Genomic DNA, 144,179 nt, shown 5'->3' with positions numbered 1-144,179 from the left:
GATCATCCATGACCCAAGTAGGCTGGAGTGCTACAAGGGTACAAGTACAACCGATTGGAGAAGAATATCGGATAGCGAGCATTTCCCATGCGGAGCACTCGAATGGATCTTGTTTCATCCAGAAGTCGAATCTAAATTTTTACATCAGATTGCCATAGGGAAACATCTCAGAAGTCACAAATGCCAGCTAAATTTCACATACCTAGGATTCCACCGTCTTAATGAGAAATGCAGCCTCTAATGCTGATTCCTTGGACTGCAAATAACGGTTTTCCTCTACTATATCTGTGGTCAAATTCAGCAATATTGGCCGTTTTGGGTCATAAATTGAAAGATCACGAACTCGTGCCACCCATTTTGCTGCTTCCCACACCCCAAATCTGAGTCACGAAAAGCAAAAAATCAAAAACAAAGGTCCATCCGTAAAGTATGACCTGTTAATCTAATTTTCGCCGAATCTCGTAAAGACAACAAATGTACAGATAACAATCTTTGAAAGGCAGCTTTGAATACACTTGGATGGCGGACATCATAACAGACGGGAGGAGAGGGAAATGTGATTTTCACTTAATCCACACATATTCAGCCTCTACTCTTTCTTTAACGACTGCCAAAAATGTCTTAATATTTCTTTATGGTGCATGTATTTGTTAGCATGTCAAGAGGCTTAAGAGTATACATTCTATGAAATAAAAGGCTTATAGAGGGAATCTAATCTCAGGAAATGCCTAAATTCAGTCTCAAGATATTGTTTTTCGAATAATCTAAAACTTAAAATGGCAAAACATCAAAACTTACCGTGTAGTGAAAGATGAGGATACTAATACAGCTGGATAAAGAACATCCTTTTGAACGTTGTCATATGGAGAATACCCTTGAATTGCGAGAAAATCATTGATGTCTCCAGGGTAGCCAAACTCTTCATAATCATCTGCTACAAGTGGTAAGATGGGATGCAAAAGAGTGTTGGTTGCATCTAAAAAAGGAACCTGCAGCAAAAACCATACAGAAGAAGGAGATCTGAGTAAACACATTCAAACAGAGCCTGAGAAATGAAATCTCAAAAGCAGGCACGAGGTCTGGGAAACCTTTAAGACTGCAGCACGAAATAAGTCTGGAGAACGATTAATAGCTGCAGCAACCAAAAGCCCTCCAGCACTATATCCCCAAGCGGCCAATTTGTTTTCATTTACAATATCTTTTTCTATGATGAACTTGGCACAGGAGATATAGTCATTGATTGAATTATTTTTCTTTGTTCGTCTCCCATCATGATGCCATTTCTTGCCATAACCACCACCACCCCTGAATCAGGACACCCAAAAATATTGTAGATAAGAGATCAAACTTTAGAAAGTTACAAATTTATTTGGAAAGTGTGTTGCAACTTAGAAACAAATAAGAAATTATATACATAAATACAACAAAGAAAAAATATCCATAGGAATGTGCATCGAGTACATGGACACCAAATACTGTGAAGCCTACCTAACATCTGCATAAGCTATGACCCAACCACGGTCCAGAAGGCTTTTAAATTCACTGCGCCACCGTTTGTCGAGTAGCTCACCATAAGCTCCATGCCCATGCAATATTCCAGGTTTTTCATCTTTTTGCTTATTGTCACGTGCAAAAACAACAGTCAATGGAATGAGAACCCCATCAAATGAAGGTACGGCATATTGTTCACAGGCATAAAACTCAGACAGATCATTCCATAAGTGGTCATCTTCCAAATCGGCATTCACAGGATTGGAATATTTTGCATCTGAGGATTCAAAGCTTACGCTTGAAGAATTTGTACCATATAATATGCGTGTTCTGTCATGAAGCATATTTTGCTGTTGAATGATGTTCCACTTACAGGTTGCTAGGTCATAATCAACCACAGCATCAGGCATCTGCAATAAAGTTATGGTGAACTTACTGGGATTTGATGATGGGATATTTCGTCACATTGAGACTGAATAGAAAATTAACTGTCAAAGACCAAATGTTTGAAAGGAAGCATCATATACACATGTCTATGCATATACATACGTAACAATTAACACATTACAGATTGTTATAAAGCAAGAACCACTTAAAAAGGAGGAAAGTAGTCAGGCAGAGGAAGCTTGGAAAACCCAAAAAAGTATGTCAGGAATGGGCAAAACTCATAATTTAGTATTTTTTGGAGATGTGTTAAAAAAAAAAGTATTTTTTGGAGACTCAACTAATATGGAGCTAATGATAAAGAAAATTGCCTCTATATCTAAATGTTCACCAAAGTTCTATTTTGAAATTCATCTTGCAACATCATTCTTGAGCTAAAATCAAACAAATACTCAAAACCAAATTTATCTTAAAACATTCTTTCATTTTCATATTCTCAAGAGAAAAAGAAGCAGCAACCATTCACATACCACAGGAGATGATATTATAAAGCGCATGACTGATGAGAAAAAGTCATAATTTGGCCCAGGTGAAATTTGGCAAACATGTTTTGGAAGAGACAAGTACTGCAGGTCAAGCTTCCTCAATTTAACTGCCCCCTGTCAGAAGAATGAGGTGGACTTAGCAATATTTCAATTAGATGATAAATCACAATTACATCATGAACTTGGCTGTAAGAGCATATTATAGCAAATTCTCTTCGATTACCTTCTCGAAAGGCAATGGCAGTCCAACTGAACAAAGTTGAAAATTTCGATTTTCCCTCACAATTAGCGCTAAGTATTTATCACTAAAATCAACATCTTCAATAACTAAATCTGGGTCATCAACAATTACCTCCTGCAGTTTATGAGGCGTAATATAACATGTAAGGTCAAGTTGACTGTCCTAGGCAAGTGAACCAAAAAAACACGAAAACAAGTAATTGTAATATCAACATATCTCTCACTTTCTCAAGTAAATGCCTGCTTTGCATTCATGCAAAAGAGTAATAATAAAACTAAAACAAGACAACTGTAGAAAAATGTAATATTCCAAACTACCTCCCATTTTCTTGGATTTGAATGAGTGTCCTCTGGACTACACAGAAGATAATGATGATCAACCGATTGTCCACCTTTGGGAGCATCTGTAAATAAATAAAGATAACCTCGGTGATGTTCAATTACGCAGTGAGCTATAGCATCACACTCCCAAACAAGTTTCAAGCCAGACAATGGATCAGCTGCATTAATTAGAAAGACCTAAAAAATGGTTAAAATTATTGTACAATATATGAAGGATCTTAACTTGACGGAATTTGCACAATATACATCTTTTACCTTTGATGATGTGGGTGATAGTGTATTCACTGTCAAAAATTTGAAGTCTTTTGTGTGCCTTAAACTAATGTAAACATTTTCATCTGATTCTTCCAACAGCAAAACATCTTCATCAGTTGAGCCAATAAGACTGAAATAGATCCTGCAAAACATGTGGTAGGATGAGATAAAGAAAAATTACCTGGATTCAAAAGCTAATAATCATTAACAACAACAACTAAGGGAAACTTGGAGTAAAATGAAATGGAATGGAGTAATATTAAATTCCACTGTTTGAATTATTCAAAATAGAATGAAATATAATGAAGCTTTATGGAATGCATTCCATTTGAATCCATGACATTCAATACACCACTTTATTCCCCTTTCAATTATGAAGTATTGGACGGAACGAGTCTTTTTACCATTTCATCGTAAAAATCTCTAAACAACAGAATACTCTAATTCCTTCCACTCACCGGTATGGCCTCATTTTCTCATCTGTTACAACATAAAGCAATGCCTGGCCATCTTTAGCCCATGCTAAATTTGAAACTCGATTTGCCTGAGGCTTACTGCACAAGGAACCCGAATTCAAATTTCTCACAGATAACTTGAAGTAGCCATTGTCTTTATCATACATAGTATATGCGAGAAACTGATGATTTGGCGAAATCTCAGAAAGTTCCTCATACGAATAACCTACAAAATGTTCAGATAAAACAACTTTCAGTATTCCCCTAACAACTCCATCTAATCAAGTAAAAATTGCATTCTATAAATGCAGTACCTCCAAATCTCTCTGCCTCTTGATTATAATCAACCAGCTTTTGCTCGATTGTCTTCCCTGTTCTAAAATCAAATCCCGCAGGAGGATACTTATGCGATATGAAATCATCATTCAAGCTAGCTAATCTTCTGCAAAGCACAGGATAAGGTTTTCCTTCTTCAACACGGCGATAATACAACCTAAACAAACATAAAAACCACAATCACAAAATGAACAAAATCCTAACAAGTTCTACAAAACACAACGGCCATATTGGATAACAGTAATTTTATTGAAAATCAAGGTTAATCACGTTAAAATTCAGTAGATGGTCAATAAGTTGTGACACCAAATATGACCCTATTTGGATAAACAACTTATTTTGCAGCTTACACAAAAAGCACTTATGAATAAAGTATTTTCTATAACACAAGATAAAATAAAGTCAAACTATTTTGTACAATCTATAAGCTATTTTCATAAGCTATCTGGGAGAGCTTATAAAAATAAGCTGAAAACAGCTTATGAACAAGTCACCTACGAAGCACCATCACAAACACAAACATCGAACACCTCACATACAAGTCTACACCAGTAGTAATTTGAGAAGATGACATTATCGAATGTAATCAGAAGTGTGGCATGTCACAAACTATTCTGATAAGTTCATATTACTGCATTATCCACTTAAAAAGTTATCAAACTTTGTTATCAATATACAAATAACAATTCTAAATAAGAAGAAGAAGAAGAAGAACAAACCAAGGTCCCCAACGAAGAGGAAAAGTAGAAAGTTCATTCGGTATTCTCGAGGCCATTTCAAAATGAAGCTTATTAACAATGCGTTCTGAATCAGACATTACAGCTTCAGTGTACTTCTCTTCTTGCTCCATGTAAACGTCCATGTGCCGCATCGCTACTTTGTCGTTGAGGCTTGACATCCAGCTGTAAGGATCCTCCCATGTTACTCCATGGAAGGAGAAATTTTGAGGCTTCTTTGGTGCTTTTGGAGGGGTTGGCGTTGGTGACGGTGGTGGCTTCTTCGCCGCCTTGTAGTGGCGGAGGAGATGGTGGTTGTTGCGGCGGGTGACGGCGGGGAAACGGAATACAAGGTGCATCACTGTGTGGTGGTTGTTGGGATTTAGTGGGTGTGTTTAGAGAAGGGTTTTAGATTTAAGGGAAATACATCATTTTTAAATAAATTCAACCAAATAAGCATCCAACTTAATCAAATTCATTAAATAACCAATATAACTAAAAAAAAAAAAAAAAAAAATATCGTAACATGTGCATGTGTATCTAAGACAAAGAGAATCCCCATGTTAGCTAAAACGGAATGGTTCGTTGCACTCGTCACTTTTGAATTAGGGATGACTGAGATTATTGTCTACCCCATATTAGACTCGTGACCTTCAGTTAGGCAACATGAATTTTAAGGTGGTTCCAAGCTAAAATTTATTTTAATGTAAAACTACAATCTAGAATAATTTGTGATTCTTGAATTGATTTTTAAACTCAAATTTATTGTTTTTTATTTTGCTATTGACATAGTGGTAAACACATATTCAAATAAACGCACACATGAGGAGGATGAGTGTGGTGACCTGAGTTCGAACTCCAAATTCCGTATAAAATATATTTAGATAAAACCACTAGATTGTAACAACTGAGATGACTCAAATATATTGTTCAATTCACTCTACATGGATGTGAGCAAACGTAATTTTAGCAATAACCAATTTATTCAAATCAAATTCTTCATTGTGATTGTGAAATCAAACACACACTTAAGGATTATTTACTATATTTGTATGTGAATCCTTAAATTATGTGTTCATGAATCATGATGACTTTGTGCTTATGAATTGTTTGCTTGTGAATTGTGTTAACATGCATTGCACTATATGTGTATTATAAACTGTGTTGAGTCCATGTAAAGGTCTAGTTACTAAGTCCTTAATTCTCCATTGACAGGAGACTTTAACAAGCATTGGCTTGAGTCCAACGAGGGGAGAAAGTCAATGTTAGGATCTTTGATCTCGACTGTCCATTGAAGAGTAATGTGAGTTGTGAATTATTACTAGACTCATTTCAATGTGAATGTGCCTCTAACTAACATTGTGTCTTTTTGCGTGTATGTCTTAATATATGATAACCTGTACTGACTTGATAGCATGCTTTTTATGTCTTACACCTCAATTCTTGTTACATGCTTAAATGTCTATATGCTTTCATACGTTAAAATGTTCCTAAATGTTTTTCACATGCTTTCTACTTGTCTCGTATTCTAATTATTCAAGTGTCAACATGAATCAATATGTTCCTAACATTCCATCTTAGGAGTAGATGAAACACGTCATTATGCACCAACATGCCTTTAACGATCTCATTTCATAAACCTCTCACATCATCTTCATGCAAGATAACACAAGTATATAAAATATGTCAATTCATCAATTCAGTTCAATACATCTTAATATAACAAGATAGAATTGACGGTTTTAAGACTACAACAACATAAGCACAACTAGGAGTTTAAATTAAGGGTGGCCAAAATTAAAAATATCATAGAACGAGTGAGTAATCCCTATCCCCCCATCACTCATAATAGTATAGTAGAAAAAAAAAAAAAAAAAAAAAAAGTGACAAATAAAATTGCCTAAAGGTTGAAGAATAGTACTACGTACAACGAAAAACTACAAAAGATATGCACATGGAGAAACAGGAGTGCTGACCTTCCCAATTAAACAGTTTTTCTCTCCATGCATGTGCTTTTAATTGAACATTTTTTAAAATTAATAGATAGTAATAGTTGTAAATCTATGTTACGAAGAACATTCCAAAAGCCAAAGAATAAGAAGCTAGCGTTGCTACTTGAACTTGGGTCCATTGATAGTGTTCTGAGTTTGTTGGATAGAATGAGGCTATACAAATACTAAATGAAATTCAGAATGTGAAGGTGGACTATGACCATCACATTGGGCGACCCCCTCTCAGTATATATTACAGTCTAGAGATTAAATATAACAAAGTTTTTTTTTTTTTTTTTAAAAGAAATAGAACATAGTTGTTATTAAGTCATCTAAGAAAAATCGACAATTAGTTAAGGGAAAAAATAATCATTGAAATAAACTTAAATCCCATATGAAAAAGATATAATTCTTGATAAGAGTTTATAAAGAGTGACATCCTCACTTTATAAACCGGTTTTATAAGGATAGGTGAGACTGGTATTAAAATCTAATATGGTATCAGAACTCATCGATTATATTATCTCACCAAGCTATAATACGACACTCTTTACCTAACAAACAAGAAATCTAATATATTGGAGATATAAAAGTTTGTTATGAGTTTTATAAAAAAAATTAATATGGAATTAGCAAACTTGATTTATTTTATCTTTTTCTGATTCTTGATGATGATTGAAATTTTAATCAAGAATCTAATTCAATCCCCAACAAAAGAAAATCACACACTTTTATGAGGCAACAATTTATCAGTTGGCAATGCAAGGTACAAGTGGAGGTTTCAGAGATTGTCACAAACCAAGGAATTTTCATCCAAGAAGTCTTGCAACATGCAAAGGCTTTAGACTTAATGGTTTCTCATAGTTTGATCATTAGGTTTGAGTTTAAAAAATATAATTTTCAGTTGAATTGGATTTTCGGTTGGTGCAAGTTAAAAAAAAAAAAAAAAAAGAAGAAGAAGAAGGGGGTTGGTGAATGGTAATGAACAGATGACAACAATGTCTTCTTCTGTGGATATGTTGTAAATGGCATTTGTGAGGAATATGTGTATAACGTTCTACATTTTATCTATTGTTTGTAGTTCACTTTTTTTTTGTTAAGTTGTTCGGTAACTAGAATTATATTGTCTTAAAGTGAATCAATAACTTATCCGTTGTATATAAAATATAATGTCCATATAAACCGACTTAAATTCACGGGATAATTTGTGGTTCATTTTTATTCAAGAGTTTATTTATTTAAGTTCTTGTTGTACTCTTCGGTTCACATGACCTATCCTAACACCAAATATTGGTGATTTTCCGGGAACACAAGATGCCGACATTATGAAGTTTGCAAATTTTATATAAAAACCGATCAGTTGTTTTCACACAAACAAAAATACAAGGTAGATTGAAGATTACGGTAGTTGATTATTGTTGATCTGTTTGAATGTACTTGTTCCTCTATTTAAAAGCCATTTTCAAAATTGGTGTATCATTTTGGATTGGTTGAAACATAACAATAATTAAATGTAGAAGTAACTTTCAAACTGTCTTGATCAAAGATTCGTTTTTTAATTTTCTAATCTTTTAGCTTTAGGGCTGCGGGGTATATATTCTTTCTAATATAGTAATATATCTTACAATAGCTTAGATTGAAGTATTTGATTGAATTTGAAACTTAAAGCAATACCTTTGGCTTGGAGCCAAAAACAAAAGCAAAATCCACGAGAAAATGGGCTTTTTCATTTGCCAAAAAAATTAATTAAAATTTTATAAAATAGTCATGAAACAAATGATATATATCAAATAATCAATTGCCTAAAAAACAACCTTCACAAAAAGACTAGAAGTAAGATTAATTAGTTCCAATTCCAATACAGTGCTAGCAGGTTGTGTGACTATGTTTTATAATCTGATTGCATTTTCGATTTCAAAGACATTGGGGGTTTGGTAACTTTGTAGTAGCATTGCTCACATTTTTAAATACATTTTTAACATATTTTCTTCTATTAATAAAAAATTCAAATAAATTACATTAAATTTTATTATGAGATTAATTTTTATACACTAACAATTGTTATGTAAAACTTTTAATGCATACATGCAATTAAATAACATCATAGTGTGACATTCTTAGATTAGTTTTAATACTATCTTCACAAAAATCTAAATGATATGTAAGTAAGGCCTAATTCAATAATGGACTTGTTCCTTCAACAAATCTAATGTTAGAAGCCTCATATAGAATGCTTTGTTGAGCAAATCTTACTAAGAGTGTTATGATTTGGTCGAGAATAAAACTCTTGCAATCAGGATTTGAACTCTGACCACGAAATCCAGTCTAATAATGTTGTCGGTTGAGTTAGGATATCTATGTAGTAGGCGGTTAGTTAGCTAGTAGAGGTTAGTCACATAGTAGAGGGCTAGTCAAGTCACATTGGGTTAAGCCCTACTACCTAGTAGGGGGTTAGTCAGCTGGTAGGGGTTATTGGTAGCCTAAATATCTTCTTCTGGTTTAAACCTAAAGTTTTACGATTATTTATGCTTTTTTTAGATGGTACTTTTAATTTTAACCTAAATACCTTCTTCTGATTTAAACCTAAAAAGTCTGCATGATATGATTTAATTAGATACATGTTTCATATGAGTCATAATACTAACCGGTGTTCCAAAACACTGTTTAAGGAAACTAAAAATATAGTAAATTTTAAGTTGAAAAAAATCACTTTTAAACTTTTGAAGAGTTGACTAAGCAAATGGATAATGTTATTTGGTGATAGATAGATACAAAAAACATGTAGTGGGTTCTACCACTAAATGTATCCCACTACTATTAATAATTTTTTTTTTGTGTTTTTATCTCTCCAAATGAAAGAAATGGAGAGGATCTTGACTCATCCAAAGCAACCTTACATTTTCATATTGGAGTCAAGATCATCTTCATTTACTAGTCTCTCAATTTCTTCAATTTGAAGAGATAAAGATACAAAAAAGTTTGAAAATAATTAGCCATAGTGAAACTTATTTAATGGTAGAACCATATATCTATCTCTCAACAAATGACATTGACCATTTATTTTTAGTAAATAGGACTAATACCTCAAATTCATCCTTGAATTTTAAAAAACGGTCAATTTCGTCCCTGAATTTTGCGAAATATTAAATTAGTCCCTGAATTTTACAAACGTCCATCAAATCTGTCCCTCCGTCCAAAAGGTCCGTTAATAGTGATGATGTGGCTTCTTGCATGCTTTGTTGTCATGCACACGCGTCAGCAAGTCAACCACGTGTACAAGGACTAAATTGATGGAAATTGTCAAAATTCGATATTTAACATTTCAGTCTCTTTTTTCCTGTGTTTCCAATTATACCCCTCTATTGTTGTCCTGGATCGATTTGAGACTTACTGTCATAATTTGAGGACTAATTTGATGGATTTTGTTATAATTTAAGGGCTCATATGATTGATTTTATTTGCATAGAATGAGTACAAGGAGATATGGCATGAGAGGACCAATGATTTCAAATGACATGCATAAACAAACACCACTGAGGGGTCCTGCTCCACTAGATCCAACTGCTCTTGGAGTTATTAGAATTCCAAATCCAAATTACGGATCATCCGCTTCTACTCAACCCCAATACATGGAGTTTATCCCAACTCCAGGATTTCCAAAGCATTGATGCATGTTTAAAATATGTTTTTGGACTAATTTAATTAATGCTTTTTGGACTTGTTTAGTTTACGCTTTTTTGGATATGTAATCACTTAAGAACATCAAATGATTTGATGACTTGATGGCTATGTAATGTTATTTTTTTGGCTATGTAATGACTTATGAACATCAAATATATGACTTATGATGATATGAAAATGTCTGTCTTTTTATAATCAAAGTGTCTATCTTTTACTTTTTACTTTGTTCAGCAAATGTATGCACCAAGGAACACAGTGATATCTGTTGTGAAAATTCAAGGACCTATTTGATGGTATTTAAACTAATTTGAGGATCGATATGATGGATATGTATATAATTCAATGACCAATTTGATTGAAATATTTTGACAGAAAGGTTTGGTTCATTCATTGACAACCTCTTTTCATTACAACATTACATAGACTTGGCACAATACAATATCATTTTAAACAACTCAATCAAACAAAATACTTCTATCAATATCTTAATCAACCTAAGCTCACTTCCTACACAATCAACTTTATCCATCAACCTTGTCCTCCAAAATACACCTAGAGCTTGAAGATGAATACTGGTTGTTGTAGTTGTTTTTGCCCATTCGCGCACCACCCATCAATTCTGAACACCGAATCTACAAGGCAGACCACTTGATTTATGAATTTCGAATTTAATCAAAAAAATTAGGGTTCTAAGTTTTTTGAATTGGGGAAGAAATTTGACATCAATTCATGGAAGAAATTTTGGGGATTTTGAACTCTATGTAAGGAATTATAACATTATGGTTCCAAATTTATATATTTGGGGAAGAAATAGCCCTTAATGAGGAAGAGGAGAAATAACCGTTACTCACAAAGAAGGGAAAGAGCCGTTGCCAATTTTATGAAAATCCATCAATTTGGTCCTTGAAAATTTTGTGTAAATCAATCAGTTTGGTCCCTGCTTGCTTGACATCTGACGTGGTAAGCTTTGTCAGAGGTTAACGTTACACGTCACCTCCGTTAACAGACCAACTTAACGGAGTGACTGATTTGATTGACATTTTATAAATTCAGGGACTAATTTGATATTTCGTAAAATTCAGGGACGAAATTGACCGATTTTTCAAAATTCAAGGACGAATTTGAGGTATTAGTATAGTAAATAGAAGATTTTAACTCTTTTGCATTGGGGTGTTTGGACTTTGTGGTTTGCCAAGTTGTGCACCAATATAATCAGCTTTTTACAAGCCAGCTTATTATTTGACTTTAACTGATGACCTCATCTTCTGGGTCCCACCACAAACTTGGACAAAGAAACACAAATTCTTAAAAAATGTTACCAAAATCAGAAAATTGATTTTAATAACACCAACAAATTTGGTTTTTGTGAGAGTCAATGTCTCTGTCCCTTCTCCCTAGTTGCTGTTAATCTGAAGGTTCGTTTTTCCAAAAATGAGAGATTTTGGTTGAACAAAGAGAGAGAGAGTGTTGAATTGAAATTGAAATTTGTCTCCTTTTTCTTTTCTCTGCTTTTCTTTTATTTCTTCTTTTTCCTTTGGATTTTAAATTTGTAAGAAAGAAGAAATTCGTACACTGAAGATATCATTCATACCGGTGTGTCTTTCTTGTGGGGCTCGTTGCTTTTATTAGAGGGAGAGAGAGAGAGAGAGAGAGAGAGAGAGAGAGTGAAGAGGGTCTTTCTTCTTCTTCTTTGATGTTTTTTTTTTGGAGTTGTATTTGACCACTGATTTTGTGGTTTAAGGTTTCTGTTACCGTTGTTTGATTCATCTGCTCCATACCCATTTTTTAAAATTCAATCTTTTCTTGTTTTTGGTTGAGTTTCATGAACCTGTGAGCTGTTTTGCAAATTTTGGGATCTGGGTTCTCTAGGGTTTGAAGAGTTTGACTTTCTCTCTCCTTGAAATTAGAAGTTGAAAAAACCTATTCTGGGTGCTAGAGAAAACAAAACAAATTTAACCTTTTTGTTTGTCTTTGTTGGTTTTTGACATGGAAAAATGGTGTTGAGGTGAGTCACTTGTTTTTTATCTTGTTTTTTGTTGTCTTAAGATTCTAGATTCGTTATATTCTAGTAGCTTTCATTTGCTTTTGGGTGAACCTTAATGTTTGGTTCTTATTTGTTGCAGATTGATGGGGTAAACTATTTTGTTTGTGTGTTGTTTGTAGTGATACAATAAGGCTCAGATTGATTTGTGTGAGTATAAGAGGAAGCTATAATGCATCTCTCACTATGGAAGCCTATTTCTCACTGTGCTTCTCTGTTCTTGGACAAGAAGGGTAGGAGGAAAGGTGAATCGACGGCTGACCTCAAAAGAAACCCATCAATGCTCCGGAAGCTGCAAGAGAACAAGCTGAGGGAAGCTCTTGAAGAAGCTTCAGAAGACGGAGTACTCTCTAAATCGCAAGATATGGAACCTGACAATGTTGGGAACCAAGATGCCAGCATTGGGAGATCCAGATCGCTGGCCAGGCTGAATGCGCAGCGTGAGTTTCTTCGCGCCACTTCCCTTGCAGCTGAACGGACGTTTGAGTCCGAGGAAGACCTCCTCAGCCTCGAAGAAGCATTTTCCATGTTCCTCACTATGTATCCCAAGTATCTGTCCTCGGAGAAAGTTGATCAGTTGAGGTCTGATGAATATTCTCATTTGCCACCCAAGGTATGCCTTGATTATTGTGGATTCGGTCTCTTCTCTTTTATTCAGACCCTTCACTATTGGGAGTCTTGTACATTTAGCTTGTCTGAGATAACTGCAAATTTGAGTAACCATGCACTTTATGGTGGTGCTGAAAAAGGAACTGTTGAACATGATATAAAGGCCAAAATTATGGACTATCTAAATATTCCTGAGAATGAATATGGCCTTGTTTTTACCGTTAGCAGAGGGTCGGCTTTTAAATTGCTGGCTGAATCATATCCCTTCCAAACGAACAAAAAACTGTTGACCATGTTCGACCATGACAGCCAGTCTGTTAATTGGATGGCTCAGTGTGCTAGGAATAAAGGTGCCAAAGTGCACAGTGCATGGTTTAAATGGCCAACTCTCAAACTTTGCTCGACTGATTTGAGAAAACAAATTTCAAATAAGAAGAAGAGGAAGAAGGATTCAGCTACTGGTCTTTTTGTGTTCCCTGTTCAGTCTAGAGTAACTGGGGCTAAGTATTCGTACCAGTGGATGGCGTTGGCACAGCAGAACAACTGGCATGTCTTGCTTGATGCTGGGTCATTGGGCCCCAAGGACATGGATTCACTTGGCTTGTCCCTTTTCAGGCCAGATTTCATAATTACATCGTTTTACAGGGTATTTGGGTATGATCCCACAGGCTTTGGATGTCTACTTATCAAGAAATCGGTGATGGCAAGCCTTCAAAATCAGTCTGGGAGTACCGGGTCAGGAATGGTGAAGATTACCCCCGAGTTTCCAGTGTATTTGAGTGACTCTGTGGATGGTTTGGACAGACTGGCTGGTACTGAAGATGATGAATTCGATGGGGTTGGTGATAAGACTTTTGAACCTCGCCACCAGGGATCACAGTTGCCTGCCTTCTCGGGTGCATACACGTCTGCACAAGTCAGAGATGTATTTGATACTGAAATGGACCATGACAGCTCTGAAAGAGATGGAACTAGCACTATATTTGAAGAAACTGGAAGTATATCTGTTGGAGAAGTGATAAAGAGCCCTGTCTTCAGCGAAGACGAGTCATCTGACAACTCATTTTGGATAGATCTGGGTCAGAGTCCAATGGGGTCAGACTATGCAGGTCAATCAAATAAACAAAAGATAGCTTCTCCCCTGCCATCATTCTGGTTCAATGGGAGGAAGAACCAGAAGCAACAGTCTCCAAAACCTTCTTCCAAAATGTATGGCAGTCCTATGTATGATGACAGAGAGGTTAACATAGGTTCTCATGATGATCACCGTGTTCTATCATTTGATGCTGCTGTCCTAATGTCACAAGAACTAGATCGTGTCAAAGAGGTCCCTGAAGAAGAGTCTGTTGAAGATGTTCATCATTATTCGTCTAATGGAAATGGGTCTGATCGTCCGCATGTCAGTGAGATAATGGAAGAACCTGGAACCAGTAAAGCAGGTCAAAATGGATCTGTTGCTCCGAGAGGGTCTTGGCTCAATAATTCAGCTTCTCTTGCTCGACATCAAAGCTTAGAAAATGGCTCTACCTCTGGAATATGTTCTGATATAAAAGAGAGTGCTATAAGAAGGGAAACTGAAGGCGAGTTTAGGCTGTTGGGTCGGAGAGAAGGAAATCGCTTTGGTGGTAGTAGATTAATTGGTTTGGAAGATGATGAGCACAATGGCAGAGGAAGAAGAGTGTCGTTTAGCATGGAAGACAATCATAAAGAGCACCTAAGAGAGACCTTGGAGACAGGGGACATATCTGCAACTAGCTTAGATGATGAAGAGGTCAGTAGCGACGAAGAATATGGTGATGCACAGGAGTGGGGCAGGAGGGAACCGGAGATAGTATGTCGAAATATTGATCATGTTGATATGCTTGGTCTCAATAAAACTACACTTAGACTTCGGTTTTTGATAAACTGGCTTGTTACTTCACTGCTGCAACTGAAATTACTTGTTTCTGACCGGGATGAAAAAGTAAACCTTGTTCACATCTATGGGCCAAAAATAAAATACGAAAGAGGTGCAGCTGTGGCTTTCAACCTCAGGGACAGAAATAGGGGCCTAATCAATCCTGAGATTGTTCAAAAGCTTGCTGAAAAAGAAGGAATCTCTCTCGGCATTGGTATTCTGAGTCATATAAAGATTCTTGATAGCTCAAGACAGCGGCGTGTATCTCTGAATCTTGAAGATACGACGCTTTGCAGGCCCATGGAGGGCGGTCGGCGTGACGGAAAAGGCAGCTATGTAAGGCTTGAAGTTGTCACAGCTTCATTGGGATTTCTGACTAATTTTGAGGATGTATATAAACTGTGGGCTTTTGTGGCAAAGTTTCTTAACCCAACATTTATCATAGAAGGTGGCCTTCCTACTGTTCAAGAAGGCTCTGAGACATGAGATGGCAAAGTGGCTTTCAATTTTATTCAATTTTGGAAACTGATCATGAAAGATTATTTGTGTTATGTTTCTAAATGACACAGCAGCAAAAAGCTACAGGAAGATTGGATTGGTGATAATTTTGTATTCTGATGGGATATACAAATTCATATATCTGCATGAAGGCCAGGGGTTGATTTGTTAGTTTTTGTTTCTTGTTGCTTACATTTTTTCATTTTCCTCTTTTTATTTTTGAGCTGCTTGTAGAGTTGGTATTAGAGATTTGTTACAATATTGGGAAGTCATAGTGTACTTTGAAGCAAAACTGTATGGGTAGAAGTTCTACTTATGAATAGAACAGGATTTCCAACTTTTGTAAAAAGGTAGTATTATTCATTTTCATGCTATAGTTTATAGTTTATGATACATTCAATGGTGGATGCTGCTTTCTTTGTTGACTTCAATTTTGTTCCTAAATAAATCATTGGTAACTAAAATATGAGAAATTTGACTGAATTGAGACCAGAATCTGATTAAGAGTCTTTAATGTTTCCTTGTTCCTGCTAGTTAAACTTGTACGGTATAATTGTGAAACCATTACTAATAATACAGTAATATATAAGTAAATGATTAATTCAGTTTAATAATTGATTAATCAATAATATATGCTACCCTACAACAGTACTGTCTGGTTTGAAGGACAGTGTAGGCTAGTGCCTAGTGCTATCCCCACGTTAAGCATTTTACTTTAAACGAATTGTACTATTGTTTATAAAGGGTTAGCAATCATTGTTGGACCACCCCCACTACGTTTTGCTTCACAAAGGAACTATTATTGTAGAGGATTTTATTATGTTTTGTCCATCCAGCTGTTGACTAATGACTTGAGCTATATGCTTTGCCAATGTAAAGAAACAATGTGTCAGCTTTTGCATGAATTGGGCGTGCACTGAGATATGCCAATTAGGAGATAATTATGTATATGAGATTGCAATTTGGGATGTAAGATTTTGTGAAATCTGTTGAAGACTTACTTTGGCCACATGTCCACATCCATGATTTGGAGATCATGAATGTAGCCCCACATTTTAGGAACCATTGTGCATTTAAGAAAAAAATTACCAACCCAAACAATATATATAGACATAAAAAAACACAAATTTTGTGATGTTTGAAAGTATATTTCTAAACAATTTATCCCATCTAGAAGTACACTTTTGAAAACATGTGATGTTTTAAGAAAAAATGGATAAAAAACAGTGTCATGCATTTATTAGAAAGATAATTTCGGTGATATTTAACTAACTATGCCTAAACAAGTTTCAAACAGACAATGAATTAGCTGCATTTATTAGAAAGACCTAAAAAATGGTTACACTTATTATGAAGTATGAAGGATCATGAGTTTTTTTTTTTTTTAGATGATTAAGGATCATAAGATGATTGGTGTTTTTACGGTATAAATGTTTTACCTTTGATGATTTGGTGAAAAAATGTTTCAAGTGTTCAAAGTTTGAAATTTAAACTCGATCTGCCTGAGGCTTACTGCACAAGGAACTCAAATTCAAGATTATCACATTTTAAATGGATTATAGTTACTTCATAAAATTAATTTCTACAATCGCGCACAGAAATAGTGTGATTTAAAGAAAATTCTATTTGCAACATAATGCAGATTGCAGGCTGAAGGCCTGGCTCACAGCAAAATATAAGCATAGATATATTACATTACGGTGTGATAAAAATGAATTTGAACCCTACACTTTGATCTCTGTGGCACAAGGTGTGCCACTAAACCGTGTCAAGGGCATATTACAATTCGATAGCCGGTGGAAAGAATGTGCTTCCATGTCACTACTCCTAGTTGACATATATCTATATGAACAGAATCCAAGTCGCACACGACTTAGATGTTTATAACACTAGCAGACTAGCTTGAACTAGCAATCAATAGAGAAAGAACTCTCTTCAATGCTATGCATCGAGTCATCACTTAGGCTAAAGTTTGGTTTCTCCTCGTTCCACTTCAAAATCTCCTTTCCATATTTAAGCGATGCATCAACACTATCAGGTTCCAGCCCCTTCACCAAGGACACATACAAGTTTTGCCCTGTAAGAGATGAATAAAGCCTCTTAAACTTAACGGCTATGTAATGGGAAGCAAGCTGACTTATGGAGGGGTTATTGTTAATGCTGTTATTGTTGCTTCCGGGGCGATTATGGCTAATTACTGGATGAAAATCAGAGAACCAGTCACACTGAGTCAGTGGAACTTGCTCTATTTTCTGCTCAAACTCGTCTAATTTGTTCAAAATCAACAGGAAGTCCATTTTCTCAAAAGTTGGATGAGTAACAATGGTTTCAAAAAGTTTCCTGCTCAATATCATCTTGTTTGTGACACAACCATTTCCGTCGGTAGAAAACTGATTATAGTCACTCAAGGAAACACAGAAGATGACCAATCCAACATCCTCAAACATTTCTAGCCACTTGCAATTATCACCTAGCCCTCTTGCATGTATTGTTATTAGCTCATACCTGTGAACCAAGAAAAGAGATCAAAGCTACAGATCAGAAACAGTTTAAAGCAGCTCTTCTAAGGCCCCCCCCTCCCAAAAAATATGTATTTACACAGCCATAGGTTTGTTTCTTGGCACAGAATTTTCTCATTTGACTGAAATTCATGAAAATCAGCAACATTGCCATATTTTTATGACATAATTGTGATACACATTTGGAAATAATTACTCTCCAATCATTTTGAAAATAAATGACTTTGATTGTTTCTACCTACATGAAATAGGACAAAGACTAAATAGGACCCGAGTTCCATCTCTAGTACTCACTCTGCTGTGCCTAATATTAGGTAAAACAAATTATCGGTATAGATCACATAAAGCTATGTATTATGTGTGCATGTGATTCAATGGAATGAACCTCCCTCCATTATGTCTGCTGAACACAAGAACAGAGAAAACCTGAGCTACAAAATACTCCCTCCGTTTCAAAATACATGTCGCAAAATTTACAATGCGCACTATTCACATAGCTTACTTTGACCATATTTTTTAACTAATATATAAATACAAATGTTAGTAAGTAAGATGTTGTTTGATTTGTCTCAGTGAACATTTTCAAAATATCAAATTTTTATAATTTTTTATTATATATAATTAAAGATATTAATGGTCAAAGTTGTGTATTGGCATGTGTGCAGTGGTTGACTGCGACATGTATTTTGGAACGGAGGGAGTAATGTTTTATGAGAATTGAGAATTGGATCATCTCTAAGCAATTCAAACGATTTCTCTGTGTTAAATTTATAAGTTTGGGCTTTCATATAAAAAGCTTAAAACTCTGTTGCAGTACTATCTTTGATGTTTTCGGATGGCTTTGGTTTGAAAAGAATGCTAGATTTTTCAAGGGCGTGTGATTTGAAGACACAATTTGGGATAGGGTCACTTTCTTGGCTTGTCTGTGGAGTTCTTTTCATGAACTGTTTAGAGGAGTTTACTTGTTAGACACGCAAAGACATTGGAATGCTATGCTACTTGATTCCATGTCTTAGTTTCTAAACTTTTCATCATCTTCTGATGGTATTTAGTTCGTACCATTCTTGCCTTAAACTTGCCTTACAAGTTACAACTTTGGCATTTTCCGAAGTGTTGCTGTTTCTCAAGAGCAAAAATAATTATACAGCAAATGAGTCAATCAGGGGCAGATCTATGCAGAATATTTCCAACATACAACAAGGGCCAAATATTTTTTCTTACCTAGCTAAAGAATCATGTAGATAATCAGTGTCGCCGGTTTCCTCAGGAGTTGATTGAGGAAATGAAAACTCTACACTAGCGAGTCCATTGGATGAAGTAACTCCCTCAGCATAAAGGATATCTAAATCTGAGGGTTCATAGTCAGTCGTCAGTATCTGAACAGCCTGAACAAATAATTATCATGTTAGATTCTCAAAGCCAATGACCTGGTATTCTTTTTCAAAAAGGAAACATGTAAGAAAATAAGGGCACACCCCTCTCCTGACATTTCTGTCGATATGCAAAGGAATGTCAAATAAATACGTCAGTCCTCAGTTCAAAGGCCATATTCAATTCAGTAAACAAGAGTAAATATACAAATTAAACTATTGACAAAAAATAACTTCAAGATAAAAGAATAATCCTATACCCGCTCTAAGAAATAACTGGCAACACTAGGTAGCATTTCAATTTCGTTTCTTCTTTCATAGGTGGCCTTAATGGCTGAATCATTCCATAACTCCTCGACCAATGGTGTATATTCACGAGTAGCCGCTGGAAAGATAGCATCAAGCTTGCCGGAAACCATTGTTTTCAGCAGCCAGTCAGAAAATGCTTTTAGTCTTGTGCCAATGGAATAAATTGTCTTGTCGCCAAGTTTTGGACTGGTTCCTGTACCAAAATGCCACTAACCAATCAATAATTTTTTTCTTATGGTAGAATGCATATCAAGATATTTAAAGTCTGCCGAAAAATAAACCTTTCTGCTATGTGGACAAAATTGACAAGTATATTCTAATCAGCCAAAACTCAATAAAAAATCAGCGCTTTTTAGTGGGAGTGGAAAGGAGGGAAAACATTAAATATAAACCTGTTGTATGAAGTAAAGATTGACTTTTCTTTAAATTCCGGAGACTTTCTTCTTCAAAGCGCTCACGGCCCTCAAGGAGTATGCCAAGATATGCATAGACATTGGTCTGAATGGTCAACTTTATATTTCCACGTTCATCTTCTGAGAAAGGGATGCTTTTGTAAAGAATCTTGGCCTGACAAAAGCATTTACAATTCAGTTAATAGGTTAACAATGCTTTTGTTGATTTCTTTATCTTTTAGTAAACGACATGTTGACATAGAAGAGCACAGCATAGTTAGTTATTGACTGCAATACTCGATTTTTTCCAGGGGAGAGGTATGAAGTTTAAAAGTTTCAGATTTCAGAAGCCAGTTCATGCATCATATGTAGCAGCACATTGATATGTCTTAAATATCTTAAAAACACGTAGTACTTTGAAATAAACAATGCTTCTCTAAGTGCCCACGTGTAATATGTCCATCTATGATGTTAGTTAAACAAGCATAACATGACTGTGCATCCAATCCAAGATTGACATTACACATGATTGTGTATCCACAAAATATTATGACCGACTACTCCCAGAAGCTTTTCCCATGTCAGCTTGTTTAAGTGACTTAAGAATGAAAATTTTGATGAACACAAGCTTTTGAACATATATTCTCCAATGCAATTTTTGCTGACTAAAAGAAAGTTCTAAGCATAAAACAATAAGCAGACAGAAATAGCAAACCCAAATAAAAAATCACCTGCTTAAAAATAGTGCTTGTCCCTGAACCACTATAACCAACTAAGAGGAGTTTGTGAACTATTCCATGCTCGACATAATCAGGAACTGTTCTGGTAACCACATTTGAGGATAGAAATCCACATGAAGTTGAATATCTAGAAGGAACTGGCAGGGAAAGGAAGGCGCATACAAGCTTCGTTCCAGCCTAACAAGGAAAAACAAGTGTGTAAGATTGCAAAATTGGAAATAGTAAAACAATGAGATAAATTTCCAAAAAAATGTTACCTTTCCCCATATATATCCTCTGGTATTTTTCTGTCCCTCTTCTTGGTATGAACCATCTTCATTGACCCAAAAATGTGGGTTACCAGCACACTGAACTCCTGCCAACTGTTCAACCAAAACAAGATCCTTTCAACAACATTTTTTGTTTAAATGACAAAAGAACATTAATGATCAAGACAGAGCCTATAATTTTCTATTAGTATTTGCATCTATTGAGTTTTCAACCTGCAACATCCGAAGCTCTACTTTGGTTATTTCTCGACCATTGATGAAAACCTGAGTGTTTCCATTGCTAGCATCCTGTGTGATGGGTCCTCCAACATTCAGATGAGGAGTAATAATACTACAAGGCTTCTGTCCTTCCTAAAAAAACACAGCACCTCAAGTAAAACTCAAAATTTCAAACAGCAGACAAATAAATATGGGTAAACAACTTAACTAATATAGGTAAACAGCAGACAAATAAATGCACACCAGACACGACATTGATAGTAACACTAACATGTCGACATTGATAATAATTTGAGAAAATAAAATAATTGAATATAACCATACGTGTCGGTGTCAAGACACCTGACACGCCTTCAATCTAAAGTGTCAGTAATACATAACATATAAGTGTTTTTATATATAAGCTATTTCTATAACAAAAGATAAAGTCAAATTGTTCTGATATAATCTATAAACTGTTTTTATAAGTTATCATGAAAGCATACGCATAAAACAACTTATGACATAAGTGCTTGTGAAAACAACTTCTAAAAAGCATAAGTAACAGTCTCGCAAGTGCTTATGCAGCAGATAAACTCAAATAAGTCAATCCAAACTGATCCTAAATACTTTTGAACAAAACTGATCCTAAATACTAATGCATTGAAAATCCAATTACTAAGAAAAATAAATACAAAGAAAGAAAGAGAGCTACCTTCCCCCAAAAACCAGACACTTTATCATACCAATAATTCCCAGGCTTCAACTTCTTAGGAGGATTAGAACAATTTTGTAATGTAACCAATTCCTCAAAAGAAAGACTCTTTCCATTAACACAAACATAATTAGGAGGAAGCTGATTCACTTCACAAAACCTCTCAGCCTTCATCACCTGTCTAACTTCCAATATATTAAGCAATCTTCTAAGCATCCTAGAACACTTTCCCAAACTACCCCTTTTTGACTCATCAATCGAATAACCAATACAACCAACACATTTTCTTCCTTCTGGCATTGATCCCATTGCTCTCAGCACGCAATTCGCGCAATACTTTGCATCGCAAACTAGACATGTTTCTTTCTCTGTTAACCTGTTACCTTTCAAACAACGGTAACACTTCCCCTTCCTAATGGATTCTCTGCGAACCGGTGGAGAATCCACCGGTTCGCAGTCATTGTCTTCGTAATCAAAACTTTCTTTCTCAACAATGAAATTTTTGAACATTGAACATTCATGTGAATGTCTGCTACTTAATTCACTTGATGACTCTGAAACACCGTTGCTTTCATCAGCTCCGTCATCGAATGCGATCACTGACGTCGGAGAAACTGTTATTCTACCGGAACAGTTACTCCGGTCAAATGTGATCGCTGGAGATGGTAATGACGGAGTGTCAGATGAAGGAAGCTCTGAAGCCGCCGTGGAAACTGAACTTCCGGTGTACTCGGCCGCAATTGAGTGCTGCATTTCTTCGGCCGAGTTAGTTTCTGGCGAATGAGAATTTGAAAAGTAAAGAATGAAAAAGTGAAAGTTTAGTTCAAGTTTCGGTGGCAAAACTTAGATATTGAATTTTGAAAATAAAGTGAGTTATGTTATTTATCTTTCTAATTTTGTTGTGTTAAAGAATAAAGGGAATTTGATTTTTTGACTAAATAAGAAAGGTGGTGGAGTGTGGTATTCTTTTATGTTCAAATTTGAAACTAAGGAAGGAGAATCTTATAATAAGTAAAAGAGAGCATTAACAATGTGAATGTAGTTTTGAAATGAATGTTATAAAAAACGAAAAAGTGTGTGTACTAGCAAAGAGAATCTTTTCTTTCTTTATTGTTTTTGTGTTGTGTGTAGGGTAGGAGGTTGGAGACAAGTTTGTGGTATTGAATATTCCAAGTTTTGGGTTCTGGTTACAATGGATCAATGTGCATAAGACGAGGAAATGAGGAAGGACCACCACACCTGACACCAGCGTTTGAGGGAGAAGGAAGGAAAGATGTGACGCATGAAGGATCATAATGGCAGGATCCCATCTCCACGGGCTTTGCATGAAGTTTATCAATGGTGTGTCTGCCAACCTGCTGGTACACTCAACTTTAGCCCCACTAGTCAGACAACTTCACCAACAATAAGACCTAACAAAAACAGCTTAAATATGTTTTTAATAAGTTTAGTCTATAGAAAAGTTTTATTCATTTTTAATCTTTATTTATATTTTATAGAGACTATTTTGGAGGAATAAAAATATTCAGTTTTTGTAAAATCTTTTCAAAATAAAGACTATTCTTACAAGTATAATATTGTAGAGGACTAAAATTATCATTAAAGTTTTATAAAGACTAAACTTGAAAACTCATAATTTTATAGGGAGGTGGCTAGGATTAGAGATGGTGTAGGAGAGGAGGGTAGGAGTTGGTTCTCAGCGAGGGTGTCGAGAAAGGTGGGAGATGGGGCAGCCACTCTTTTTTGGCGTGATCGGTGGTTAGAGGATGTTCCCCTTTGTCAGCGTTTTGGTCGTTTGTTTGAGTTAGCGGAGGACAAGTCAATTTCTGTAGCATCGATGTTCTCTTTAGGTTGGGACGAGGGGGGAGAGGCGTGGAAGTGGAGGAGGAGGCTGTAGGCGTGGGAGGAGGAGTTGGTAGCAGAGTGTAGGTTGTTACTTGCTAATGTCACTTTGTAGTTAAATGTTTCAGATACATGGCTTTGGCACCCATATACTACAAGTGGTTATTCAGTTCGTTCAGGTTACCAAACCCTCTCTGTCCAGATTTCTCCGGTGCTAGAGGATTCAGAGAAACTTATATGGCACTCTCAGGTTCCATCAAAGGTTTCTATCTTAGCTTTGCGGTTGCTTCGAGACAGGCTACCAACAAAATTCAATCTCATGAACCGCGACATTACTCATGCGGATGACTCTCTTTGTGTGGCGGGCTGCGGTCAAATTGAAAGCGTGCAACACTTGTTTATTAATTGCAGTTTTTTTGGTTCTCTTTGGCAGCATGTTAGATTTTGGCTTGGTTTTTCAGGTGTTGATCACAACGTCCCAAGCACCCACTTCTCTCAGTTTACAAATTACTTGGGTGGTCGGAGGAGTGGTAGATCATTTCTTCAGCTTTTGTGGCTTCTTTGTGTGTGACTCATATGGAAAGAACGTAATAATAGAATTTTTAATAATGTTCATTCTTCCATTATAGAGCTTTCAGAAAAAGTTAAGTTCCACGCTTATTGGTGGTTAAAGGCGAATAATGCCTCTTTTGTGTACGGATGCGAGCAGTGGTGGTCGAACCCGTTGTGTTGTTTGGGTATCGGCCATTGCTTTTACTTGTAAATATTTATCAGACATCTTGTTGTTGTTGAACGTTTTTTAAGTACACCTTGTACTTAAAAGGCGTCTCGATTGTTATTAATATATTCCATTTTAGTTTCTTCAAAAAATAAAGTCAAAATAATTTTTTTTATCCTCTATTTTTAAATAAATAAATAAATAATTTTGATCTCATGTTTTAAAAATTTGGTTTTTATCCTCTTATTTGATATTTTTTCTTCTTCTTAATTTTGATCCCACACATGGTTTTTATCCTCTCATCGTTTATGACTTACAACACTTACTAAATCACATTAAATAATATCCATATCACCAAAAATATGTATAATAAACGTCATCATGTCATAAATGATGAGATCACATTACCAAAAAACAGGAGAGACCAAAATTCTAAAAAAAAAAAAAAATTAAATCGCAGGACCAAAAATGGTTTTTAAAATAGTGGAAGCAAAATTTCATTTAAAAAAAAAATAATAAAGAGACTAAAAATACGTTTAAGTCAAAAATAATTAATTCACTCCATCCTCTAATGCCACCACTACTAATTCCTTATGTAATTCAAAAGATACTCTCCAACATTAGCATTTTCTTGTTATTTTCACTTATATTTAGTTTTTGTTTTTATAATTTCGTCATCTTAGTGTGACGTTTGGTTTGTTCACCTTCTTGATACCGTGTTGTTTTTTATTTTCCGTCTTATTATGGTGTCCGTTCATTTCAGATCGACATACTAACATTTAGCTTCGATTTAGTGCAAATTCAATCAATGTCTTTAACGTCTTCAACGTTACAGATCTAGATGTTTGGGTATTTGAGACACTTAAATTTGGTCATATTTGTAGGGTTTGTCATAAATGTACAAACATTTTATTGTTGTATGCTATTGAATTAGATGTTGTGAATTTGTTCGCAAATTCATCCTATCCAGTTTTAGCAATTTAAAATTTGTGTTGTTCGATATATTTCATCAATATGAATGAATGCTTTTTTTTAGTAAAAAAAGTATTTTGTGTCCCTAATTTTTTTTTCCTTTTTGTAATTAGATAAAAAAATATATAAATAAATAACATAATTTCAAACCAAATCAAAATGAGATAAAACCAAATTTAAGAAGATTATTTATTTATCAAAAATATAACATGATTTTGAACGGTGAAATTTATTGTAATTATTTTGTAAATAAAATCTTCCTACTACTACTACACTGATGATGTGATGTGGAAGCCACTCACATAGTTTTTCTTTTTTGGAAACCACTCACATAGTTTTAGTTTTAGAGTAATGATATTTGAACAACTTTTTTGTTATAATTTTTGGGACAACTTTGTTGTGCTCTCTTTTCATTGGTCAAAAATAATGGAGAGAAAAAAAGGAAGAGAGGGAATAAGAAGATAATATGAGTATGAGAAAGAAAGTTGTACAAATATCATTTATTTAGTTTTAAGTGTCCTTCAAGTGTCTCCGTTTTAAAGGTGTAGATGGAGAAACATATATGATCAACAATTGATAATTTATGAATTGATTTGAAATTTTGATGATGCGGGGGCATATGTTGGTACAAGTTTACAATTTGAAAGACCATATTAAAATTTTCATGATTAAAATTTTTAGCGATAAACATTTTACATTTAAGATTATAATTTTTAGGAATAATTTAGTAAAATTAGACATGAATAAACCCCAAATATGTTACTAGATCCAAATAATCACGATGCGTTGTAGGTCAAATTATGAACTCATTTTAAATATTTGTTTGCAAATGAAAAATTACATAACTAAACTAATTAACAATAAGAGATTTTAATTCACTTGGGTTGGTTTGGTGGTATTGGCTTGAGACATAGGAGGTGCTCCTCCTTAAGGTCTTATTTAAGTTCAATTCCTCCAATACCAATTTGGATGAGCTAATTTAACCTCTTAACAAAAATAAATTGTGATGATATGAGATAAATTATACTAGTCCTAACTGTTTGCCTCAATTCCCCTTCTATCAATTTGGATTGACTAATTTAACTTTTTCAAAAACATAAAAAAAACAATAAGAGATTGTGATGATATGAGATAAATTATATTAGACCTAACCATTTTCCCAAGTTTTGATTGAACTAGAAATGCAATAATGCATTACGTGAACAGATGGAATATCAATACAATGATTCTTCAAAAAAATGTCAAATAAAGGACAAACAAAATTAAAAGAAATTATGAAGAAAAAAAAAGATCCATTATGATGCCGACGAGTTATGGAATCAACACACCAATTAATTTCGCATAAGCAATGAAAAAGGTTGGGAGTCTTTTTCAAGGAGAGGTTTAAGATATGAGATAACGGTCGACGTTCTAGTGACAATGGTTGCAACTAGGGGTGGGCATGGTTCAGTTAACCTAAAAATCCGAACCGAATCGAAATTTTGAAATGGTTCGGGAAAACCGAACCGAACCGTTTCAGGTATGGAGCTAACCGAACTGAACCAAAGTTATGGTTCGGTTAACCGTTTTCTTACCTATGAACCGAACCGAACCAAAACCAATATTTTGAACCGATTATTTTTTGAAAGATATGAAGTAATAATAATATAGATTAAATTAATGTAATACATAAGATTAAACACGGTAAAAAAAAATATGTATTAATATTTACTTTCGCGGTTAGTTTGCTTGGGATTTGAAACAATTTACTACGATCTCTTTTTAAAAATAGCTTACTCAAAACTGCTTATTTTATGCAAAACACCTTATTTTAAAAAATAGCTTATTCAAAACAGCTTATTTTATGAAAATACCTTATTTAAAAAAAAAAACAACTTATTCAAAACAACTTATTTGATAAACAACTTATTTTCTGAAAAAACAACTTATTTTAAAAACAACTTATTCAAAACAGCTTATTTTATGCAAAACACCTTATTTTAAAAAACAACTTATTTTATGAAAACAACTTATTTAAAACAGCTTATTCAAAACAACTTATTTTATTTAAAACAACTTATTTTATTCAAAACATGTTTTAAAACATGTTTTGAATAAGTTGTTTTTTGAAAATAAGCTGTTTTTAAAATAAAGTGTTTTTCATAAAATAAGTTGTTTTTCAAATAAGCTATTTTTCATAAAATTAGCTGCTTTTTTAAAATAAGTTGTTTTCATAAAATAAACTTTTTTAATAAGTTGTTTTGCATAAAATAAGCTGTTTTGAATAAGGTTTTTTTTTTTAAAATAAGCTATTTTGCATAAAATAAGCTGTTTTCAAATAAGTTGTTTTTTTAACATAAGTTGTTTTCATAAAATAAGCTGTTTTGAATAAGTTGTTTTTTAAAATAAGGTGTTTTGCATAAAAATAAGCTGTTTTGAATAAGTTTTTTTTTAAAATAAGTTGTTTTTCAAATAAGTTGTTTTCATAAAATAAGCTATTTTTAAAATAAGCTGTTTTGAATAAGTTTTTTTTTATTTTAAAAATAAGCTATTTTGCATAAAAGAAGTTGTTTTTAAAATAAGTTGTTTTTTTAAAATAAGTTGTTTTCATAAAATAAGCTATTTTTAAAATAAGGTGTTTTGCATAAAAAAGCTTTTTAAAATAAGCTATTTTAAATAAGTTGTTTTTTTTGGAAAGATCCAACAAAGAGTTCAAGTGGTTTCCTTAAAAAATAAAAATAAAATAAAAAGTTCAAGTGGTTTGGTTCGGTTCAAACGGTTCGGTTCGGTTCAAAATGGTTTGGTTATGGTTCAAGAACTGTTAATAAATTGACGGTTCGGTTCGTGAACCATTATAATGGTTCGGTTATTTTTGGTTTGGTTCGGTTCATGGTTCTTTTTGCCCCCCTAGTTGCAACTAACAAATAATTTGTTGCAAAAATGACTTGAGATAAATCCATATTTCGAGCCAACCTGAAACTGTGAAGGAGCGCAAACATTTCAGGAAAAATAACATTAGCTTTTTTGAGGTTGTTGTCACAAATAATTCCTCTACAAAGCCGAAACCCAAATTAAGCGATCTATCAACATTAACTATATATAGACACCTTCAAGAGTTTCTTTTTACTGTATATGGCTTCTACTAGTTACTCGATTTATAGACTCAAAACATGGGTAATATATAACTCAATTGATTAGATATGTGATGCTACTAATCAAGCCTAAATATCCCAATGTTGGGAGAACAATAATAAGTTTTTATCCTTCTATAGGGCATGAACAACAACCCCGAAAAAGATAGAACATTTTCAAGGGATATTACCAATATTGTCGTTGGTGGGATTCCTATCCAACTAAGCATGGAGGCCAAGACTAAAGAATTTAGTCCAATGACCAGGTCTTATTATGCTAGTCCAGAACTCAGCAACTTCTTCAAAATCTTGTAAGTTATACATGATCGACTCAATAACACTACCCCAATGAGGACATAAATCACATGTAGTCATATTTCTTCATCCTCTTGCAACTAACGTGGTTTAATATTGAGAATCTTATCAATACATTATCTGATAGGATTTGATTTGATGAAGTAAGTCTCATTTTCAAGTTTTATTGATATAATAGAAGGAAATTGGAAAATTGCTATGACCTTGAGGAACAACCCGTGGAAAAATAGATTCCAAACTACTTAGAATCAAGATCCAAATATCTTTTTAAAATCTCACATCATTACCGTTTCTAATATCTCAACAAACATTACCTTAGACATGGTGGCAAACACGAGAAATTTCACACCAAATATTATAGCAATCGATTTTCAATTAAACCCGAAGTAAAACAAGCACACGACAATGATATCATACCTATATCTAATCTTTGTTAACATTGCTAATGACTTTGCAGACCCTAACCTTAAAGTTTTTGGCTCCGATTCATTGTGGCCATTGGATGGATCTTTAACATTGAGATACACTTCCAATGCAAAAAGTCGCGCCTCATTATTGCTAGCATTTTCCAAAGCTTTATTTTCTCTGTTGGCTTCTTTGAAACTCATTTTCCTCCAATTTCCATATTGACTCCACACTTATCCATACCCACCTCTTTCTCCTTCATTGTTAACGTTCTCTTCTCTCCTCTCCCATTATTCCTTCTTTACTTTTTGGAATTCAGATTGCTTTTACTCAAAAAAATCTCTTCCCCTTTGAGTTGTTCATCTTCCACCTCACTCTTAGACATTCAAACAAGACTTCTCTCCCATCGCCGCTCTCTCCGTCGCCGCAGCTCTCTCATGTCGCCGCTCTCTCTCTCCGTCTCCAACATCAATTCTGTTCTATTTCTTCGTTGTTCATGTATTGATCTTATCATAGTCTACCTGTACTCTATTCATCTTCTAGATCTGGAATCAAAATAATCTTCCGCCCACCCTCTTTCCATGTCTCCTCCACTCACCCATCACCACCACACAAAAGCATTTGCTTCCATCCTCTCTGTTCACACGCAGCGATCTTCACCATGAACATCACAGACTCATAAAACACCAACAACGACAACTTATTAACCCAAACCGAATTAATCATTCCTTGAAACCCCAATCTTTTAACCATTTGTTCAACACACACATTGTTGTTTTCTATTTCCAGTTTGTGTTTCTCTTTACCAATTCTCTTGTGAATTATTAAAGAAAAGCTGTTAAAGATTAAAAAATTTCTAGTTACGTGTGTGTTTTCTCACAATACAAGCATTAAAGAAAAGCTGTTAAATATTAATGGATGGGGCAGGCATAATAACAAATTAAAATTAAAGTTGCTGGATTTGTGTGAAACTTGAAATGTTTTTGTATGGAGAAGAGTTGCAGGTTGTGGTTGGAGGAGAGAGAATTGTTGGGGAAGATAGTGTGAAAAATTCAGTGTTGAGAGAACATAATAAGAGTGTACTCTTTATTTAATCAAATGGCTAAGATCAACTTTCCCATATGGGAAACTACTTCCCTTTCCCATACTAAACTCCACCTCATGTTTTATAATGTTAATAAATTGATTGATACTTTAAAATATCATGTGTATTTTTTCTTTTCAAACACACCAATATGTCGATTGATGTTGACCTTTAATGATTGTGCTTTCCTCTTCGATGTGTTTATAAATTGAAAATATGATTGCCTAAAGAGGTACTCATCTGCTATAAATCATTCACCGTTTTTTTCTTCTTGAACATAGCAGAAAGTTTTTTCTATCATACATGTTAATTCCTCATGTTCTGTCCTTTTTATAGCCTACTTTAATGCTTCCCACACTCCTGGTGGATACCATTGGGACTGCATTGAGGAGACTTGTAGTTTTGAATGATCCGTGTTATAATGAGATTGAGGTAGTTGTTGAGAAGTTGAATGGAAGATTCTATAAGCGATATTTGTTTAAAGTCGTTATTTTTTAGGCTTAATTGCACTTTTGACCCCTTATCTTTTCAAAAGTTGCTAAAATACAAAACAGCCCCCTATGTATTGGATATTTGACAGTTTTGGAAAGATAGGGGGCCAAAAGTGCAATTAAGTCTATTTTTATTATGGTTCTTTTTATTTTGGTGCAAACATTGTCATATGACTATTTCATTGAGTCATTTCTTTCAAAAGATACCAACCAATTCTATTTGACTGATGACACCGGAATTATGTGGAGGATAACAAAGACGTTGGTTCGTAGTCACAAGGGAATGCATTACATTATAGGTGGCGGTTGGAATAAGTATTGTCAGCTTCGTCATTTGAAAGAAGGATCTGGTGTCAAAATTGGAGCACCAAATAAAGAAAAAAAATGAGTTGTTATTTGTGACAGTAAAAGTGTAATATCATATTGCAAGAACAATTGTACTATTTATCTTATTCCCGTTAACTTTATCCTTGCGCAAGTTTACTCTTTTTGTTGAATTACGGTACTTATAGTACGACAACTTTGTAATCGTTGACGATCTATTTTCGAACTGCTTATATATTTTGAATTGCGATCTCACCGTAATCTTGATAAGTTTTCTTTAACATGTATACGTGTATGTATGAAGCATATATCTGTTTTACTTAATATATAGTATTTGGTGTGAAATCGATGAAGGAAGTTCGAACAACTTTAATGTACAATACGGAGCAGAGTCTTATATAGGATAAAATATAATCACGTTGTCAATTGGGTTGCACTTATTTTGTTATTTACATTGTGGCATTGTCGCATCTTAAAGTTCTGTTTTTGATCATGATGCTAGAAGCAGATATAATTCTTAACTGCTGCTAGCAATATATAACCATGGTAAAGAGTTGAATAATGGACGTTACGTAGTTTTCATCTAATGTTATAATAAAAATGAATAAGGAGCTACTGCTAATTTCAAAACAACTGGAAGTGTATGTATTTTATGGATGGAATAGTTGCGCAAATATGTTTCACCAAGTCCATGGAGTCATGTATCATAACTATTATGTGTTCCTGCTAAGTTCATTTCAGCCACTATAAGTGCAAATTCGTTTTTGTGATTAATGGAGTTATGTAGTCGAAAGGTTCTCATGGGTTTCCATATGTGGCTTTCAAAATGGAAAGAGTAATGACATTGAATGTTCCCTTCATTGTTTAATGCAATTTTTGAAACAACTAGAAAGCCACTATCATTAAAAAGGCGTGTTCCCTATACACTACATATACCTATTTAGATTTTTGGGTTGTGGAAAGTTGCCATATTCAATGCAATGGGTCAGATGAAGCAAGGTTAGAGAGAAGGTCTACATACCAAGATTGTTGTTGACACTATCTGATACCATAATTCCTTTCAAATTTCAACGCAGACAGTTTCCTATATCTATTGCAATGACTATAAACAAAAGTCATTGACAATCACTTTAAGCAAGTTGGCATCTATCTTCCACAATCAGTCTTTTCGCATGGGCAACTATATGTTGCAATATCACGTGTTACATCAAGAGATGGTTTGAAGATATTATTAACGGATGACGATGGGGATTGTATCAACACTACTTGTGTATAAAGAGATATTAAAAAATGCGCGACCAAATATTGAATGCCCTAAAATATTGTTTATGTTTAATTATTTTATTATTTATGTAATGAATCATTTTACAATACATTTAACTTCTCTATTGTTAATGTCCCGAGCGGTAGCACGAATAAAAGTTATAGTTTAGCTGTAATTGCCTTAACCAAAAGCTTCTCATAATTAGGGTTAGGGTTAGAGACAAGTTGCCAAGCCAATTTAAACATATATATTTAAACTAATTCAACCATATATAATATCTAGAAGTCAAATAATTGAGATTCAAATTATCTAAATTGACGTCGATACAGGATATGAAACAAATATGTTATTCAAATTGGGTGGATATAGTAGGAACCATGGCTTTTCGAATAACATATTTGTTTCATCTTTTCGAATAACTGAACCCAAACTAGGGCCTAGCACTACCACGCGTTCGGCTCATTTCAGTTGGATAGAAACACCTAGCCACGTGGACCACCTTACCCTTTCCCGCCGATTCACACACAGCGCCAAACTATAAAGTCAGTTACTCCATTTTTTTAAACCAACCTTTACCTTCTCCATCGCAAACCCTATTCCATGACACTACAATGCTCTTCAATAGCATTTTCCGACGGAAACTACTCTCTCTACTTCAACCATGGCTTTTCGAAGAACCACAACTCAATCTCGAATTAGGGTTCTTCCACTCTCTCGCCGTTGTCACCAATCTCCGCTTCGATGTCGCTGTTCTCAACAAACTATTCCACTCTCCTCCGTTATTGTTCGTCAAGGATTTCACTGTTGAACGTCTTGTTGTTCGATTCTCATCCTGGTCTTCACCGGCTTTTGAAATCGAATTTCACGGTGTTCGTGTTGTGCTGTCGTTAGAGTAAAACCTTCTATTTTTATTTCTTTGATTTTTGTTGTGATTTGAATCGGTTTTGTTAACTGATAACTGAGATAATCGTTTGGTTTTGAAGGAATCCGGAAGAGGATGAATGCGTGAGGCGATTGCGGATGCCAAAGGATGATTATTTGGATGATCTTAAGAAGAAACTTTCGGAACTTGATCCTGAGGTAATTATTATTAGACTCTAAATTTGCTGATTTGTAGTAGTTTTCTTATGTAGTAGTCTGTTACTATTTTTTATACTTGTATGTGAACCATGAAGCAGTGACACGGGATACAGCAGCACTGACACTAGTAATAGTTTGAGAAAATGACCAACTTAAATGTAATCAGATGTGTCAGTGTCGTGTTAAACACTCCTTCAATAAAAAGTGTTTGTAGTAAAATGACAAAATTGAATGTAATCACATGTGTTAGTGTCGAGTCAGCGACACATGTGAGACACCAGATTCAGATTCGATTAGAAGTGTTGGTGCTATAGAGTATGTGAATCATATTCTCCAAGTCGAATGAATTTGACATGTGTCAGTGTCACATCAATGACACGTGTGAGGCACTGGACACACATTCGATCAGAAGTGTCTATGCTATAGAGTATGTGAATGATATGCTCTAAGTCAAATGAATTTGACAACAAAGTGAGGTATATTTGAAATGGGGTTTGTTTTCATTTGTTTTTGTTTTTAGCTTTACCATGCAGAATGAATTTATTAAATATCATATCATTATGGTCATGGTGATTAATATTAAATTTTGTGTCTATTTTAGGGTTGTTCTTTGCATCAAATCTTGGAAGCAATCTTATATACTGTGCATGAGAAGAATAGTTTTTCATCATCTTTTCTGAATTTGATTCTGAAAAACTGTCATCTTGAGGCACATGACATTCGTGTAGATGTTCAATTCCCAATCTTAAATGACGAGTTTGTGTGTTTTGCGGAAATGAAAGAGATCAGTGCAAGGTCCAAGCATCTGGATAAAAAATGTCTTCTAAGAGGTTTTGTTGGTACAGTTTTTGTTCCAATTAAAGAGAGCGATTTCATGTTAGATGGCACTGGGTTCAAGGTTGGATTAAATAGAAAAAACTGTGCAGATCGAATTATGCTTTCATCTGATATGAAGATTTTCTTTACATTCAGAGATCTTAAGCTGGTAGATTGCACACTATGTTTTCCACTACTCGCTTGTGCATTCTATCCAGATGATATTTCTTTTTGTCTACTTTTCGAAAAACTGCTATCCGATAAGTTCAATCAACCTAGAAGTGCTAGAGAGTTATGGAAAATAGCTTCCAGCAGAATTGACCACGTGACTGTAACTCCTAGATTTTCATTGCAAAGATTGGTTGGTATTGTAGGTCAATGGACACACTATGTCAAAACTTATGAGGAAATCTTACTGCTAACTGGATATTCTACTGGCAATATATGGAAAAAGTCCATTTCTAAGATGTCTCGTAACAAACTGAGTTCTGGTAAACACCGTTGGGAGTTGATATCTGACATTGAGAAAAAGTTAACTGTTGAAGGCATATCACTTGCGAGGCGAATAGCTCGTCATAGAGCAGCATCGAAAGTTCCATTTGGTTCTCATGAGGAATGTGCAGCCAGAAGTAATTTCTTCCGTCCTCTTCTTTTTATAGTGGCATTTATATGGGGAATGATCTTAAAGGCGATCCATTGTCTACGGGGCATATTTTTTGGTGAAAAAACAGTGCAAGATCCTGCAATTGATGGGTGCTGTTTGGGAAGTCTTATCAAAGACACTTGTCAAAGGTGTTGTTTTGTGTTGAACTTTGGGAAAATCACAATCACAGTTTCTCAAATCGATGAAATTCACCCATCAGTGTGTGAAACATTACAATCACATACTGGGATAGCATACTCAGATTTTCTTTCAATATGTTTTTGCATAGATTCTTTGTTATTAGTATCTGTAAAAGATATTCTCGAGCAGAGAGTCTTCCTATCATGCGGGCAAATGAAGGTTGAACTCACACCTTCAACAATGTCAGCAGAAGAAAGTATATTGAGTATGCATAGTTATACCACTGAAGGAAAGGGAAAAGAAGGTAGTCGTGATAGCAAACCACTTATGTGGGTTGAACCTGCAAAAGGGTTTCTCCTTTCAGAAACTAACGCCATGCAAGCTGAAGATTCTTTTGATTCTCATATTGAATGTTTTATGGGAAAATTGTTAGTGAGTTGGAAAGAAATTTGCAGTAATTTTAATGAAAGTGAGATTCAATATTCTCAAAATCCATGCCTGCTCTGTAAGATTGAGATATCTTCCTCATATTCAGACCATGAGATTCCAGACTATGGGTTTTGCGAATGTTGTTTATTGGTAGGAAAACTAAATTTGATTTTTAGTCATTCTTCAGTATCATCAGTGTCTCTAATTCTTAGTCAAATACAACACGCTATTTACTGGGAGGACAAGAAGGAAGTTTCTGTTGTTTCAAATTTGTTGGATAAAGTAGAAAATGGTTGGGTTAAAAAATATGAATATTTTTCCAAAAAAATGATTTTGGCTATGCTTCAAAAACTTCCAGAGAGAGACATTCATCTTGGAGTGTATGTTGACGGTCCTTCAGTGAGATTTTCACACAGATTGGAGGCCAATATCAGTAGTCAAGACACTACTGACACTAGCAGTCAGGATGATTTTGACCTCATTTTTGATTTCCATGAGATTGAGGTGGTTGTTGGATCACCACCATCTTTAGTTGGTATGAACTTATTGACAGCTCAACCAGGGCTCGGTGATGCCAAAACAGAGTGTATTACATTGGAACCTCGGGTGATAGAAATTCCGAAACCCAACAATGATAAGTATGCATCCACAGGAAAGGTTGCAATTGGTTCTTACCTTCACCTGAATGGCTTAAATGCTTGTTTGGAGAAGTCAACAGGTGATCATCAGATTCAAATTTTAATATTGAAGCCAATCACACTCCAGATGTTATGCATTAGGTAGGATGCTGACTAAACGCTGAATATTAGTTTTCATTATCTGCCAATTTATGTTCTTACAGGTTGCAGAAAATATTTTATTTGCCTTGATTTTAGTGATGACAAAATGGTTCTATAAATATGCAATTAGGGTAACAACCGTTAACCATTCCAGGCCTAGAAAATAGAGGAGACAGCCTCTTCCTAATGATAACGGAGAGATCATACTATTTCCCCAAAAATTTGGAACTAATATCTACTTGCTAGAGCAAAAATGTAGAAACTACACTACAACAAAAACTGCACTATTACCCTCATATTTCTGACGGAGTCATCAACTTGAAGGAGTAGAGTCCAATACATTTCTTAGCATTGTCAGTCCTCTTCCCCAAGTCTATACCTTGAGATATATGGTAGACATTGAGTAACACAATTGATGTCCTTTGTCAGTTTGCTGATGGACAACAGGTTACTGTTGAGTTTGGGAGCATTTTTATATTCATAATACAAGGGTGCGTCGACCTTTCTATATATGTTCTTCTATGGAGTCTCCTTTTTTTATTTATGAAGATATTGGACAGCTTTGTTTTCAGGTTGATCCTTCTAGGCTTACTGTTTATTTTATTTAGTTTATGTATTTAGGATCTCAAATCTTTTTCTCTTATTGTCACATCTCCCATTTTTCTCTATTGAAATTTTCTTGTACGTGTATGGGTGTGTATCAAAAGGAGCCCATAAATCCTGTTGCATCCAATTTAAAAATTGAAAATTCCTACTATCAAATGTTCTGTTTAGACCAGGACAATTAATAAGATTAATTCCAACTGGTATGATGAAGATTCATAGACTTGACACAGCTATTTCTACAACGCATGTAATAGAACTAGACCAGAACTGAAGTAAAAGGATGAAATCTTTATTGATTGAACTCCCGATGAATCAGTATTAAGGTGATATTGAACGGGTTACACTTGGGTGACATTGGTGACTTTGTCTCTATCTCTCCTAACCAATCATGCTCTCTCATAAAAAATAATTTATTTTAATCATTTATCTATCATTCTCTCACATCAAAATACACTAAAGTCGCCAATGTCACCATAACTAAATGTCACCCAAGTACTTTCCGATACTGAACAGAGATAGAAACAACTTAGAACACAAAATACAAACTCTCTTACACTAGGTAGTTGAGAGACCTACTCCTAAACAACCAGGACTTCCCAATCTCCCTCTAAAGTGCACTATAACCACTCCTAGCTCTACAGTAATTAACTGATCATTTGCTGATGGTATGTATTGTTTCTGTTAGTAACATACTACGCCTCTACTTCTCTAAACTAATTTTTGATCAATGTAACTTAGGCTCTTCTTATTGGAGGTATGCTAGCAATACCTCTCCCTCGCCCCGTACTAAAGTTTCACCTTGTTGATGAAATTTAGGAAAAAGTGTATAAGAGTGTCATAGAATAATCTGGGCAAGAAATTTTGGGGCACTCCTTTGTTATTTCTACCCATTATTGAAAATGTGTTGTTTCATAAGCTTCAGATTTCTTTGATTGATATTGTGATTTTTTATGGTCATTTGAAATTGCAGGGATTATATTTATTCCTTGAGCACAAAAATGTCTTCCTTTTCAGCTGCTTTGGATATAACAGCTGGAGGATTCACTGTTTTGTCGTTTTTGGATGAGGTGTATATGATCTATAAGGTGATATTTTTTTTTCCCTTGATAAGTCAAATGGTTTTATTTTTTTGTTGCCCGCATGTTATGTCAAGTTATATCTATTGTTTTATCTAGCAATGTTAACGTAACATTCAGTTTTTTCTTAGTAGCCACTCAAATTATCTAGCAATGTTAACGTAACATTCAGTTTTTTCTTAGTAGCCACTCAGATGGACTTGGCCGGCAGGTAGTTTTTAAGACCACCTTCTAGTATGTGCACTGCAGTTCAGTTTTACAAAGATTCAGTTTCTCAATTTTTTTTATCATACTCTCTGTCTCCCATTCCTGTCTGCCTCCATTTTCTGCTGGTTTCTGTAGAAAGGTTTTTCTTAAACCCCACACCTGATGAAACAAGAAGACCAATTGTTTTTCTCATGGTTGCAATTGACACTCTCCTCGACCGTGCTTACAAGAGTGACTGGATCCACATTTATCGGGGATCTACGGGCAAAAATTCGGAATTACTTCATGTTCAGGCAAAAGCTAAGGCTCAGGCGCTCCGCAGCTTCACTTGTAACTTTGCAGCACGATTATGGGAACCTGGTCTGTTACCGTGTGTATCTTTTACACATGAAATCCCCGATTGACTCACTTTTCAGTATAGGAGATCCCATTGTGTCTCACGAACACCATGATGTTGTTTTAGCCGGTCTAACTCATTAGTTTCAATTTTATTACTACTTTAGTCGGTAATAAAGGCCACCCTTTACAAATCGAAGAAAGTTGAAACACAACTTGAGAGGTATAAGGATGATTTATTGCAACAATATGGTGCAGAAAACTTGGGCCTTCATTCTTTTGCAAATAACTTAGCACAATCTGCACCACATCCACAATTTCATCAGAATCGGTTTCAGAAAAATAGTGGCGTGTATTTTAATGGTAATCTTTCTAGTCGATTTCGCGAAAGTGGTGGCAGAGACAGTGTCCAATGCCAAGTTTGTTGAAGGATTTTTTTTAACAAAGTTTGTTACAAGCTTGACATGATTTTTCTACATGTTAATTTTATTTTCACAGTGTGCAAGAGTTTGTTTCATAAATTTCATAAATGCAGTTGTGCTCTAGTTTATGTGTTTGTTACCAGGTCATGACTAAAACTTTTTCCTTGATTACAGGCAATTGCAAATTTTTCTTCTGTGGTTTCTTATCTGTTTAGCAGCTTTGAAGATGTTGGTTGCACACATCCTGAAGTTATGAAATGGGAGGCATTTTTCGCAGTACCTGACAGCAATGAAGCAATTATACCGGGGAGTTCACAGACAAATGACATATGCCCGTTTTTTATTGATGGGACCTGCAGAATCAATTCAGTGGATGTCATTCTTCATAATTCTAGGACAAGTGGTAATCCGGAGTGTAATACCAGAAAGTTTGACATTTTAACTGGTAACAATAAAGCTATGAAAACATTACCTGACAATGGAATTTGGATTTCTATTCAGCAGGCAATTATGGTAATATCTTGTGAAGAAGCGAAAATGGATCTCTCCACCGATTTATCTGGAATCACGTCTTCTGTTTTTGAATACCAGAACTCAATTGGAAACAACCATGAAAATATTGTACTTCAAAATTTGTTATTGCAATCTGTTCATTGTTTACATGAAATATCTCTTTCTGGCTGCACATTTAGTTTATGCTTGGGCCTTGTTCAAAATGCCTCATCTTCAGGGAACGGGGTCAAAACATTTGGTAGTTCCACTTCTAGTTCTGAAGGTAGTACATCTCACTTGGCACAGGAAACCAATTTGTCTGTCTTTGAAAGGTCTAATAACCAATCTTCCCTCATTGTTAAAAAAATGGTGCCTCCTACAAATATCAGCATGCAAGCTTCAGAAAGTCACTGGTTAGTAATGAATGTTGCAGTATATAATATTTTCATCGGAAGCTGCTCAATGAAAAGCGACCTACTTCGAGCACATAAAGTGAATAAGCTTCTGTTTTCGGTTTCTGTTGGTGGAGAGTTTAATCTGATATGCTGGGAGATCCAGGTAATAAGTTGAGAAGCTAGCGAGGGCATAATAATCTCTGGCATATTCCTGCATCTTTGTTTTGAGCCTTTCGTCAATAATTGAATCTCAAGGGTTTTATCTGTTAATGATAGCATTGGAAGTTTTACATTTTTTCTTATTCTAATGAATTATTAATTTTGCTGGGCAGGGTGGACTCATTGTTCTTGAAACATCATCTTTGCCAATGGCCATTGATAACTATTCTTTATATCTTCATTATATTAGCAATCTCACTTCTGTTGCACCGCAACATAATAAAGGCATCAATTTGGCAGAAGATGGCAGGGAGAGTGATAATCTTGATATTGAGATTGATCAAGGGACTGTTGGCACATCTCGACAAGCTGAAAGTGGGTTGCCAGATGCATTTGACTTATCTTTGTCTCACCTTGCTCTCGTTTTAGCACTTGAAAATGAATCTGGTGATTAACTTTTTTTTTTTGAAGGATCTGGTGATTAACTTATTTGCTAGTTTTGAAGTATTACTTGGAATATTTTTTGTTAAACATGTAATTCACTACTGTAGGTGGTATCCAAGAAATTGTATTGGAGGTTGACATCCGTCTGAAATTTGAATCTGGAACTCCTGGGATGAAATTGACAGCTGAGCTTTCTCGTTTATTAATCTTCTCACAAGTTATTCATGAGAGAGTGGAAGAAGAAAAGATAATTCCTCATTTTTCTTCTGTGACATCAAAAGATTTGTCATCTCACCTTGCATCAGCAGATCCTTTTTCAGGATTTCAGAAATTCAATGAATTGAACTCAGATAGTGATGCAAGTTGTTCAAAAGAACCCATTCCTGTTCAATTAAGTCGTCAGAACCAAATTTTAAAAAATTTAAGAGCTTCCATGTCAATAGAGAGGCCGGATAATGGCGGGTATTGGTTTGGTATTGGTTCTCTTTCAGGTTTCGACGTGACACTTTCTGTATATGAAATCCAGGTGAACTTTCTTACTATATTTAATTTCTTGCAATGCTTGGTTATTAGCTGTCCCTGCTGCTGCTCTCTCTCTCTCTAATAATTTTGAATCAAATTTGGTAGTGTTATTAATTTTTCTTTTGTTGCTATTACTGCTACTAAAACCGTTACATTTTGTTGAAGTTATAGATTTTAGATAAATTAAGAAGAAATAAGATTATGGTGTAATATGGTATAATAAACTTGATAGTAACTTGAAACAGAAGACTAAATAAACAGAGAATTTAGGAAACAAAACATAATAATAACTAAGTAATATGTAAACTAATACTAGGAGATAATCTAAGATACTCAAACATTAGAAACTGATCCTAGGCGATATAAACTAAGATAATCTAATGTAATATCAAAATATTTTAAAAAATATTCTTATATTTTAACACATTTGTTCCGACTTTTTATTTCATTTTGTTGATATGCTAGATGATTTTGTTAATGGCCTCCTCATGTTCTGGGGTATCCAGCCACAATACAACAGAGGTATCGAAGAGAAATCATCGGTCTAGTAGCCAAGTTGACAATAGTGTGGAAGCAATTGTTCCTGATGGTACTCGGACTCAATCTCAATTACATTTGTTTATAATCTTTTGGGAAATTACTGTTGTACTTAGCAATGATCTTGTGTAGGGACAATTGTTGCTATTCAGGATGCAAACCAACATATGTATTTTACAGTTGACGGTGAAGAGAATTCCTTCAGTATAGGCGGTGCCATTCATTACTCTCTTGCAGGAGAAAGGGCTCTTTTCAGGGTAAGAAAGTCGTGTAGCATATCCTGCATTATATTGTTATTATTTTTTATCTTAATCTGTGTCCAATAATTGGCTCTTCCTGTTAATTGCTGCAAATTATGCAGAACTCTCTCCTTTTAGTAATCAATACTTGATGTTCTCATCAAACTCTTGATTATCTTTTTTTATAAATACAATGTAGTAATTATATTAGGGTCTTAGCAGTGTACTGGAGTTTATAACTCTACATCACTGTTATATTTCATTTGTCAAATATCAAATCTATAGTGCTGCTTGTGTATTCGGCATGACTTAATGTACAAGATGTGAATATGGTGTGAAACTTGTGTTCTAAAGATTCATCTAGTTTGATTAAGTAGATGCTGTGCCAAAACTTCAGTGGTTGATTCTTTCCCTGCTTTGTTCTTGAGATAAGATTTCCATCATCTTAATTCTATCTGATGGAAATACTGGACTTTTTTTAGTTTTTATGATGTTTAAGTAGCAATTTATGAACAAAGGCATTTCTTCAGGTCAAACACTGCCCCCAAAAAGGATGGAAGTCTACAGTTTTATGGTTTTCCTTGATATCATTGTTTGCTAAGAATGATATGGGTGTACCATTGAGATTGAATTATCGACCAGGATCATGTTTTGTTGACATCTCATGTACTAATGATGGAGGATGCGCACTTTGGAGAGTTTGTCCATCTGAGGCTGAAAGTTATGAAGGAGTATCTGACTCGGAGGCTTTCAATCTAACGAGGAAGAGAACTTTCTACCTTGAGAACAAAATGAATAACTCTGCTATTGCTTTCGTTGATGGTGCTCTGGAGTTTGTCAAGAAGCCTGGGAGTCCAATCAAGTTCAAAGTTTTCAATGATCTTTCTGTTACTTCTGATGTTTCCGAGACTGCTAGCTACCCTAGAATGGCTCTGCAAACACCTTTGCCCACTGATGCAGAAAGTACATCTTCGCTTGGTGGAAAACTTCCTTGTATTGATATTAAAATTGAGAAAATTTCCTTGAATATTGTTCACGAGCTTTCTGATACTGAAGATCTCTTCCCTCTCATTAGCTTATTCCTCAACGATACACAACTTACTGTGCAGAGATTGGCAACAAAATCTAGGGTCATAAGCACTTCAAGTGCATCAATAAATTATTTTGATGCTCAAAGAAACTTATGGTTATTCTACATTCCCATTTAAATTTTACACTTCCTTTTTACCATCCACATTTTCATTTGAACTACATTCATAATATTTAATTTTTTTGAATTTCAGGGAAGAACTTCTCCATCCTGTTGAAATTAGCATTTTTTACCGATCTAATGTTCAGGCCCAGATTTCAGAATATGCATCTCATGCAGTGCCTGTTAATTTCTTCTGCAGAATAACAGAGGTTTTTAGAGTTACATCTGATTTTGTGCTTTTCTTTATTTAAACATAATATTGCTATTTTCTGAAATTTCTGGATCATCTGGGCAGTTGGACATATCACTAAATGAAAATTCGTTGGATGTGCTTCTCTTCATGATTGGGGAATTGAAATTATCCGGTCCTTATTCAATACAAAGCTCTGTGATTCTGGCTAATTTCTGCAAGGTTGTTGATCTCGTGCATCTATATTATTCTTACCATTAGAAAAAGACAGGAAGACTTAACTGATGTTCCTTAATTTCCATTTTTGTTAAACCACATTTTTTGTTTGAGCTTCTCTTTGGTCTATAGTTTCTCTGCTTATGCCTCGAATGCTATATGTTTAAAGACCACTGAATTAATGGTATAATTGATGTCAATTAGATCAATTAATTATAATTGCTAGCTGGCAGGTGGAGAATCAGTCAGGGTTGAATCTTCTTTTTCACTTTGATCAGCAACGAGTAACAATTCCCCGAAAACAGTCCGCCTCCATTTTATTAAGGTTCGCAGTTGTTATTCATGCCCATGTATATGATACATAATTGAATATCAAACAAATTTATTTTTGGTCCTTATTTGTTAGTATTCAGCCATTGTTAAACAATGAAGAAAGCTTGAAAATGGAGAGAGAATAGAAAGAGAGAAAACTGTAACAGAATTTGTATTTCAGATTATGATTCAGTACAATGGGATACAAGTATTTATAGTCTTTAGACTTAGAGGGACAGCTGGCACAGTTAAACTGCCAGCTGTACTTAGTTAGAAATAACTTACTAAGCAAGTTTAGAATACACTCTTTTAATCAGCTTCGACTACATTCTCTATTATTATTATTATTATTATTATTATTATTATTATTATTATTATTATTATTATTATTATTATACCAGAGAGTGGAATTTCATGCAAAGAAAAGAACGATTATTCCCACGGTAGTTTAATGTCCATTTTCATGCATCATGCATGCGCGTTCTGGAATCATTTGGTTCTAAACTTGAGTGTTTGATCCAAGATCTTGATTTTTGCTTCATCTAGGTTGATATTTTATTTTGTAGTAGGCTTGAGTGTTTGATCCAAGATCTTGATTTTTGCTTCATCTAGGTTGATATTTTATTTTGTAGTAGGTCTTGATAAACTTGTCATATTTGTGTTTGACGATGTTATGAGAACTGAGGTGGTTTTTGAAGGATCTCAAATTCCCTTTATCTTTTGTGCCCTCTCTTCTATTTTGAGCATACAACTCCAGCCCTCTTATTGAGTTATTGCTCATTCATGTTGTTATCAGAGATCAAAATTTTAATGGCTAATGTTGACTACCTTTTTTTTCCTTCTGACTTTTCATTTGTGACTTTTATGTGACAGGAGGCTCTGTGATTTCAAAATTCAAGATTCAGATGCTGCAATATCTGTTTCTATCCAACTTGCTGATGGCGGTTCCTTTGCAACTTCTCCTATTCGTCTCTTACTTCCACGAACCCAGACTCTTGCTTGGAGAACCCAAATTATGCCAAGAGAAGGTCTTAACTATCTTTCCATGCATTAATGTTTTTTTTTCTCCTATTCGTCTCTTGCTTCCACGAACCCAGACTCTTGCTTGGAGAACCCAAATTATGCCAAGAGAAGGTCTTAACTATCTTTCCATGCATTAATGTTTTTTTTTTTTTCCGTTGGTCTGTGCAACCTGAAATTCTATAAATGCTCTACATTTTATTTTTATGTATTGAAAGATAGTTTTGTTAATATGGCTCCTTGTCAAAGTTAATATTTTTGTTTTCTTTTCCTCCACCCTAATGTTGTTTCTAGCCTCTAAGGTATATGAATGAATTGCATTTCTCATGTAGTAAAATACCCTGAATGTAGTATTGATATTGTATCTTCTTGAACCATGTATGTGACATTCAATAGAAGTATGATTATTTGATCTTGAAGAAGAATGATTGGTAAAAAAGATATTTCATATTCATATATTACTGTGCAGTTTCTTAACCATGGCATGAGAAACTGAGTGGTTAAAGATGTAGGGTGCTCTTTATATTTGTGGTTTATTTTTGGTCTGCATCTTGAGATTATGCAATTTTGAAGGCTGTTCTTATCATATTCATTATTCATTTAACAGGTTCAAGAACTTTCCCTGGGCCGATACTCGTGGTTAACATTTCTAGGAATTCAGAGGTATCTGCAAATGTCATTGTTCTGCACAAATAACTCCTTTCCGTTTATAGCATATTTTTATGTAAAACTTTTTGATTATATATTTTGCGAATTTGAAATTGGGTTAATAAAGGATCATACACAATTAAAGAGTTAAATACTGTAAGAAATAAATTATTATGGTAAGCAATTATATATATTGTTATAAATCAAAGTAAAAATAATCATACATGCCTCTGTGTGAGTGTTAGTACAATTTAAGTCAGATAGATTGATTGCCTCATCTCCATGTATAAGCCATGTTTTTATCTTTTTGTTTAAATCAGGTTGGTTTGTCATTTGTGGTTTCTCCGTTGATTAGAATACACAATGAAACTGGATTTTCAATGGAACTTCAATTCCAGCGACCTGCTCCATTGGAAGATGAGTTTGCATCTGTGTTGTTAAAACCAGGAGATTCTATAGATGATTCTATGGCTACATTTGATGCAATAAACTTTTCTGGGGGAGTAAAGAGGGCTTTAATGTCTTTAAGTGTTGGTAAACATTTTCATCTGGTTGTCCTTTTATTGACTGCTATTCCTTTTTATTTCACACTGATTTTCTTTATTCTCTACTATTCATGTGCACCCTTGTCACATTTAGAAGTTATACTGTTTCATGTCATTGTCGTTTACTTCGTGAAAGATGAATGATTTTTGTCCTTATTAATAAAGCTGCAGATTTTCATCTTTGACATTCAAATGACCTTTATACTCTTTAATGTTATTCCTGGTTTCTATACATGTAGATTACTATAATTCATGATTATGTCTAAGATTAAGTTCCATCTAATTATTCAGATATTACAGAAATGATGCAAGGGACATTGTTAGGAACCAGAGAATTGAAATGGAAGAAAGAGAAAAAGAATCAAAAGATTAGGAAGTCTAATTGAAAGCTGAAATGAAAGTGGGGTTTAGAATTCTCCCCAGGGGTTCCTCCTGCATAGGATTTATCCTTTCACAACACTATGTCAATGTACAGAATGAGCTTCTACATCCTTCTGTCCCCTATTTTAGGGATGACAATGGGTAGACTCTGGGTAGGATAGTATCTGTCCCCATACCCGTAGTTGAGAAATATATCCGTACTCAGATTTGTATCCGCGTCGGTAACAACTTCAATATCCGTACCAACTTAGGTACCCATGCCCGTACATCTTACCGCACTTTTTGTATAATAAATCAATAATTAACAAAATATTGATAATTGATACTGAATTAGAAAATCTTTAAATCGAACTAAAAAATATGAAAAACTAAATTATTTTACTAACTCAGTATTCAAAACAACAAACATTCTTACATTTACAATCTTAATATCTCAGACATGCAAGTTCAGATTAGGAAGTAAGTATATAAACATGATCAATATATTAAGCAACAAATATGATCAGTATGTTTCTTTTATGATTTTTTTATGATCAATATGAAGTTATATGTGGAAAATATTTCTTAATGTTATTTCAATTATATTAAAAGTACAAGCGCTATTCTCTATTAATAAGATAAGTACTAATTGCATGGGCAAGTGACAACTAATACAATCTAGTCCTTACGAATCACAATAATTATATACAACACTCCCCTTCATGATGGTGAATAAATATCTTTATCATTCCTAACTTGAAAGTAAGTTGATTAAATCCTCTATTGCGAGCCTTTTGTTAACACATCAACCAGTTGCTACCAATCCACTATCTAACTTCTCCTTGATGAAATGGTGGTCTATCTCAATGTGTTTTGTCCCGACACGTTGAACCGAATCATGAGCAATACTGGTAGCCGGTTTGTTGTCACATAACAATTAAAGAACTTCATAGGTCCTTCATACTTTATCTTAAAGTCATTTAGCACACTATCCACAATAACTCATATTTGATCAAGCTACCACACTTTGCTTCTTACATCTCCAAACAACAATTTTTTCACACAAGAATGTGCAATAACCTGAGGTGGATCTTTTGCCACTCGCTGAACCTGCATATTTTGCATCAGTATAAGCCTCCATACTCAGACTTCCACCTCTCTTGAACAAGAGCCCTCTCTCCGGAGTGATTTTGAGATATTCCAGCACAGGATCTACAACCCAGAAGTGTCTGGCTTTTGGGTCATGTATGGACTGACTGACACTCTTAACAACATATGCCAAGTCCGGTCTTGTTTGGGCTAAGTAGATCAACTTACCCACTAGTCTCTGATATTGAACTGTGTCAACCTTCACACTTTTGTCTTCGGTGCTCGTTATGATTTTGTTCAATAGGGACACTTGGAGGTTTGCATCCAAGTTCGTCTGTTCCTTGCAAATGATCAAGCAGATATTTCCTCCGAGAGATAAACATGTCTTGTTTTGAGTATCTTCTTTGGTACACCAATGTTGGCTCACTAGCATTTGTCCTCACTACTTCTGATACATGTGCTGAAAGTATTGAATTCTGCAAAATAGAGGCCAAAGGAGGAACATGAACAGTCATAGGAGACTTAGAGGGTAAAGGGGGAACGTGAGCAGGAACAAGTGACTCAGATCTGGAAACAACAGGTAACTCTGGAGTCTGGAACAGGAGTAACGAGAGCAACAGCAAATGACTCTGGAAGACAAGGACCAAGCTGGAGAAACCCACCTCAATCTTCATCTTCATCTTCAAACAAATATCCATCTGAACCCCACAAACCAAAACTCAATTAATCTCAATTTTAAACAATAAAAACCAAATCGCAACCCCAATTTTAAACAAATACGCCGCCTATTTTTTTTCTGCATCAATATATTTCATTCTGTTTTGTTTTTCAAAGACTTTGTTGAATCAATTGACCTTTATCCCGAGTTGATTTGTTTAATGGTTAATTTTCAGGTAACTTCTTATTTGCACTTAGACCTAAAATGACTGAGGAATTTAGTAACTCTGAAACTTCTCTTTCACTGGAATGGTCGGATTATATTAAAGGCGGGAAAGCTGTCCGCCTGTCTGGAATATTTGACAAATTGAACTACAGAGTTCGCAAGGCATTATTTGTAAAATCAGTTAAATGTTCCTTTAGCACAGTACATTGCAAACTCATGTCTGAGGGTTTATGTGTTGCCGATATGCATTTTCTCATTCAGACAATTGCTAAAGATGTCCCTGTTGTACAACCCGAAAAGTCTGCTGCTGTGTTAAAAAATGAGAGTTCAAAAGTTTCATTGCTAGAGCAGAAAGAAATATATCTTCTTCCTACCGTACGGATGACAAACTTATTACATTCTGAGATAGACGTCCTTTTAAGTGAAACAGGTAAAGAAATGCATGTTTTTGGCGAACATATTTATTCTTACACTACATTAACTTTTAATTTTGATTTCGGTTAAGATCAGCTGAATCTGGTTGGACATGAGAAAATTGGGAAGCAGGCAACAATATCATGTGGTTCAACAGCTGATTTTTATGCCAATCCAGCGGTTATATACTTCACTGTTACTTTAACTTCTTCTAATTCTAGTTCCAAGCCAGTAAATAGTAGGGATTGCGTGAAAAAGTTACTGAAGCAGAACACTGAAGTCCAACATCTTGATATAAATTTGGACTTTGATGGAGGAAAATTTTCTGCAACCTTGAGATTGTACCGGGGAAACAGGGGCATGCTGGAGGTTATTATTTCCGCCTTTGTTTTGATTGACTAGAGCTGAGATATAGTTGTGAAGTTCTATATCATGCTTTTGTTTAGTTACTCTAATATCATGTGAATCTGTGGAACTGCTTGCAGGTTGTTGTTTTTACATCCTATTCCGTGAAGAATGAGACAGACCTTCCGGTTTACGTTCTTGCAACTAAAAGATGGCCTCTATCCAGGTGATTCCTACACTTCTAGTCATTTAGTGGGCACATTAATGTTGCTTTTGCCCATTTTTGACATTGGTTGGCTCTCCATATGCAGGATTGAATTAGAAAATTTAAAGTCAAACATTCCTTCAGAGCTAGGATTATGTTTGCTTCCAAAGTCAACCAGATCATGGTTCTTGAAGTAAGATTAGTTATTGTCCATAAGTTATTTGTTTTATGTGTCAAATTTGTGGTTTCTTGTAATGCTACCTAAATTTACTTTAGTCATCATGTTATGCATTATTCTACAGTTTCTTATCTTCCATGTTTCCAGATCTGAAAGAGTGCAACTGAGATTATTGGAGGACCATACATCTGAGGCACCGCTAGACTTGGGTTCGTTATCAGGCCTTATAGAAATAAGCTTTAAAAAAGAAGAAGGATCTGGGATTAAATCTGTAACGAAGCTTGGAGTGTCTATTGGTCCTTCTGTAGGAGAGATTGTTGTGCCATCACAGATGGTGACTTTGGTTCCACGATATGTTATTTGTAATAAATCAGAACAAAGTATTACTGTTCGCCAATACTATTTTCAGGTATGCATTAAGTACATAATAGTTTAAGAGAGCGTGTGTGTATTTTTTTTTATTTTTTTTATTTGTATCGTGTACTTAATTTAGCTGTCTGTGAAGGATGAGGTGGAAGGTGTTATCTCCATTAACAGCAAACAGAGAATGTCACTGCCGCTGAAGGAAGGACTTACCAAGAAAAGAGAGTTCAGTGTATTTGAGCGGTTAATCAGAAAACACAGAATTGACAGTGACAATTCATTGTTATATGTTCAGATTCAAACAAATGAGCATGGATTGGGATGGTCTGGGCCAGTGTGTCTAGCTTCACTAGGACATTTTTTCCTGAAATTCAGAAAAGAAGGTACAACGTCAGACAACAAAATGACACAATTTGCAGCTGTTCATGTGGCAGAAGAAGGTTCTACTCTTGTTTTGAGTTTCTACAAGCCACCAAATTCAAGTCTGCCTTATCGAATTCAAAATTGTTTGCACAGCTTATCCATAACTTACTATCAAAAGGTATACAGCAATTCTTTGTTTTGGATTTTTTATTCAGTCGTTTTATTTTTCTTCCCTGCCCCTCACATCATTTGTGAAATTTCCAGGGTTCATTAGAGCCGGAGGTTCTTGGACCTGCAGGAAGCGCTGATTATGTCTGGGATGATTTAACTCTTCCTCATAGACTGGTTGTCCGCATCAATGGTGCGCATTTGAATCTTGTCATAGATTTATTTATTCTGTTTGAAAAAGTGTATTTATGAAATTTTGGTAATTTATTTATATATATTGATCACTTAATTGGTTAAGACATTAATGTTTGAAAGTTTGCCTTAATTGAGGCCCACCCCTATGGTCTGTTATTGGGCCACTTTGTCTGCCTTCACTGCAACGATCTAGCATATTTAGCATGCTGGATTGAGGGTGTGGGTTTAGGGAGATATGGTTTATGTAGTGCTTATATGGCTTGGGTCATCCTAACGAGTTAGGTCCTAAGCCCAAATTTTAAGAATTGAGCACTGTACAAACATTATTAACCACTTTAGAATGTGTAGTTGCCAGGGATAGGAGTGGCGTAGACTTCGAATCCGCCATGTCAGCCCTCTGGAGTAAGTCTTTTACGAACGTGGAATTTCCAACAGATAGCATCATCCTATTTGATAGATGAAATCTGCCAAAGGTTATCTCAAGTTTCTCAAAGAAGGAACATACAGTTTTTTTCTCACTTCAGAAGTCAGTGAGTTCCGAAGCTAGGTCATAAAAAGCGAGTCTTGGTCATCCTAACTTACAAATTGTCGGTTGGTCTTCTCCAGAGCATTTCCTTTTAATATGATCAAATTTTCTACTCCCCTTGAGAGTTTTACAAATATACCAAGCCCACCACAAGTAATTTTTTACATTATGGTGAGAAAAATCTATATATAGGCTTACTAAGGGACATGAAAGAAAAACAAGAGATTGGGACCAAGTGTATCAAGGATGAGGAAGGTGAAGTTTCGTTTAGAAAAAAGATATTAAAGATAGATGGAAGAATTATCTCCACAAATATTAAATGAAGGATATGAGATCCTACCGCATTCTAATAGGCTAGACATTAGAGAGAATGACCAAAATTATACCTTCTATCGTAGGATTCAAGAACGTGAGGTAAAAGAAACGCAAAAAAAAGATGGATAACGTTAAGGCAGTTGAGCCAGACAACATACCTATTGAGGTATGGAGAAGTTTTGGAGATAGAGGCATTGGTTGGCTCACATCTTTTTAACAAGATTATGAGGTCAAAGAAAATGTTGAGTGAGAGGAGAAGAATCACTTTAATTATGATTTATAAGAAAAAGGGAGATATACAAGATTTCGCAAATTATAGGGGATTAAACTTGTAAGTCATACCGTGAAGTTGTGAAAAAGAGTGATTGAGCGGAGATTAAGAAAAGAAATGAGTTTCACATTGTTTAAATATCTCGGTTCCATAGTATAAAACGACGGAGAAATAGGAGATGTAAATCATTGAATTCATGGTGGGTGGTTGAAGAGAAAAATTTATCATACAAACTGTAAGACCGTTGATGTTGTATGTCAGTGTTGGGGGGTAAAAAACCAACATGAGAGTAAAATAAGCGCAGCAGAGATGAGAATATTTTATTGGATGTGTGGGTAAGGCTAGATGAGATAGGATTAAGAATGACATAAGAGAGAGAGTTGGGGTAGCACCTATCGTAGAAAAGATGGTAGAAACTCTACTTAAATGGTTTGGGCAGAGATATGAGTTGGATAGAGATATGATATATGACTATTAAGAAAGACCTAGAGATTAATGAGTTTGATAGAGATATTACAAAATATTATGGCTTCGTTTCATTCATGTAGTCGACCCTACTTAGTGTGATAAGACTTGGTTGTTGTTGGTGAGAAATAGAAAGGTCGTATAGGAAGATGAAAATAGAGGCAGGGAAGGTTGGTGGGCACAACAGTGCAAGTGGTGGAGTGTCTAACTCTGGTATGCCAACGCGTGAACATGCAGGAAAAGGGTAAAATACGATGGGTGCATGCAGGTGTTTGAGAAGGCTGATGGCCATGAAACTTCGGTGGTTGGCTGATCTTTAGGTGGCATCTAGGTATGGTTAGCTGTCAATAATAAGGCAAAAAATAAAAAATGTCTGTTGGAGGCGTTGAGCTGCAACACAGTGAGATAGAGGCACCAAGAAGGTGCTTGAAGCTATAATTAAAGCAGTCGAAGGTGACGTCAATGAGACTTGATAGGGTTTGATGCAAACGCATAGCCTCTCAGATTGGGAGATCTGATACCAAGTTGTAAGTGAATAATATAAAAAAAATTGAATATTTTTTGATAATATGAATGTACAAACCCCAAAAATTATTATTAAGTAATCGTCATAAGTGATGATAATCAAGAAAAATGGAAATAAAATATTGGGCTGTTAATTACATGCTATCATGGTTGTATGCACAGAAGAAAAAAAAAGGAAAGAAATTGAAGAATAAAATGTTCTATTGTAGCTATAAATTTGGGTGGGGCCTCACTCAACCCTAATAAATGTAGTTATGTTGGTTCTGATTCAGTTATCTTGAGCTTCTTAAGGCAATCTATATATAAAAACAAAGACTCTTTTAAGTTATATTTCTCTCTCTGGTTTGTCATTTTCTTACGCTATCAATCTAGTAGAGTTTTATTATTTGGAAAAATAATAATCTCATCATATCAGAAGAAAGTTAAGAATAAAACTAATAGCGCTGTTGATTTCTGTTGTAGATAGTCTTCAATTACGAGAGATTAAGTTGGATAAGGTGAGAGCATGGACACCTTTTTATAAACTTGGGCAACAACGAGTTTTGGCCACGCGTTTGCTTTCAGACAAAAGATCAAGAGATCAGAATGCGAGTTTCAGTGAGCGTGATGGCCTTGAGATGACAAAAGTGGGATATGAAATATATGCAGAGGGACCAACCCGAGTTTTGCGAATTTGCGAGATCTCTGATAGTTTCAAGAGAGATACAGTTATTGATTTGTGTGCAAAATTTCAACTGAGAGTTTCTCAGCTTGCAGTTCACATACTTGAACATGTAACACAGGTATTCTAGCTTTTGTTAAGTGCTTGATCACCAAAGTCTAGTATCTGTTTATTTTTCTTGAAGTTGGACTTTCCATGTTTATAATTTACGCTGGCTAATGTGTGTACCGTGTACATAAATAAAACTAATTTTGGAATAAAAGACGTTCCCTGCTTCATCAGATCTTACCGGGCATTTTTCAGTTTTCAGTAATAAAAACTAATTGGTGAATTTCACATATATCTGTAATCAAATATGATATTGTACCAGTGGCTCAATTTCAAACACTTTTCAGAAGTGGATAAATTTTCAACTTTGAAGTTATAGGGTCATAAAATGTGTTGCTCTGGGAAAATGGGAATGACTTTTCCTGGTCTACATGATATTTTACTGTGTTCATTTCTTAGTGAAGCATTGAAGGTATGATAAATTATTTTCTCCAATTTTTAAGCTCCAGTTTTTGTGTTCTATTTGAAGCAGGAAGATGAAAATGAGCGCAAAGATTTTACACCAATTGTAGCCGTGAAGTTGGGGAATCTTCACATGATTACTGTTTCTAATAACCATCAGAAATATAACCAGTTCATTATACAGGTGACATGTTTAATTTAACTGCATGACTGACTAATGCTATTTACTTCACCTTTTTTTTTTATACCAAGTCTGAGGAAAATAATCCATTTAAGGACTTTATTGATCATATCCTATTTGTTATTCATCTAGCACATGAACTTGGAGCTTAAGTGGAATGGAGCTCCTTTTGCATCAATGCTTCGCAGACATCAATTGGATTTCAGTGACCCAAATGATTGTGTACTGAAGGTTGTTTTTGTTACACTCACGTCCAGTTCAAATGTGAAGCAATTTAGATACTCATCAATTTTTCTTCAGGTAAAGTTGGACATTGGCTTTTTCTAAAATTATTATTTTAAGGAATGGATTTAACAGCTCCTATATGAATTGGTTGTACTTTTATATGATCTGACATTTTGTTTTGTGTAGCCAATTGATTTGAACCTTGATGAGGAAACATTGATGAAACTTGCATCATTTTGGAGAACATCTCTAAGTGACTCAGAGAGTCAGCGGATTTACTTTGATCATTTTGAAATCTATCCAATAAAGGTTTCCTTCATTATTTTTTTTTCCTCTATTTTGAGTACTTCCTATTAGTTACTAATACTATACTTGAAAATTATAGAGAATTTGTTTGTAGTTTAATTTCTTGAGAGACGACTCTAACCATATGTATATTTATGTACACGAACAAGTACAGTCTTATAACATAGTACTCTGTGGTTGTAGGGATTAATATACTAAATTGAATAAAAAGCCAGTCATCTAAATACTGTAGTGTCTAACTTTAATAAGATAATGATATCTCTTACAATTTGGGTTGGGTTTAACTCATCCCTTAAGACTAGCTTGTAAAGTCAGGGATGTCTCCCATTATAAGCACTTCTTTGCATATCACATGCAATGCGGTTCTCTCAATACACCCATCTTCACACCCAAGACCGGACATCTAGAATGTGACCAGGGTGGTTTGATAACAGGTGACACATTTTCAAGCCACACCTCATCAAATGTGGGGCTCTCAACAAGTAACATTTGGAAGCTAATGATATTTGTTGGAAAGTCTGCCTTAATTGAATCCACTCTGCAGTCTGTTATTAGGCCACTTCGGCTGCCTTCATTATAGTGGTACAGCAACTTTGTAGTATCAATAATGTTTGTACAGTTCTCACCTTACAAGTCGGTTTTGTGGAGTTAAGTGAGAATCTGCGTTCAGATTCTAAAATGGTATTAGAGCTCTGCGTTCAAATTCTGAAATGGTATTGGAGCTTATCCTAAATCTGTTGTTAGACAATTTGTATTGTCCACACTCTAGGCACATCAGGCTTGTGCATGAGAGGGTGCATTGAAAAATCTGCCTTAATTGAGGCCACACCCACGGTCTGTTATTGGACCATTTTATCTTCCTTCGTTGCAGTGGCACTACACTCTTATGGTGCTGGGTTGAGTGGGTGGGTTTAGTTCAACATCACCTAGAGATATGACCTTTGTTATGCTTGGACAGTTCTCACCTTACAGGCTGGTATTGTGGAATGGAGTTAGATCCTAAGTCTAAATTATAAGAAATTCAATAATATCCAATAACTAATTCATAATTTATCCTGAATTTTGTAGATCATTGCTAATTTTATTCCTGGGGAATCACAATCAACTTATAGCTCAACGCAGGAGGCTCTAAGATCCTTAATTCATAGTGTGGTTAAGGTTTGTTTTGCATACCACATTGACTCTTTTCCTCATAACCATGGCGTGTACATGTGTACTTATTTATTTATTCATGTTAAATTCCTATCTTTCTCTTTGCAGGTGCCTTCCATAAAAAATATGGTTGTAGAACTGAATGGGGTTCTGATAACCCATGCCCTGATTACAATGCGTGAATTATTTATTAAATGTGCACAGCACTATTCATGGTAAGCCTACAATATATTTTCTTTTGAATTTTGTACGAGTTATGGCTGAATTTGAAGTGCTTGTCCAGGTATGCTATGAGAGCCATATATATTGCTAAAGGAAGTCCCTTACTTCCGCCGGATTTTGTTTCTATTTTTGATGACCTGGCTTCATCATCTCTTGATGTCTTCTTTGATCCGTCACATGGGTTGGCAAATCTTCCAGGATTAACTTTAGGTATATGATGTGTTTTGTTAGTTTCCTGTTTGCGTCCACTTTTATTTTCTAATACACCTTGGGTTGGGAACCCAGAAATGGATTCATAATTTTGGGGAGAGATAATTAAAACAGAGAAGGAAAAAAGAAAAGAAAAGAATACCTTTGTAATGTTTTTGTTGAATGAGTAAAAATTTAGGCTAAAATTGTGAAACCTTGTCAACTATGATGCAAGGAATTTGGAGCTATGACGCAAGAAATTTGTGAGCTACCTTTGTAATGTTTTTGTTGAATGAGTAAAAATTTAGGCTAAAATTGTGAAACCTTGTTAACTATGACGCAAGGAATTCGGAGCTACGACGCAAGGAATTTGTGAGCTACTGTAGATGAAGATTGTACTAAATACTCTGACTGAGCATCAACTAACAGATGTTTAACAAAGGGGTTTCTAACAGAATGATTCAGTTGACATACTTGCAAGCTTGGAATGATATATATTCATTCACCAGTTTGTGAAGGAATGTTGTAAATAGCGTATATTCTGTAATTATGTCTATTTAAGCATATAAGTATCTTTACTCTATTCACTTTTGAAACAAAATTCTATTTTTTTCTCTCAATTCTTCATTTTCTTTGTAATGATATTTCCTTGAACAGGGTGTCTGTAGACTGGACTGAATAGATAGATGACTGGGATGGTTATTCACTTATTTCTCGATTAATTTCTGTCTATATATGCAGCAGACAAAACTACTTTTTAGGATACAATGTTAGGAAATAATTCATAATTTTTTGGTTCTAATTTTATGCATTATTTTTGTCTACTTTGTTGTTGGTCAGGTACTTTCAAATTGATAAGTAAATGTATCAAAGGGGAAGGTTTCTCAGGGACAAAACGCTACTTTGGTGATCTAGGGAAAACTGTAGGTTCTTCGTTCTTTGTTGTCTATAACTTTCCTTTGAATTAAATATTTCATTATGGAGCATCAGGATATTAATCAATTTGTGATGGCTTCCCAGTTGAAATCAGCAGGTTCCAATATAGCTTTTGCAGCTGTAGCAGAGATATCAGACTCTATTCTGAGAGGGGCAGAAGCAAATGGTTTTGACGGATTGGTACAGAATCAGCACTTTTTGTTTTGATTTTATAAATTTGGTTACGTTCACTTAAGCCGGGACTTATTCTCTGTTGCATTGGTTGTTATGTGTCTAATGTTTGCATTTTGACAAATTTGACTTTCAAGATGAGTGGATTTCACCAAGGCATTCTGAAATTGGCTATGGAGCCATCAGTTCTGGGAACTGCTTTGATGGAAGGTGGTCCTGATAGAAAGATATTGCTTGATCGAAGTCCAGGGGTTGATGAGGTATTGAATAATATTGTTGCATCTACTGTATTTAAGATTGAAATAAATTATGTTGAAAATCTCTAATTTTCCATTGTGTGTTTTTAGTGAAGAGTATCTCTTGATCATTTTTTTTTCAAAAAAAATATTTCAGACTTGTTTTCAGGGTGTAAGGAGTGTATGCTTGTATTAGACAATACAGATAGAGCAAAAGATGAGGAAATTAGAAAGTTTTGTTCACTTGCAACATATAATTAACCTTTATAAAATTTGGATATTAATTAAAAATCTATTTGAAGAAGGGGTGTAGTTAGAAGTCACACTGCAGTTCCAGAGGGGTCAGCACTAGAGCTGGCAGAAGCAGTGACAGAGCTTGGGTTTGTCCTGTTTACTGCACTGATAGATCTACATAAAATAAAATGAGGCAGAGAGATTGAGATTCAAGAGTAAGGAGGAAGAGTACTCTCGGAAGAGCACAATGGCCGTAGACCTCTGCTCATGGAGGAGCACGGCTGTGGGACTTTCGGTCTCTTTGCGGAGAAGAACTGCAGTGGATGGCAGCAGAGTGTAGGTCGCTGCTGTTGCTGTTTTGTGGTTGCAAGACGGAAAGAGGCAAAGTGGTTTGGTTGCAGGAGGGAAAGGCTCAAAGTCAAAGGAAAAGGAATTAGAAAATAGATTAGAGACAAGGGCTCTTGATTTCAACTCAAAATAGGGCCCTCTGATATAAATACAATACCACATGCGTATGCAATAAATGCAAATATCCTAATATATTTTTCAACAAACTTTTGTAATTAGCTTCTGTTAATCAGTGTAATCAGTCTACTCTGGTGGTTTCTGTTGTAATTTTGTTGATGATTTACTCGTATCTTAGAATATTCAACTATTAGCAACTGCTAATAAGTATTTTTTTTTAAACAACTGCTAGTAAGTTGTAAGGCACATTCTAGAATATCCTTTCAATGTTAACTAAGTTAATGACTTCAGTAGCAGCACACATTTGTATTTTATACATATATATGTATGACAAAAGAAATCTGTGTAGTTTTTTCGTATGATTTTTGAAATTCTTGATGAGGACCACAATAACTAATTAGATGTTTGGCCTGCTGCAGCTATACATTGAAGGATATATCCAAGCCATGCTGGATACAGTTTATAGACAAGAATATCTTAGAGTCAGAGTTATTGACAATCAGGTAAGAGTTGAGCTGCATAGATGGTGAAGTATGCATAGGAGATATTTTAAGCTTGACATTTATGTGGAAAAATTGCGTTTTCATGCCGTGGGAGAACACTAGCACATTATTTGGAATGAAAGTTGAAGCACAAAACTTTGTTTTGAGAATGATGTTCGTATACATGTGCATGATATAATTATTTGACTTTAACATGGGAAAGCATAGAAATTGGAAAATCATTGAACAATATATATTAAATTATGGATGAAGGATGCTAGGCACTAGTCTGTTAGGGGGAAGGGAAAAGGCTAACGATCTGTCTGATTTTTGTTTTTATTACTATTATTATTATTATTATTTTCAATTTTAATTACAAAAATATATTGTTTCCACTTTATTATCTGCTTTCAATATTTTGAACAGAAAATAGTTTGATATATTTTGGACACAAGTGAAAACATTGGTATTTTTGTAATTAAAAGTGAAAACAGTAAATGAAAATAAATGTTTTTTGAAACCAAATAGACTCTCAACGGTTGGCTCATGGGCCTTTGGTTTGAAAGAGGTACCCCACAAAATCTAAAAAGCTAGGTTAGCAAGAGCGAGATACTGAGGTAGGGAATGTGGGGAGGTGAGACCATGTAACTGGAGGAATTTTGTACGGGGTAGTGAGGATAGAGAAGGTAGTTTTGATTACTTTTTTCTGTGTTTTGGGGCTTATAAGCTGTGCAAGAATTTTTCCTAAGGGGAGCATCACTCTCATTATGTGTTTCTTCTACTCTGAATCTTTAACGAAGAACATATTATTAGGGGGGGTGCTGTTTCTCATCTGCATTGAGATTGGGATGCCTGTTTTGCATCGTTATTCTTGAGTTTTGGTGCAGATTCTTTGTAGTTTTTTCTTTTATTTGTTTCTCGTAGAGGACACATCCTTTTTCTTTGTAATTTTCTGCGTTCTTAATGGATTTCTTTTCCTGTTTAAGAAAGAAAAAAAAAGTAATCCATATACTGTATGGTTGTGATGGAGTTTTGCAATGTTTAGGTTATCCTGAAGAACCTACCACCAAATCAATCTCTTATCAATGACATCATGGATCGTGTTAAGGAGTTCCTTGTCAGTAAGGCATTACTAAAAGGAGATCCCTCAACTATTTCGAACCCTTTACGCCGTCTTCGTGGAGAAACTGTAAGTTCTGTTCTATTGAGCATGGTTCTGTTATCACTCTATTCTATATTTTTCTTATCTTTTTTGTATCTATGTTTTCCTACTTATCATCTTTAATCACTTTTCTGACATTTCATGATTATGAATGATGATGGGTGACCTGTGTTCTCTATTTCCAATTTAAAGCCTCAAGTTCTCATTTTACTTTTTAATATATTTAAGATATCATGCTAGAACTTCCCAAACTAATACTTTGCATTCTTGGAATGCATTTATCTAGTTTGGAGATGCTTCAAAATGTTACACGTGATTTTACGGTTAATGTTGTTTAATCCAAATTGTATTTGATTTGTTTCTGAAAAGGGTAATTTGTATGCTTCTTGCTGTATGCAATCAGCAATGGCATTATCCTTAAGTAATCTTCCCGGTCATGTACGAAGACATTGATTCATGAACTCTTTGTTGCAGGAATGGAGAATAGGACCAACTTTATTGACATTGTGCGAGCATCTTTTTGTTAGCTTTGCAATACGCATACTGCGAAGGCAGGCTAACAAGTTTGTTTCGAGCATTAAACTGGAAAAGAAGTCATCAGAGGGTGGTGATCATGCAGATGAGCCTGCAAACTCTATTATTCAAAAAGTGCAGAAAGTGAACATTAAAAAATGGGGCATCGCCAGATTTGTCATGTCTGGTTTGTTGGCATATATTGATGGCCGTTTATGCCGTAGTATTCCCAATCCTGTAGTGCGGAGAGTGGTTAGTGGTTTTATGTTAAGTTATATTGACCAACATGATGAAAAATAAATCCTACAGTTGTAGCTGTTCAAGCTATGTTCACAAAAAGCAGTAAAACGTGATGGATGAAGTTCCCGTTTGTGCCTTGACATGCTGAAACAAGCTCGTCTTGCGGATAAGAATATCAATGATTTACTTGCAGATTTTTATTTTATTTTTTTGCTAACGTTCTGTCAAGGTCAAATGAAATAAGCCTATTTGTCTGTTGTATATATCATTGAGATCTTGCAAGTTGCTGCTAGGACCCTTCCCTTATTTTGGATTATCTTGTATTTACGTTCAAGCTGTTGCATTGGTAAATATATCACTTTTTTTTTAGAGATGTCCCTAAAATTGTATGCAATCAACACTGTTCCCAAATACGCCGTTCCTATTTTTAATAATTCATTCGAGTACACCTTTGAGGAAATTCTTGTCATTTCCCTCTTTAACTATTTGAAATTTATTTAACTTTTTGGAAGATATAATTTTCGGTTAAATAAATTTTTCGTCCTTAAAAATATAGCGAATTTTGATTTTAGTTCCTAAAAAGTAAAATAAAAATATTTGTCTTCACAAAAAAATTTATTTTGTTTTTGGTCTATAATAACCAATTTATATCAACATGAATATCAAGATTATGAGTATTTTATGTTTAAAATGTATTCATGTTAAGTCCGTTTGTTATGTTCAATTTTTGTGTGTTTATATTATGTTCAAAAAAATGTCAAAAACACGTCAAAATTATATCGACAATGAATAGATATGAGCTTTATGCTCGATAGCAGTAGAGAAGAGAAGTTGGTCAAAAAGATACAGGCAAATATATTTTTTTGATTAAATATATGAACCGAACGGTTTGACAAAACTGGATCCGTTTTCAGCATTTCCGATCGGTTATATAGACCTGTCCGGGCCGGTGCCAGTTCTGGTTCCCGGTTGAACCGGCTGGTCTGGTCTGGTCCGGTCCCATTTTAACAAGTTTACTACTTTGTTCTAAACTATTTCATGAAGTGATACCGAAAATTATAATTCAAGAAATATATTTTCAACCAAACCTCTTTGAGCTAATGCATGAGTAGTAGCAAATGAAATAAGATTCAGCAAATCAGCATTATTAACCAGCCACGTAGAAAAAGTGAAATGTGGCATTGTACAAGTTTGACACCACACATCTTAGCAGAGCCCATAGAATCCATTTCTGTTGGCTTCATGGTCTCATCATTTGCCACGTGTTTTTCGTCCCTTTGCCTATATGTGCTTGGCTTAGCAGTACACAAACAATAAAAAAATGTTTCATCATGCATGGCACCGTCTCTATTTGTGTCACCATATAACATAAGTGATCCTCCTTTTCATGTTTGTCCTAGCTCTAGCACCTATAATATATAGGCTACTGTAGTCTATAACAATAACTACAAATTCTTATTATCAACAAGTGAAATGGCTTTTAGGATTTCTAGATCTGAATCAGCTTTGACTTCAGAGAGGGATCAGAAGGAGAGTATTGATCAACAACACATAGATATAAGGGACAATATTAAGGACTCTACGACAATTGGTGATGGCATCTCAAGCGAGCTCCACTTGAAATCCCCTTCTCAAACATTGGATAAACATGTTGTTCTTCGACGCATCAAGCAACGCAAGTCCTATAACAAAGCCAAAAACGCTTTTGAAGCTCTTCTAGGAGCATTGAAAACCAACCCAAACACTACACAAGAACAGAAGTGGCTCCAACATGATGACACTTTCTCTTCTCCTTAATTAGATATCATGCTCATGCATGCATAATGCATTATGATATGAGTATGACCCGCCATGATTTGATGTATGGATCCTTAAGTATTTGTTTTTTTTTTATGAGTAATGGTATTTGTACAAGTATATTTTATGACAACTTTTGAGACAATTTTTTTCTCTTCTTATTTCTGGAGAGAAAAAAAGATATGAGAGAAGAAGAACACAACGTGAATACGAGAAAGAAGATAGTTCAAAAGTTATTATAAAATGATTGTATAAATATCATTTATCTTTTATTATTATGCAAATTGTGAATAGTGTGTTTAATTATGTACGGACCTTGACTTGAATACAACGTGCTTTTGTTTGATCAAGTTTTTAATTTGTTCTTTTTTACGAAAAAATTTATGCTCATTAAGAAATCAATTATAATAATATTATCTTAAAAAAATAAGTAATATAGGTATTTTTTTTCTTTGATAGGAAGAATAAGACAAGTGATAAGTTGTAAATTGTAATGTGTGAAGCTAATAAAAAATAAATTTATGCATAGTAAGGTTGCAGCAATTACGATTGCATATGTGACGTCAACCACTGTTTAATATCATGGTTTTTATTTCTTTTTGCGAAGAAAACTACAAATAAACATCTTTGTCCGTCATACTTTAGGTAAATGTAAATGTAAATTTTGGAAAACCAAGCAAATGGATTCTTAGGAAAGGATTGATGTCTTTTAGGAAAAAGTTTATGAGGTTTGGAAACACATTAAAGGAGTGTCTTTGTGAGCAATTTGGGTGAATCTTAGGAGAACAAAAGAGAAGATCCTTAGAAAATCAAAGGTTAAGGGTTGGTTCTCTTTCAAGGGTTAAATTTTAGAGTTGGAAAATAATTTGAAAACATCTTGGATGAGTGAAATCATTGAGTGTCTTGTTCATGGAAGATATTAAGAAATAGATAGAAATTAGATTTGTTCTTAGAGAGTTTGTTGAAGCTGATTTCTCGTAAACTTTTTTTTATCTCTTTGAAAAGAATTCATTAATAGTGAAACAGAAAAATCTCTCTTCCATAGAATAGGTCATTGTTGGACTGAATTGAGTAAACAACAATTTGATGTTTTCTTTTCGTATATTTTCTTTATCATATTTATTATTTTGGTTCGATTGTGGTTTTGCTTTACACTTAGTTGCTAAATCAGATCTAAATTTGTTGTTGCTTGTGTTTGTTTCGATTATTTTTTGCAATTGATATTTACCTCATGCATCTAAATTTCATTGCAATGAGATTTGAAGTTATCCAATAATCACAATCCTAAATAAAAATTATTTGGATATTTACACACAAAAAATATACACTTCTTTTTGTCAATGCAATGATAATATAGATATTAAGTGGATAAGATACTACAATTCCACGTTTGTTTGGGTGGATGTTTTGATATATGGCAGAAGACTGAGTAAACGATTTTATGTGTGGACAAATAAAACAAGAAAATGACATGAAAACTGGGGTGGCATTTAGCATGAGCCTATGAATAAACTACTCCACCATAGTTCTATGGTTTTGCACCGTTGATATTTTAATTAAGAAAGGAAATTACTTTTAACATCACATTTTACTCGCACATCTCCTTTCTCCTTTATGTTTATTTAAAAAAAAATAAAAAATCAAATACTCTTCTCTCCCCCTTTTGGGAATACAAAAGGAAACATGGGCATTGCATTCTAGACATTTAATTTCAAAATACATAATATCATGTCTTCGAAATTAAATTTTAAAGACTTTTTCGGTAATTTAATCTATGTTTTGATGGACACAAGTCGGCCAAAACAAGGAAAGAAAAGGTAAAACAAAAACGGATCAAACCCAACATGTATTGAATTCATGAGGAGCAAAGGTCCTTACCTCGGAGGAGGAGCGGCCAACGACAAAAATCATCTATTGTATGAGAATCCTCTTTAACTAAAAAGTTAACACATCTATTAAGTTCGCAGAGGATATGAGATAGTGAAATTGGCCAAACTCGTAATTTCCTGATACTTATGAGGTCAAAACTGATATTAAAATTACCAAAAAAAACTTAACAAAAAATTTACAAATTTATATGTTAAAATTATATGACACTTCATTGAGTAACTTTAGTTTAATATATATTTTAGTACACTTGATCATTGAAATGATAATTACAAGATTCAATTGTTGGAGATGTAGTGGTGAAGTTTTATATACTCATAATAAAAATGTTGTAAACTAAGTATGACATGAGATACCTTTCCCTAAAAAAAAGGGTATGAGATAAGGTACTTCTTTCTCTTTTTTTATGGACGACATGAGGTACTTCTCTTAAACGTACACACTATATTTATGTTAATTCGGTTAACCAAACATAAACTGTTTCGTGTTCTTATCCAAACCAAATCAGTATATCTACATCAAATTGAATTTGGCTTAGAAGATATTGGATTGGGTAGGGATTTTTGTTGCTGTTCTCTCCAAGTTGCGTCCCACAACACTATGCCAATAAAAATGATGGATGCCCTACGCCAACCTATCACAAATTTGAGTATTGTTTTTGTAAGTAAGAAATGTCTTCCTAACGATATTGTTTAAGAAATCTATTAAAAAGAATTGTCTTTTAAAGAAAAGTTAAACTTATTTAAGTTATAATTACGCAATTTTTTATGTAAAAAATATTATTTTTAACTGTTTACAAATGTCTTAGAAACATTTGTTAGTGTTTTCTTTACTTTATATTGTTGGTGTCATTGAAATATATAATCATGGTTAATTTGGTTTGTTATAACTTGAAAGCAACAAACATTTATATTATTTTTAATCAAAATCAAAATTTCATAAAAAAAACACCGTTCATATATAATTTTCAAACGTTCAAGCAAAAAAAAGAGCAGAAATATGTGCATACGAATGCTCGTATTTTCGTTAGTATATATTAAAAAATTATAGTATAACTAATGTGTCTACTTTTTTTATTAAAAAAAAAGTGTCTATTTTATACTATATACTATTGTTGAATTATTTTTTTGTATAAATTTACCTCTTGCCTTGTACCAAAAAAAAAAATCTACCTCTTCTGTCTTAAAATAAGCATCACAATTTGATTACATTATTCACATACCCTATTTTGACCATGTTTATTTTCTAATATATAAAAACAAATATTATATCTTGAACAAAAAAACAAATATTATATATGAGACGTTGTTTTTAAAATATCAACTTTTTATAATTTTTTTTAAATTTTTTTTTTAAATATAATTTTTGCTAACAAACAATCAAATATATCAATGATCAAAATTAGATATTGATGTGTGAAAGTCAAACTGCGACACATTTATTTCACGATAGAAGGTATGTAATATTGACTTTTCGTATTTGAAGACAAATAAAAAGTATTAATCATATTTTTCTTTAAACAGATAATATTTATTTAGTAATTTAAAAAATGACTTATATTAAAAATACAATTTTTTTGTTTGACAAAATGTGTTTATAGTTAGTAACAGACGGACTGATGTTATTGGCTTAGTAGCATCACCATCACCATCAAAAGGTTAAAAAAAACACATCACCATCATGTTCCCACAATAATTTTAGTTGAAATAATTTGGCTTGGATTTTTTCGTTGTACAGTACCTTTTCGTGATAATTCCCATTTGACTTTTATCGTCCATAAATGGTTATGACACTACCAGAAAAAGCAAAATTAGCGAGGGAAATTAGTGACGGAAAAAATGAAATTCCTCACAAATTCCTTGGTCGCAAAATTTAGTGACGGAGTTAGAGAAGGATTTCATGTTTTCCCTCACTAAATATCCCTCACTAATTTTTGTTTTTTTAGTAGTGTGATAAGATTTTGTTCCCTGCAAATATGCCTCGTTTTAGTAGTTTATGTATTTTTTTTTTTGTTTTGATCTCTGTAAATATGTCTCGTTTTGATTTTGGTCATTAACCTCACTTTTGTGATGATTTGCACACGTGGCACATGATGACATAACTCATTTATTAGAAAAATAGTCCTTGTAAAATCTTTTGATTTTTAAATAGGCCCCTCCAAAATATTTTACGTTTGAAAATAGTTCCTGGAGGAACTATTTTCAAAAATAAAATATTTTGCAGGGACCAAAAACAACAAAAAAAATTTACAGAAACTAAAACTAAAACGAGGCATATTTGCAGGGACTAAAATCATATTTTAACCTCCATAGATTATGTCCTTGGATATATTTATGATTTAAATCCTCTCAATTATAAATAAAATAAAATAAAAAACTTAAGAGAGTACTTGTGTAAATAATCTTACCATTAAAATGAAGGTCAAATGCATCTAAAGGTCCTTTAAGTTTTTCATTTTTCCTAAAGTGGTCTTTTAAGTTTCAAAAGTCCCAAACAAGTCTTTTTAGTTTTTGAATCGTTTCAAACAAGTCCTATCGTAGATAGCATAGTTTGTAATTGTTTCCTTGAACTCATCTTTCATACCAAATCTGCCTCCTAACACCCACTTAAAATTAGTCATCTTTTTAGACATGACAAACGGTGGATAATGCTCTTTGTTGCTATCATCTGAATCATCACCATCATCCTCTAAAAGGACTTGTTTAAAACGATTCAAAAACTAAAATGACATGTTTCAGACTTTTAAAACTTAAAGGACCACTTTGGGACTTTTGAAACTTAAAAGACGACTTTGAAAAAAACGAAAAACTTAAAGGACTTTTAGATGCATTTGACCTAAAATGAATTATGCCTCTATAACTTATAAAATTATATAAGTGAAATTCAATGCATTTTAATGGTCCACATAATCCTCTTAATTTTTATTTTACAATTGAAGTATCCTAACCCGTATATAAATCGAAGTTTAGAGCTGCATGGATTTTATTTTAATTTCACCAAAGCAAAGGCAAAGGCAAATTGAGATCATTTGGAAGTGATATTGTGAGGTATGTTAACGAATTCCATGCTACTGCAAAGTTACCAAAGGCACCGGCTTCTTCTTTTTTTGGCGTTGATTTCCAAGGGAGGTAATCTGCATGCGTCTGGTGGAGTATTGGCCTATTTTGTCGATGAGTGTTGCTATATAAAGCGAACGATCCTATCACAAATGAATCGTGAACACAATGTCACATTTAGATAATTCCGTCACACAATACATGAATGGGACCAACACGATCCTGTCTACATCTTGTAATGTTTGTTATGGCTGGTTTTGTAAAAGATGTTAAGTATTTGGTTTGAAGTTGTGAGAAGACGCAACACTGGAAGGAGTCTGGAACTGCAACACTGGAAAAGCTTGAAAATAAAGTTTGATGAGTTGTCACCATGATTGCAAGTATGAGAATGACAAGGAATATGTTGATTTCCAAGTGATAAGACAAGGACATCTCACATGAGAAATTACCAAAAGACACAACTTCTAGTGGTTGAACTTGTATTATAAAAGGACAACCACATTGTTGTGTCGAGGGTCCAAAAATTGTTGTATGATTTGAGCGATCAAGTTTCCGCTAGGGTCAACAACCACATAGTTCTCTTACCATATTTTCCCTTCCATTGATAAACATGAATGCTAGTTCTTAGAGAGTTAGAGTTTAGGATCATGTGAGTAATGCAAAGAGCTCACTCCTCTCCTTCAAGGACTGTAATACTCTTTTAACTTCAAACTCTTCTATCAAAATAGCTATTTTGTTTTCATTCATCTCTTTTCTATTTTATATTTTTGTGGTTATGCTCATCATGAGCTAAACCCCTTTAGTGGTTGAGACATGACGAGGTTATGGTTATGTTTGCATAAGTTTTGAATGTTGCATCTTCGAGCTTCTTTTAAATAAATTATTCTCATGCTAATCTTAAAAGTAAAACTTGATCACTTTTACATGTATTGCCAAATTCTCTGAGATTGGAAGAAGGTGAGAATGAAACTATTTTTTTTTTAATGAGTTGCGTCTTTAGTCTTGAAAAAATAAAGACTTTTGAAAGACTGCTTGATTTGACTATAGATTTAGAGTTTAGAGTTTGAAGGTCTATTTAAATTTCTTGTCATAAAAAAAAGACTCAACCTCTCCACGAGAAGAGCTACCGAGACCTGGCCTAAATATGTGCATGGTAAGCGTTGTGCAAATAGTGTAACCCTAGAAGGGGCAGTCGCCACACATTTACCATGATGGTTGAGTTTGAAAACCCCTAAGGTCACCTGGTCTCTAGGAAGTTGTATAAAGTTTAATCTCTTTATATCCTTGAAGGGAAATGTTAACAAGTGCCCTTAGGGCATTGTTTAGTAACTTTAAATAGTAAGTTTTTGTCAAAATGTATGAAATCAATGCATTGGAAATTAGAGTTTTAGACTTTTTTTAAGAATAATTTCTTTATTAGAAATTCTTAAAGAGTGTCCTTAGGGCACTCGTTGACAAGACTCATCTTTGTATACCCACGTCATAATTGATTCATTGTTCTTAACCACACTTTGTCATTTGAGATCTTCTAAGTGAATTGGCTGGTTTTTCAACTTTTATTGTTTTTAGCTTTATCTTTCTTGTTTTGAAATTGAATGATTTATTTTATTCTTACACAAACAATTTTACAAACTGAAAAGCTGTATAAAGCTACATCGCTTCAGTCTATGTGGATTCGATATTTTTATATTATTATTTGAGACAATGTATACTGAACTAGTAAGATTCTTGAAAATACATAGTGTTTACAAAGCTACCATTTTGATTGCAAATTTAGGGTCTCATTTTTGCTATTATATCTCCTTTTATTTTTAATATTCCCATATATATATATATATATATATATACACGCACACACAATTACTCTAAAAAGGATTCAAAAGAGGGTTCTTTGGCATGGAGGAATAAACTATGAAAATATTTCTTGGGTAACTTAGGATAAAATGGGGTTTCCTAAAAGGGGTTTAGAGTTAAAGGATATCGAATGGTGTAATATTTCCCTTATATGTAAATGGAAGTGGACATGTATGGGGGAATAAGGATGTTATGGTATGACTTCTCATCTTTTTGTTATGATGATTAAGCTTGAAGCAATTTTAGTATTGGTGAAAGGGTTTGTTTGTAGAAAGCGTCGATTTAGTTGCAAGATTTGATTGTCATAAGGGCGGTGGGTCGTGATGGATTTGATGGGTAGAGTGATTTGACTGTCATAAGGGTGGCGTGGTCCTGAAAAATTAGCCCTTTGTTACTCAAGATGCTCCTCGGGTCGGACTCCCCATCGAGTACTATATATCAAAGCTCTGGTTGTTTGGGTAGCGGGAGTGGGTCAAGTATATAATGTGAGGGGTTTACACTTGAGGGAGATATTTTTGGGTTTGAGTGTGAGTGGTTAGGTCTCGCATCAAATATGAATGGGAAAAATATCGGATGTATAAGAGAGTAACCCATGCCTAATGCCTTAAGATTTTGGATGGAAATTTGACATTTTCCTCTCTTGTGGTCTTGAAGCAATGGTTTCTTGCTACTCCTGACGCTTCACTAGACTCCCAACAAAATCGATATGGTCTGTTCAAAATATTTAAGTCACAAGTCTAACATGTTACATGTTATACGATAACTTTTGGTTTGAGCTAATTTTTTTTCCGAAAGTTTGGTCTGACATGGTATTCTACTTAAAGTCTATTTTTATGTTTTCAAACAAATAATCTAACATATCTTTAAATAGACTAACGAGTAATAGACCAAAGAAATCAAGTTATATTTTTAATCCAATGGTGAGCTTTTTGAGAATACGACTTTCATGATACCATATTTAAATTCTATTTTACAATAATACATTTAATTATATCAGAAATGTATGTATGCTAGTATACTTAAATTATGAAATAGGTCAGATTTAATACAATCAAAACCGAATCAAATCGTACCGCAAACACCCGTAAACTAGATGCCTAGACGATAGGCCTATGTGGATCAAAGACTCAACTTAGCCTACATACCCCTAATTTTCACATAGTGGTGCAATATTTTTTTGTTAACACTCCAATTCTTGTGGGAAATTATGAGTCATAATAATCTAAATTTCAATTGAAAAGTACATAAATTTCTAATCTAAAAATCAAATTCAACTTCTCCTAAATAATTGGACGAACCTATTCACCACTTTGGTCCAATCACTTAGACTAAAGTTGTGAACGGATACAAAATGTAAAAGAAGAAAGTGTACTTTATGTTCAAGTTGAAGGACAACTAGTCCCAACAACAACAGAAGTAACTTCTCAGAAAAATCCCTCAAATCCTCACTATACTCTTACTATTTACTATTTTGTTTTCAAGTAAACAAACAAAAAACGTTTTACTCACTTTTCTTCCTTACTACTACTACTACTACTCCATGATACTAATAATTAGTTCTTCTTTTTACCTTACTCAATTTCATCCATCTTCTTGTTCTCTTGCTATTTACTCCTTCCACTGCCACACACCATTAATTTTCAACCTTGTTGCAGGCAGAGCCTGGAATTTCAATTAAAGGTATGCAACATATTTTACATAACCGTGCCATGAAATTTTATCAAATTAACATATTGACTCTGTTGAGCATTTATTGAAAGATTTAATACATAGCTCCCCAACTGCATCAATCACAGCCTTAATTTCTCACTAACTCTAACAACTCTTCATAGTCAACAAATACATTAAATTTCTTTTTCCTATTCCTCAATAACAAAACTCTCTTATTCTTTTTTTAGTTTTAACCTATAGTTTCAATATTTTTTTGTACCAGGAAATGTTCCATCATCATCTTCATCACAAGTCAAAGCTTCTTTCTATTTTCATCATCTTCATCACAATCTTCATAACAGTAACAACTGCTGAACAAAACAAAACTGACTGTGTTCAAAGATGTGGAAAACAATCTGTTAAGTATCCATTTGGATTTTCCGAAGGTTGTAAAATCAAACTAAACTGCAGCATCAATAAAGAACTCAAGATTGGTGAACTGAAAGTTCAAGAAGTGAATTCTGATAGTATATTCATATCTTTACCAGCAAAATGTAACCGTAGCATAAGTTTCATAAACCAACTTTTCGACAAAAACTATGCTCCAACATGGAACAACACGTTCCTCGTACAAGATTGTAGTGCTTCAAACTACAGTGGTTGTGTTATTCCAGCTTCGAGTTTCGTTGGAAAACAGATAGAAGGTTGTGATGGTTCAAGAAGAAGTGATAATATCAATTGTTTCACGCAGTTGCAGCGTCGAAGACCGCGTGAAGATGTTCTTGCTCTTGAAGATTGGAAGAAAATTGAATGCAATTTTTTGTTTTCTGCCATTGCTTTTGATAACAGTAAAGTCAACGAGGCTCCACTTCAGTTTCAGGTTGTTGAGTTAGGATGGTGGCTAGAAGGTTCTTGTCCACGATGTTCTCGAGATGCTAACTGTACAGAGGTTCATCTTGCCGAAGGAAAACAAGGTTTCCGGTGTCGCTGCCACAAAGGTTTCGTCGGAGATGGATTTGTCAACGGTTCTCGTTGCCGGAGAGGTTAGTCCACTCCTTTATTTTAAGATATCTATATTATTTTTGCTTTTTTTTTTAATATATTATTTTTGCTTAATTACACTTTCATCCTCATTTATTTTTCATCCTTATTTATTTATGTCGATTGTATCGTATAAAGAAAAAATGTATAAATAAAAGACAGAGAAAAATAGTTTTCATAAATGTCACAACCTGCTCTCAAAAAAAAAAAAATGTCACAACCTAAGTGTTAAACTATTTTTCGTCTCTTAAAAATAATAGAGCCTAGAAAATAAAACATAATGTTTCCATCCTTAAAAAAATTCGATTTCGTTTTTGATATCGAGTGATCATCTTTTTATGTTTGTATTAGTGTAAAGTTATGACATTTATATTTAAAACGTGTCTAAGTTATGTCCATCTATTGTGTCCAACCCATGGATGTCCATGTTACTCAAGAAGATATGTCAAAATTATGTCTTTAGAGGCAAAAAAAAATGAAAATGATTTTTTTTTTAGGACAAACAATCTGTTTTATTTTTTCGAAACTAAAATAAAAATTAGCTATATTCCAATTAAACTATTTAGTTACAACTTTGTGCTTCTTTACTCAATTATACAATCACTTAAAATTTTATAACTTTCATTATTTTTATTTTTATGTGTGGAAAAAAAAATCACACAATCACGTTAGTGCCTCCAAACTAGACCACAAGTAAAGATAATGATAATGATAATGACAATGATGGCGGCTATAATGGATGGTACTAATCAGTAATAGTAGAACAATGACCAATTGATGTTTGACTTGTGGCTTGTTGCTTTATTCTCTGGCCAACCAGGTTGATTAGAATAATGATAATAATACTATAGTAGTGCGTATCAGAATTTAAGGATTAGAGAATTTTAAGTGGGAGAATCTTTTATATATCAGTGTTTGCTTTATCAAAGTCCATAATGATGATTTTTGAGTTATTAGGGGCATGATGGTATATTGATTATTTCAACATAACCTTCTCTATTTTGCAGAGAATATAGAAACATAGTCAATGTTCCTTTCTTGGTTGTAATATTGTTTGGTATAATCTTGTTTTAAAATTTGAATAGTAACTTGTTGAAGAAACAATCCTTCCAAAGTCAACATGTTTTGGTGCCTATTTGGATTATTTATAGATCAATATTAGGTAAAGCACATGGCTGGTCTAATGAATTTTTTATTATAAGTGGTCATAGGAGAGAGATTAGTGAGTGATAGATATATTCACCATGTGAAGGATTAGGAAATCAACCTGAATACCTTATATTGACATGTAACATTAAATTGTAAAATCTTAGTTGATTTCGGTCATTGATTTGAGATCAAGAAGCATAAACGTTGATCTTTACCAAATCATCTTTAAATAATATTTATCGTTGATTTGAGATTGGACATCTAAATCAAATAAATGTGTCGTACGTTTACTTGGTGGAATCCAAATCCGATAATTAGTGACTGCAGTACTACTAACTATTTGATTTTCCTTAAGTATAGTGCTAAATATTTGAACTTTTCTAATCCATGTTTTATGTGTTTGCCTTATCATCAGTTTCACGTTGCAGTCCTTCAACACTTGGGTCTAGCAAATGTGGAAAGGCACTCAGAATTGGTGTACTTCTTGGAGGTACAATCTCAATATTTTCCAACCCTAGGACTCATTAGCTTTTATGATTTTCTTTGGTCATGTAGAATTTTGATCAATGCTACATGATTGTTTGCAGTGATCACAGTTGGAGCCTCCATAACAGCTGTACTGTCTCTACTATGCTACTTCGCCAAACGTCGTTCGTCATGGCTGACAAAACAATTGACGGTAAAGCGTCTATTAAGAGAAGCTGCAGGCAACTACATTGTTCCTCTCTATCCCTACAAAGAAATAGAGAAAGCCACAAATTTTTTCTCGGAAAAACACAGGTTAGGAACCGGTGCTTATGGCACGGTTTACGCCGGAAACCTTCACAGTGATGAATTGGTTGCTATAAAAAAAATCAGGTATAGAGACACCAACAGTGTTGACCAAGTTATGAATGAAATCAAGCTCCTTTCTTCGGTTAGTCACCCGAATTTAGTACGCCTTTTAGGTTGTTGCATAGAAAAAGGAGAGCATATACTTGTTTATGAGTATATGCCAAATGGAACACTATCGCAACATTTACAAAGAGAAAGAGGTGGAGTACTTCCTTGGACAATAAGACTCACCATTGCCTCTGAAACTGCTAATGCTATAGCATTTCTCCATTCTTCAAATCCTCCAATTTATCATAGAGACATAAAATCTAGTAATATACTTTTGGACTTTAGCTTTCATTCGAAAGTAGCAGATTTCGGACTTTCCAGACTTGGCATGACAGAAACATCACATATCTCAACCGCGCCTCAAGGGACTCCGGGTTATGTTGATCCACAATATCACCAAAACTTTCATCTTTCTGATAAAAGTGATGTCTATAGTTTCGGAGTTGTTTTGGTAGAGATAATAACAGCAATGAAAGTGGTTGATTTTGGTAGACCTCAGAGTGAGATTAATTTGGCAGCACTTGCTGTTGAAAAGATTAGAAAAGGTCGTATTGACGACATCATAGATCCTTTCCTTGATCTAAATAGGGATGCTTGGACACTCTATTCTGTTCAAAAGGTAGCTGAGCTTGCATTTAGATGCCTCGCTTTTCATAGCGACGTGAGGCCTAGTATGATTGAGGTTGCTGAGGAGCTAGATCATATCAGACGTAGCGGATGGGCAACGATGGAGGAAACTATATGCATGGGATCATCGGTTGGATCCGCATGCTCATCGCCTCGTAGTAATAGAAATGAGAATCTAGTCTCACAGAATGAGATATTGGTTGTTCCACAAAAGACTAATAGTTTTTTGCAATCAATAGAGGAGGTGAAGGATAGTTCCCCTGTATCTGTTCATGGTACTTGGTCAAGTAGACCTAGCTCACCTTCAACAAACAGTTTGCTGGGAAACGTTGTTCAGTGACATGTACTTAGCGTATGTTTGGTATGATAGTGAATATGTCAGAATTAGAATCACCGTGTTTCTGACATATTCACCGTGATACCAAACATATGCTTATTATTTTGGGTGGATAAAACATGATGTGCTTGTAAACCACAAAGGCCTTTAATAGTGTTATCTTCTCTTTTGCAGTTACAAACTATAGCTATTTTAGTGTGTGAATTGCATTAGACTTGTAAAGGAAGTATACACTTGAGTAGTATTTGAAAAATAAGCTTGAAATTAATAACTAACATTTGAGCCTATAATTATCTTGTTTGTAATTTGGTTAGTGAAGTAAGGTTTCTTGTATACTACTAAGTTCAATTAATCCTTTTAATCTTCTAAAAATATATGTGCATTGTCAAAAGTGTCCTCTTTAAGCTACCAAACATATAACATTGAATGTATCTTGGAAGTATCCTGCAATTTAAGCTTGTTATGAAACATCTACATATCGTGTCAATAATTGAAAACGGACAAAAAATCATTATGCTAAATTTGGGTGATTGACCTTAAGTCCATACCACTAAAAGTTGGCCTAGTATTTTCCATAGTCGTAATCATTGTTCCAACTAAGAAGGCAAACCTACAAAACACCTTTGTCTACTTGGGATGGAAGGCATGCATGTTGTTTTTGGATTTAGAACTCACCCTTCAACTCTATTTTAGATTCTAAAATGTATTCTTCATTCTAGAGATATGAAGATTTTAATTATTCTGTTTGTTAAAAAAAAAATTGAATGGACTTTGTTGTCCTTTATTATTATTTTTCAAGTATATTTCTCTTTTAAAGAGTAGTAAAAATTTTCTTCGTGAACATAACTCAATTGATAGGAATAATACATTATAATCGGAGTTCGAACACCAAATTTCTCGCTTATTTGCCTTAAATGTTATATAGCCACTATGTTACTTAAAAAAAAAAAAAAACAACTAACCAATTTTTTAAGAGAATCTGATTGAAAATGATAGCGGAGCTAATAAGTATTCCATTTTATTTTGCTGATGGAATCAGGTTGTCTTCAAGTCCAACTCATCTACTCTAATGCAAGCTCTGTCGTCTCCGGGCCATGGTGATTCAGAATTCAATGATATTGTTTCTAGTATTATTTATCAGTTATCTTTACATTCCAACTTCAAGGCGAAGTTTGTTAGGAGACAAGCGAACATGGTTGTTCATACTTTAGCTAGGGTGGTCTGTTCTTGGGCTAGTCACCGTATTTTTTATTCTTATCATTCTTGTATTGAACATTAGTTGATTAATAATACTCCATCCGGTCTTATTTACAAGAGAAAGTTGATTTTTTAGATACATTGAATAATATATGTATCTAGTCAAGAACCTAAACCAAATACATAAATTATTTAATGTATCTAAAAAGTAAATTATCTCTTGTAAATAGGACCGGAGGGAGTAATAGTTAATTTTGCTTCAGTAAAAAAAACAAGTATTCCATGGGAACTTGGAAGAACAATAACAATGTTCGTAAAAAAATATTTCATATTTTTTTAAAATATCTTTTCGGAATGCCCCCCAAAAAGATATTTCATTTGATCTTGTTCTAGTTTTTTTAACACAATTTTATTTTTTTTAGTTTTGTTTTTTAGGTGCATTTATTTTGTTATAGCTAATTAAAAAATGGACGATTAAATCAATTTGTATCGATTTCTCGAGATTATATTCCAAATAGCCCAACATATATAAAACTAACATGTTTATTCACCTTTATAAGACGAATAAGTAGGGTGTTCATGATTCGAACATCAGACATTATTTTTTTACTTTTGAAACTTTTTTTTAAAAAAGCTAAAAAGAAATATATAATTGAACTTTGTAGTCCTTCCGCACTAGAAGTGCAAGAAGAGAGCTAAGAGAAAAAAGATATGTTACATCACCAATTTAAAAATGAGTCTTGATAGGTGAACATCCATAGCTGGCAACCCACCTTGTACACCCTCTAGCTGACATGGTAATTTTGATATTTCAACACTTAATTGAGGGCAGTTTTGTCAAAACACATAAACTGTGTTAAAAAAACAGTTAAAATAAAATCAGTACGTTTTCTCTTCCCCTCCCCCTCAATGTCCCTCTCTCCTCCACCAATACCGTCTGCCGCTCCTTCCTCCTTTATGTCGTCCTCAACACCAATCTTTTATATTTCCTTCTCTCTCCACCGTTTTTGTATTTCTCTCACCACTCTTTCATAGGCGACGGCGGCAGGGCACTCACCTCTCTTTTTAAGTGACAGCAGCGGGGGGGGGGGGCGACAACCTCACCTTCAGCCACTGTCATCGTCGACCAAGACTACGAGATCGGGAATCTCACCATCAGTCGTCGTTATAGTTGCAGTCGGAACTGAGAACGAGACGTCGGAATGGCGACGGTGGACATATCAAACACATGAGATAGATAGCGAGAGTGGTTGGGGCGGAGAAGCCAAAGGAAAAGGAAAGAGATGGTGGTTGTTGTCGTAGCTGTGACGAGAAGGGTGATGACGGTGGTGAAACTTTGAGTTAAACCGTTATGAAGGAAAGAGACGGAAGAGAGAGACATAAACAGTTCAAGATCTGATCATTTTTTTCCTTTTATTTTATTATTTTTCAATAGTTTTTTGCCATGTCAGTGTGTGCACAAAACATGCTCGTTGAAACAAGAAAAGGAACTAAATAATAACTAAAATGTTTAATAGGTCTTTACCCCTCGTAATATAGATCATTTCTGGGTTTTCCCCTGTACAATATTTTTTTATTTTATTTACCCCCTGTAAAATATTTTTGTTTTGATCTACCTCCCTAATAGGTCAAACAAAAATGAAAATTTCTTAAAAAAAAATAAAATTGGTAAGACCATGAAATATTTTACAGGGGGGTAAATAAAAAAAATATTTTACATGGGGAAAATCAGAAATGACATATATTACAGGGGGTAAATACTTATTAACCTTAACTAAAATGTAACTCCCAAACACAAAATAGGGTTAAGGCACCACATGTGATAGGTAAGGGTAATACTAAAATTACTTGCCTTCAGCCACAAGAAGGATTGCAACTTAATCTTCTCAAGGATATGTTGGAGAGAATCCCCCTTTCTGTGGAAAAACTCTAGCATTCATTTCACGTTAAATGATCCAAACACAAGATAACCAAATCAATTTAAGAACAGAACATATATTTATTGAGAAGCGGCCCAAGGTACCAAATTGTAGTAAATGATCATTGGCATTAGCCGACTAAACCGAAACCAAATTTAGCCAATTGTAAATATCAAACAAGATTTTATTGTAGGCCGCAACCAATTGGCATTAGCAAGACAAAAAAAATGGTGATCTATATCCACCTTTAGGCCGCAACCACCTAAACAAAGTTGAGTATTAGGCTGAAGTACCCTTCTCTTTATTAAGTTATCTATTGTTGGGTTGCGGTTTTGTAACATATGTTAGGCGAAAAGATTAACTTTAAAAGGAACCTCCTTATGCCAATAAATATTGGTGTGTTCATTGTTAGTAATTTCATCCAATGAGGTCTGATAGTTGTAAAATGAGTAATGATATATTGACATCTACTTTGGGACAACTTTTTCAACAACCTAGAAATACATATCCCTATGACACATTGACATAGTGTTTTGGAGCTTTTTTTCCTTTTACTTTTACAAGAATACCCCTACATATATAGGGTTGTCAAAATAGTTGTTGCAAAAGAGATGTTCAAATATCATTTCTCTTGTAAAAACTACTTTATATTTAGATGAAACATGAAGTTGTCAAATTCATATGTCTGCAAAATAATAGAATGGAAAGAAGCACAACACTCACATTAAATGCACGACTTTTAAGATATTAAGTTCCTTAGCATGTGTTATTAGGTAGGGTGTTTAGGGTACCGATTAGTTTAATTTTAAAGTTAAAAGTCATCTGAACCGTAAGATAAAAAAAAAACATGCGGTTTGCTTGACCTTTTAAAAAAACCGAATAAACACAATGTAGTTTTGGTTGGTTTGGTTTTATAAGAGACGTCACATCATTTAAAAAATATGCCAACAATTTTGATTATATTAGCAGCAACAATTAACTAGTTTTCAATGATTAGCAATTATTTTAATTAAAAAAATGATTAGCAATTATTTTCTTTATTTTATACTTATTTACTTAAATTAATTTGTTAATAGAAACGCTCAATAAATTGAGGTGGATGATTAATTCATGAGTTAATTGTTCAAATTAACCCTCTAATATAAGCGAAGTCTGAAAAATGATTTTGAAATAAAAAAACACAAATTCTCCACTATGATTTGAGATTTTTTCTATTTTTTATCTCATATTTTTTCTCTATAGGCATAAAGTCCAGAATAGTGATCCAAGGGTTGAATTTTTTATGATTTTTTTCCGACATGTTTAGGACGGTAAAATATGACTTTCTGCATAAAGTTAGGATTTTCAGATAAAAGACGGATCAATTATGTATTGTTAAAGCGCCAAAATAACGTAAATCTCGGTTTAGAATTCGAAATTTGAGTTGTTTTTTGCACACACCTCTATAAAAAATTCATTGAGAGGATATGTAAAAGTTTGTTGTTTTTCGGCTATGCCTCAATTTATTTTGATTTTTCAACCAAAACGTGCAAAATTGCAATTTTTCTCCAAGTAAGCATATACTCACACATCAAATTTTGTTCCCTAATTTTGTAGGCATGGTTACAACATTATAGGAATATTCACCGCGACATTTTGGAGTTTTTAAATGATGGACGGTTAATATGAATTGTTTAAGAAATTTATAATTATGGGAAATAAAAATTCATAATTAATTCTTCCATTGTTTAAAAACTCCAAAATTTAGTTGCAGATATTCTTATGATTTTATAAACATGCTAGAAAAATTAGGAAACGACCCATGAGTATATGTTTATTTGGAGTAAAATTGCAATTTTGTATGTTTTGGTTGAAAAATCAAAATAAATCGAGACATAGTCGGAATGCTACAAAACTTTTCATATCTTCTTGTGTAATTTTATAGAGGTGTATGCAAAACAAACTCAAAATTCCATTTTTTTTTTTTTTTAAGTTTTTGACGCTTTAAAAATTCATGCCTAATTTACCCCTTGTTGATATGTTAGAATTTTATGTGAAAAGTCTTGTTTTAACGTCTTAAAATGCCTGTGAAAAATTAAACCTCTAGATCACTTTTATCGACTTTATATCTATAGGAAAAAAATAGAATGTAAAAAATAACAAGAACCACAAATTACAAAGGGTAGAATTTATGATTTTTTTTATTACATAGTCATTTTTCAAACTTCGCGTATATTACTAATCGATTTTAACGATTTACTTTTAATTCATTCGTTAACGAAAATGCGCAATTGGGATAGAGGAATAACTATTCCCTTATTTGTTTATTTTAAGTTTTAACTTTAATGGGGTAGAGGATTTGCTGAAAGAAGAAAAAAAAAAACGAATAAATTTGGGGTACAGGTAAAAGCACTAATTATAAAACCATTCAAAAAATTAAAAATAAAATGATAAAAAAAATAGACTCAATTAACTTATATGTTGGCTTGGTCATTGGACCCAGCTTAATACCCTAAGTGAGTATTATTGAGTGAGTTTGGGATGACAGATATCAATTCACTTAAGTTAGTGTTTTTTTTGAGTATGCGGTTTTGTTTGGTTGATAAAACAAAAATCGCAAATTGAATTGTACCGTTGAATGAAAAATTGGCGCAAATACATTCAAATCAAATGTATATTTTTTTTATAATTCTTGGTTTGGGTTTATTCAGTTTGCGATTTTTTATTGAGTTGGTTTGATTTTGAACACCCCAATTTAGGGACATGTTAGCATTCTTCTAAAAAAATTAAAACACGCAATTAAAAATAAATAATTATGTTTGACTTTGTCAAAAAAATTATGTTTGACTTTTAAGTATGCGCAAAGAAAACGGATGGGTATGAACCCTGGTCATGACGTTCGGCCTAACAATTTTGAGATTTTACTAGTTGAGTTAGAACTTGTGGACATCATTCTTTACTTATTCCCTTCATTCAACTAATACAATTTACATTTGAACAAATAATAATAATAATAATAATAATAATAATTCTTTCAAAAAAATAAATAGTAATATGAATAATCAGCTGCATAAAATTAAAATTATTTTATTTGTCATAAAAATCATAACAACAAGATATTCAAAATGTCCGGTCAAAATAAAAATTAAAATATTCAAGTTGGTCAACGGAAGATTGAGAAACAGTGAATTATTATTATTATTATTATTATTTAAATGCATGCACCATCCCACGATCTGGATTTAAGATCTAGGTTCGTTGGTCTTGTTCATCCGTGTGTTGGTTTGTTGGATGCATCTCATGATTGGAACAAGACTTGATTCGCCTGATGTTGATCAAAAGGGTTAGGTGCGTAAATGGTCCATGTTGACGGTAATTGTGGGTTGTCATACCTTAAGGATTGTATCTATTGTGGTTGCCTTATGCATCGTTGGTGGACTGCGATGTAGCACTGTCATTTGTTATCCCTCGATTTCGACTACGAGTAGATGTTGGTTTAGTCTGAAAGAGTGTTTATTGATGATGTTTTGAAGGGAAGTGTGGGAACTTGGGTCATTTATGTGATAGTACACGATTTATACGCCTATCTAGATGCTGTGAACAATCACTCTATTTTTTTTTTTTCAATTTAGTTTCGCGCCCATCCATGGATTTGGTGGATTGACCGTGGGAGTGATTTTGTAGGGTTGCTTCTCTTTGATTTATTTTTGTACCACTTTTGTGTTAGGTACTTTGCCCCCAATCTTGTACTTTCTTTTCATTTTAATTTCTATTCGGCCTAAAAAAAAAAAAGCATGCATCATCCTTACTCACACCACTTGAAAGTTGAATGGTCGGACAATTGTCTCGTTACAAAATTGGGATATGAACCCTCCCTTTAGAAGAATCGGATTGATGTAACCAAAAATAGAGTCAGATTGATACTATAAAATATTTAAGGGAAATGTTAACGAGTGCTTTCGGGACACTCTTTAAGACCTTAAAGAAGTAACTTTTTTTGAAATATTTTGTAATTATTGCATTGGAAATTGAAACATTTGACTTTTTTATGAAATAATTTCTCCTTTTAGAATGCTTAAAGAGTGTCTCGGGCGCACTCGTTAATAAGACAATGAAGTAACTTTTTTTGAAATATTTTGTAGGCTAAAATATGGTTTTAGTCCCTGGTAAAAAAAAAAATTTGTTTTTGGTCCCTGCAAAATTTTTTGTTTTTGAAAATAGTCCCTGAAGGGACTATTTTCAAAAACAAAAAATTTTACAGGGACCTTTTTTAAAAACAAAATATTTTGCAGGGACCAAAAACTACAAAATTGGTTCGGTTATAATGTGCCACGTATGCAAATCATCACAAAAGTGGGGTCAGGGACTATTTTCAAAAACAAAAAATTTTGCAGGGACCAAAAACAAAATTTTTTTTTACCGGGGACTAAAACCAAAACGAAGCATATTTGCAGGGACTAAAACCATATTTTAGCCTATTTTGTAATTATTGCATTGGAAATTGAAACATTTGACTTTTTTTTTTTTTTGAATAATTTCTCCTTTTAGAATGCTTAAATAGTGCACCGGAGATACTCGTTAACAAAATCCAATATTTAATTGTTTTGGATAGAATCTATATTTAAGTGAGTCAATCTAATGTGGATATTTAATAAATAATTCAAAGGTGAACTCTTATATTTTATATCTATATATAAAGGGAGTATGAGATTTTTGGTTGGATTTTTCATCATTTTAAATTTAATCTTAAATTTTTTTGCCTACAATAATGTTATATTATTGATGTTATTGAAAAACATAAAAATTTATCTTATATTTGTTAAACAGAATAAGAGATCATACAAGAAAAGTAAAATGAAGGAAATTAACAATATGAGATGTACTATGTGACACATATTTTAAACTACTAATCTCTTAAATAAAATGTAACATGGAAAATTAAGCTACTTATAAAAAGCAGAAATTAAACTCATTTTATTCAAGTTTTGAAAAGACTTTCAAAAACAACAAAGAGAACATGTAGAACCCATTTTATTTAAGAGTGGTGATATTTTGACAACCATTTTAATACAATCTTTGAGATAACTTTATTGTTCTCTCTTCTCATTGGTCAAAACCAATAGAGAGAGGAAAATGAAGAGAGAGAGAATAAAAACGTATGAAAGAGAAAGTTGTACAAAGATTATACCAAATTAGTTGTATAAATATCATTTCTCTTTATTCAATGCAAGTACACTCGTTATGGTGCATGACCATCATCATCATTGACGACAACACCACCAACATCTTCTGGGTCATCATTTTCCATTTCTTGTACCCTTCCATTGACTACACCAAACCTATGAAATGTTGGGTTCAGAATAAAAGCGGCTGTAACCAAAACAGCACCAGCAGCCATAACCTTTCCACCAATTTTCCCTCCAAACACTTGTCCACGATTGTCGAAGAGGCAAATGGAGAAAGAGGATAATGGCGAGACAATGTTCATGGTCAGGGGAGGTACGAAACCACCCTCAACAATGAAGTATCCAGATAGTGATGTCATATTGGACAATCCTTCGATGACATCAAGGGAATCAGACTCGAGTTTGTGAAGTGTAACATCAGTGACAATACCGGAACCACTCAAAATAACGATTCCAGCTTCACGACGCCGAGCCAAGTTGATGAGTGTTTCCACAACATCACTCCCAGCAGCGATCTTAATGAGAATTGGTTCCATGTGGGTATTAATTTTCTACGTGTTTCTTGAGGATATTTTTTTGTGAGTAACCAACAATGTGATCTAGTATTTATAGTGGTGGTCTCAAATGTGAAAACACAATTTAATACAAATTTATTTTCTTATATATGATTTTTATTTGTAATTAATTTTTTTAGTACTATAAATATATTTTATATTTTAGTAGGTATAGATATACTAATAGATTGTCTTTAAAAAAAAATATACTAATAGATTGTATTCTGGAGCCAAAAATCAAGTTATAAATCTAGGTTGGATGAAAATATTATTTTTGAATTCAACTAACTACTATAAAATTCTTACTCATTCATTGAAAATCAACAGTCAATGTCATAATTAAAAACATGGAGAGATATATCATATTTTATTTTTTATACTTAAACTCCAAAATTAGGGGAAAAGTCAATGTATTTCGTTTATTTATGATATATTATTTCAAACAAGTCAACACAAATAAAATAACTAAACATATAAATTAAAATAAATAATTATGTTTGACTATCTGACTTCAATATATGGGCAAAGAAAATGCATGGTTATCTCTTTTATAATTTTCAAATAATACAAAATACAAATTCATTCATTATTAATTTCATTCTCTTGACCATTCAATTAATATAATGCATTTGAACAAATGCCACATCAAATACTTTTTTTTGTTTTTCAAAAAATTATAACCGAAATATATTCAATGAAATATTATTATAAAGGAAGTAACCCTAGGCTCCACGGGTCACCGCGTCGGTGCTCCTTATCGTCGGATGTGAGGAACTTGGGGGGTTGGGGTCCAAGCAGGGTGCCATGGACAGGACCGACATTAGGGTTCGGGGCGAAAAGGAGGTTTAGGAGTGCAGTGGCACGAACATTTTATAGGGTTAGGGAAGCTTCGTCTACATCAAGGCATAGGTCATGGTCGCGGTTTCATTCAAGGAGGTTCTCGCGTGAGTATTATGGAAGATTAGGTACACCGTTTGCTCACTATAAAGGGCACTTACGTGTTGTGCTGGATCAGTTTGTGAAACATGATATTAATTTTAAGCTATGTGTTAGTTTTTATGCGTGACGGTTCTCCAAGAAGGTTAGCACGATCACAGGTTTTGTCTGATCAAGAATTTCCGTGATTGCACAACAAGCAAGTTTCACTAATGTACCTGAACTTATTCCCTATTTCTATTTATGTCAAGGTTTCAAATTACGTGGATGTTGGAAGACTTGTGTTTGGCTAAGAATTATAATGCACAGGGGAAAGTTTGTGGCTTTGTATATTATAGTAATGTTAAAAATGTTGAAAAATTAACAAAGGCATTGAATGATGTTAGTTTGGTACTTATCGGATCTTTGCAAAGGTTGCTCGATTTGCAAATTCTTCTGAGGTGAGGGGGAAAAGGTGAGTATATGCATGTTCTTGAGCGAGAAAAAAGTGTGAGAGAGGGGATTATAATGGATGGTGGGGGAGTAAGTATTATGGGGATGGCGAATGTGGATGGGAAGAATGGTATTGATGGCGTTATTAAGACTTGGAATAGAATTGGTGGAGGAGTGAAAATTTTGGTAAGGGGAGGTGTGGAGAAGAAAGGGGTGGCCACGAATGTGGGGAAGGGAGTAGGCATGGCAATGGGGCGGGATGGGGACGGGTTTTACCTTCCTCGTCCCCATACCCTACTCCCAAATACTTACATGTTACCCTACCCATACCCAACGGGGATAAGAAATCGAATTGCATCCCTGTCCCCGACGGGTTCAGGTATCCCCACCCCATCCCCATCCCCAATAGTTAATAAATTGATTTTTTACTCTCGGGACGGGTGATGGGATAAAACCGCAAGTGCACGGTTCTACCGGTGTAGTAAAAAGAGTATCGTTTCGACAGGGAGTTATGAATTCAATTAACTTTTAATAATGATCAGATGAAAGTTTCAAAGGTTAAAAGTTTGGATTTTTAATTGAAAGGAAATAAAAGAAAAGAAAAGATAAAATCCTTGGGATTATTGGTTCATCTAACTGACAAGTCCTTCACAAACCAAACTATTAAACTTATAACCTTATGTTAGACCTAACTTCTAAAGACAGTTTCTCTTTTGTTCCTCTAGCAACCAAGCCTATTTCTCTGACTTGATTACTATTAGATTTTGGTCCTAAGTTGCAACCAAGCCTATTTCGCTGACTTGATCACAATTTAGAATCCTTGAAGTTCGAAACTATATGTCTCAAAGATTGTAAAGACTATTTCGCTGCCTTTACAATCTTTGTCTAAATTCACTTGTTCGAATATCAAAACTCCACTTTCGTTTTATGAATTGATATTTGAGATGATGAATTAACAATTATCAAACCCTCCACTTTCGTTTCCACAGTTTGATAATGGTTAATTCATGTTAAAGCGGTGAATTTAGATTAGAAATTAGGGTTATATAAGATTAAGGTTTAAGAGCTTGGTTTGATTAGGATTATGTCATTTAGACTTATCCAACAATCCCAAGACAAGAGAAGTCTACTCACTGATGTTCATCGTAGACATGGAGAAGAAGAGAGAAATCATAAAAGTAAATAACAAGAAAGTAAAAAGAACTTTTATTAGAAAGACAATTGTCACATATTGAATTCCAAGAAAAGATGAATATTTGTGATGGCTAGCTACTCTATTTATAGCATACATTCGACTTAAAATCTAAGCAATTACATTACTAGAATGTTCCACAAGAAACTGCGGGCTAAAATAGAGTAGCTTAAAATCTAAGCAAAAGCAGCAAAAGTGACTCTAGAGGGTGGCACGGCCGTGCCAATGTTAGCACGGGCCGTGCCAAGCTTCTGACTTTGGGGGAGACATATTTTTGTCTCCGAATCTTTGTATTTTCGTACTAAATCAGCTCCAAGTCCCTTTCTTTTGCTCCAAGATTCAATCCATCCAATATTCGTTCCTGAAATATAATAAAATGCAATTTGTAGTAAACTATCTCAAAAAGGAAATAATACTAATATAAAATAAACTTAAATCTAATTAAAACTAAACTAAATAACATATTAAAATAGATAATAAATAACTCATCAACGGGTTTGGGTATGGGTATGGGTATGGGTATGGGTTTGGGGTGGGTACTTATATCCCCATTACTCGTCCCATACCCATGTTTTGAGATCAGGTAAAATCCAAATTCAGTCAAAGCGGGAAAAACCCGTCAATTTAGATTTGGTTCGGGTGCGTACCCACGGGTATGGGCTTTGTTGCCATGTCTAGAAAGGGAGGGGGAGGTATGTCGTTGCAAAGACTCGATAAGCAGAAAAAACCATGATTTAGGAAGGTTACTAATGACTGAAACCATCATGTAGGTGAGGAATCATTACACGGTGATTGAAATTCATATTTTTTTTTACATATTTAGTTGTTTATATTTAGATAGCATGTGTAGCTAATTTCCTAGGTTAGGTCATGTAGACGACATTATCTATAACTTCTTGAACATGTAACCTATTAAGCTCCCTTTGAATACGATTATTATTTATGCTAAATTTCAATGTTGATAATGATAAGATACATGAGGAAGATAACATCAACTCTTGAACTCATGATGACCACCTTGAGGAGGTGCATTTTGCACATGAGAAACATCCAAAGGCTACGCAAGATGAACATGCCTTCCCCATCTAGAAATTACTTGGTAAGGAGGATGAGCATTTAGTTACTAGCAACACAGTGCATGGGATCAAGAGAAAAGCGATAACAATACTAAGCAAGAAGTGTCGCAACAACAACATAATACTTTAGAGAGTTCCACTAACTCTTAAGCGATCTCGGGGAGGTATCTTTTGCCATGTATGTAACAAAGAAGACGTAGGTAAAATTAGCTACAGCAGTTGGGACATGCAGTACCCGTTCTATGGATCCTCTTCCAACAAGTTCTCATGAAATACCTTTCTTGGAACATTCGGGGGTTAGGTTCTTCTTGATGGAGTTATTTACCCCTTCCCCTTTTTGTTTATGTTTTCACACGTTTTTCAATAATATTTGTGAGCACCTGTTATAGAATAAGAGGTTATAAAGGGTGTCAACATAGTTGGGATATCGTCTATCCTCCTCGATGTCATTATGCTCTTGGTTTAGCAAAAAGAAACAAATTGATCATTAATCGATTAAGACTCTCAAATTATAAATAACTAATATAAATATTATAAAGATATTTGCCCATAATAACATTGAAATATAACTATAAACATTCCAACATTGTCACATGTAACTACAAACATCGGTACATTATATTTGTATCGAGATATACATGTCACTGACAGTATGAGAGAGCATAAAATAATTGAACTAAGTATCAACATACGAAGAAAATAAAGGAAAAGAACCTAGCTTGGCGTGCAAGTTAACTAATTAGATGCATTTGCATTTACGATTAATTTCACTTGTAATTACATTTACATCTAGTTAGTTAGAGTAGTTACTATGAGCTGGAACCAATGTGTATATAACTACTTGTAATGAACTATCACAATGTAATAAAACACTTTTAATCTTTCTCCAATTTGGAGCTTTTTCTCTCTTCATCCATGGCGGTTTATTTTACTTTGACTAAGGGTATGAAGTTGGTTTTCTCTTGGGGTTTTTTATCCATGAGTCTAAATTTAAAGGTGACTATGAGCTTTACTTTAGATGATTGTAGTGCAAGACATCAGTTGATTAATGAGATCATTGATATCTTGGGTCAATTGGAGCCATGTTCCTTAACTCGTGTCTTATGTAAAGTAAATCAAGTGACCAATATTTTCTCTAGTATGAGTTACATATGACTAGAATTTAGATAGAAGTTTGGAGTTTATTCTGATTTTACGTAATTTGCCTTGTTGGCGGATATGAGCTATCGTCTTTCCTAAAGGCTTTTAGTCTTTTATATTTTCAGTCTAAGTCTAAATTTTATAAAAAAAATTCTTTACAACTTACACATGTTAACGCAATAAAAAAAGAAAAATGTTACACGAACACCCTTTAATCATACACCTCATTGTACACCCTATGCATTAGGGACATTTTAGTAATTTCATCTCACAACTATACTTTCTCTTTCATCTCCTCTCCCTTTTCTTTGCCACATGTCAAAATTTTGTGTAGGTGTAAGAGGTGTATTGCCACATGGGGGTGTACATATATCACCACTCATAAAAAAAAACATATAAATGTGTACGGAGTGTACTTCAACCGCTAGTATCTATAATGTATGAGCTATAGCAAAGAGAGCCTCGACCAACAAATGCTAAAGTTGCTGCTTATAAAGATGAAACTTACTTTTTCTAAATGTTGTTTTACGCAGACAGTGAAACATTGAAATGCTCAAGTTCTTGAAGCTGACGAAAATGTGGTATGTGATAAATAATTAATTTTGATGGGGTTGTAAGATAGAGAGAGAGAGATTTGGATTCCCTCGTACTGTAATGTTTTTTTATGGTTCAATAGTTAGAGAATAAAGAACAAACTCCACTATTCTTGTTTTGAGTGTTACTATTACGCTTCAACTTGAAGCCTTAAGTTTTTTTTAATACAATTCAAAAGAAAGAATATGAAAAACAAAAAGCAAAGAGATTTTTTTTTTTTTAATTTAAATGTGTTGTTACTATTTTATTTTTATCATGGTTTTGTGCTATAACTTTTTTAATCCATGCTCCGTAAAATATTTATAACAAAAGGGATAAATCAATTTGGACTGCCTTTTTTCTTTGGTAAAAAATATCCTTAAAAAACCATGCACTTAATCCGTAAAATATTTATAACAAAAAGGGATAAATCAATTTGGACCGACATTTTTCTTTGGTAAAAAATATCCTTAAAAACCAAACACTTAATTTTGAGAAATTAAACTTAATAAAAACTATTATTATATAGTAGAGAAAAGACCGACAATATCGTCCTGTCTATCCACATTTTCTGTATGATAGAAGTTTTAATTTTTTCAGTAGAGAAACGACAGACGCTGCCTAATGTCTTAAGATTTTGGGTGAATATGTGGTGTCTCCTTCTCTCGTGGTCCTGAAGCATTAGACCCTTTGTTGCCCCTCGTGCTCTCGAGCTATCCAACAAGTGGTATCAAAGCCTTTATCCACCTTGGTAGGAGAGAGAGGATGGATCCTATGTTAGATTTTGTATAGAAGGTGGAAACTCACACGAATCTTGTATAGAAGGTGGAAACTCACACTTGCAGAGAGATTGTCGGGTTTGAAGTGTGAGTAGTTAATTATGTCTTAAATCACCTATGAACGAGTAAAATATTGGATTTATAAGATAGGTGACTCATTAGGGAGTTTCTATGGTACACCCTTAAATTAAAGTGTACCAGTACACCTATTTCATAAATCAATAAGTTATCGATCATTTTTATGTAATAAAGAGATATTTATCAACTTTTATATTTTAAAAAATATTATTTTATAAGAAAAAACATCATTGCATCCTGTATAAGAATCATACTAATTTTTTAACATTTTATCTAAAAAATAATCAATATTCACTATTATGGGTATTAAAAATTAAAAAAAAATTAAATTTTGATTTGCCGACACTTTTGAGAAATAAAATATAATTATTATAATTGTAACCAATAGAAAATATATTTTTTCTAAAAAAAATAACTCATTAAACTATTCATTTAACATATGGGTGTACCGATACACTCAATTTTATTGAATGTACCATAGAAATTGCCGACTCATTAATCCATGTCTTAAAATTTTGAATTTAGATGTTGTGTCTCCCTCTCTTATAGTCTTGGAGCATTTGACTCATTAATCCATGTCTTAAAATTTTGAATTTAGATGTTGTGTCTCCCTCTCTTATAGTCTTGGAGCATTTGACCCACTGTTTCTCTCACATCCTCAACATTTCTCAACAAGTTCAAAGTAATCTTTGCCATTTTTATACTAGGGACAAATTAATCTCTCTATAATTTTTTTTTAAAAAAGACTAAATTGATCCACACCAAAATTACGTTATATCAAAAATAAGAGTTCACCCTCATATGATTGAATGAGTTTAGTTATGACTTTTGAGTAGTTTTAGCACTCGTTTGGTTCCACGTTTTGTGGCTTCAAACGTGCGTTTATAAATTCAAACGCGGTTTCACATTTTTTTCTGGTGTTTGGCAAACTACAGAAGTGATTCACTTGAACGTGGTTTAGGCCTCAAACTCACGTTTACTCAAAGCTGGAACTTGTAGCTTCTGCGGCAATTGAAATTGCGTTTTGGAGATTTGCTTTTTATGACAGATCTATATTCCGAAATTACCCATGACATCTTTATCATTTTCCTACAAACTTGTAAACAAGTTTCTAATTAACAGCCACAGTGATGATTTTTCATTCCTCAATTTTTGTTTACTCACCTTGTTTAGCCTTCCGTTGTAGCAATGCAACCTAGCTTCAGTAATCTCTCTTTCTCCAGGTTAGGGAAGAAGCTGGAATTGGGCTTAAAAGCCCATTAAGTTTTATTTTGACTGTTATTTTAAAAAAAATTGTGTTTGGAATAATAATTTTCAATAAAAATTTAATATAATATATTTAAATCAAATTAAACTATCTACGGAACCAAAAAATATTAAACTACCTAGCAAAAAAGTTTTTTATACGATATTCATCTTTTAATTTATTGACAAAAATACAACATACATTTTGTTTTAAAAGTTTTACTAATTTACAAATAATAAACTTAATAATGCAAAATAAATTTGAACCATTATACAAAATAAAAATAAAGTTTATTAAAGAAAAATGAAGTCTGATTTTAAATACATATTAATACCCATTTTTGTAAACTTGAACCATTATATAAAATAAAAATGAAGTTTACTAAAGAAACATGAAGTCTAATTTTAAATAGATATTACCCATTTTGATAATTTTACATTCAAAATCGATTTTGATTCAAACTATCCAAACAACATTAACTCATAAGAATCACTTTTAGTAAAGTGTATCCAAACATAAATCAATTCTTATCCAACTCAGTTTTAAATAAAATCAATTCTTTCAAACTCAATTCTATCAAAATCAATTCCCTCCACCGCCGAACCAAACACACACTAAGTCTTGACGATTTGTCTTTATTTCTTTAATTTTTCCTTTTCATTTTCATTTAAGAAATAAGAATGCCCAATAGCAAGGCTAACAAGCTACTACTAGTACTCCTATATTATTGAAAGTATGAAAACTTTCGTGTAAATGGAATGATAGTGAGCCACCAAACACGTGATTAGCAACAACAAAAACATACCTATTGCCTATTAATCTACATTCTCAAATAATTGGTCTATCTTCCAGCTATTATAGTACTCCATTCGAAGGCATCTAGAACCATACTATTACTATAGACTATATGGAGTAAGTGGGTCTATTTTTGACCTTTTCTTTCAAGTTTTCTCTCCCACGCTTGAGCCCTTCTTCTTGGACTATCCTTCCCCAAACGGTTTGATTATTTTGTACATATTATTTTCAACTGTCTCAATTTGAAAACTTGAAAAACACCCTCCATTCACTTTGAACTTGTGATTGGAATAATGTACCTTACAATAGCTGTCTTTTCATTAAAGGCAGCCATAAATTCTAAGGGAAGAGTAATGAGGGTAGATATGCCAACATAAATGAAGGTAACTTTTCCTTGTGGAATATATTTCATTTCCTAAAAAAAACTTTTTATTCTAAGAGTGGTACGTTTCAAAAATAAGGACTAAAGGGGACCAGAGCTGAAAACTTCAAAAGTTTGAAAACTTAAGAAAAATCTAAACAGAATTGATTTAGTGATTGATTGCAACTTCAAGCAACTTTCTTTAATATACCTAATGCTACTTATAACTATTTGTATAAAAACCCTCTATAAAGAGTAGCAAACTTTCAATCCATTTGGCTACATCTAACCACCACTACTTTGAGATCTTGCTCTTTCAGGCTCCCCCCATATATATTTCATTTTCAAACGGTCCTAATGTGATTTATTCTCTGTCAATGACAGCCACATGTACTAATAATGTACTAGTAGTACATTGCTAATCACATGATTAATATTTATTTACTGCTCATGAATTTCATGCTCTAGGGAAGCCAATTATCATTAATTAGTTAACAAACTTAAGTAAGATTGTGCCTCACCCATTCAGTGTAATCTAAAGCTAATTAATGTAATAATAATAATAATAAATTATTAAGTGCAGTAAGTCAATAGGCCAGAAAATGAGAATTCCATTTTTAAAATACTCCATAATTTACGCAAGTGAAAGAAACTGGTTGGCAAGCAATAACATATGGGCTAAGTAGATGATTATCGGCTTTTCAAGGGTTTAAAGAAGGAAGGAAAAAAAAATCATCTAAGGCAACTTGAAATATATTTGCCCTCTTTAGAGTAATAGTATTAGGTGAGAATGAGATTATGATATTTTGATTCATAGAAAAGAAAAAGGAAATAAGGTTTGGTAAAGTAAGGAAAAACGTTCCAATTTGACCCCATTTTTAAGAATTTTGATCAAGGTCCATTTGTCCTGTTTGAGTTTGTGGATTCCTTTCTGTTTCACCCCATTTTTTAATAATAATAATAATATTAAATAATTTACTTTCCTTTTTCTTAAAGTATCATTTCTTCCTTTGTTTTCTTCCATAAAACCTCAACATAAAGCACAAACAAACAATTTCTTTCATTCCTCTCTTTTATCTCCTTTTTCCAATTGGTATTCCACTATCTAGAACAAGTCAAGTCTACTTCACCTCTCTTCAAAACTATCACAATTCTGTGTACACCCCACCACACACACACTTATACCCTTCCAATATCTCACAGCCACAATATTTTCAGTGTCTCCAGTTCTAACTGAATTTTTTACCATCTTAGTGATACTCATGGATCTGACTTTCCAGTAACCTAATTTCATATTCCTAAACAAAGAATCATATATTCTTACATATCAAAATGTCATCTGCAGAAAAGCCCAGCTCTAAAGGGCAAGCATGGTTAGATAACAACCTTATGTTATGTCTATTATCATACATCAAATTTCTACAACAATTATTGTTTCTTACTTCACAATCATAATTCCATTATGCAGGTTTTGTACAACTGGATTACCAAGTGACATTGTTGTTGAAGTAGATGATATGACCTTTCATCTTCACAAGGTAAAGAATTCATTTTTCTTATACAATTTCAAACACAGATGCAAACACAAACACAAAAAACTTCCAATTATAGTAACTACAAACTGTTATTGAAATTTGTTTTCAATAACCATTTTTTTTCAGTTTCCACTTATGTCAAAAAGTAGAAAGCTTCACAACCTAATAACCCAACAAGAAGAAGCAGAAGCAATAACACATTCCACAGTCCCAGAAGAAGAAGAAGATGAAGACGAAATCGTCGAAGAACAATGTCATGTAACATTCACCGATTTCCCCGGTGGCTCTGAGGCGTTTGAGATGGCGGCTAAATTCTGCTATGGTGTTAAAATGGAACTGTCACCTTCCAATGTAGCTTCACTCCGTTGCGCCGGTGAGTTTCTTGAGATGACTGAAGAGTATTCCGAGGATAATCTCATTTCCAAAACAGACAAGTTTCTCTCTCAAAACGTTCTCAAAAGCCTTGGAAATTCAATCAAAACGCTAAAGTCATGTGAAAAGTTGTTTCCTATGGCGGAAGATTTAGGAATTACTGAGAGATGTATTGAGTCTGTAATCTCCAGAGCTTCATCGGCGGATCCTGCGTTGTTCGGTTGGCCGGTGAGTGAAGCCGCCGCATCTGCATCTAAACAGATTCTTTGGAATGGAATTGATGCTGCAGGAAGAAGAAATGGCGCCGGCGCCGGAGACTCTTGGTTTGAAGATCTGGCGCTTCTCCGTGTACCTCTATTCAAACGATTGATTCTTGCGATGAAAGACGCAGAGCTGAATCCTGAAATTATTGAAACTTGTGTAATGTATTACGCTAAGAAGTACATTCCTGGCGTTTCGAGATCGAGTCGAAAACCATTACCGTCGTCTTCCTCCGTTTCATCAGAAGCAGAACAGAAAGAGATACTAGAAACAGTTGTTATGAATCTTCCACCGGAAAAGAATCTGAATTCGTCAACAGCAACAAGGTTTCTATTTGGATTGTTACGAACTGCGAATATACTAAACGCTTCAGAATCATGTAGAAACGCTTTGGAGAAGAAAATAGGGTTACAGCTTGAAGAAGCAACACTCGATGATCTTCTTGTACCAAGTTATTCGTATCTGAACGAAACGCTTTATGATGTTGATTGTGTAGAGAGGATTTTATCTCACTTTCTGAATAGCTTTGAAGCAAGAAACTCCACTGCCGGTGTAGTGACGGTTGCAGAAGTAATCGAAGAAGGAGAAGCTGCTGAATCGAGATCTCCGGCGATGATGCTCGTCGGAAAACTCATTGATGGTTATCTCTCCGAAATAGCTTCAGATGCGAATCTGAAGCCGGAGAGATTTTACAATTTCGCAATTTCTCTTCCGGATCAAGCTAGACTCTTCGACGACGGTTTATACCGCGCCGTCGATGTCTATCTCAAGGTATAAATCATTTTTACTTTCATTTTTACATTTTCAGAAATCGATTTGACAGTGAAATTGTTGAATTTGATACACAGGCACATCCATGGGTTTCAGAAGCGGAGAGGGAGAAGATATGTGGATTATTGGATTGTCAGAAGCTAACATTAGAAGCCTGCACACACGCGGCACAAAATGAAAGGCTTCCACTACGCGCTGTGGTTCAAGTACTTTTCTTCGAACAGCTTCAACTCCGCCATGCCATCGCTGAGACATTGATCTCAGCGGAGACGGGTGCGGAGATAAGCCGTCATTCGGCTACACTGGAAGGTGTAGAGGAAGGAAATGGGGAAGTGTTAAGGTTAGGGTTAGGGTTAGAGTCAGAGCACGTGCAGCAGGAAGGGAACAGCACGTGGCGTGTCGCGGTGAGGGAGAATCAAGTGTTACGCCTGGATATGGATAGCATGAGGACTCGGGTGCATCAACTCGAACGGGAATGTTCTTCAATGAAGAGAGTAATTGAAAAGATTGAAAAACCTACTGCCGCGAACGGCGGTGGATGGAGGACATCGTTGGGAAAGAAGCTTGGTTGTAAGTTTAAAACTCAGGTTTGTGATTCCCATCAATCAGCGGTTGTTGATATGCGCAAGGGAAAGCATCGTAGCTCGCAGCAGCATCATGCTCATCATGAATGAATAGGCACCACGCTGATTTTCCCTCACGTGGTGATGATCATTGTAGTTGGTAGAGTAAAGTTGATACGGGTCCCATTTGTAATTGTTCTTTTTTTTTTCTTCCTTTTAATCTTCCATAAAATTTTAGTTTATCTCTATAACAATTTTACTTTATCAAAATTAGATTGAATAGATCAATATCACTTTGATGAAATGATAAGCTTTTTTTTAAATTACCTTTGAAGAATGGTGGGTAATTTACCCACCAACCAATGAAAATGAGCAATATATTTATGGGTCAAAATAGTTCATGAATATGTGGTTATGTGACTAATGTGTATTGGTTGGGATAAATTACCCATCATTTTTTCATGGTAGCCTAGTTGTCACCAATGATAAGAGATTTCGATCTATTTTATAGTAACTTCGATTGAACAGGTTTTCACTAACGGTGTCTCTTGTATTACATTGAATATGTCTGAGTTATGTGATGTGTGTTTGTTTGATATATCAGGTTGCGTTAAGCAAAAATTACGGTGTCATTTTGTTCAATCTACCGTGATTCTAAACATCCATTCATCTTTGCTGCAATACCAAACCTACCGTTATTACTAGTAAAAGATTGTTCAACATGTCAAATTACGTTGTTAAGTGTGTGTGTTTCCATGTTTCTCTCTTTTTTCTCGTGTCTCAGAGCAATATCACCGTGATTTCATAACTCTAGAATTCCTAACTTCTTTTCGGTCGTACGTTTGGCAATTGTTTCAATGTGGAAACAAATAAACCATAAATTTACTAAAAGCAACAGCAAAAAAACACGATTATAGTAATTTTCAAGCGAGTGTTTGACTCCTATGGGCAATTATTGGGAAGACTGGGTTTAAAATGATGAAATGACTCAGCTTTTTAAAGTGATGGTGATGTGGTGAGAAACACAAGACATGAAATTATAGAAAACGAGATAGTGGGTAGCATGGTGGAGACAGCTAATAGGTAATGGAGGTTCAGATACTTTTTCTTTCATGTTTATGTTACGGTATTCAATTCAATCACACCTATTATTGCTTCTAGTAAAAGATGGGATTACGTCAAAGTGCTTTTTCTAAACTGAAATACTCGTGATAATCATCATGCGGTGAAACAACAACAAAGTTTCTACACTTTATACGTTTTGATGCCGGACTCATTATTGCAATGCTTCCTTATCTTAACAACATTGGCATTTCAATGATTGAGTTTAGGGAGCATGGAAGAATAGGATTGTTTCATGTGTGTTCCAAGTTCTTAAACCATCATCATTATGTTTTATTCGAGCTTTCATCTCAAGCTTAGTGGTATTCTTTTAAAAGTTTTGCTAACCGGTGCCTTCAGGATAATAATTAAGGAATCTACAAATAAAAATTTTGTCTTAAAAATATAAAATTTTACTTTTGATCAAGTAATTATTACAATTTTATAAAATTTACTTGTTTTGGATGTTTAACCAATGCCCTTGGAGCATTGATTAGCATTCTCCATTCTTTTATAGTGTTTTCAAGGAAAATAAATGGTGTGTAATGCCAACACTATAGGAGGGATAATCCTACTTATTACAACATAATAATAACAATTACTGATAAATTTTAGTTCTGATTCCCTTCAATGTTAATATTGGTGGACTAATCCATACTGAATTTTGCTTGGGTCTCTGATAGTTGGAGTTGAACCCTTAGATGAGACGGTCTTTGAGTTGAATATTGAGTTTTAGAAGGAAAAAAAATCATATCAATTATTTGTTTTTCAATTACACTAAATATTATGTTTATGACCGAAGGAAATATGATAGAACAACAATGAGTAAAACACTCTGTCAAAAAAGAAAAACTATTGAGTAAAAGGTTTTTTTTTTGTAGTGGTCGAGGTTCGAACTCCGAACCTTGTATATATTATGCATTGTCCATACTAACTGAGTTAAACTCACGAAGACAAATAAAAGATTATTTTTATTTTTTTGAAGGAAAGCAAAAGATTATTTAAAATTGTAGTTAGGGATGTCAATTCTATCATGAAAAAAAGAATTTGTAACAAAGCCAATGACTATGTTCTACATGTAAAACAAAATACTTATTATAACAAAATCTTTATATAAATTCCCCTCAAAAATTAAAACAACAAAATCTTTTTATAACACAAATTCTTATTTTTGAATCATAATCTTTTTGTAACACGGGCTCTCATTTCTGAATAAATGATATGCAAAATACTTAAGCCGATGAAAAGAAGCTATTTTAAATTGAATTTTATATTCTAAAATCAAATAATTAATTATAATTTTTTTGAATTTAGTTATCCTTGATATTTGAAGGTTATATTATGACTTTAGAGGGGCCAGTGAGGTCATCTTGGTTTAATTCTGAAGTAGTTACGAAATTTGGCCAGGAGAGTGAAAAAAGTTTTTGGAATGCTCAATGGAGGGGAGAAATGATGTATAGAGAAAAGTACCCAAGACTTTTTTCGATCACCAACAACAAGGAAGCGACGGTTGTAGATATGAATGGAGGAAATGGAGGAGACAAAAGATTGGGTTTCAATTGGCGTCAAAAATTGTTTGTTTAGGAGGAAAACCTTGTTAATAATTTGTTGGAGAAATTAGAGGGGTGTAAAAGGTCAATGGAGGATGATACGTAGGTTTGGAAATTGGAGGTGGGGGGTTTGTTCACTCTGAAGTCAACATACAAGAAACTAGAAAATGAGTTGGTCCTTGAAGGGGGTACAAATGGTTTGGCATGACGAGTTTTTGAAAACATTTGGAAAAGTGTGACGCCTCTAAAAGTGGCCGCGTTATGTTGGAAAGTTCTATTGGATCGTATACCAACTAGAACAAATCTTCTTAGAAGGAATATCCTCCCTCCAGAGGGATCGGTGTTGTGTGTATATTTTGAGAGGGTGGAAGAATCAATAAATCATCTTATCTTACATTGTAGAGAGACGATGTATATTTGGTCCAAATTGATGAGATAGTTGGTGATAAGTTTTATTATGCCACCGGATTTGCTCATTCATTGAGAGTGTTCGAGTATGGAGGTGGGGAGAAAGAGGTTGAGGAAGGGTTTTAGACTAATTTGGGTCATTTGGAATATTAGAAATCACCAAATTTTCCGAAATGAGGGTGAGGGATGTAGACAGAGGCGGATCTACTGTGAAACATGGTGTGGCAGTTGCCACATCAGATATACGTTAAGTATATATATAATATAAGTCATCAATGTATTGAAGTTTCTTTGTTAGTCTAACGGTATACGTTTGATGGTTGGCTTGCAGATCCTGTGTTCAACTCTCGGCGAGTTGGAATCGAACCTGTAACACCATGGTAAAATGCTCTCACCCAAACCACTTTGCTATAGTTTTTAAGTTCTGGATCCGCCCCTGAATATAGATGAGATAATGGAAGATATCAAGGTGTTGGCTTGGCGTTGGAATTTGGCTAGGCTCATAATTCCTACTTATTTATAATATGAATGATGTTGAAATCTGAGTGAATGCATATTGAGATAAATGTGGTGCTAGCTATTGGTACTATATTGCCTATGAGATGTGGCGTGCGATTGGTTTTGTGATGGAATCATGGGCGTGCTGTTGGTTTTGTGTTGGATTCATGGGCGATTTTTCCTTCTGTCACAACTGGAATTTGTTGCTTGGTGGTAGGAGTATAGGCACATAGCATTATTTTCTTCATGCTAGTTAGTGATTTTTCATGGTGTTTTGGTTGGTAGACCTTGTACAGGTGGAAGAGTTAATAAATTTGTTGATATGAACATATTTGACATTGCAAATATATATTCTTTAATTTGGGCCCCACATAAAACAAAATATTTGGAGACCCCTATAAATTAGAGGTTCAACTCCGTAAATTGTTTACATCTCTCAAGAACGCCCCTTTTTAGACCCTTATTGTGAGGTTCGTCGCCCTATCCCACCTTGCACGTGTTATAGGTTGGCTTTGTATAATTATTACTTCTCTAAAGAGAAGATGTATATTTTAACGATGAGATACCTATAATTTATCGTTATTATTGCTTTATTATTATTATTATTATTATTATCATCATTGGTGGTGGTGGTACTCCTATAGCATATAGCCACGTGTTAAAAAAGCTCAATGTAGCTTTACCAAAAGAAAAAAATGTCTCTGATGCATGATGGGTGCACTGCCACTCCACTCGACCATGGAACTAGGGAAGCAATGAAATGGTCAAAGCTCAGAAAACATGTGGAAATAGAAGACCAAACGATCTCAAACTTCGCATTGTATTATTCTCTTACCATTGGTTGATGCAACATTGAATTAGGACCTCTCACATAAATTTCTAAATCACTAGCTTTAAAACTCCCACAATTCATCAACCTCAACACTACTACATTCTCGTTCTTGTCTCAAACATAATTTTTTTACTGCATGCTGCACATATTTTGATTGTCTCTCTAGTTATACCTATATCAATATTTATATATTGCATATATACAACATATTTGTTAGTTTTTGAGAATCCTTAGCACAATGGGTAGAATGTTAATGAACTATTTGGCTATGAAAACGGACCCCGTTGTAGCTAGTTTAATTGATTCAGATTTGAATGAGCTTAAGTTTGCAGCTAAGAAGCTCTTCAATGATGCAGCTATGTTGGGAGGCAAAGGTGTTGGCATGTCTCTCCTTAGATGGATCGCTTCCTTTGCTGCCATGTAAGATCAATTATATAATTTTGTTTGCTTTAAGTCTCAATAAGTGTTTGGCCGACACTGTCTTTCTTTTTTTGGTCAATTAGCCTAGTGGCTAGAGCTCCGGGGTTCGAACACCGACCCCTGCATATAATATGCAATATCCCTACCAACTGAGTTAAGCTCACGGGGATGGCCGACACTGTCTATATAGACACTTTTATTTAACAAGCATATTTTTAGATTAAATTGATTATATAATAAAATGTTCATTTCAGTTATTTACTGATATTGGATCGCACAAATTGGAGAACTAATATGCTGACTTCATTACTAGTGCCTTACATTTTCTTCAGCTTTCCAGAGTCCTTGTATAATTTTTTCAGGTAATGTTTAATAGTAATTTTTCATCATCCTCCTCTTCTTTCACATTTGAGTTCTACACTGAAAATTTGTCGAAATTTTTTATTATTTTCAGAGGAGGAGTTGGAAAATGGTTTGCTTTCGTTGCAGTCGTGTTGAGGCTTTTCTTCAATAAACATTTTCCCGGTATATGTTTTAATTAATTTTAATCAGCTACATATGTATAACAGCATTGGTGCCTAGTTTTTCAAAACTAACTTGAATTATATATATTAATCCATGCAGATTGGTTGGAGTTGCCAGGATCAATAGTCCTTCTTTTGACAGTAACCCCTGATTTGTTTGCTATAAAGTTTAGGAACAATTGGATTGGAGTAGCAATTGATCTTTTCATTGGTTGTTACCTGCTACAAGAACATATTAGAGCTACTGGTGGATTCAGAAATTCTTTCACACAAAGACATGGAATATCTAACACACTTGGCATCATCTTTCTCATAGTCTATCCTATTTGGGCAATGGTTATCCGATGATTATAAAAACGTTGTACCATAATAGTATAATACTAACGGCGAATAAGGGGTTTTTTTTTGGGGGGAGAAATAAATTTTATGGAAAGTGGAGTCAGAATGCAACTGAACTTCACTGTTTTTGTAGACATTATGTTAATTCAGAGTTTATTGTAATTCATCTTCAATGTTATATATACTAGAGTACACAATTGTCACATAGCAATCCTAAAAGTTTAACATTATTATGTGAACAAAATATTGTTCTTGGATGCAATTTTTTTACTTAAATGCTTGTTTGAAGTGCTAAAGTGAAAAGGCTAATCACTTAACCAATTTAAAATTTTCAGAATTTTCACTGATTTTCATATTGTCCTTGCTTGAAACTTAAGGAAAATAACTTTATACTTCGAGAATTGAGATCATATGTTGTTTTTGAAATTAATACTGCCAAAAGAATTATCGGATTGAGTCACGACCAGGTCGCTCTCTTTAAGACGTTTCGCGGCACTACCCAAGTTGTGCAAGGTAGACTAACAACCACGCCGTCTCCAGGATAAAACAGCCCAGATCACTGTTACGATTATATACTGCACAGTATACAATCGCTCGTAGATATACACCTCGAAATATAGTTTAATCGTTTGATTAAATCTATTCAATACGGTACGTAGCCGCTCTATTCGAAACTGAAAGGGACAGAAAGGAGTAGAAGCAGAAGAATGACTCGTTAACACAAGTCGAAGGGAGAAAAGAGGAATCGCACAAGAATCATCGACTGTGGAATTCGGTGTAAAGAATGAGGGGGGCGAGCTCTCCTTTTATAGGAGGAGTTCATAACAAAAAACGAGTTACTTAGGGATTAAGTCTGCTTAATCCTTAAGCAAACGCGTTTTTATTTCTTAATTAGATTAATTAAATAATTAATTTATCATTTTCAAGTGACAAAAAATATATATTATTTTCCACCCACCACCCAAGCCCGGCCCGGCCCAGTCGGACGGCGGCGTCGCGCGTGTGATATATATGTTTTTGTAAGCGTTCATCCGTTCATAAAAGTGGGTACCCAAGGGCACACCCTTGGAGGTTACTCTACCCTTATATAAACACTTTCTAGTTGGTGTGGCTCACCAATGTGAGACATTTTTAAGCCACATACTCACACTAGTTCTTATATTGTATTTTTCTTATCCAATTTTCTCACTAGATTTAACTAATGTTCCAACATCATATAATAGTGATAAGTTGGCAAGAGGTAATGGCTTGTATATTTTCTACATCCAAAAAAAGTGAAGGTGTAAGTGTTTAAGTATTGAAAATTGAAATAAAAATTACACATATCCTTCTTTTTCGATAGAATACATACATCCATCTGATTTGAAGCAAGAATTAAAGATGAACAAGACTTTCTCACCTTACCAATGCAGTAATGCAATTTTATTTTTTTTGCTGACACACTTTAGTTAGAGCTTTCGGCACTTTAGGGTATCTCCACAACTTTATATTCTTTACACCATTATGAAGCTAATCTTTAAGTTGACAATGAGATTATCAATTTTTTTCACATGGAGTTAAGTTGTTTTCCGAATATGTGATTGTAAGAATGTATTGGTAATGCAATAAGTTTATACTCACATGAACACCTCTAACTATGTTTAGTTATTCAAACCAACTCAACCCGTATTTTACCCAAATCAGTTTAAGTTCAATCCAAACTAACCCGTTCAAATTTAACGTGGTTTAGTTATGATAACAAATTTATAATTTCAAACATGTGAACCTACGAGTCCAACCCGTAATAAAAATTGATAATATAGTTAGGGATTTTTTTGTGTGTTAATCTTGAGTGTTTTAAATAAATTCAAGTGTTCAAATTTTAAATAATAAATTTTAATCTAAAATGTTGGAATTTTCATGAAACAGTTTATATATATATATATATATATATATATATATATATATGTTGGAATCACCCATGGTTTTATTTGGTTTAGGTTAAGAATTGAAAATACATGTTTTTTACCCAACACAGATCAATTAAGTTTGATTGGGTGAGGAAACAAACATATTTGACCAAATCAACTCAACCCGTAAAACACCCTTACTTTCCTCAACCATCAGAAGAAAAAAAAAATTGCCGGAAATTAAAATTAATGATGTTTTGGGTAGTTAATATTTTGGGGGGTATATGTATAATTGGGAGGTATGAAGGTAATGATTATAAATTGAAACACAACAAACGGGTCCAATCCGATGAGGCCCATTGAAACCCTAAATCGCCCTGCCTATAAAAACGAATCGGGGTTTCACTCTTCAGCATCTTATCAATCACAACACAGTAGTTTCATTCGCCGTTTCCTCTGTTTCTTTACTTGATTCTGTTTTTGTTTATTTATTCAATTTTTTTCATTGTTTGTTTTTATGTTGAATTAATAGAAATTCAGATGTGGAATTCTCAGTGATGATCAAAACGATGACGAGTCTGATGAAATCCATTCAAAACAATTGTGAGGACAAAACGAGGCATTTGTCTGAGAGAATTCCACACTTACATTCTATTATGTTTTCATTTGTTTTTTGTAGTTATATATATGTTGGCACTATGATGATTGATTTTATTGTCATATGATATTTTATATGATTAAAAAATCCTCCTACTCATTCTGAGTGCCATTCAAAATATAATTTATTTTTTTCTTATAACTTAATATGAGATCACTGTGATGACTACATAAAATTCAAGCTCAACAGACCGCAGTGCAGGGCTTTCTTCTCTTTTGAGAGATTGATTGCTTTGCGTGTCGATAACCCCGCTGAACTGAGTGATCTCTCTTTTAATTTATTTTTAATTTTCGTTTCGATTTATTTGTTGACGATGAGGATACAAAGCTCCCTCTTCTGATTTTCAGGTGAGGACAATTGCAGGCAGAATCGAACCTAAACAAATCTAGCCACCACTGAGTCAACTCTTAATTTTGTATTGAACGTTTAATTTCTATGTCAAGTCCGTGATGTGTTTTTATTTGCCTACATTGTCTGATAATCTTTTTTAGATTAAGATGTGTTTGAATAACCTGAGACCTCATTATAAATTTGTTGATATGTCTAAATGTCATATTTTTAGGTCATTATTTTTTTTGTAGATATATCTAATCTAGTAAAAAAAAGTAAAATCTCACTTAATTTGTTATTGAAATTAGAGAACCAAATGATGCGGGGTTTATAACCCCAACCATGATGCGGACCGTATAGCTTTAAAGCTTCTGGGGATGAAATTTTGGTTTCTGATGGTTCTCCCTTTGTTTTTTAAGCCTATTATTTTAGGGTTATTTGATTAACCTATTGAGTACTACTAACAATAATTGAGTGGTCCTAATAAAACGGTCCAGTTCATCTATGGTCCAATAAAACGGCTCAGTTCTCATTAATCAAATTAAGTGAGATTTTACTTTCTTTTTATTACTAGATTAGACCTAAAAAATTTGTTGATTTGTCTAAATGTCAATTGTCTGTTTAATACTAGATTTTTTTTCAAATATAAATAAATAGGTTATTTGCAAGAAACTCATTGTCCATTTAATTGATGATTTTTGTTGTTGAAAAAGGTTTTCTCTATCGTTGCTGTTAGCTATTTAGACCAAATGTATCAAATCAATACAAATAAATATATCAATCTTGAAAAAGGTTACTTTATTATTAACATTGTGTACATTATTAACATTTCAATGTCACCAAGGTCTTACGAGAAACAAACAACTCATTCAAAATAAAATAAGATAGATTCATTCAATTATGAATTTCCCCCAAATTCGTTTGTAATTAGTTTTGGTATATATTATCACAAGTTATTGAAATTGAAATTTTTAACATTGGAAGAAATATTTTAGCGTCAACAATGTGAGTAACAAATTAAGTGAGTCGGCTGAGTAACCTAGTCTATTTTGGACAAGTTTGTCAAAATCAATTACAGTAATCTTATCTATGTTTCAACCACCTTCCAACTCATACTCTTCACCTCTTATATAGTTGATTAGAGGGTCACTTGTGAAATAACCCTTGTGGTGGAATCTAATTTGTAGTATGCGGTCCACTGATAACCTAAAACAAGTAGGACAAAGTAACGAATAATAAAGAAATGACCCTAAACAGTCGCAGCGGATCTAAATAATATACTTCAAAGCATATATGTCATGATATCAAAATACATAATCATAAAAGTTCTCCAAGTCTCGACAAATGGATAAATCTCCAAACAAATAAATCCAAATAGATAATCACAAACAGACACCTAGATCAGAGCCCGATAGCGGAGATAACTCCCGCTATCCAAGCAACCATCGAGCAACTAACCAAAGCAGCTAATTCTGTACAACGTCTGTCCATCCATACAGACAGGTAGGCGGTCAAAACCACTTAGGTTAGCATTACATCAATCACATAATTAAAGAGTAAATAACTTCCATATACACATTCTTGCCACAATTCCAAATCTCATAAATATGCATTTAACAAACACACTTATCATCAACAATCATCATTCACATACACAAATAAGACTCGTGTCAACATGATATGCGCCTAAACCGACATATATATGCATGTGGTACCAAATCACCTCAAGGTCGTCACCCATGATGTAACAAACACATCATATGTAAGATTTCACACCCGTCTTACATTATCACCGAAGTAAAAGAGCACATCCCTTTTAAAGCTACAAGACTCAACATGAATATGATGCATGGGCATACAAGCAAAGACTCGACAATGCAACATCATCTCATAATAATCACAACAATATAAAGGACAACTTCCAATTATATTGATCACCTCAACAACAATTGCATTATTAAGTATTCACGTCCACACAACAATCAAATCATAATTCAAATAAGAGTCATCATCACATTATCACCATAATCATCAATATCTTTCAACATCGACTACATCATATAGTTTCATCATTTCAAATATTTCTCATATTACAAGTAACGAGAAAACACAACATCTTATGATCAATATCATATCCAACATCCAACAATTCATCACACATCTTCATTTAGTCACATAAGGCTAGTCACGAAAGATTATAAGACAATTGGCTAAAATGAATCATTTCCGATAAAGTCCGTATCAAGTGGCAAAACGGCCAACATTGATAATTTCCAAAGTAAAGTAACTTGTTCAAGTTTGAAAACTCACAAAATAATCTTAATCAATCATGTAGTCATGAGCTTAAGCCACTTACAAACTATTAGACATTAGTTCAAAGTATAACTTGAGTTCGTATGAGAAAACCCAAGTTCACATTTTCCACATTCCCACCCGAAATTCATGTTTGACATGATTAAGACATTTAATCAACATTACAAGCTTTGCCTAAGTCTATATGAACTGTAGACCCAACTTGTAATCCTATTTAGTTCACAAAAGTTCATTTCGACAAAATCCGATAATTCCCAAAATTTCAAGTTTCAACCCAAAATGGAAAATCCCAAATTTGAATGAGTAAAACATGTTCCAGTAGGTTTAGGAGTTCAAACAGATGTTAAACAAGTTGAAAGAAGCATTTTACAAAGCTCGGAACAAAAATCAAAAGTTGCTGGAACTAGGCAGGTTCGCTTAAGCGACCACCTGGTTCGCTTAAGCGAACAAGTTCTAGTAGCTTCAGCAAAAGTTCGCTTGTTGTTCGCTTCCGGTTCCCTTAAGCGACCGAGCTCCAGAAACTACTATGCTGGTTCGCTTACGCGTTCGCTTAAGCGAACAGTCATAGTTTTGCAAAAAAAGATTACGGGTTTCAACAATTTTTCACCCAAAATTCTCAATTTTGATCCCACAATGCCCAAATGTGTTTCCAGAGTTTGTTTATAGGTCAATACAACTAAAAGGTTTCACAAGAACACAACAAACATGAAAACAATTGTCATTTGAACATAATTCACCAATTCACCCATTTTTACAAAACCAACAACAACAACTTATATCTCATCATCAAATCATGATTTATGAACACACAAGCCATGAATCATCAACAACAATATCACTTAGCAACAACAACATCAATTAAACATGGTTCTCAACACAATTCAACAACAACATAGCATAATTCAATATTTATAGCATAATTCTCAATATATCACTTTCACATACTTTGAACATGAATTTTCACCAACAACAATCTAATGATCACCAATTTCATGCATTCAAATATATCATCATAGTTAGAGCACAAATTTTAACAACTATGAACAATTAATCACTTATTCAATTAATCACTTAAACATACAACAAATGAAAAATTACACTAAATGATTATGATTGAATTCTAACCCCCTTACCTTAGCTAGCAATTAATCCTAGCCCAAGTTTAACTTTAGCTCCTATGATCCTCACCACTTCTTGAATCTTCAAGCTTCTTCTCATCTAACCCTTTTTCTCTTCTCTTGCACTTTCTCTCTCTACCTCTCTTAAAATATCTTATGTAATGAAAAATGAATGATATTTTCTCTTAAGACAAGGCTTATATATGCTATTCCTCTAATGGGCCTAACCTCAATGCCTTAGTGGATTTAACCCACTCAAACACAGTTCTAAAATGTTTCTACTCACTCAACGGTAAAATACTAATAACTATCACTTAACGGTAAAATACTAACAACGGTTACTTAACGGTTCACAACTAATTACTACACTAGTAACATAGTAAAATAATGGTTCTCACTAAAACACTAAAAATAATACTCACCAAAATTACTAATTTACCCTTACTCGCAAAATGACCAAAATACCCATGAGTCCAAAATGACTAAATTACCCTTCTAACACGAAAACACATTAAAATGCACCCAATGATAAATAATCACACACAAGCATATATAAACACATATTAAAACAATTAAAAATAAATCTAGCGAAAATCGAGTTGTTACAATCACTAGCTCAAGAATCAATAATCTTGGAGTTTATTGTAAAATTATGATAAGTTAAAAGATGAAATGGAATTAATACCTTGCCTATTAGCTGCTGATGTATGACCAACCGATATAGAAGAGAAAGCCTGATTAGAAGAAACATGTTCAGTAACTGAATCTTGATTAAAAGATGAATGTAGAAGTAAATGAATTAGCTTGTCATACTACTCAGTATCGATAGAAGGAGAAACAAATTTGTTTGTATCAATCTGAGAAGTAGAATCCACATTTTCATTGTCATTTTTTGTGGTTGCAACATGATTTATATAAAATTAATTAAAGTACCTCTAAAGATCCGGATGATAGCCATGTTTCCTATATAACATACTTCAATGGTGCGACCATTTTTACCATAATAATCTAATTACTCCAACGACGTGTTGTCATTGGAGTAATTATTTTATTAGTTGATGTGTCAACACATTATTGAATGCAAATGTAAAATAATTAATTAAACATTTTCAAAAATCATTTTATTTAAATAAAACAAGTTTTCAGGTAAATACTTTTCTTAATGATTGTGAAAGTAATTAGTGTTGCTTGTTGAATAATAATACAACAATAATCGAGTATTTATATGAGAAATGTTAACAAATATCCTAAAAAATGTTATTTTTAATTTAAAATTTTCTCTTTCAACTTCCTTAATATTAACACGACCCTTATTATATTGACAATGTTTAATCAATATTTTAAAACAATTTTTATCATGTAACTTAATGAATAAATTCACACTACAAATATAAAAAAAAAATAGAGAGATTCAGACTACAAACAAGAGTAGCATTGCTCCCACAAACAATATCCATAAACACTAATCAAACGAATTTTGGTCTTTACCCAACCAAAAATGCTCATTCTCAACTGAAATGACTATAATGTCTCTGCGTGGCTCACACTGAAATTACAACATACATGACTTAAATCACGCTGAAACATGCTATTGTATTGAACAATAATGTGCAATTGAATCCAAAATTATTCCAGCTCTATATTATATTCCAAAAAATTCCATTGCCTCTATTATTCATATTGCTCTACACGTATCCTCTTGCTGTAAGAAAACGTAACAGTACTGAAGAGGGAGAATCGTGATGATTCATCTTGTTGTAGACTTGTTCAGCAGGTGGAGTTTAGCATGGTAAATGCTAGTTTTTCCCACCATGGAATTTTTTTTTATGACCATTAGATCTGGTGAATAACACATCTTTATCATGGACTGTCAGTATTATATCTAACCACTCATCTTCCTCCTTGCCCCACCACCACCACCTCATCGGATCTGTTCTTGTTTTGTTTAGCGATCAAAACAAACTCCTTCTTATTCAAACTGCATACCACGTTCCTTCTTCTCCCTTTCACCATCATCACTACCGCTGTCTCTCCCTCTTTCTCTCGTCGGCGCCACCACAGCCGATCTGCTTCCTCAACCCAACGGCGGCTATTCCCCAAGACAAAAACAAAAACCAGAAACAACACAACCTCAATTCAATCTTTTAACATCTAGATCCGAGTCTAGAATAAAAAGAAACATTAAGAAAAATCATTTGATTCTTCTTTTAGTATTGATCTTGAACCCTTAACAAAAAATGGTGATTTTTTTTTAATACATGATACAGAATCAAGTTCTTAAAAATTTGATATTTATTAACTTTAATTTTAATATAGGGTGCCCCCATGTTAACAAATTTAGATTTTATCACGGTTTGTTTCAATTAAGAATTGGTAACTTTAAACACAACCCAGAAACAAGAAAACAATACACACGTGTTTTTGTAGCGGAAGAGGGAGGTAGGTGCCTTAGTTAGATTTAATACTGACAGTCCATGATAAAGACGTGTTCTTCATTAGATCTAATGGTCAGAAAAAAGCTTTCCTATAGTGGGAAAAACTAGCATTTCCCATGCTAAACTCCACCTGTTCAGCAATAAGGTAGACACCAAAGAAAAGGAGAGCGATACTGAGAAATTTATGTTTTTATTTTTTAGTTAACTCACTCATGAACATTTTCATAATTTTGATTAAGAGTGAGCAAAACTTACGGGAGAAGAGCAGAATTCCTAATCAAACTGCACTTAGAGGACAAACAACATTTTCTTTTATTGATTCCCATAAGATTAATATGTAGTCTAGGTTAGTTCTATGATGCAAGTGAGATAGATGTTTTAACACTTACAATTTTGTTTTCACCTTAAATCAATAAATCTCCTAATTAAATCAAGTGAAGCTATAATTTTAAAAAATGCTAACAAGTGTTTCTAGGGCATTGTTTAAGCATACAAAAGTAATAACTTTTACATTAAGTAAGTTTTATGATTATAGAATTATCCATTTATTTCAAATATGTTACTGATTCTATGTTCCACTTAATTTATAAATGTAAGAAATCTGTGGTCAGATTCCAGTTCACCAGAAATCTGACATAGAGTATCTCTATCCAAATCAAGAACATTGCCACGTGGCATCCAACAAAACAAATAACATTACCTTGAACCATCCAATGAGAGACCGCCTTATCCTATCCAAAATCTTACTCATACCATAGCCACCAAATAATTGTAACCTTCACATTCTCAACCAACACAAAACCTATTGAAAACAAGTTTGTTTGTGTAGAACACCAAACAGTTAACATAGGAGCAATGGCAGCCTCACTCCAAGCAGCTGCTACTCTCATGCAACCAACCAAGTTACGTAGCAACAGTTTGCAGCTTAAGTCTACTCAATCTGTTTCTAAGGCTTTTGGTTTGGAACACTATGGAGCTAAGGTTACTTGTTCACTTCAGTCTGATTTCAAGGAGTTGACTCACAAGTTTGTTGAAGCTTCTAAGATTGCTGGATTTGCTCTTGCTACCTCTGCTCTCGTTGTCTCTGTATGTTGCTTTGTCTCTCTATTCTTTTTCTTCATGCTAAGTTGATATTATCAAACATTAGGTGTTACATGAATACTGCATAATTTATTGTCATTCATTTTATAGTTAATTATACTTTTATTGTTGTTGTTGTTGTTGTTATTGGATTAGTTGTGATGAATGGTCTACTGGTTTAAAGTAGTTACAAATCATTTTGATTAAGGAGGTCAGTTAGAGAATAACAAGTTGCAATGGAATATCATAGACACCCAAATAATTTAATTTTATCTTGTGAAATAGTAGGTTAAATATGTTTCTAGTCCCTTTAATATCATGGTCTTTCAAGTTTAGTTTCTACAAAAGTTTTATTCAATTTTAGTCCCCTAGAGACTAAGAAATAGCAAATATAAAGCAAAACAAGGACTAAACTTGAAAGATCGTCATTTTATAAAGACTAAAATCATATTTAACCATCACATTACATAACCAATACAAGGGTTTTATGATGTTCATTCCCAAGTACCAACCTCAGTCTCACTTAACCAAATATAAACCTAACTTGAATTCACCTTGGATCCTTTCATGTTTCAGCAGTCACAGGTCAGCTGTTGGATTTCATAGGTTGAGATCCATCAGCCGACCTCTGATTGCAGGGGCAGGGAATGATCCAATCCACTTGAATGGGATACTAATTAAATTGCAAAGTGTTTACTAGTTAGACTTATTGTTCGATTATATCTGATTTTTATTCTACATAACATGACTAAGAATAAGAATATAAATTAATTTCAGGGAGCAAGTGCAGAAGGTGCACCAAAGAGGCTGACATTCGACGAAATTCAAAGCAAAACATATTTGGAAGTCAAAGGAACCGGAACAGCAAACCAATGTCCAACCATTGATGGAGGAGTAGACTCATTCTCCTTCAAACCAGGAAAATACAACGCCAAGAAATTCTGCCTCGAACCAACTTCATTCACAGTTAAAGCAGAAGGTGTAACCAAGAACACCCCACTTGCATTCCAAAACACCAAACTCATGACACGTTTAACCTACACCCTCGACGAGATTGAAGGACCCTTTGAGGTTTCATCAGACGGCTCTGTCAAATTTGAGGAGAAAGATGGCATTGACTACGCCGCAGTCACAGTTCAGCTTCCCGGTGGTGAGCGTGTGCCATTCCTTTTCACCATCAAACAATTGGTAGCATCAGGGAAGCCAGAGAGCTTCAGTGGTGAGTATTTGGTACCATCATACAGAGGAAGCTCTTTCTTGGACCCAAAGGGAAGAGGTGCATCTACCGGTTATGACAATGCAGTTGCATTGCCAGCTGGAGGAAGAGGAGATGAAGAAGAACTTGGAAAGGAAAACAACAAGAGTGCTGCATCATCTAAGGGGAAAATCACATTGAGTGTTACTCAAACTAAGCCTGAGACTGGTGAAGTTATTGGTGTGTTTGAGAGTATTCAGCCGTCTGACACTGATTTGGGTGCTAAAGCACCAAAGGATGTTAAAATCCAAGGTGTTTGGTATGCTCAGCTTGAGTCATAGATAGCTATAGCTAGCTTCTTTCTCATGCTTTATTCTGTTGTAAACTTCAAGAGTGTTGATGCTTTATCCTTTGACTCAACAACTTTCAAGAGCTGAGAACTATCATGTTTGTATATTATATCGACGTTCAATTACAATGTGCTTTTAATGTCGAGGTTAATTAAAATTCCATGGTATTGCCGAGGTTTTAAATTGGGGTTGCAGTCACGATTGCTTTTGCAATTATGGTTTTAGGATTCTCACGATCGCAATTACAATTAATATTGCATTTATCCTCATTTTTATGTTACATATCATGGGTCACTTAAAATGGAGGTTCATATTAACCTTTGCCTAAGATTTATGTTTGATGATAACTCACAAGTGAGAAATGTCAAAACATAACTTCCTTTACACTCAACAAGTTGGTTGCTTTGATTTCTTCTATGTAATGGATTCTTGGTGTTCTACCTTGTTCTTCTGCAAATAATTCTAACTGTACAATGGGTTACTAGGTGCATTGTGCTTTACAAGCAAGTATCTTGCAAGTTTTAGAAGTTGTATTTGGCCCACCATACCAAAACAGAAAATGTTGCAACTCCAGCACCCTTTCTATTGAAAATTGGTCGTCTTCCATATAAAATTGCTCACTCCCATACACCGACCAAAATGTCTCCCACGTGACTTAAGTCACGTTCGCTTACACCAACGTAATATTTTTCTCCATATAAAATTGTGTATGTATGCAACCATTCCAAAGGCAATGTCTGGGGATAATTTGCCAAAGAGAAATGATATTTGAACAACCATTTTATGATAACTTTTGGAACAATTTTCTCTCTCATACTCACATTGTGTTTTTACTCTCTCTCTATTGCTTTGGTATTTGTGTCAATACTCATTTCTTTGTATATTTAGGTTGTCCCAAAAATTGTCAACAAAAATAATTGTTCAAATAACACTCCTCTTTGCCAAAACAATGCCGTGAAGAAAAAAAAACAACTACAGTAATTTGTATTGACCCACTGCTTGCACTATCACCGTCTACGATTTCATATACGAGTAAAGAATCATTGGCACATTTAGCACTCAGTTCAGCATCAATGATCATTGTCACAATAGAAAAGTTTTAAGAAATCTACCAATAGAATAATAAATGGAATTGTTCTCAGTTGTGTCACTCTAATATTCTAATGAATGATGATAAATCAGAAAGAGAACAACATGTAGGATTGCTGCCTTTTCAACATAGGATTGCGACGAAGATATCCAAAGCGGGGGCAACACCGAAACAATAATAACAATGATATCTATAACAAACTTGTGTGATAGCACAAATATTTTCTTAGTTGGTTTTGTAGCAAAAAGAACATTATGTCATAGAGGTGTGTGATAATTTAGGGGACAACCATAGATTTACAAAAAAAAAAGTAGATATTGACATGAAAACCAAAGTAATAGAGACATAGAGTGAAAATATAATGCGAGTATGAGAAAAAAATGGTTGTAAAAATATAATTTCTCTGTTGTTTAAGCCATTTGTTAATGACATAACACCCCAAATTTTTTATCTAAGATATTATACCTAATTTATTTTATTTTTAGAAAAAAGATTATGTTAACTCTTGCCCTTATGACTCATGTTAATGATTCATAAATGATAAATATTTATTATAGAACATTAATATTTATCCCCGTGAGCTTAGCTCAGTTGGTAGGGATATTGATATTACATGCAGGGGGTTCGAATCCCGGACACTCCACTTCTCCACAATTAAATTGTGTGAGTTCTAGCCACTAGACAACTTGACCAAAAAAAAAAAAATTGACAAAGAAAAAAATTGACAAAATTTTCTAGACAAAATTTTCACTCTAGATTCCTTATCATTTTTCTTAAGGCACCGGTTATCATTTCTCTTAAAAAAATCTACTTTTAATGTCTTTCCAATAAATGTTACATATTTTTTTCTTCTAAAAACATTCCGACACTCCTATATAAAAGTACTACTATAATTATTTGTTGTTAAAACTATGTTTTAAGATAATGTACATCCACATTTTATAATCAAGTTAACGAAGAAAAATACTAAGCTTCAAAAATTATATTTGAAATTACAATTCAGCAAAACTTATATTTGTCCCCGGCGCACATACAACAAATACATTATTTTTGCTTTCAACCATCAAATTCATCGATACCTAAAATATTGATGTAAGGGATCAACTTTTAAAAACCACAAACCATACAAATCAAACCAAACATATAATACAATATTATAAAATAAATTGTACATGACATAAGCGGCAAAAAAAAACTCAATCATTCTTTTTTCTTTTTCTTCAGTCTTATGCAATGTTTCTAAAAACTAAATGATCCGGATATAATCCGCCACTGAGCAACCATACATAAAATTTAACCGCCACTTAGGCAAACGTAATTTCTTTAACCAGCTATAACGGCACACATAAATGCATATGACATGTCATTTTGATTTTATTTTTTTTTGACAAAAGAAAAACCAACATGATATTTATTCATCACATCTGCACGAACATCACCAAAATATTCAACCTACTCATAGACACACATTTTCATTTATAAAAATTTCAACCTTTATTTTCCAAACATTACCAAAACATATACAACATAGTCCAAATCGAAGCTTTCATCACACATCTCATTTTCATACACAAATAACATGAACCATAATCGAATTGTAACTTTCACGTCATAATAGACTTGCAACATAAAATTTATATTTTTAATTTCATTTCTTTTTAACAATGACTACAAATTATATTTTTTAAATTATAATATCTAACTATTTGTTACAATTAAGATAACAATGAGGTTGCATTGCCGTTATCTCTGAGGGTTTCATTCTTATAGCAGCAGAACAACTATAAATCAAATAACACAGGTCATTGATCAGTTTAATTTGTACTTAATCTTTTCGTTGAACAAACAAGAGAAGGTTGTATACTAGATGATCGGATGTTGTGAGATTGTGTAATTTGGGATGAAAATAGTTGGAACCCGACTCTATCATATCTTGAGGACATAAGTAATAGAATCGAGGAGAACCAAATCATGGTTCAAGCATAGAACATGCTGTTGAAGCAAAATCCTTTTTATTATTTTAAGGATTACAAACATATTTATTTAATTATATATTGTTAACTACTAATGATTTTTTATGAGAAATGTTTGTGAGAATGATCTCAAGAATGATCTTGGCACATGACAAGAACAAACAAAGGCACTCACGTATGAAGACAAGAGTGAACTTTATATGCAATAATCTATGCATCATTAAAGGCAAGAAATTAATATGGAACATTTTGTCTCACCAAATAAAGGAATAAGATCATATGACTTGATTTGGTATTTATGGGCTTTTAAGGAATTTGATCCATTAAGGAGAAAGATCCATTAAAAGAAATATCTCTTATCTCCAATGACATATACATGATATCATGCAATGACATCACAAAGGTCACTTCACATGAGCTGTAGCAAAGACAGCTTGCAAAACGCGTGAAAGCTCATCTCATGTACTTGCTGGATTTTCAAGAACGTTCTGTACAGGTTCAAGAACATTCTGCAAGTGTATTTTTTCATTCCTTTCCAACAAGCAAAGTTTGGAGCGCAAACTTCAAATTCAAATTAAAGGAAAGGACAGCTGGTTTATTGATTGGGGAACAAGTCTTTGGCTTCTATAAATAGAGGAAGACATCCAAGGCAAAAACCAAGAGTTTGAAATACAAAAGCATTTATCTTTCACAAAGCAAACAAGCTATCAATCTCTTCAACAATCTTTCTACAACAAGCAAAGCAAACTCCATAATCTTTCACTATATTTACCATCTTTATCTCTTTTATTTGAGAATATCTTTTTGAGTTTGCCTTTGTAAAAGTCTCTTTTGTTTTGAGACATCACAACCAAAACTCATCATCATACAAGAGTGTAATCTAGTTCTCAAGTCTATTGGGCTTAATAGTTTGAGAATAGGTGTTCTGGACTGATCTAGTGTGATCAAGACCTTATAGTGTTGGTCAGAAGTTTCTGTCAACTGAAAACTATAGTGGATAATCTCACACGAAGTGTGGGGACTGGAAGTAGCCGGATTGGGTGAACCAGGATAACTCTCCTGTGTTATTTTTCTCTCTCTCTCTCTCTCTCTCTCTCTCTCTCTCTCTCTCTCTCTCTCTCTCTCTCTCTCTCTCTCTCTCTCTCTCTCTCTTTCTCTCTACTTTTATCTTGACACAATAATCACACACGATCACACATACTTTATTTACTTATCTCCAGAACATTCTGGTCCTATTTAAATCTCTACTATAATTAATCCAGAGTGCTCTGGTCCTTATAATATTACGTTACTAATTTCTTCCAGAACAATCTGGTCCTGTTTAAATCTCAATCATATTAATCCAGAGTTCTCTGGTCCTTATAATTAGTTAATTAATACTGCCTCCAGAACATTCTGGTCCAAGATAAAACAACTGCATAATATTTAACTAAAGTTTAAATTCAGCTCAATATATTGTTTTATTATTCTTGCTCTCCAGAACGTTCTGGTCCTTACCTAAATCTTTATATTTCATCCTTATATCATTTTCTCATTCTGCTCCAGATCATTCTGGTCCTAAGATTATTACTTATTTGACTAACGTATCTTAACCAAGAAATTTTCTTGAGTATAAAATCTAATATAAACTTTCAGGAATAATTTAAAAAGGGTCACAATTCAAACCCCCCCTTTCTTGTGACATTTATTGCTACTTCAATTGGTATCAGAGCCCGGTCTCTAAAAGAAGTAAAGCACTTAACACGTGCTAGAGGAAAAGATTCAAGCAATGTCTTATATTCCAGAAGGTCTTTCATGTACAAAACCACCTTTGTTCAATGGAAAGAATTACTATTTCTGGAAAGGAAAGATGGAATTATTCCTTAGATCCCAAGATGTGGATATGTGGAAAGTTATCACTGAGGGTAACTTTGTACCACAAACAACTGATGCAACCACATCAGTAGTAACCATTAAAGCTGAAGCATCATGGACTGACACAGATAAAAAGAAAGTACTTTTAAATTCCAAAGCTCAACTCTTTCTACAATGTTCATTAACCATGGAAGAAAGTGAAAGGATTTATGAATGTAGTACTGCAAAAGAAATTTGGGACACATTAAAAATTCATCATGAAGGAACTAGCCATGTTAAAGAAACACGGATAGATATTGGCGTACGAAAATTTGAAATTTTCGAAATGAATGAAGAAGAAAACATTGATGAAATGTATTCCAGATTTACCTCTATAGTAAATGAATTAAGGTCATTGGGAAAAATATACTCTCCTCATGACAGAATCAGAAAAATCCTCAGATGTCTTCCTAAAATATGGAGACCTATGGTTACAGCAATCACTCAATCCAAAGACTTAAATTCCTTGGCTTTAGAAGATCTCATTGGAACACTAAGAGCCCATGAAGTTTTGCTTCAAGAAGACAAACCAAGTAAAAAGGGAAAAATGATTGCTCTCAAAGCTACACAAGACAATATTGATAAAGCACCTTCACAAACTGAAGAAAACATAGAAACTCAAGAAGAACAAATAGTTCAAGAAGAAGCAGAAACTGAACTAGCCCTCATCACAAAGAAAATTCATAGAATGATAAAAAGAAGAGATCAAATAAAAAGATACCTTCCCAACAGAAGAGAAAACTCCAAGAAGGAAGTCGATAAAAGTCAAGTAACCTGCTATGGATGCAACAAGCAAGGTCACTACAAAAATGAATGCCCACTCAACAAAAAGACTCAAAAGTCTCCTTACAAGAAGTCTGCATTATTCACATGGGACGATCTTGAAGAATCACAGACAGATGAAGAAGAAGAAGCAAATGAATGCCTAATGGCAAACGCAGAAGATGAAGAGGTAATCCTTCTTGACAAATCTTCATCTAAAGAACTAGAAAACACAATTGACAATCTATTATCTGATTCAAACTTTTTAACAAACAAATGCTATTCTTTACAAAAAGAACTCAGAGACTCTAAAGAAGAAAAAGAAAAACTTCAAACTATGAACAATGATCAAAAGAAAATTATTCAAAGTTTGCAAGATTCATACTTTCAAGCATCTGAAAAACTAAAAGAAATTAGCAAAAATCAAAAACCTTTTAATTCTAATCTCGAAAACTCCTTACTTAAAAGTGAAGTCAAAAGCTTAAGAAATGATCTTACTCTCTTTATAAAATCAACTGAAACCTTTCAAAAAATTATAGGATCTCAAGTAGGAATAGGAGAACAAACTGGAGTAGGCTTTGATACTTCCAAACACAAAATCTACGAAAATACTCTTATACCTAAGAAAGAAATATTGAAATGCTCATTTTGCAAAAGAAATGGTCACATTGATATCTTTTGTTTTCAAAAAAGGAGGATAACAGAAAACCAACCTATGAAAGCAGAACACTCTGTTCATAACAAAGAACGTTCTTTCATAAAATGTACCTATTGTAAAAAGGGTGGTCACCTAGAAATAAATTGCTTTTTCAAGAAGAAAGATCTTGAGCTGTTAAAAACTAACAATGAAGGACCCACAGAATCTGGGGTACCTAAGACACCACTAACTCAAAATGCAGGAATCATCACAAAATGCAAGGAGAAAGCCATGGTTTTTAGACAGTGGCTGCTCTAGACATATGACAGGTGACAAACACTGCTTTATGTCCTTCATAAAGAAAGAAGGAGGAGCAGTAACCTTTGGTAACAATGATAAAGGTCAAATCAAAGGTAAAGGTATTATTGGTAAAAACAACTCTGCTAAAATAGAAGACGTTCAATATGTTGAAGGATTAAAACACAACCTACTAAGCATAAGTCAATTATGTGACAGTGGTTTTGAAGTAATCTTTAAACCCAACATATGTGAAATCAAACAAGTTTCTACGGGAAACATCTTTTTCACTGGCTCTCGAAAGAAAAATCTTTATGTATTATTTTTAGATGATATTCCAGCCGAAACATGTTTCATGTCCATTGACAAAGATAAATGGATTTGGCATAAAAGAGCTGGACATGTCAGTATGAAAACTATTTCAAAATTATCTCAACTAGACTTGGTAAGAGGTCTTCCAAAAATCAATTTTGACAAAGATAAAATATGTGAAGCTTGTGTTAGAGGAAAACAAGTTAAAAGTAGTTTTAAAACAAACAACATTGTTTCCACTAAAAAACCTCTTGAGCTTCTTCACATAGATTTATTTGGACCTGTTAGAACTGCAAGTCTTGCTGGAAAACAATATGGTTTTGTCATCGTTGATGATTTTTCTAGATACACATGGGTTTTGTTTTTAAAACACAAAGATGAAGCTTTTGAAGCTTTTGAAAAATTTTGCAACCTTGTTCAAAATGAAAAAGAATCAAACATTATCTCTGTAAGAAGTGATCACGGAGGAGAATTTGAAAACTTATCATTTAAAACATTTTTTGATAAAAATGGAATTTCACACAATTTCTCGTGTGCAAGAACTCCTCAACAAAATGGAGTTGTTGAAAGGAAAAATCGAACTCTACAAGAAATGGCAAGAACAATGATTAATGAATCAAATGTTGAAAAATATTTTTGGGCTGAAGCCATTAACACATCTTGCTATATTTTAAATAGAGTTTCAATCAGAAAAATTCTCAACAAAACCCCTTATGAGCTCTGGAAAAATAGAAAACCAAACATTTCTTACTTTCATATTTTTGGTTGTTTTTGTTACATTTTAAATGATAAAGAAAACCTAGGAAAGTTTGACTCAAAATCAGACAAAGGAATCTTCTTGGGTTACGCAACAAATTCTAAAGGATACAGAATCTATAATCTAAAAAATCAAACCATGGAAATAAGCATGCACGTGGTGTTTGATGAGTTTGATGATTTAGTCACTAACAAAGAAGATGATGAGGAGATTGTAAAAAGTCAAGAAGTCATAAGTAATACAGATCAAGCCTCTTCATCCCAAACTCCTCCAAGAAGTTGGAAGATTGTTGGTGATCATCCTCCAGAACAAATCATAGGAAATACATTTGATGGAATCAGGACAAGACTATCCTTCAAAGATAGTGACAACAACATGGCTATGATCTCACATATTGAGCCAAAAAATATAAATGAAGCTATGTGTGAAGAATCATGGGTAAAAGCTATGGAAGAAGAACTTTCTCAATTTGAAAGAAATGAGGTATGGAATCTTGTCTCAAAACCTCAAAATCAATCTATAATTGGAACCAGATGGGTTTTCAGAAACAAATTAGATGAAGAAGGAAAAGTTATCAGAAATAAAGCGAGATTAGTCGCACAAGGGTATAATCAACAAGAAGGTATTGACTATGATGAAACTTTTGCTCCGGTGGCAAGGTTAGAAGCAATACGAATTCTTCTTGCATATGCATCTCATAAAAATATTAAACTATTTCAAATGGATGTTAAAAGTGCTTTTTTAAATGGATTCTTAAATGAAGAAGTTTACGTACACCAACCACCAGGTTTTGAAAATTCTACCAAACCAAATCATGTGTTTAAACTTACAAAAGCACTATATGGTTTAAAACAAGCTCCACGAGCTTGGTACGAAAGGTTAAGTACTTTCTTACTCAAAAATAATTTTTCTAGAGGAAAAATTGACACAACACTTTTTAGAAAAGATAGTGAATCAGATTTTTTACTTGTCCAAGTCTATGTCGACGACATTATTTTTGGATCAACAAATGAAAAATTGTGTGAAGAATTTTCCAATCTCATGCAAAATGAATTTGAAATGAGTATGATGGGAGAATTAAGATTCTTTCTTGGTTTACAAATTAAACAAGAAACAAATGGAATTTTTATTTGTCAAGAAAAATATGTTAGAGATCTTCTCAAAAAATATAAAATGAATGAAGCCAAAATAATGGCAACTCCCATGCATCCATCTACAAGCTTAGATAAAGATGAAAATGGAAAAATTGTTTCTGAAAAAGAATACAGAGGTATGATTGGATCTCTGCTGTACTTAACTGCTAGTAGACCAGATATTGTTTTTGCTGTTGGTTTATGTGCACGTTTTCAAACTTCTCCAAAAGAATCTCATTTAATAGCTGTAAAAAGAATTTTCAGATATTTAGTCGGTACTACTGATCTTGGCCTTTGGTATAGCAAAGGGTCGTGTTTTGATTTAACAGCTTATTGTGACGCTGACTACGCTGGAGACAAACTCGAAAGAAAAAGTACAAGTGGAACATGTCAGTTTCTCGGGAATGCTCTGATAAGTTGGTCATGTAGAAAGCAAAACACTATTGCTCTGTCAACTACAGAAGCTGAGTACGTATCAGCCGCCAACTGCTGTTCCCAGGTATTATGGATAAAAAATCAACTTGAGGATTTCTCAATAAGGTACGAAAATATTCCCATATTTTGTGATAACACAAGTGCAATTAATCTATCAAAAAATCCCATCCAGCATTCAAGATCAAAACATATTGAGATTAAACATCATTTTATTAGAGATCATGTGAATAAAAAGGAAATTGAGTTAATTTTTGTTAACACTGAAAATCAACTAGCTGATATTTTTACTAAACCGTTGGTTGAAGATCGCTTTAATTTTATTAAAGAAAAATTGCATATTATTAAAAAATCTAGTGTGTGATGGTTCTTCAGATCAATCTCTAAAACTATTTTCCCACTATGTTTCTATACTTGATCCCCACGCATCCTTTAATCTTCTTGTTTGTGTGTTATTTGTGTTTAATCTGTTTATTTTAATCAAAAACCCTCATGTCACGCTTCCCAATGGCATCTTTGCAGCCAAAATTTAATGAAAAATCATCATTAGCCTTGAAACAACACAAATCACTCATTTCCTCCTTCTCTCTTCAATTTTTCGAAAATCACCCTTCTTCTCTCCAAAAAACTGTCTTTTTCTTCTTCTCTTCATTCTTCACAGAATTCATCCAAAACCTTTTCTCTCCAAAATCATGGCAAGAACCAAAGGAAGAGGAGCCAAAGCTTCACGCCCCAAACCTCCTTCTCCCTCGCCGGAACGGTCACCGTCGCCACCTTCTCCTCCGCCTAAAACAAACTCACCGTCATCATCATCCTCTGCACCTCTCCTAACTCCACCATCATCTTTCATGCAAGAAGCCACAGAACCCTCTTCTCAACCCTCTCCTGCCTCTTCTCCAGAACGATCTTCAACTCTCAAAACCCTTTTTGAAACTAACCCCCTTGCTATTATCGTTCACCCCTCTTTTTTAAAAAATCTTCCCTCCTTCACCCCTGAAGATGATCCAATCCAAGTCTCTGAGGTTGTATTTGAAGATCTTCCAAAAATTCCTACTAAAAACCAAACTGCTCACACTAAACCACAAAACCCTAAAACGAAAACCACAAAATCCGATCCCATTAAAGCTAAAACTGGAAAAGGAAATCCAGCAAGAAAAACGAAATCTTCTCAAACAATCAGAACAAGGAGATCTCAAAGGTTGATTTCTGGCTTTGGAACTTGCAAATCACAAATCAAAGACACAAATGTGTATGAAATCAAGGACTCTGATGAAGAAGATGAACAAGAAACACGAGTGGCTTCTGAAACCATTCCAACCACTTCTCCTCAAAAAACTCCACCAAAGCCTCCTACAGAAAAACCAACTCCTAAAGATAAAGGAAAAGGAAAAGCTTTATCTGGATCAACTGAGAAAGTTCCTCCGAAAAAGAGAAGGGTAACCACTCAGAACATAAACATTTCTGTTTCTCCAAGAATCCCCTTTATGGAACCAGAAGATTATGAAATCTTCAAAGATAGATGGGCTTGTCGTCCTGTTGTGGTAGGTCGATACTTTGATTTCGCAGCGCTAGCCAGTGAGAAAATCATGTTGAAAGACGAAACTGATTGTTTAGGGTGGACAAAGTTTCTTCAAACTCGTGAAAGGCATTATCCAAAAATGGTTCAAGCCTTCTTCTGTCAAGCAAAGGGTTTTGCTGAAAAAAGTCTCATCATCTCAACCATCAAAGGTATAAAAATCGAACTCACTCCTGAGAAATTAGGTAAAATTCTGTCTCTTCCCATTGATGGAAACTGTGTTTATGGTGATGATTGGTCTCAAAAACTATCTGTCAACTTAGATGTTTTTTACAAGAAAATTTTCATTCCTGGCACTACTGAGCATGTCTCTGCCAATCTCTTGCCAATTCCAAAAATGTTTCACAATATGTGTCAATACAATATCTTCCCTAGAAAAGGCAGCTTTGAAAACATTTCCAAAAATGATTTTATGGTCATCTATCATGCTGTTTTCAAGGAAAGATTAAATCTTCCTTTTGTTTTGATTCAACACATGATTGCCACTTCCAAAACAAAAAATAGAACCTTCTGTCTTCCTTATGGGATGCTATTATCTCTTGTGTTTATTCATTTTAAGATTCCTCTTGAAAATGAACCTTCCATTTATGATATTCAGATTTTCAATACTAAAAACATCAAACACATGAAAAAAGACTCTGAAGAGTTCTCTGAAAAAAATCTCAAGCGAAAAAGGGAAGAGAGTGGTCTTGAGGACATTTCTCAAGCCATTCGAAATTCTGCAGTACTCTCTGCAGAACAAACTCCTGATCGCTCTCCTGTGCTAGAAGAGCATGGTGTTCTTTTATCTAACTTTCAAACTCAAGCTGCCTCTTTTTCTGCACTTGATGCCTCAAATGTTTTACAAAGTTTCACTGCAAAATCCATCACTGCCACAAGAGTCTCAAAATTTTCTCAACTCTTTATTTCTCCACCTAAGCCTGACATGTCTGCACTCTTTAAACCTGATTCTGTGTCCAAATTCTTTAATCAACAACGCTTTGAATCATCGGTTCCCATGAGTTCTTTTCGTACCCTTCAATCCACTTGTCCACCTTTCAATACTGATGGTTTTCGTCCCACTCAAACTTTCTCCACTGATAAGAGACCTCCTAAAAGGTCTAAATTGGAAAAGGATGCAAGTAAAATTAGGGCTGACATTCGTAAGGTGTTTGAGAACCAGGCTGCCATGATGAATCATATGAGCTTCAACACTTTTAATGACACTGTGTATAGGAACTGGATTGGAAAACTTATGGGAGCTAACTTTGAGGTTCCTCCTCCTTTTGAAAATCCTTTTGCTGTTCCTGTTTACAAAATGCAGGTTCCGGATAATTCATCATCATCTGATGCATCTTCCCCAACTGCACCTTCTAAATAGCTTGCCTTCCTTTCTTTTTGCGTATGACTAAGGGGGAGATAGAAAAATATGTTGTGTTGCTGCTGCTACTACTGTTCGCATCTTTTGATTATGTGCCTATGTGCATTTTTTTGTTTGTTTCATATGATGCTACTAATTATGTGTGCTGTATGATTAATATGCCTATGTGCAAGACTACTATCATGATTATGTATCTGCTACATTGCTGCTAAATATTAGCTTCTTTTGGTAAAATGCTATTTGATAAACTAGAATGCAGTAGTATGATATTACTCTTAGCATCATGTTTTTAAAAATATCTTAATGTTTACTCTCAATTAAATGAAATTGAATGCTGAAATTGAGGGGGAGTAATTGATATTTTTATTGCCTCATTGAATCTCAATTAAAAAGGTAAAACTATATATGCTTTAATTGAGGGGAGTTGCTACAAAAATTTCTCTCAAAAATCAAAAGGCATATTTTCTAAATGTTTGTCATCCTCAAAAAGGGGGAGAATGTTGAAGCAAAATCCTTTTTATTATTTTAAGGATTACAAACATATTTATTTAATTATATATTGTTAACTACTAATGATTTTTTATGAGAAATGTTTGTGAGAATGATCTCAAGAATGATCTTGGCACATGACAAGAACAAACAAAGGCACTCACGTATGAAGACAAGAGTGAACTTTATATGCAATAATCTATGCATCATTAAAGGCAAGAAATTAATATGGAACATTTTGTCTCACCAAATAAAGGAATAAGATCATATGACTTGATTTGGTATTTATGGGCTTTTAAGGAATTTGATCCATTAAGGAGAAAGATCCATTAAAAGAAATATCTCTTATCTCCAATGACATATACATGATATCATGCAATGACATCACAAAGGTCACTTCACATGAGCTGTAGCAAAGACAGCTTGCAAAACGCGTGAAAGCTCATCTCATGTACTTGCTGGATTTTCAAGAACGTTCTGTACAGGTTCAAGAACATTCTGCAAGTGTATTTTTTCATTCCTTTCCAACAAGCAAAGTTTGGAGCGCAAACTTCAAATTCAAATTAAAGGAAAGGACAGCTGGTTTATTGATTGGGGAACAAGTCTTTGGCTTCTATAAATAGAGGAAGACATCCAAGGCAAAAACCAAGAGTTTGAAATACAAAAGCATTTATCTTTCACAAAGCAAACAAGCTATCAATCTCTTCAACAATCTTTCTACAACAAGCAAAGCAAACTCCATAATCTTTCACTATATTTACCATCTTTATCTCTTTTATTTGAGAATATCTTTTTGAGTTTGCCTTTGTAAAAGTCTCTTTTGTTTTGAGACATCACAACCAAAACTCATCATCATACAAGAGTGTAATCTAGTTCTCAAGTCTATTGGGCTTAATAGTTTGAGAATAGGTGTTCTGGACTGATCTAGTGTGATCAAGACCTTATAGTGTTGGTCAGAAGTTTCTGTCAACTGAAAACTATAGTGGATAATCTCACACGAAGTGTGGGGACTGGAAGTAGCCGGATTGGGTGAACCAGGATAACTCTCCTGTGTTATTTCTCTCTCTCTCTCTCTCTCTCTCTCTCTCTCTCTCTCTCTCTTTCTCTCTACTTTTATCTTGACACAATAATCACACACGATCACACATACTTTATTTACTTATCTCCAGAACATTCTGGTCCTATTTAAATCTCTACTATAATTAATCCAGAGTGCTCTGGTCCTTATAATATTACGTTACTAATTTCTTCCAGAACAATCTGGTCCTGTTTAAATCTCAATCATATTAATCCAGAGTTCTCTGGTCCTTATAATTAGTTAATTAATACTGCCTCCAGAACATTCTGGTCCAAGATAAAACAACTGCATAATATTTAACTAAAGTTTAAATTCAGCTCAATATATTGTTTTATTATTCTTGCTCTCCAGAACGTTCTGGTCCTTAACTAAATCTTTATATTTCATCCTTATATCATTTTCTCATTCTGCTCCAGATCATTCTGGTCCTAAGATTATTACTTATTTGACTAACGTATCTTAACCAAGAAATTTTCTTGAGTATAAAATCTAATATAAACTTTCAGGAATAATTTAAAAAGGGTCACAATTCAAACCCCCCCTTTCTTGTGACATTTATTGCTACTTCACATGCCTTGGCTTGTTAGTGTGGATTGTTCCTCTTCTTTAGCGTGTGGCTACACACATCGTAAGAGAGATAAGACAAATCATTGTTATTTTGATTTGTTGATCCCACACTTGATATAACACACATATATAACAATTTTTTTAATTCTTTACATTTAAAATAAGTTGTTGAATATATCATAGTTTAAGAAAATTACTGCAAAAAACATATAATATATATATATATATATATATATATATATATATATATATATAATATTGGGATATTACATCAATTAATTAAAAAATCACTGGCATAGATAACTAGATTTTAAGTCCTCTTAGGGACTTGATATCTAGCAATTTTTACCTGCTTTTGGCAATGCATTCTCTATATTATGACTAAAAAGATCAAAGAATTTTCAAATGAATTGGTTTATCATCGATCGAAAAATAAGTATCAAACAAATTTGATTACAATAATTTAATAAATCATTTTGAATCTCAAAAATCCTAAAAAAAATTATATTTAAATAAAAATATAATAATTTTACTAAAATATTATTATTATTATTTCAAAAATGCCTTATTTAATAGATAATACATAAATTTAAAAGAGTTCAAATTTACACACACATAATATATATATATATATATATATATATATATATATATATATATATATATATATATATATATATATATATTCTCACTTAACTTGCATGACTAGGATAGTCATATTTAATTATGATAGAGACATGTATTCATTGCAAGATATATTGTTGGTTTGTGTCTGTAGTTCGTTGTGTTGATTGTGATTGAAATTCATGACCCTAAAGTCATGTTTAATTCCTGAGAATGGGAAAAAATGAATTGTGTGTGAATTGTATAATATTCAAAATTATTTTTATTTTAAAATCAATGATGTATTAATCATGTTTTTATCTTTTCTTTAATTAATAAAGCTTACATTCATCAAGGTTTGGTATATTTCTAAATTGCTTCTCTTTGTTAATTAATTCATGCATCTTATGAATCAATTCCCTACAACAATAAATATTAAAATGACTATTTTATTAGCATTATTTAAGTTGTTTACTGTTGAGATAATTCCATATCAAGAAAAGAAAAACCTTAGTTGTTTATTAGGACCAAAAGGCTTGGTCAATTTTGAAAAAAAATAGGTGGTGTTATTATGGGCGAATTTATATATTTGATATATGTGGGGTTAAAATAGTCTTTTAATGTATCAAAATTATAAATTGTCCAGATTATACATTTTGTTAGTCAAAATAATCCCTAACATTAAAATACTTCGTTAATATTGTCATATCGATTCTTCAATATAATTAATTATTGTCACTTAAAAGACTATATTGACTAACAAAGTGCAAAATCATGAACTATTTTACAATTTTAATACATTGAGAGACTATTGTGATTATTTGTTGCATATTCAGATACTAAAATGACTATTACCCTGATCTATAATAAAAAATAAAAAATAAAAATAGAGAAGTTGGATGTGTAGCTTTAGCTGCGCATAGTCTTTGAATAGGTCATCCCTTGGGTGTTATGTTATCTTGTGTTGTTTGTTGTAATGTTTCTTAGATTGGGCAGCTTGTGCCTCGGGGTGGATTCTCATAATATTTCTGATCATTTATTGCAGTTTACTCATATGACAGGTGGTGACAAAGCTATACAGTCTTTCATGCAATTAATATGACTTTGTGTCTGGGTTTTGTGGAATGATTACTTAAACGATTAAATGATTAGCCTAAGGCACACCTTATGTTTTTGGGATTACTATGTTTGTGGTTATATAATTTCATTTTGACTTGTTAAAAAAAATAAAAAATTCTTAGATTTATTTGTATGCTACACAGTGCATATTGAGGTGTCTTTCTTTAATTTGATTGGTTTTATATATATCGTCTTACTAATGTTATTACTTATTAATGAATCTTCCTTCTTTCTTTTTTTTTTAATGAAAAAAAATTGCAACTTAATTTTTGTGTTCACTTTAGAACCCCAAGCAGTTTATTTAAAAAATTTAGTTGGTCAATATGGTTAGAGAAAATCTTAGGACCGACCATATATCTGATTATGATGTAATAATAATTGTTTCTCCTTGGATCTCCTTTCATTCGTGTGTGTAGCGAGAGTTACTATATATCTCTATTCCAATATAGAAAATTTGTATAATAAAGACATGATGGATGCAACAAAGTTGCTAAGTGTTTAAAAATATGGCATTCCTTGTTTCAAGAGAAATGATATTTCAACATCCATTTAGTGACAACTTTTGCAACAATTTTCTCTCTCATACTCACATTATTTTTTACTTTATCTCTCCATTGTTATGGTTTCCGTGCCAATATCATTTTTTTTTTGTAAAGTACGATTGTCAAATAAGTTGTCACCAAATTGATTGTTCAAATAACAATCCTCTTATTTTAAACATACGAGCTAATTTACTAATCATAATAAACCTACACATAAGCCACTTCTGCATCACTCCAATAAAACAAATCAAATAAAATAAAATTACTTTCAATAACAATCCCATTAAACATAATATGAAGAGATCATATTATTGATATTAACAATATTTTGATATCTAATCTAATCTAATTATATAAAATTGACTATGCTAGTCCACTTCAAAAAATCAAACAAAATTGAGTAGGTTTTTGGGCTTAGCTTTAGATAAAGGAAAAAGCGTGTCTTTAGTTAGACTAATTGATTTAGTAGAATTGATTTTGATTAAAAGTGAGTTTAATGTAAAATTATTTATGTTTGGATACCTTCACCACAAAAGTGATTTGTTTAAAATATGTTTGGATATATTGTGACAAAATTGATTTTGGGTGTTTAAATGACTAAAATAGGTCCCTAAAAAAAAGACTAAAATAGGTTTTAATGTGTTTGTCATAAAAAGGGGTCAGAGTGAGAGAATATTATTATCAACCATCTGATTGAAATAAATGGTTTGGATTAAAACTCCACTTAATTGAGTCACATGCTCTCATGCACCGTATCCCTCTCTCTTTCTGTCTGTTTTCTTCCTTGCTCCATTATTGATCTATTCATCTTCAACCTTCAACATGTTGCTGATCTACCCACTGCTATGTACAGTATCATTCCAAAATTCAGAGTAAAAAAGAAAAATCATTGCAAAGGAGCACCTCAAACTAAGGAACGACAGATTTTTGAAAGCCCTGTATCAAACCATTTCAATCGTACACAAAAGGGTAAAAAGGAGAAATTGATCAACTCATATGTGAGGTTGAGAGAATCAATTTCAAGAAGCTAGGAATTGGAGCTTCACCTAAAATTAATTTTGAAAAGCTAAACTTACGATGGCGGTGGACGGGTAGAGGAGAACCAAACACTGTAAAATCACTTTTGAAGGCATGGACGCGTGTTTTTGGCTTTTTGACCGGGTTACCAAACACAAACTAAGACATTGAAGGCAAAAGGGCGTCCTAAATTGTTGCATGTTGCTGGATAACATTGTATATTTTGATGATTGCTATCCCACGCATGTAGATTCAACCTTTGGTTTTAAATGATATTGTTCGAAGTAAGAGGTGTAACACCTCGTTTTCCCAACATAAAAATTTCATAAAAATAATTAGAGTTTTTCACATAAACGGAATGTCACACTTCATTTCTTAAAACATAAATGGAATAATTAACTAATTTTCCTTCAATATTTAATAACAAAATATTCAATGCTTTGCAGCGGAATTTATTTCAACATCTAAATAGTCTTTGGCACAAAGGCCTCATCATAACGTCTCATAAAATCCAATCTAAAACATAGTCATGTAAAATCATAAGCAATACGTAAGGAATAGAAAAGCATGCAACAAAGTCTCATCCCGTTACGTATCAGAGCATCTAAAGACACACGTGAGGAGGAAACCACTGACGACGGCAACTACAACAACTTAATTTTGATCACCTGCAAGTTACTCATACGAAGAGCAACATTTCCAAGCAGAAGGGGTGAAATTTCACATTCAATAATAATAAGCATATAATTCATCAAAAACATTTAACAACTTATACTTCATCAATTAATAACATTACTCTTCTTATAATACTTCATTAATAACTCAATCAACTTCTAATCATCATTAACTTCATATTCATCACATTATACACAACGTTATATAGCAACATAAATATCACATCATAAACATCATTTTATAACATCATATACTTCGCATCATAAACATCATCATATAACAACATAATTACATCATAAACACTTCATTAACGACGCATGGGTAAATAACAACTTAACAACAACGACACGACTTCAACTCGACAATGCAACTTAGACATCTTACACATCTTGAACCATCTAGACAAAATGCAACTACGACCTCTTAATCATGCATGTGGTACCAATCAGGGCATCAAGCCCCCAAAGTCTCAATATTCTATATATATATATATATATATATATATATATATATATATATATATATATATATATATATATATATATTTAATATAAAATATTTCTATAACAAATAACAAATATATTTCTATAACGTATATATATATTTCTACACCAAATAACAAATATATTTATACACCAGATAACATATATATTTCTACACCAAATAACAAATATATTTCTAAACCACATAACATATATATTTCCACACCACATAACATAACATTTCTACACCAAATAACAAATATATTTCTACACCACATAACATATATATTTTCACACCAAATAACATAATATTTCAACACCAAATAACATAATATTTCTACACCAAATAAAATAATATTTTATACTAATATATACCAACATATAACATAACAAAATATCACTCATCAAAATAAATCGACTAAATTATAAAAAGACATCTAAACTCAATAAAGTAAATAAATAATAAAATAGGGTGTTACAAAAGGTTCCTTTGAAATTTATATAAATGATGATTTCACACAATTCAGATTATATAATAACGATTAATATCTTTTTGGGTTAATAGTGTTTTTGGTCCCTGTAATATAGTGCACTTTTGGTTTTAGCCCCTGTAAATTTTTTTTTAGATTCCACCCTTGAAAAATGAAGATTCTTCAGGATTGACCCCTCACCCCAATGTGTTAGCAGAATCTCCTACGTGGCAGTGACATGTCAATTTCTTCTTTTTTTTCATGGCACGCGTGTAAATGAACGCCACGTGGCATTTGTGATTTTTTTTTAAATAAAAAAAAATTAAAAACGAAAAAAACTTAAATTAATAAAAATACTGAAAAATTAATAATGATTAAAAATATCTGATAAAATAAAAAATAATGAAAAAAATCTGGAAAAATTTTAAAAAAATTGTGGAAAAGATTAATATATATTGAAATTTTCAAAAAAAATTTAAATAAAACTTCTTACTTTTGAAAATAAAAATATGAATTTTTTCCAGAATTTTTTAATTTTACCGGAATAGAAAAAAATCTTGAAATTTGATTTTTTTTTCTAAATATATTAATTTTTAGAAATTTTTGATATATATTAATCTTTTCCAGATTTCGTTTTTAAATTTCACGTTTTTGAAAATTATATATATTTTTAAATTATAAATGATGTGAAGTTTTTAAATTTCATATTTTTAAAAATTATTTTTATAATAGTTTTCAAATCGTTTTAAAATAATATTGGATGAATCAAAGCAATTTGTTGGTATTCTAAAATTAATTAGTCATTTCGTTAACCATTTAGGTTGGCCTAGTGGTTGGTTTGAGATCTTAGAGTGTGCTCCTCTCAAAGTTTCAGGTTCGATTTCCTCTTATGTTAATTTCGGTAGGCAAGTCCATATAGAGCTTTGCTTTGGATTAGGACGGGCCCCCGAAAGTGGGCAGTGAGATTTGATCCCTTCAGATTAATCGATCTTTGAATCGGATACCGAATTTTCAAAATAAAAAAAAAAAAATCAGTCATTTGGTTAAATATGGAGCCTAAAAAAATAAAAAAAAATATGAACAATGCAACGTTTTTTTTTTTGGTACAAGTGGAACATTGTAACATTTGGTTACGAATTTCAAATGATTTGTGTTCATCAATCTATGGTGTGTGGGGACACACTAGTGATGAAGAAGTCAAAGAAAATAGTATACACAAAATTTTCTCTAATTTTATTTTAATAATTAATTAATTAAATTATTATTATATAGACACTTTATAGAGAATGATTAATCATGTACACCGCCGACAATAACTCATCCTTTTTTTTTTAATAACTCATCCTATTCATCACTCAAATAAAATGAGAGGACCACAATACCTCTTACCTTTAATACTTTCTTTTAATTAATCATAATATAATAACATCACCGTTCACAAACAAAGTCAAAAACATTAATTAATTTACCATAAAATTCAATTAAGTAGTTTCATTTTTTCTTTTCCTTGATTAATGTTATGTTATGTATAAAGATGAGTTTGTTTGAGATTGAATTATGATGAGAAGAATTCACATGGTGGAATGGAGGAATTGCCAGGGGTGTTAGGAACAAGCTCCAGCTTTGCTCTTAGATTGGGCCAAACCGTTTTTTCCTCTGCTTCTCTTTTCTTCATGTGTTTGGATGTTGATTTCTATGGTTACTCTGCTTTCTGGTTAGCATTCTTAATTTTCTGTTTCGTATCAAATCATGTTTTTTTCTTTCTTTCTTTCTGGGTTTGTCTTATTTTGATGTTGCTTATGTAAAGTTTGTAACTTTATTAATTTTACTTTTGTCCCTGTTTTTTCTTACTTGAGTTTGGATGGTGGGTCCAGTGTTTTTATGAGTTCTGAATATGTTTGGTAAAATTGATCAATGAAAAATACTAAAGAAATAAAAATAGTTGGGGATTTTACAAGGAGTGTTGTCTTAGTTAAGCTAATTAGGGGGGTAAAAGTATTATATTTTGGAGAAGTCAGGACAGTTTTTGGGTGCTGCAAATATATTGTTTCAAATTTTTTTTTTCAAAGGCAAGTACTAATACACGCTATGAAGTAGAGACACATATACGGACATTGACACCGATAATAAATTGAGAAATAAAAGTCTTGAATGTAATTACATATGTTGATGTCGTGTTAGTGTCCAACATTGAAACATGTCAGACACCGAACACAACTTTGATATGAAGTGTCGGACCTACATTAATGTACACTGATCTGATTATAGGCTAAATTATGCATGTATGCTTGCTTTGTTATTGAATTTGCTTCTATGTCATTTTAAGGAGGGTAATTCTAAACATTGATTAGCAATGTCCTAAGGTTTTGATTAGGGCTTTGAATTAGCAGCTAGCGCGTTAGTTTGTCGCCAAGTAGCCGGCCATAAACACTAGAGAAAGTTAAAACATTTTGGCATTATAATAGAGGAAATGATTTCAAGCTGTTTGTTAGTTGAACTGAAATCTTTGTATAATTGACTTTCATATTAAATTGCCAGCGATGTCTTTGCAATCTTCACTTCAATGTTTCTTTTTTCTAATTAGTCCTTTAGTGCAATCTCACTACCACCAAGGCCACTTCAACATGGTGATTATGATAAGAGCAAATGTTGTTTTTCTTCTTAAAAGAATGTTTGTATTACAAGTTTATAAGCTAGTTCAGCTGTTAATTTTACCAAACGCTACAAATTCAATCAACTAGCTTATCCTCTCTAAGCTATCAGCTATAAGCTAACTTATCAGTTGTTGGCTATTTTTTTTACCAAACAGAGCCTTAATCTAAAAATGTAAGAATTGGTGAAAGGTTTTGGTATAAACATGTTTTTCCTGCTTCAGAAGATGCCGCAATGGCAATGTCGCGGAGTTTATCTTGTCTTGATTATCTTTTATGTTATTCCACAGCTTTTTGGTAATGGTGATGGGTTTGGTAATTTCCTGGAGCACAACACTATTGGTGGTAGATGCATATTCTATCTTTATCAAAAGTGTACCGAAGCAGCGGAGATTCATTTTTACGATTACTTTCGGAGATATGGTATGTACACTTTACAACTGAAAAAGACTTAAAAGGTCTCGTTGTTTTGCTGTAATGCACCAAATAATATCAAAGTTGTTGTATCAGGTTTTGTCATATCTCTTATTAGCTGCAGCATGTTCAACTGCCAGTGTCACAGATCTGTTGCGTAGTGCCGATAAATCCTATTGCCCAGAAAATTTATGTAGTAGATACCAAATATCTGCTGCTATGGCCATCTTGGCTTGGTTTCTTTCATCAGCTTCTTGTCTAATTAACTTTTGGCTATTTCCTTCTCTGTGAAATATCTTGCTCACCATTGATATGTATAGGAATTATATGATATAAGAGTGCAAATGACAAAGTCATTTGTTCCTGTGCTGATATTTTTTGTTTTTCATTAGAATAAGATTGTAAGTAACATGTAATAATTACTTTTCTAATTCAAAAGAAATATGAAAATTCCATTTATTGGTTCTCAACCAGTTTCCAATGATCTAGAATTTAGAGCAGTCATGATGGAGTGATTGATAAGAGATTTTCCAATGATTGATAAAAGAAGAGGGGAATGGATTGTTTATATTGTATCTTTTGTATGTTTGATGTTCTTGAGAAAATTGTATACTTGTATAGTATAGGAAGGGTTGTATATTATTAAGTTGAATTTTGAAGATAATTCTTATTCTTATATATTACATGCTGGGACGCCGAAGGAGTACTATGAACGTGATCTAGGATTCGATCCATGTTGCTAAAAAATTTCCCTCCTCTCCTCCTAATAAATTAATCACTAACATTTACCTATAAAAAATACGTGGAAAAAGATGAGGAATATTTAAACAATGGTTTCTGGGGAAGGGTTGGGAAATTTGGGAAATTGTTTTCCATCCCAGGGATCCAAATAAACAAGGTCTAGATTGCAGCCAATTACTGAAGAACATCAACAACTCATACAACAGAGTAATCGTATGTAGTCCAAATAGTTTTCTTGACTTTGAATAATATTTCCTTAACCAGTTTACAGACTTTGTTTGATTTTCAATTTATGGTAGCATTTGTGTCTGCCAAGTGGGATTTATGTCTGCGTAAAACTGGGAGAAAATTAAGAGCATTCATCAATTGCAAAATGGAAAATAAACATCAAACTTAATTCGCGCTGTTAAAAAGTATGGACTGAAATTGCAACGGAATACTTAGAGATTAAAAGTGAAATTAAGCAAACATATTCCTTTTTATGTATGAATTAGCTTCTGAACCGTAATGAACTTGAAGTAGTCCGGGAAGAGTGAAACAGTTGCTTTTGGTCGAATACCGACTGAGGAAAATCAAGCACAACACTGCAAGAACTCCAACACTGAAGTTAGCAAGGATTCAAATGCGAGAAAAGATACAAAATGAAAGAGTAAACTAATCTCTAAGTGGCTTGCATTCCTTTATAGTGCAATTCTGTTTCGCGTTCTGGCACGAAAATGAGTTGTTTGTGTTTGTTACTGTTTTTCGCGCATATTGTAGCGGGAGTTATGGCGCAAAGTATGGTTGTCGGTAGCACCTGAAACTTGTCTCTTCAACAATTTTGTGAGCTTCTCTTTGATGAAAATATGAGTTGTTCAATTTGGGCCTTATCTCGAGGTTGGGCGTCCCGGTCCAGACCGGAACAACTTCAAGGCTATAGCTCTTCTTCCATCTGATTTTGCTCATTCCCAACAAAATAGCCTAGCGTGAGTTAACTCACGCAGGAGTATTTTTTGTTGTGAATGAGCAAAAATTGTTGTGAGAAGAGCAATTTTCCAACTTCAAAGTGAATCTCAAGTCAACCTCTTAAACAAGATGAAAATTGTCCCACCACCAGCTCTAAAAGCTTCAAAAATTTATTCTCCAGGTATTATCTATGCAATCATTGTATAATCTTTCATAGATCCATCATGATTATTCTGTATCTACTTCAACATTAATTTAAGTATACGGTACAGTTAAGGGACAATACATACTCATATTTGCTGAAGAGGGTCCCTCCAAACGTTAATCCTGCTCTACAATGAAGATTATAATCTTGGTATTATTGATGTATCTAGGCTAAATGAATTGGATTATGATTTATGAATCACAAGTTTTGTTGAAGTTATCCCCACCAACAGGCAATAACACATTAAAAATAATAATTGTTTTTTTTATACTAAAGACATTCACACAAACAACAACGCTAATCTATGTTATGCCGTACTTATTATATTTCAACGATTTTCGACACAAAAACAATGTATTCTACTTAGGATATCTTTGACCATATCGAATAATGATTATAAAGCTGGGCATTGTCATTACTGCGAAACTTCATTCTCCTATGTACATTCAAAGAATATATAACTTCACGTGAGACACTCAAGACCCAGAAAAAGTTAGCAATCATGTGAATAATAATAAATAATGTGCTTCGGAAACTTTATGGTTATGGAACATTTGACCTATGGTATTGATAAGAAAACTGAAGCCGGCATGTTCATTTACACAATCGACATCTATATCTAACTATGTACAAAGAAAATATCAAAACTTGCTGTCATATTTTCTTGTTTCAATTTTACTCTTTATTTAAACTATTCTAGTTTATTTTACCCAATCAAAGAACTTATTCTTTAAAATATATATCTATAAAGTTGAATGCAAGTATTGGTGTAGTCTTTTTTTGCCTTCAATTTTATATTTCATTTAAAATATTATATCTACATTTTTAAAAAAAATATTACATTAAAATTATAAACATAAATTATTTTTATTGAAAAAGGAGGACATACCATACCACACATGCTCCTCAGAAGAAGAAAAAAAGGATAATATTTATTTAAAATATAATATTTATAATTTCATTATTCGATCAAAAGACTGATTTTTTAGTTTTGATATCTCAACTTGAGGGATTAGTTTCTGCAGTTGAGCCGTAGAAATAACCGGCTCACACTATTGGAGAGTTCACCGGGTGTGGGAGAAACAAAGTGGTGAATGCTCCAGGACCACAAAGCTTCCACACAAATGTGAGTTATCACCTCTTATAACAGGATCTAACACAAGATCCATCTCCCACCAAACCGGACTAGGGCTCTGGTAGCGCTTGTTGGGGAGACCGTGGGAGGTCACTAACAACAACGGGTTAGGGTTGTGATATTACTCTCCCACCAGGCCGGACTAGGGCTCTGGTAGCGCTTGTTGGGGAGACTGTGAGAGGTCACTAACAACAACGGGTAAGGGCTGTGATATCACTTGTTGCAAAGATCAGGAGCAACAACATGTCAATACTCTTAAGACTATAAGAAAGAGACATCACATCTCCATAAAAACTTATACAAGTCAGATCTTTTATATATCAAACATATTATCCGTTCATAAACAATGTGTAACTTAACTACTCGCATTTAAAATCCAACCAAAGAAATGGATGTCAAGATCATTAATTAATAAGTTAGAAGAAACTCTTGTCTCTCCTCATCCTAACACTCTTGTATGGACCCTTAAGACATGTGAAAAAAAAACCGGCCACTAAATGTGTTGGAAGAAATATGACTTTAGAAATAACGTCTAGCTACTAAACCAAATGACAAAACGTCAAAGAATGTGAAAATGCCAACATGTTTTCTATCACATGATATTCACCCAACAAACAGTTCCTGGATTTATAATTAATCAAAACAACGCGGGTTCTCCAACTGTTTTCAACATCTACACGGTTGAAAGAAATTGGACTGGGTGAGTATTTCAATAAATCAGAACAAATTGTGTTTAATATTTTGTCATGAACTTCATTTTTTTAAAGTTTGACTTGATATTTTAAAGTTTGATTTAACTTTATTGAAAATTCAATTTCACAAAAAGTTTTTTTTTTGGTACAATCACAAAAAGTTTTAAACAACGAGTATATGGGAGTTTGAGTAAGCCCAAAACTTGCTATGAAGGCGACTTTACGTGATTACGGAAATTCATTCTCATTGATTTGATTTTCTAATTTCATGAATACTGCTCCAAACATTATTATTAGCATAAAACACGTTTTAAGATTTATTAAATAATTGGTGTATATGATCAATATTATAGCGTGATACATCGATTATCCAATGAACTAAAAAATAAATGTTTGTTTATAATATTAATTGGATGGGTTAATTTATAAGAATTAGACATGCACTTTGCACGCCTCGATCATATCTTAACAAATAGAGTCCACGTTGCACAAAAGAGTTAAATTTAAATATCACATCATGCAAAATTCGATTTTACTATAGAACCAATAAATTTTAGATTTTAAATGACCTTTTAAATTTCACAATTGTTTGATTCTGACACCTTAAGTTTTTTTTTAGTCAAATAGTATAGTGGTTGGAGCTCACACATTTTTAAATATAAAGAAGTATGATGTCTGGAGTTCGAGCCTGATGACATTAGGTCATACGTCATTTTGTTACAGTTTATATGAGTTTTGGTTAAGTTCAGGTGATTATGCATGAGTCAGAAGCTGAAAAAAGGACTGTTTTGTAATTCTGAAGAGGAGAAAAATCGTACTTCGATTTGGTGATATCGTAGTACGATTGTGCAGCTAAAGTGAGACATGTTGTCTCGTAAAAAATCGGGCTACGATTTGAAGACGCTCCTGCGTTAGATTTGAGTTGACTGGGCCATCGTGCTCCGATCTAGAGCATCGGAGTACAATTTTAGCGTTTATGGGAAATGTCCTATAAAAAGGAAGTCGATTTCTGAAGGAAGGGTTCGAATTTTTGGAGAGAAAATCATACTTTTGGAGCTGGATCACTGGGCAAAAGGTGGGAGACCATCAAAACTCATAGCCGGTTATCAATTTCATGTAATGAATTCTTCTTTACCATTAGTTATTTATGCTTTAGCCATGAGTAGCTAAGTCCTTTGTGATTAGGTCAAGAGATGATTCTGTACTAGCTCATGTGGATGTAACCTGAAACTCTTACGTTTATTAATGTCAATCTAGTTTATTCAGTATATCTTGTTCTTAATGCTTTTATGATTCTGACCCAATATAATTGATTCAAGAGATTATATGACTATTGACCGTAGCGTGTAACTCATATATATTTATGCTGTTCAATCTAACGGACAATCTAGGGATGGAGCGTAGTTAGGTTGTGATCATCGAATTCACGGACTTAATATCCTTCGACAATTATAGGTTCACCTAAGGAATTAGGGAATTATGATTAGGTAAGCAGACTTAGGATCAAGGGATTGACCTAAGTTAATGTGTTAATTCATCGTCTACTTTGTGACATTCGTAGACATGAGAAACAGGTTGCCAAATGAGTGAAGTGCAGATAAATCGAATGACCTAGTCATCTCTCTAAATTATTTCAAAAACCAACGTTACTTTCGTCATTTTAATCACCATTGCACACAAAACCAATTTTGCTTAAGGCAACCCCCAATTTAATTACATCTTAATGATAATGTTCCTGTTAAGTAGAGATTAAAACAGTCCCTGAGAAAACGAATTATTTTATTACTCGATTCAAATTAGTACACTTGCTAATTAATTTTCTATCAGAGCCTTAACCCCTGCATATAATATGCAATGTCCTGACCCCATAAGTTTTAATTGCTTGATTTTGGCTCCTCAAGTTTAACGGTTGCTCGATATTAAAAAAGTCAATATTCTACGCTGAAAAAGTATTTTTAATTTAATGAAACAAATGATGTTAAATTTAATCTGGACATTAATTAATTCTACATAAAATAAGCTTATTTTTTATACATTTTCGGTCTTTTTGTTATGATCAAGTGTAGTATATGTTCATCCTATTAGTTTAATCGGTTTAATATATGTGGCCTAATGAGTCACACAATATTAAATTACTTTTTTGAGGCGAAGTGACTTCCTTAATAGCTTGCAATTGGACTTCTCAAATGTTACCTATGTGTTGCACTATTGCATAGGCTATATGGAACCCACCTTAAAAAAAAGCTACATAAAATATTTAGAAATTAATGAAAAAAATAAATTAAATATTATTTAAATCTTGTCGCTTTTTTTATAAAATATTTTATTTTTAAAATCAAAATATCAATTGGGGATTAACAAAATTTAAAAGGGGATAAACTTGGGGGCTAAAAACGAGCAATCAAAAACATGTGGCCAACATCAAGTGATTGAAGCTTGGAAGGTCAAAATCAGACAATTGTGAAACATGGGTCTAAAACTGCATTTAAACCTAAATTTTATCACCAAGTTAGATATAACAAAATTTATTGATATAATGGTGAAAATAAAACTTGGGTGGGGCAAACATTATTTTACATCTTTATGTTAGACAAAGTCTTGATTAAAAATGTATAGTTGTAATATTGCTAAACCGTTCATCCAATTACTAGTTTACCACCAATGTGTGTTTTATTTTACCACCAATGTGTGTTTTGTTCATTGCAACCAAAATAATTATGAAAACATTAGTTTATGAAAACTTAATTGTATTCAAAAGTCAATTGAATTTAATTTTTTTGTAAAAACTCAAAACTCTATGTCGTCATAGCGTCCAATGTCTTTTGCAGTATTATGACTTCCCCATGCATTTGATTTCTAATGCCTCCATTGTCACTCTCTTACATGGCCGACCTAATAATCTTTAAAGAGTAAGTGAGAATTAAATCAAATTTTGACATGAGCCCTTTCTGTTTGAATATGAGACCTTTTTACTTGTAAAATTTAATGATTTTTTTTTTATTGATAGGTCTAAAGCAAGGGTTTTAGTGTCCTTACCTTTGGACCGGCCCTACGCTCTTAGCCGCCCTACGCCACATGAAGACCAAGGAAGACAGCCTCACCGCGAGCATGTGCGCTTGTCGCATCGCCATCACTATGACACTAAATTTGTCAGGGAGTTATATTCTTCGTCTACTTAGGTCATCTACAATGTTGCTATTATTATTATCAATATTATTATCCTCAAATCAAGCGTGACATTCTTTCACAAAAGCCTTAAAGGTTGATTCACTATCAATTAAAGATTATCAAGAATTATCTTCGTGAACTTAATTCAATTGATAGAAACATTGCATAATATAAGCAAGGTCGAGATTTAAACCCTTCACACTTTACTTACTCATCCTTTACAAGATAAATTTTTAGTCACTACTCGCTAAACTACTTGAAAAAAAAATAATTTTGAAAAATTAAAATGAGGATTACACATTACATGGCAATTGGCATATTGCCGTTGCAAAAATAAATTCAAACATATGTACATTTTAGTGAAAAGTTGGACATGTGCCGTCCACTTAATTTTTCTCCTAATAAGTTTGTGTATATTTAAAATAAATCCTGAAATTCTACAAATGAATTGTCGGGAATCATTTAGGATTGAGTGTCACTAAACTTACCATGACTTTCTCTCTATTTCTCTCCTACATCATTTTCTCTCAAATAAACATGCATACAAGTTAACATGGGTGTACAACACACAACCATGTCCTACAATTCGTCCCGGTCTGAACACATTGGGTCGGATCTGACCCGATCAAAAGAAAAACATGGACAAAAAATATAGGATATAATAAGAACATAATTAAAACAAAAATTGAGTTTAGGTTACCCGTCTCATCCCAATTTAATTCGAAGACAAAGTTTTTTTAAATATTATTTTAAATACTCTCTAAGACTCATGATACATGACTCTTTCTCATCCACATTATTCACTTTCTATTTCGAATATCAACCTAGTGTGATGAATGAGTCTTGTCTTACATTAAGGAATGACCATGCCTGTTCCAAGACCGGTGTCGTGTGTGTTTCATGTATTATCTAGAAGTTATAATGACTGTTCCTTTCCAAAACTTCATTTTACAATATCTTATATTTTTGTAGATACATTTCACAAAAATATTTGGATCCACACATAGAATGATACAGGATAACTAAAGCTAAATTAACCACTCGGCACAACATCAGTATATTATTTATTTATAATTTAAAATCTAAACCATAATTTATAATATTTCGTTCACCAGTTCAGTAAAATTAGTCAAGCGCAGAATGTAACCGTCAACAGAACTCAAGCACATGCTTAGAACATCTATAACAGAGACACTTATATTTAAGGGTTAAATATATTTTTGATCCCTATAAATATACTAACTTTTCGTTTTAGTCCTTCTAAATTTTTCCTTCAACTTTTAGTCCCTATAAAATTTTCAATCACTACTTTCGGTCCCTATTTTTAAGTTAATTTTAATATTTTTTTAATAAAATTGTGCAGAAATGTGTAGAATATTGTAAAAATCTTTCCCGAAAAAATTTAGAATTTTTTAACAAAACATAAATTTAATATGAAATTCATGTTTTGTTAAAAAATTCTAAACTTTTTTGGGAGAGATTCTTATAATATTATGAATTTTTCTGCAAAATTTTATTCAAAAATATGAATTATACATATGAGTTTACTTATAAGGAGGGACCAAAAATGAAGATGAAAAATTTTAGAGCGACTAAAAGTTGAAGGAAAATTTTAGAGGGACTAAAACGAAAAGTTGGTATATTTATAGGGACCAAAATCATATTTTAACCCTATATTTAAAGTCTTAAACAGATTTTAGATGGACACATCACTTTTTTTATTATTTTTTAATAATAGTATCTAATATGTATACCCTCACCCTCCGGTCACTAATATAAACAAAAATCCACATTTTAGATACATTCAATTAATGATGTATGTGGCTTTATTATATGTCACATAAATAATGGATTTCAAATTATGGATTTTAAATGATTTTATGGATTTCAACAGATTTTATGAATTTTAAAAAATAATTGAAAAAATATATCATAACACTCTCTTTCACAAAATTTCAATAAAGACTCTTAGATCTTTAACTTGTGCCCTTAAGGCAAGGGCACACGTTAACATGCCCCTTATTTTATTGAAAAGTGGTGTAGGGTCCACTTAATATTGAGGTCTTAAGTGAGACCTGAGTTTTAAAAGACTCCTAATTTCTTTTTTCACAGTGGCGGTATTTATTAGGTACCAAGTCTTAAATGGTAAAGGCCCTACCAATATAGATGCTATTGTGTCAGACCA

At 33.5% G+C, this 144,179-nt stretch overlaps 11 protein-coding genes and 6 non-coding genes across 18 annotated transcripts in view; 14 read left to right on the top strand and 3 right to left on the bottom strand.

The window, feature by feature from the left end:
• LOC25501668 (dipeptidyl aminopeptidase BI) overlaps positions 1 to 5,239 on the bottom strand; it is a 5,526-nt gene extending 287 nt beyond the window's left edge. The window contains exons 1-11 of the mRNA XM_013590997.3: positions 4,768 to 5,239; positions 4,027 to 4,205; positions 3,716 to 3,938; positions 3,258 to 3,399; positions 2,979 to 3,179; positions 2,644 to 2,775; positions 2,406 to 2,534; positions 1,489 to 1,901; positions 1,089 to 1,305; positions 799 to 989; positions 1 to 380 (exon numbers count right to left, since the gene is read on the bottom strand). The exon at positions 1 to 380 is cut by the window's left edge and continues 287 nt beyond it. Of these exons, the coding sequence (XP_013446451.1) occupies positions 203 to 380; positions 799 to 989; positions 1,089 to 1,305; positions 1,489 to 1,901; positions 2,406 to 2,534; positions 2,644 to 2,775; positions 2,979 to 3,179; positions 3,258 to 3,399; positions 3,716 to 3,938; positions 4,027 to 4,205; positions 4,768 to 5,123 (2,361 nt within the window). The 5' untranslated portion in view covers positions 5,124 to 5,239 and the 3' untranslated portion in view covers positions 1 to 202. The remainder of the gene's footprint in view (positions 381 to 798; positions 990 to 1,088; positions 1,306 to 1,488; positions 1,902 to 2,405; positions 2,535 to 2,643; positions 2,776 to 2,978; positions 3,180 to 3,257; positions 3,400 to 3,715; positions 3,939 to 4,026; positions 4,206 to 4,767) is intronic.
• A 6,521-nt stretch (positions 5,240 to 11,760) lies between these two features.
• LOC25501667 (uncharacterized) lies at positions 11,761 to 15,886 on the top strand. Its single transcript, XM_024773688.2, has 2 exons — positions 11,761 to 12,441; positions 12,560 to 15,886. Exon 2 carries the CDS (start codon positions 12,650 to 12,652, stop codon positions 15,467 to 15,469), a length of 2,820 nt encoding a protein of 939 aa, XP_024629456.1. The 5' UTR covers positions 11,761 to 12,441; positions 12,560 to 12,649; the 3' UTR covers positions 15,470 to 15,886.
• A 1,201-nt stretch (positions 15,887 to 17,087) lies between these two features.
• Positions 17,088 to 23,169, bottom strand: LOC25501666 (extra-large guanine nucleotide-binding protein 1). Its single transcript, XM_013590995.3, has 8 exons — positions 21,994 to 23,169; positions 21,294 to 21,431; positions 21,069 to 21,173; positions 20,803 to 20,988; positions 20,072 to 20,246; positions 19,631 to 19,872; positions 19,222 to 19,385; positions 17,088 to 17,986 (listed from the first exon to the last, which is right to left on the bottom strand). The coding sequence occupies exons 1-8, from the start codon at positions 22,744 to 22,746 to the stop codon at positions 17,389 to 17,391; spliced, it is 2,361 nt and encodes a 786-aa protein (XP_013446449.1). The 5' UTR covers positions 22,747 to 23,169; the 3' UTR covers positions 17,088 to 17,388.
• Positions 23,170 to 32,901: 9,732 nt separating this feature from the next.
• Positions 32,902 to 60,974, top strand: LOC25501664 (uncharacterized). Of its 2 annotated transcripts, none has more exons than XM_024773787.2 (36): positions 32,902 to 33,410; positions 33,502 to 33,598; positions 34,200 to 36,406; positions 37,983 to 38,097; positions 39,228 to 40,103; positions 40,273 to 40,546; positions 40,651 to 41,069; positions 41,531 to 41,654; positions 41,735 to 41,859; positions 42,372 to 43,027; positions 43,125 to 43,242; positions 43,329 to 43,445; positions 43,673 to 43,764; positions 44,625 to 44,779; positions 45,379 to 45,434; positions 45,740 to 45,953; positions 48,307 to 48,726; positions 48,802 to 49,079; positions 49,196 to 49,281; positions 49,367 to 49,453; positions 49,586 to 49,847; positions 49,944 to 50,342; positions 50,429 to 50,525; positions 53,092 to 53,411; positions 53,868 to 53,984; positions 54,114 to 54,281; positions 54,393 to 54,515; positions 55,581 to 55,670; positions 55,773 to 55,879; positions 55,948 to 56,096; positions 56,916 to 56,998; positions 57,096 to 57,191; positions 57,320 to 57,442; positions 58,537 to 58,620; positions 59,645 to 59,788; positions 60,236 to 60,974. In XM_024773787.2, exons 1-36 carry the CDS (start codon positions 33,130 to 33,132, stop codon positions 60,572 to 60,574), a joined length of 9,498 nt encoding a protein of 3,165 aa, XP_024629555.1. In that variant the 5' UTR covers positions 32,902 to 33,129; the 3' UTR covers positions 60,575 to 60,974. The 2 variants fall into 2 exon arrangements, with proteins under 2 accessions (XP_024629555.1, XP_013446447.1); XM_013590993.3 differs by having other exon boundaries at positions 32,903 to 33,410; positions 53,871 to 53,984.
• Positions 60,975 to 61,823: 849 nt separating this feature from the next.
• Positions 61,824 to 62,414, top strand: LOC25501663 (uncharacterized). The gene has a single exon (XM_013590992.3). The coding sequence runs from the start codon at positions 61,988 to 61,990 to the stop codon at positions 62,309 to 62,311; it is 324 nt and encodes a 107-aa protein (XP_013446446.1). The 5' UTR covers positions 61,824 to 61,987; the 3' UTR covers positions 62,312 to 62,414.
• Positions 62,415 to 70,491: 8,077 nt separating this feature from the next.
• Positions 70,492 to 75,129, top strand: LOC25501662 (wall-associated receptor kinase-like 14). Its single transcript, XM_013590991.3, has 4 exons — positions 70,492 to 70,788; positions 71,042 to 71,801; positions 73,364 to 73,438; positions 73,536 to 75,129. Exons 2-4 carry the CDS (start codon positions 71,045 to 71,047, stop codon positions 74,795 to 74,797), a joined length of 2,094 nt encoding a protein of 697 aa, XP_013446445.1. The 5' UTR covers positions 70,492 to 70,788; positions 71,042 to 71,044; the 3' UTR covers positions 74,798 to 75,129.
• Positions 75,130 to 83,128: 7,999 nt separating this feature from the next.
• On the bottom strand, positions 83,129 to 83,611 carry LOC25501661 (AT-hook motif nuclear-localized protein 22). The gene has a single exon (XM_013590990.1). The coding sequence runs from the start codon at positions 83,609 to 83,611 to the stop codon at positions 83,129 to 83,131; it is 483 nt and encodes a 160-aa protein (XP_013446444.1).
• Positions 83,612 to 93,256: 9,645 nt separating this feature from the next.
• On the top strand, positions 93,257 to 96,065 carry LOC25501658 (BTB/POZ domain-containing protein At5g66560). Its single transcript, XM_013590983.3, has 4 exons — positions 93,257 to 93,610; positions 93,706 to 93,775; positions 93,899 to 95,176; positions 95,254 to 96,065. Exons 1-4 carry the CDS (start codon positions 93,570 to 93,572, stop codon positions 95,848 to 95,850), a joined length of 1,986 nt encoding a protein of 661 aa, XP_013446437.1. The 5' UTR covers positions 93,257 to 93,569; the 3' UTR covers positions 95,851 to 96,065.
• Positions 96,066 to 100,088: 4,023 nt separating this feature from the next.
• On the top strand, positions 100,089 to 101,552 carry LOC25501657 (cold-regulated 413 plasma membrane protein 2). Its single transcript, XM_013590982.3, has 4 exons — positions 100,089 to 100,548; positions 100,803 to 100,910; positions 101,003 to 101,073; positions 101,173 to 101,552. Exons 1-4 carry the CDS (start codon positions 100,367 to 100,369, stop codon positions 101,418 to 101,420), a joined length of 609 nt encoding a protein of 202 aa, XP_013446436.1. The 5' UTR covers positions 100,089 to 100,366; the 3' UTR covers positions 101,421 to 101,552.
• A 2,297-nt stretch (positions 101,553 to 103,849) lies between these two features.
• On the top strand, positions 103,850 to 103,936 carry LOC112417632 (small nucleolar RNA SNOR75). Its single transcript, XR_003008233.1, has one exon. It is a non-coding gene; the product is annotated as a small nucleolar RNA SNOR75 (small nucleolar RNA).
• Positions 103,937 to 103,993: 57 nt separating this feature from the next.
• Positions 103,994 to 104,063, top strand: LOC112417596 (small nucleolar RNA Z105). The gene has a single exon (XR_003008197.1). It is a non-coding gene; the product is annotated as a small nucleolar RNA Z105 (small nucleolar RNA).
• A 46-nt stretch (positions 104,064 to 104,109) lies between these two features.
• Positions 104,110 to 104,224, top strand: LOC112417610 (small nucleolar RNA Z107/R87). The gene has a single exon (XR_003008211.1). It is a non-coding gene; the product is annotated as a small nucleolar RNA Z107/R87 (small nucleolar RNA).
• A 37-nt stretch (positions 104,225 to 104,261) lies between these two features.
• LOC112417660 (small nucleolar RNA R30/Z108) lies at positions 104,262 to 104,361 on the top strand. Its single transcript, XR_003008253.1, has one exon. It is a non-coding gene; the product is annotated as a small nucleolar RNA R30/Z108 (small nucleolar RNA).
• A 35-nt stretch (positions 104,362 to 104,396) lies between these two features.
• Positions 104,397 to 104,481, top strand: LOC112417598 (small nucleolar RNA SNORD34). The gene has a single exon (XR_003008199.1). It is a non-coding gene; the product is annotated as a small nucleolar RNA SNORD34 (small nucleolar RNA).
• A 6,396-nt stretch (positions 104,482 to 110,877) lies between these two features.
• Positions 110,878 to 112,962, top strand: LOC25501656 (oxygen-evolving enhancer protein 1, chloroplastic). Its single transcript, XM_013590981.2, has 2 exons — positions 110,878 to 111,240; positions 112,012 to 112,962. Exons 1-2 carry the CDS (start codon positions 111,010 to 111,012, stop codon positions 112,768 to 112,770), a joined length of 990 nt encoding a protein of 329 aa, XP_013446435.1. The 5' UTR covers positions 110,878 to 111,009; the 3' UTR covers positions 112,771 to 112,962.
• A 20,438-nt stretch (positions 112,963 to 133,400) lies between these two features.
• LOC25501653 (CASP-like protein 5C2) lies at positions 133,401 to 135,578 on the top strand. Its single transcript, XM_013590978.3, has 3 exons — positions 133,401 to 133,757; positions 134,985 to 135,117; positions 135,205 to 135,578. The coding sequence occupies exons 1-3, from the start codon at positions 133,627 to 133,629 to the stop codon at positions 135,397 to 135,399; spliced, it is 459 nt and encodes a 152-aa protein (XP_013446432.1). The 5' UTR covers positions 133,401 to 133,626; the 3' UTR covers positions 135,400 to 135,578.
• Positions 135,579 to 140,856: 5,278 nt separating this feature from the next.
• On the top strand, positions 140,857 to 141,058 carry LOC112417644 (U2 spliceosomal RNA). The gene has a single exon (XR_003008242.1). It is a non-coding gene; the product is annotated as a U2 spliceosomal RNA (small nuclear RNA).
• The last annotated feature ends 3,121 nt before the right edge of the window (positions 141,059 to 144,179 follow it).

Source organism: Medicago truncatula, chromosome 8 (assembly GCF_003473485.1).
Source record: "Medicago truncatula cultivar Jemalong A17 chromosome 8, MtrunA17r5.0-ANR, whole genome shotgun sequence".
NCBI classification, from domain to species: domain Eukaryota; kingdom Viridiplantae; phylum Streptophyta; class Magnoliopsida; order Fabales; family Fabaceae; genus Medicago; species Medicago truncatula.
This window is presented reverse-complemented; position numbering and strand designations above follow the sequence as displayed.

Excerpts from the sequence above, each read along its gene's own strand:
- LOC25501667 (XM_024773688.2), top strand. The coding sequence starts at position 12,650 with ATGCATCTCTCACTATGGAAGCCTATTTCTCACTGTGCTTCTCTGTTC.
- LOC25501666 (XM_013590995.3), bottom strand. The coding sequence starts at position 22,746 with ATGCAGCACTCAATTGCGGCCGAGTACACCGGAAGTTCAGTTTCCACG. Across the intron at positions 21,174-21,293 it reads TAGAGCTTCGGATGTTGCAG|TTGGCAGGAGTTCAGTGTGC; the intron begins GTTGAAAACTCA and ends TTGGTTGAACAG. Across the intron at positions 19,873-20,071 it reads ATCTTTACTTCATACAACAG|GAACCAGTCCAAAACTTGGC; the intron begins GTTTATATTTAA and ends ATTTTGGTACAG.
- LOC25501664 (XM_024773787.2), top strand. The coding sequence starts at position 33,130 with ATGCTCTTCAATAGCATTTTCCGACGGAAACTACTCTCTCTACTTCAA. Across the intron at positions 40,104-40,272 it reads TGATATGCTGGGAGATCCAG|GGTGGACTCATTGTTCTTGA; the intron begins GTAATAAGTTGA and ends TTTGCTGGGCAG. Across the intron at positions 44,780-45,378 it reads CCAAATTATGCCAAGAGAAG|GTTCAAGAACTTTCCCTGGG; the intron begins GTCTTAACTATC and ends TTCATTTAACAG.
- LOC25501663 (XM_013590992.3), top strand. The coding sequence starts at position 61,988 with ATGGCTTTTAGGATTTCTAGATCTGAATCAGCTTTGACTTCAGAGAGG.
- LOC25501662 (XM_013590991.3), top strand. The coding sequence starts at position 71,045 with ATGTTCCATCATCATCTTCATCACAAGTCAAAGCTTCTTTCTATTTTC. Across the intron at positions 71,802-73,363 it reads CGGTTCTCGTTGCCGGAGAG|TTTCACGTTGCAGTCCTTCA; the intron begins GTTAGTCCACTC and ends CCTTATCATCAG. Across the intron at positions 73,439-73,535 it reads AATTGGTGTACTTCTTGGAG|TGATCACAGTTGGAGCCTCC; the intron begins GTACAATCTCAA and ends GATTGTTTGCAG.
- LOC25501661 (XM_013590990.1), bottom strand. The coding sequence starts at position 83,611 with ATGGAACCAATTCTCATTAAGATCGCTGCTGGGAGTGATGTTGTGGAA.
- LOC25501658 (XM_013590983.3), top strand. The coding sequence starts at position 93,570 with ATGTCATCTGCAGAAAAGCCCAGCTCTAAAGGGCAAGCATG. Across the intron at positions 93,611-93,705 it reads AGCTCTAAAGGGCAAGCATG|GTTTTGTACAACTGGATTAC; the intron begins GTTAGATAACAA and ends TCCATTATGCAG. Across the intron at positions 95,177-95,253 it reads CCGTCGATGTCTATCTCAAG|GCACATCCATGGGTTTCAGA; the intron begins GTATAAATCATT and ends TTTGATACACAG.
- LOC25501657 (XM_013590982.3), top strand. The coding sequence starts at position 100,367 with ATGGGTAGAATGTTAATGAACTATTTGGCTATGAAAACGGACCCCGTT. Across the intron at positions 100,549-100,802 it reads ATCGCTTCCTTTGCTGCCAT|TTATTTACTGATATTGGATC; the intron begins GTAAGATCAATT and ends TGTTCATTTCAG. Across the intron at positions 101,074-101,172 it reads CTTCAATAAACATTTTCCCG|ATTGGTTGGAGTTGCCAGGA; the intron begins GTATATGTTTTA and ends TAATCCATGCAG.
- LOC25501656 (XM_013590981.2), top strand. The coding sequence starts at position 111,010 with ATGGCAGCCTCACTCCAAGCAGCTGCTACTCTCATGCAACCAACCAAG. Across the intron at positions 111,241-112,011 it reads CCTCTGCTCTCGTTGTCTCT|GGAGCAAGTGCAGAAGGTGC; the intron begins GTATGTTGCTTT and ends AATTAATTTCAG.
- LOC25501653 (XM_013590978.3), top strand. The coding sequence starts at position 133,627 with ATGGAGGAATTGCCAGGGGTGTTAGGAACAAGCTCCAGCTTTGCTCTT. Across the intron at positions 133,758-134,984 it reads TATGGTTACTCTGCTTTCTG|CTTTTTGGTAATGGTGATGG; the intron begins GTTAGCATTCTT and ends GTTATTCCACAG. Across the intron at positions 135,118-135,204 it reads CGATTACTTTCGGAGATATG|GTTTTGTCATATCTCTTATT; the intron begins GTATGTACACTT and ends TTGTTGTATCAG.